This window comes from Furipterus horrens, unplaced genomic scaffold (assembly GCF_987537825.1).
Source record: "Furipterus horrens unplaced genomic scaffold, mFurHor1.1.pri manual_scaffold_5, whole genome shotgun sequence".
Classification (NCBI taxonomy): domain Eukaryota; kingdom Metazoa; phylum Chordata; class Mammalia; order Chiroptera; family Furipteridae; genus Furipterus; species Furipterus horrens.
Window position 1 is genome coordinate 1,150,262 of NW_028327175.1, and position 115,611 is coordinate 1,265,872.

General features: G+C 57.9%; 2 protein-coding genes across 2 annotated transcripts; one reads left to right on the plus strand and one right to left on the minus strand.

Moving 5' to 3' along the window:
• The first annotated feature begins 592 nt into the window (after window positions 1-592).
• On the plus strand, window positions 593-38,942 carry IL6ST (interleukin 6 cytokine family signal transducer). Its single transcript, XM_090276108.1, has 16 exons — window positions 593-651; window positions 12,267-12,345; window positions 18,590-18,895; window positions 19,701-19,821; window positions 22,758-22,924; window positions 23,410-23,564; window positions 24,778-24,937; window positions 26,530-26,612; window positions 27,188-27,398; window positions 27,846-28,028; window positions 29,540-29,641; window positions 29,807-29,953; window positions 30,241-30,381; window positions 34,042-34,138; window positions 36,731-36,812; window positions 37,552-38,942. The coding sequence occupies exons 2-16, from the start codon at window positions 12,282-12,284 to the stop codon at window positions 38,239-38,241; spliced, it is 2,709 nt and encodes a 902-aa protein (XP_090132234.1). The 5' UTR covers window positions 593-651; window positions 12,267-12,281; the 3' UTR covers window positions 38,242-38,942.
• Window positions 38,943-48,949: 10,007 nt separating this feature from the next.
• Window positions 48,950-82,386, minus strand: IL31RA (interleukin 31 receptor A). The gene is made up of 14 exons (XM_090278851.1): window positions 82,244-82,386; window positions 79,170-79,287; window positions 77,167-77,339; window positions 68,831-68,982; window positions 63,542-63,704; window positions 60,637-60,716; window positions 58,553-58,769; window positions 57,287-57,469; window positions 56,518-56,619; window positions 55,626-55,772; window positions 54,040-54,180; window positions 51,984-52,077; window positions 50,859-50,937; window positions 48,950-49,586 (listed from the first exon to the last, which is right to left on the minus strand). The coding sequence occupies exons 1-14, from the start codon at window positions 82,296-82,298 to the stop codon at window positions 49,128-49,130; spliced, it is 2,163 nt and encodes a 720-aa protein (XP_090134977.1). The 5' UTR covers window positions 82,299-82,386; the 3' UTR covers window positions 48,950-49,127.
• Window positions 82,387-115,611: the final 33,225 nt, after the last annotated feature.

A 115,611-nucleotide genomic window follows, 5' to 3' on the forward strand; every position in this document is an offset into this window, starting at 1 on the left:
CTGGGAACCGTGGCTCCTTGCCCAGGACTGGACCCAAGCCGCGGCGGCCGCCACCTGCGGTCGCGTCGGCGAGTCCCGGTCCCCGAGGAGTCCCATCCCGTCCCCAGGGAGCCCGCGGTCCTCGCGCCCTGTGCCCGCGGGCAGGCAGCGCAGCCGCGGCGAGCACGGAGGCGGCGGGCGGCTGCGGGCCTCGGCCCCCGCCCCTGTCACTCCTCGCAGGGACGGGACCTTCCGCTCCTCCGCCCGCCCGGGGGCGGGGGGTGGGACCCTTGGATCCCGCCCGCACGGGCGACGCCGGAATCCGGGACGCTGGGAGCCGCGTTCCGGGAATCGCGGGCGTCAGGCCCCGCCCCTCGCCGTGCGCGGCCGTCGGGCCAATGGCCGGGCGCGCCGGGCCCGCAGCGACCAATCAGCGCGCAGGGCTCAGGTCGGGGTCGCGGAGCCGGGGCGGGGCCGGCGGCAAGTCCCGCCCGGGAGGAGGGCAGCGTGCCGCGTCTGCCGGACGCCGGAGTGGGCCGCGGAGGGGCGGCGAGCGGGGACGCAGAGCGCAGCCAGCCGAGCGGCCCGTGGCCGCCCTGTCGACGGGCCGGACCGGGCCTGACGCCGAGCGGACGAGGCCGCGGAGACCGAGGAGCGAGGCGCCCGCCGGAGGTGAGGGGCCGGGCGCGGGGCCGCGCGGCGGGAGGGCGCGGCTGGACTGCCTGGGACGCGGCGCTCGGGGGCCGCGCGGCCGGACTGGAGGGCGGCGCCCGCCCGCCCCGCTCCTGCGCTCCCCGAGCCCTTGGTCCCCACTGGGAAGTCCCCGCAGTCCTCCGACCCGGTCCCGCATCCAGTCTGGAGCCCGCAGCTCTGCCCCCGGGAAATCTCAGCGCCCGCTGCGCACCTCCGTGCGACACGCAGCCCCTCGCCGGCCACGCGCGGGCACGGCAGACACACAGTCACCACGCCGGACGCACGGCAGACACGGGCGCGCTCCGCGGGCACCCCCCCCTCCCCGGCCCCTGCCTCCCCTGGGGCTACAGGACCGGCCCTCGGCTCCCTTCCCGCCCCGGCCCGTGTCCACGGCTCCGACCTTGCGGGGCTCACAGCACTCCCTCCGCGGTGCCCCCTGCCCGGGCCGGGGCCTCGGTCTGCGCCCGGGGGAAGACGGCCGCCGGTTCTTTCCGGGCGGCCTTCGCAGGGAAACCCGTTCCGGGGGAACCCGTGGGGACGGTGTGGCATTTCGGCGACTAGATTGGAAAGCAGTCGTTGGGGTCGTCGCGGGAGCCTTCGGAGCGGCTGGGGCGCGGGCTGGGCCGTGTGGTGAGCGCGCCCCGCGCTCGTACGGCGCTGCGTTTGGAACGGTTGGCGCAGAGCCCCGTCTGAGCCCTTCGGCGTCGTCTGAGCCTCGACGGGCACGCTCGTTCCTGTTCGGACGGAGTGTGGGCCGGTTCCCTGGGACGGGACGGCAGCAGAAGCAGCTGGACGCGGAGTGCGGGCGCGCTTCCCGGCGCTTGTCCTGGGGGCGGTTTGACCCCCGTTTCAGTCACAAGCGGAAGGCACCGACGGCCGATGGGGACAGTGTCGGGAAGGCGGGACCGGCGCTCCCCGTGCCTGAGTCTGCGTCGTTGGCAGCCGTGCGTGCACTTGATTCCGTGCGGGCAGCGTAAGTGTCGTGACTGCTGCCGCCGGGCGACAGTGTTTTCTCGTGAGCGAGGCGTGTGTGTGCGGCTCTTACTTGTGGCTGTGAACTGCAGCGCCCTCGGTTTCCGGAAGACTCTTCCCGAGGCCTCTGCACTGCAGCCCGGGGTCAGCGCGAATGTCGGCTGTCACAGACGGTGTAACAGCTCGCTGGCTGGAGGAGGAGGCTGAGGCTGTGTCCCCGTGACACCTAGGTCGCTGCACTTCCAAGTCTCAGAGGACCCACTGCCGCCCTTGGGTCCGGAGCTGAGGGGCTGGTCTGCGACTCCCCTGCAGGGAGCGAGCCTTCCCGGGGGGCCTCTGTTGGCGGCAGCCGCTCTGGCCCCCGCAGGCCTGCGGCTGGGCCCCTGGGGAAGCCTGGCGCCTTCACACCTCCCGCTGTGCGTGCAGGGGCCCTGTGGTCGAGGGAGGGCCCCAGGGAGCGCTCGCTTCCGGCTGCGGGGACTCCGGGAGCTGTGAGGCGCCCCCAGGACCGCCACAGAGCCGCAGACGGGAGGAATTACAGGGCCAAGGCGGTGTCCGTTAAGTGCAGAGCGATGCCGGAAACGCTGTGGGCGGTAGAACGGGGAGCGATGCTTGCAGCCCCGGGGTGACCCGAGGACGTGCCAGAGTCGGCCGCGAAGCCTGGGAGGGGTGTGGGTAAAGGGAGCGAGGAAGGGCGTCCACTCCACAGGCAGGTCTGCGTGGAAAGGGCCAGGCGTGACCACGGGCAGTAGCAGTAGCGAGCCTCGTGCCGCGTGGCTAACAAACGGCAGGTCCGCACCTGCACCTCGCCCGCCTGGTCGAGAGGCTGCACTGCTCCTCCCCGAGGGCCTTGGGGACAAAGGCCGGACCCGGGGACCTTCTAAACCCGCTGCTCGTGGTCTGCTCTGCTGTGCCTCGGAGCGTGTTGGGTTCTGAGCGCGGTGCTCTGCAGAGCAGGCCGTTACAGCCGGGGGAGGGCGGAGTGCGGGCTTTAGGGTAGCTTTAGACCTGGGGGGGTGGTTCGGGCACGCCCACCGGAGCCGGTCCGTAGGTTCCTCGGTCGCCGAGATGATGGAGTGACAGCTTCACGTTCCAGAGACGCTTCCCCGGCGAGCGTGTTCGCAGTGGTTTGGAGGGAGGAGGGAGGCGGTGCTCGTGCCTGGACGGGGTGGGTCACGGGGGAGGGGGCGTAGGAAAGGCGGGGCGCGGAGGGGACAGTGAGAAGGAAGGCTCCTCGGAGAGCCTGGGGACCGGGAAAAGCTGGGCTGGCGCGGCGGCAGGAGCCGCGCGCCCCGCCGCCTCGGCCGTTCCGGAAGGACGCCGTTAGCTGGGGGCCCTCTGAGGGCTGTGCTCGCAGAGAGAGGTGTGTGCATCTGCGTGTGCGTGTGCGCGTGTCCGTGCGTGTGCGTCTGCGAGTGCGCGTGTCCGTGTGTGTGTGCGTGACCGCGCGCGTGCATCTGCGTGTGCGCGTGTGCGTGACCGTGCGTGTGTATCTGCCTGTGCGTGTCCGTGCGTGTGCATCTGCGTGTGTGTGCGTGATCATGCGTGTGCATCTGCGAGTGCATGTGCATCTGCGTGTGCATCTGCCTGTGCGTGTGCGTGACCGCGCGTGCGCGCTGGTTTGAGACCTGCTCGGCACGTTGGCGTCGGACAGGCCGTTGCAGAGGCGGGCAGAGCCGGGGTTGAGCAGCGCCCGGCCTGCCGCCGTTACTGTTCTGCAGGGAGCGGCTGGCCTCGTGGCTTCAGAGGAGCTGCCGTCTCAGACCGGCAGCGGGTGCCGGGCGCTTGGGGCCTGCGCCGCCGGGAGGTCAGAGAAACCCAGCGGGGCACTCGGCAAAGGGGACCGTGGGGTGGGGGGGCCGGGTGCAGCCGCGCGACGCGGTGACGCAGGAGCTGACACGGCAGAAGCGCTTCGGAAGCGCTGGCGACAGGGCCGCAGGGCCCAGTTCCCTTTCCACGGCTCGTTCCCGGCCCGCCTCAGTGAGGGTCAGTGACGCGTGGCCGCGCCGTGGGGTGCGGGGTGGGAGAGCCCCGTGTTTCCGAGCAGCGCGTGTGCCCACGCCCGGAGCCGGCGCGGCCCCTCTCCGCATCAGGGCCCCGTCGCGGGGCCGCCGTGGGCACACTCCGCTCAAACGGCCACTCCCGGCGCCCTCCGCGGCCTGTCGCAGGCGTCCCCAGCGCAGCCGCTCGCCCAGGGACCCCCCGGAGCTGCGTTCCCCCGGCCCCGCTCCCGGACTCCCAGGGGTGCGGGGCCCCAGGCCGGCCTCTCGCCTCCCGACTGGGCGTCCCGTCTCCTGCGGGTGTTCCCAGCGCCTTGTGGCGCCCTGCGCGCTTTGCACCCTCTGAACTCTGACCTCTGAGCTCCGTGAGGGCGGGAATCACGTGTTCGGCTTCCCCGAGCGACTGTGAGGCCTTTCTCTCCGGACCGTGGGCCCCGCGGGCTGTGCGTTTCCTGCCGACGCTCTGGACTCTGCCGGGGGTGCGGGGCCGCCGGGGGCGCGGTTCTGGGCTGAGGGCGCTCTTCGTGCTCCTCGGTCCGCTGTGGCGTCGGTCGTCGCGGGACTGGTTCCCGAACAGCCCCTCGTTTCCCCGTGACGCGGAAGTCGTCCGCGCGGGGCGGGAGGAGGTGCGCAGCTGGGAGGACGGGAGCAGGGCCGGCCCTCCCGTCGTCGCCCTGAGGACGGTGCCTTCTCCGCGGGCGCCCGCAGACGGGAGCGCCAGAAGCCCCGCGGAAACGGGGTTCGGAGACAGAGGGGCCCGTGCTGCGCCGAGGGTCACCCTGGGGCTGCGGGGGGCGGGGCCGACGGCCTGGACGCGACAGTCCCCCCAGGCAGGGCCCGAGGTTCAGTTCTCCGCGGCGAGGTAGCCCGCGGGCCCGAGTGGCGCATTCTGGGGAGGCCCCTCCTGAACCCTACGTCTGTCTCTGTACTTTTCATTTCATACCATGGATTTAATTGCCTATTTTACGCCAAAGCCGTGCTTTAATCCCGGTAACTTTATGGTGCGGTATGTCTCCTCGAGGCCGCGTCTAGTCATTGGAATGCTGGTCATTTCGGCCCTTGGCTGTTGTGTCACATTTTATCCGAAATCTTCAATGGGTTTGTGAAGTCCCGTAACCGCTGTGCGGTTCGGACCGCAGTTGTGTTGCGTTAAAATACTAACTCGTGAAGAACCAACGTCTCCACTGTACGTGTTTTTTCATTCCGTGAAATTTAGGTCTTGTAGTGAAACTTCTAGTACGGTTTTACGGTTTCCTCCAGAGTCGGGTGAGTTTTTTCCTAGATACAGTTTTTGATGCTACTGTGAGTAGGAGTTTTTTATTACATTTTCTAACTGCATGTTACGAGTACACAGGAGGACTCCATCTTTGGCGAGCCTTTGTTCAGCTATTGTAGTAAACGCACGACGGGGCTTGGCATTTGATTCTCATTCCTTTTCCTGCTGGATGATCATGTCATCCCCACGGCTTCCCCCAGATTTATCTGATTTGTTTGTGTATTTGGGGGCAAGCCCTCTAGAACTGGGTGGAATAAGGGTGACTGCAGGCACCTCTCTGGGGTCCTGGCTTTGATAGGGTGCTCCTCGTTTGTACCCTACGGAGGGTGCTCGGTGTGGGCTCTGACCCAGCAGCCGCTGCCACTGTCCCGTGAGTGTGCGCCGCAGGCCCGCGAGGGCCGAGCGCTGTGTGGTGACGTCCCAACCCGGCACCTCAGAGGGGGCCCTGCTTGGAAACGGGGCTGTCACCGATGTCACCGGCGGCCGGCTTGGCTCTCTGCTGTGTTCCCAGCGTCTAGAGTCATACCCAGCGTAGAAATCTCTTTATGTTTGCTACATGAATGAACGGACTTCCTGCTGTGGGCAGGTGCATCAGATGTTGGTGTATAAACAAACTGTAATGTAACCAGCCCCAGGTGTTTGCTTGGACATAGCTCTCATTTCTCTTGGAAAATACGTGGTATTTGCTGTTTAGCCAGATCCTTCTTCAGTGAACTGTCTCTTCAGAGATTTTAATTAGGTTTATAGTCTCATTATGTTTTGGTAGTTTTAAAAATATATTCTGGGAGGGGTCTTAATTAGGAAATGGATTTGTACGTATTTTCTCCCAATCTGTGGCTTGTCTTTTCATTCTCTTACTAGTGTTTTTTAAAGAGGAGAAGCTTTCATTTTAATGAGGTCTTAATTTACCAATTCGTATTGAGTCTAAGAAATCTCTGCCTGACCCAGATTCTCGGAGGTCTTCTCCTGTGTTTTCAGGGAGAATGTGTTAGGGTTTTGTAGATAAAGTGTTATTGGAGCTCAGCCCTGCCCGTTTGTTTACACATTGGCAAGGCTGCCCTGGCGCTCTGGGGGCAGAGCTGACCAGCTCCCAGCAACTGCAGGGCCCACAGAGTCTACATTATTGATTACCTGGCTCCTTACAAGACACGTTTGCTGGCTGATTTTAGAAGGTGCCAAGTGCTGTTGAGAAGGAACAGGAAAGGGGGGCCTAAGCAACACGGGGTGGTCCCAGGAGACCTGGGTGCGAGGGTGAGTTTGAGCAAAGCTACAAGGAATCACCTCTGTGCCGGCGTAGGAAGTGTCCCGTCGGCAGTGTTGAGGGGAGAGAGCAAGTCACCAGACTGTCGGGGTCCCGTTCTTACAAAGGAAGACAGCACGTATTTGTGCAACATAAAGGCGTGCTGATAGACAGTTCTGTGCGCTGCACGCACTGCTGTGTTCAGTGCAGCGTTACTTACGGCCGCCGTGGCCGTGCACCGGGAACGGCTGGGTGGAGAAGACGCGGCACACGTGTGTAGGGAGTGTTAGTGGTGAAAAGAAGCGAAGTCTTGCCATTTGCAGCAGCACGGGTGGACCTGGAGGGCTGAGTGCAGTAAGCCAGACGGGGACAGATGGGCACCATGTGACCCCACTTCCATATGGGATCTAGAAGAGAAATAACTGAATAACCAAAACAAACAGACTCAGACACAGAACACAGCTGATGGCTGCCAGAGGGAGGGTGTGGGAGGGTGGGGTTTTTTAAAAAGATTTTTGGTGGTTTTTCTTTTTCCAGGCTAAAGTAGTTGCGGCCGTGCTGAACTAAAAAAATAAAAAGAACATTTTGCAAAGTTATCTACGAAATTATTTAGTCGTTCTCTTGGTGGGATTACAGAGGACGTTCCCATGACCTTTTTCCATTTGTTTACCTGGAAATTTAAAAATAATTATTTCCTTTGCATTTTAAAATACATTGTTATAAATTTAATTTCCGAATGTTATTAAATTATATCAGAGGCTTAATATGTCTGAAACAATAATGGAAGGTTCAGCTCTTTGCCCAAGTTTGAAGTTATCTTGTTAGGTTTCAAAGAGGAACCACCTCCACTTCAGCCAGAATTTAACCCGGTGCTGAGCACACCTTAGACTTAACTTCTGCCCCCGCGTGCTTTGGGTAGCCGGGCAGCCTCACGGTGTCGCTAAGGGCGACGGGTGTGGCTGTTACAGGTTTGCTTTGTCGGCGTCGGCAGGCTGCACAACAAGGCCCTTCCACGTTTCTGCACTGCTCCCTGGACGTCGGGGAGGCTTGGGTTCGGCCCGGGGACCCCATCTTCCACGTAGGCGTCAGAGCAATAGGACATCTGTGTGCTTTCGTACAGGTGTTCAGGGAACTGCTTTCTGCTGGAGCTCAGAAGGTCTCTAAAATCCGATGCTTCCTGGAGGCCTGAGAGCCTCCCAGCAGGGATTTCAGAGACGCACACACCGTTGGGGTGGGGAAGCCGGCTTTCTGGGCAGGCTCCCCCCTCTCCCAGTGAGGCCCACGCGGAACGGGGTCCAGTCTGAGTGTCTGTATTTCTGTCGTCAGGCCCCAGCAACTAACCTCTGTCATTGCAAACCCCAGGACGTGTCCTAGCAAGAGTGACGCCTAAGGAAAGCTGTAGGTTTGGGGTGACCAGCATGTCACTGAGGGTTCATCCCTGGTGAGAGCGGGTGAGGCTGTATGTGTGGGGGGCAGGGGGTACCCACATGGCAAACCTGGGTACCTTCCTCTCAGCTCTGCTGCGCACCTGCAGCTCCTCCGAAAACTGCTGTTTAAAAGAAGAAAGTACTCCCTGCCCCATCCACCTGCTCCTCTGGGCCTTCAGAAGCGTCCAGTGAGTGACTTCTGTGAAAGCACTTTGTGCTGCCGAGTGTACCCAAGTGTCAGACGCTGTGAGTTCTCAGTCAGCGCTGATGGCAGAGGGCAGAGCTGGGCGACTGTACAGTCAGTCAGTAGAATGTAGGCATGATCCGCGTTTTCAGGTTTATTCCCAGTGACCCTTCCTGTGCCCGGCAGCGACTGTGCTGGCGGGCCCCGTCCGGCGCACGGCCCAGCGCGGTCCCCCGGCAGACGTCGCTTTGCCTTCTGGGTGGCGGCGGTTCCCCTGCCGTCCCGCGGTCCCAGCTGCGACGCTGCTGCAGTGACAAGCTCATGCAGACGCAGCTCCTCCCCTGCGGTGTCAGGCTGACACATTCCCGCCTTTCCGTTCTGTCTTTGGGTCAGTGTCAAAGGGGGAAAACGGAAAAAACACAGTCAGCATAGTAAAAATAATCTGTAAAGGCCAAAACTAACAAATACTCACCAGTTATAGCTCCACTGCTCTTCCTCCTGTTTGAGAAAACACTTGGGAGTGAAATGAGCGCAAATGCACACCTCGGGGGGGGCTCGCACTAGTCCACGGGGGTCAGGAGCAGAGAGCTGCTCCCCCGCGTCCTGCGGGCCCCCCGGCACGTGGCCGAGCTGCAGCCACGGGGCGTCGCTCGGAGGCGGACGGGCCCACCCTTGACCCACGGTCTGGAGTCCTGCCTCCTTGGCTTCGTGGGCGCTGCACAGACAACACGCAGATGCCAGCATCAGTGCGTGCTCTGCGTGGTTACGGCGTAGACAGGACGGTTCTGCAGGAGATGGGGGAGGGGTGTGCTAACCGTAGATCTTAAAGGGAATACTGACTGTCACAGAATTAGAGGGGGAGAAGCAGAGTACTGCCCGGGCCGTCAATTTTAAGAGAAGTCCAAGTTGAATATATTGCACATCATATAATGTTTTTTTATAATCCTCCCCCAAGGATGCTTTTTATTGGTTTTAGAGAGGGTGTAGTGGAGAGAGAAACAGCCATTGGCTGCTCCTGCATGTGCTGTGACCGGGGCCGAACCCCCAGCCTTTTGGTGTCCAGGGCGACGCCCCAACTGACGGAGCCCCCCGTCCAGGGCCGTATTGTGCAGCGTTTTAGATAGGACTGCTGTGTGTCCGCCTCTCAGGTTAGGTGTGGAATCAAGTTCATTTACAGAGGCCCCTTCGTTTCATCACATCTCAGTGACTGTTCTTCAGAAATCGGGGCCGTCACTTCCTCACGGCCACAGTGTGAGGCTGGCCTTCGCCCGTTCTCCTTGGCACGCCCCGTGCAGGAAAGGAAGCTGCTTCGGAGCTGCCGTCGCTGCCTTCATGGGGCCCCGCGCTTCAGAGCTTTGTTGGAGGAAGGCGCCGAGTCTCAGGAGCCGCAGCGAACCCTTGCGACGGTGTCAGCACGGTGCCCGGGGGCCTGGTGGTCGGGACAGCGTGGGGGCTCAGGCGGCGCGGCTCACACCGCCCTGCCGGGTGCTCAGATGGGTGTGAGCGACAGCCTTGTGACAGGCTGGCTTCCTCTGATGGGGACTTTGTACGGTCGGGAAGCGGAGGCTGAGACCAGGTGGCGGAGAGTGACCCCGGCCGCTCGGGCCTCTGCGCCCTCCCCGAGGGGGCCCCGCACGTCGGAACCAAGTGGTCGTGGCATGGAGGTGCCATCCCGGGGCCGGGGTATGCGGTCGAGTGCGCACTTACATTTAGTAAGACAGTGCCGTGTCCAGGCGTGCTGTGTGGGGCCCCCCACGAGGTGCATAGTTTTGTTGGGAGAGGAAGCTTGCACGTTAGGTGTGTGTTTTTACTTACTGTTTTCTATGACCATTGATCCCCCTCACCTCTCCTACCTCCACCCCCCGAAGTATTTTTCATGTGAATTGCGTTTGCTTTGAGACCGAGCGTCGGAAGGCGCAGCGTGGACAGGAGCGCGTCCCTGCCGCCCGGTGTCTGACAGCCCCCGCGGGAGCCAGTGGTTGGCCTTGTGCCCTGGGGACGCTGTGCGTCTGCAGGACACGCATGTGTGTTGCATTGCCTCTGCTGCTCTCTCCGCCCACAGATACCAAGCGCTGTTCTGTCCCCTGACATCCCTGTGGGTGCCGTTGCGTTTGTGCACACACAGCTGCCTCTGCGGCCACGTCACACCGCGCTCGGCCTGCGTCGCTGTCCTAGGCCCCTGCGGGACCTCGGGCTGCTCCTGCCTGTCGCCGCTGAACACCGGCTGTGGTGGGGCGTCTGCCCCCGTCTGGGGTGCAGCGCTCGGAGGGGTGCCGACCCCGTGTGTGGCAGCTGTCACGGGCAGTGCTGAGGTGGCCGCGCGGTGTCTGCGTGGGTCTGACTCACAGACTGTGAGACGCGCTGGCTCGCCTGCTTGCCCTCTGGTTGGCACGTGACCTCAGGGCAGCCGAGTGCTGTCCCTTCAGTTCCCATGTTGCCGCCAGCACTGCCGGGAGCGGGACAGCGGGCAGTGTGCGTGGACACTGCTTTCGCTGAGCACACCGTCCACACATGCCCACGCGGCTCCCGGAGCTTCACCGCCCCGATCAGGGTGCAGCCGCACCCCGCGTCCCGGGGGCTCCCTCGGCCTCTCCCCCGCCCGGGCTTCTGCCGCCGCACCGTTGGCCTGTCTGACCGTCTGACGCGGGGAAGCGCGCAGAACAGACCTCTCTGCATCTGGTTTCTTCTCCCCTGCGTGTGAGATTCAGTCACGCTCTGGTGAGGACCTGTCAGGGATTCTCATCCGCTCGGGACCACCACGACGCGGGCATGATGTGCCACGGTGGGTGCGTCCGGCTTCCAGGCGGTTGTGGCTGCTGCCTTTCCGCTTTTCTGGATAAAACCTGTGTCCGCCTGCCCGCACGTGTCCTGGACACACTCCCTTTTGGCCGTACACCGTGTTGAGGTCTAACTCTATAGTCCTCACCTGAGGACACGCTTATTGATTTTTTCCTTTCTAGAGAGACGGAGGGGGAGAGAAACATTGACGGGAGAGAGAGCAGTCGGCCGGCTGTGTCACACACGCGCCCCAACTGGGGATCAAACTGCAGCCTTTTTGGTGTGCGGGGCAGCGCTCCAACCCACTGAGCGTTTTAAACAATAAAACTCACCAACTTGTAGCATAGAGGAAGGTAGGAAACTCTTCCGTGGGTCTCCTGCATTTCTTAGGAGTAAAAGCCCCGCTCACCTCTTTTCAGACAGTATTTCCCAGGTGCTTGGAAAGCAGAACTGGCGCCGCATGTCCGGGAGCGGGGCGCTGGCTCGCGCTCAGCCGTGGCAAGGAGAGGCGTCATCTCCCTCCGGGGTGAAGGGCCGGCCTCCTTACTGCCGCCTGACAAGTCACGGCCACACTGCGACCCAGGTGTCACCTGCCCTGGACAGCGCTGTGTGGGGACCGGGGCTCGGGCAGCAGGCGCTGGGAGTGCTGAGGCCACTGCTGCTGCCGCCGGTGCAGGCCATCGGGCCCCTGTCTCCGCAGGAGTCTCGTGCCGGCTGCCAGCCCATACCTGCGACGCTGGCGCCCGGTAAACTGCACCGAGAGGTGAAGCCTGGCCCTCACCGCTCAGACACACATCGGGGTCCTGACACACGTGGAGTCTTGCCGTCACCACCACAGTCAGCTCGTAGAGCATCTGTCCCCCCAGCTCCTTTGGGCCCCTTCCACTTGTCCCTCCCCACCCAGCCAGCCCTCCATGCGTGCTCCCACCTGTGGCCTTCCCTGGGAGTGGAGTCCCAATGGGGGCTTGGGCCTCGGGGAGTCCTCTGCCCGCTGCGCCTCTCGCTGGCTTACCCCCTGGTGGGAAGAGGGGTCCTGCCATTCGGGCAGGCCCGGGTCAGGGCTGTCAGGACTGGGCTGCTGAGGCAGCTGAGTGCGGGTCTTCGTGAGGACGGGTGTTTTCACCTTACGGTGCGCCTCTCCCCGGGCAGAGAAGCGCGGTTGTTTTCCAGTGTCTGGGTCCCCCGCGTTCCTCCACGGGGTTTAGTGTGCGTCTTCCGTTATGAGTGAGGTTGAAAGTATTTCACATGTTTGAATTACTCGTGTTTCCTTTGCTACGAATTGCCTGTTCACCTTGCCTTTCCTGTTTTTCTAGTAGGTGTTGGGGTTTTTTAGTGAGTTGTAGGCATTCTGCGCAGACCAGGGTATTTCCAGTTGTGCTGTGAATTAGAAACTTGTTTCTCCGTTTCGTGAGGGAGCTGGTGAGGCTGCCCACAGCCTGTCTCTGGGGAGCTCGGTCTCCGAGCAGCTGGTCACAGAGTTCTTTTAATTCACCCCAGTGCACAAAGCAGGGTTTCCAGCAATATCTTACGGAGCTATGCCTTCAGTGGGGATAAACGAAAATGTTTGGGAGACTTAAAGTTTTCTGCCTCCTAATAAGAATGTACCACCTTTTAGAAAACAGCTCTGCACTGGCAACAGAAGAGCTTTAGAAAGTGTCTTAACTTAGGTGCAATAAGAGAAAAAATACTAAAAATCATGTTACACGTGTCTTTACAGGGAAATCCACGCAAGATGTTGGCGTTGCAGACTTGGACGGTGCAGGCCGCGCTCCTGCTCCTCACCGCTGGGGCGCTAGGTAAGGCTCCCGGGAGCCCGGCCCCCGCCCTGAGATCGGGCCGTCTCCCTGCAGCGGGCGCGGTGACGCTGGTGCTCGGTAACTGTCATGGTGCACACACACTCACTCTTAGGGTCGTTATTAAGAGCCTGATGCCGTTTTAAAGTGATTTCAGGAAGTGAAAGTTTTTTTTTTTTTTCTTAAGTATATTTTATTGATTATGCTGTTAGAGTAGTTCCAGTTTTTTCCCCCCCCTTTGCTCCCCTCCGCCCAGTACCCCCTACCCTCCAACAATCCCACCCCCCTTAGTTCATGTGCATGGGTTGCGCATATAAGTTCTTTGGCTTCACCCTTTCCTATATTATTCTTAACTCCCCTTGTCTATTTTGTACCAACCGATTATGCTTCTTAGTCCTTGCACCTTTTCCCCATTTCTCCCCCTTCCCCTCCCAGCTGATATCCCTCCAAATGATCCCCATACCTGTGATTCTGTTCCTGTTCTGGTTGTTTTTTTGTTTTTTAGATCCAGTTGTTGATGGTTGTTAGTTTGTTGTCATTTTAAGTTTCCATAGTTTTGATCTTCTTTTTCTTAAGTAAGTCCCCTTTGACATTTCATATAATAATCACTTAGTGATGATAAGCTCCTTTAACTTTACCTTGTCTGGGAAGCACTTCGTCTGCCCTTCTATACTAATGATGGTTTTGCTGGGTAGAGTAATCTTGGTTGCAGGTTGCCTTTCATCCCATTGAATACTGCTTGCCAGTCCCTTCCTGCCTGCAAAGCGTCCTCTGAGAAATCAGCTGATGGTCCTATAGGCACCCCCTGTAGGCAACTCTCTGCCTCTCTCTTGCTGCCCCCAGAACTCTGTCTTTATCTTTCACCTTTGGCTTCTCAATCATGATGCGTCCTGGTGTGGTCCCCTCTGGTCCAGCTCGCCTGGGACCCTCCGTGCTTCCCAGACCTGTATGTCCATCTCCTTCGCAAAATTTGGGAAGTTTTCCTCCTACTTTTCAATTCTTGCTTCCTCATTCTGCACTGGGTGACTGTTTTTTTCTTCCTTATGTTCCAAATCATTGATTTGAGCCCCGGTTTCCTTCCCTTCACCATTGGTTTTGTGTGGATTTTTCTTCGTTTCACTTAGCATAGTCCTCACTTCTTCTCTTATGCGTCTGCCATACTCAAGCATATCTGTCAAGCCTGTGAGCATCTTTATCACCAGTGTTTTGAACTCTGCGTCTGTGAGGTTGGCTATCTCCTCGTCACTTAGTTTTCCCACTGGAACCTTGATCTATTTCCCCTTTTGGGCCATACTTCTCTGTCTCCTCATTCTGACAGGCTCCTGTGTGTGTTTCCCTTTGTGTCTTAGGTAGAGCTGTTGCTCCTGTTACATTGTAAGGGGTGAAGCCTTAGGGATTCGTCAGTTGAGGGCGACCTGTTTCACCACGTTGTGGTGCTGTGTGTGGAGGAGGAGTCAGAGGAAACAATACTGCTTGCTTAGCACTCGCCCCTTTTCCAGGCACTTCTCCCACTTTACTGGCACCTCTAGCTGCTGCCCTGGCCGTTGTTCCCGGAGTGGGTGGGTCTGCAAATGCTCTAGGACCGTGGGGGCCCTTTAAACCAGTGGACTCTGCTGAGAGACCAGGAGCCTCCTCCTCCACCCCAACTCCCACTAGTCTGCACAGTCAGAAGCAATGAGGCTTGATTTTCCCCAGTGCTGGGACCGCGAGCTGTGTGGTCTGGTAAGGAGCTGGGAGTGCTCCCCAGGTGTCCCTCCTGACTTTTTAAAACTTGTGACTGCGCTTTCTGCCGGCCTGCTGCTGCCACTGCTGCCACTGCTGCCACCACACTGTGTCCTCTCCGCCCCTCCTACCTGTCTGGGTGAGTATTTCTTTATATCCTTGTTTGCTGGACTTCCATGCACTTTATTTTTTTGCAACTTCTGGTTGTTTCTAGTGTTGAGGTCGTTGTGTTCCTTCTTGGTTGTGGAGGGAGACGCAGCGTGTCTGTCTAGGCCTCCATCTTGGCCAGAAGTCAAAAATGCTCCTGATAAATAGTGATTTGCATAATTTGAATTGAAACACTTTAATTCTAAATGTTGTTTAGCTATAGGAACAATAACTTTGAAGTGGGGAAGGGGAAATTTTTTTTTTAAATGAAGATATAGAAAATCTGCCTGTCACCCTCCTGGCCCTCCAGCACCACCACGTCACGCATGCAGCACAGCCTGCCCCGCCTACGCGCCACCACGTCACGCATGCACACAGCCTGCCCCGCCTCCACGCCACCACGTCACACATGCAGCATGGCCTGCCCTGCCTCCGCACCGCCGCCTCTGTGTCTGGGTCCGGAGGGTGGGGAAGGGGGGGCCCCGCCCCCTCGGGTTACTGTGAAGATGGAGTGAGTTAGTCTGTAGGAGGCATCTGGATAGTGTCTGCCTACTGGGTGCTTAATGGAAGGACAGTACTTAGAGAATTGTTACTAAGGTTTGAGTAAAATGCACTTCGGAAAAATAAATACTCTGATTGGAATGTTGTTTTTATTAAAGCAACGTCGCTGTCGCCAGCTGTGATCAGCGTAGCAGCCGGCCAAGCTCAGGGCAGGGGAGACTCGCAGGTAGAGTTCATGGGGGTTACATTAAAGCCCTTTCTCTGTCCGCCTGTGTTTGTTCTTGTCACACTGGAAAGAGGAGAGACTGTCATCCCCTGCAAGGTTCCCTGGGTTAGGTTCAGCCCCTCTGCCCGACGCTGTCCCCCCAGCCTGCTGGCCATCCTCCTCAGCCTCTGCTCATTTGTTTTAAGTGCGCGAGTCCTCCTGTTTTTGCCCAAGTTCTGGATGAAAATGTTGAGACTAACTGGACTGCTTATCTGTGGCTGCCTCACAAATCACTGCAGACTCCGTGGCTCACGACAGTAATCATGGCTTCTCACAGCTTCTGTGGGTCCGGACCACAGATGGGCACAGCCAGCGGGGTGCATCTGGGGTCCTCAGCTGGCACCTGCAGAGGCGGGGGCTCGCATCCTCGGAAGGCCACGCGCTGGCTGGTGGTGCCGCTGCCGGCTGTGGGCGGAGGGCCGTGCTGGGCTGTTCGCCAGAACACCACACGCGGTCTCTCCTGTGGCCTCGGCTGGGTTCCAGGGCAAGTGTCCCAAGAGAAGAGGAGAGCTTGTCAGAGGTTGTAGTTTTTTAGCCCCCACCCCTGGGGGTCACGCCGCACACCGTTGCCTGGGGCAGACAAACGCCCCCATGCAGGTCTGAGCACAGGCGCAGAGGTTGGCCGCACTTCTCTGTGGAAGGAGTGCCGGTCCCACTAAGAAGAGCGTGTGTACCCGGGCCCGAGCGGCTCAGGGGCTGGGCCGTCATCCCGTAAACTGAAAGGACGCGGGTTCGATTCCCAGTCAGGGCACAGGCCTCGGTTGTGGGTTTGGGCCCTGGTCAGGGCGCCTGCAAGTGGCAATGGTGGGTGTTTCTCACATAGCAGTTTCCCTCCGTCTGAGTTCCTCCCTTCCCATCGCTGTAAACTTGTGAGCATGCCCTCAGGTGAGGAGAAAAAGAAGAGGAGGAGGAGGAGTGTGGGGTGGGATGAAGTACAATTGTAGCCAAGGACAGAGGGCAGCACGTCTGTGTATGTCACTGGCTTCCCCCCACTGACTGTCTCCCAGTCAGTGCTCTTTATGTCCAAGGCCTGTCCAGAAAAGTCCAGCCGTTATTAATATAATGAGAACAGTTTACAAGACATCAGCGTAATCTGGCAGCCCAGGAGAGCGGACTGGAACGCGCATGTGTGAACAATGGCGCCTTCACTGTACTAGTCAGTGGGGGCTGTAGACGCCATTGAGAGAGTGTGTGTGCTGCGACTGAGTGGGTGGAGCAACGACTCTGCATCAGATTTTGCCTTAAGCTTGAATGTTCCTCCACGGAAACTATTTGGATGACTCAGAGGCTGCAGCTGTGGGCAACTGGTGATTGGCAGTTTCATCATGACTGTGCACCCCCTCATGCATCACGTCTCGTGCAGAGTTTTTTGATAAAACATCAAATCACCAGGTGACCCAGCCCCGCTACAGCCCAGATTTGGCGCCCTGTGACTTCTGGCTTTTCCCAAAACTAAAATCACCTATGAAAGGAAAGAGATTTCAGACTGTCAATGAGATTCAGGGATATATGACAGGGCAGCTGATGGCATTTGGGAGAACTGTGTGAGGTCCCAAGGTGCCTGCTGAAGGGGACTGAGGTGTCATTGTCCTGTGTACACTGTTTCTTGTGTCTTGTCTCTTCAATAAATGTGTTTCATAGTGCGTGGCTGGGTACTTTGTGGACAGACCTCGCATGTGAGGTGTTGACCAAGGAGACACCCAGGCTGGAACCCGTGACATTTCTGGTTTTGTGTATAAGCAACAGCCAAACGTCAGCAGTTTCATTATGTTTATTCTAAGATCAGTTATAGTATATTCTGCTCTACATCCCAGCTTCTCCAAATGAATGCTCCAACTAATTTTATCAAATACCTTTCTGAATTAAAAAAAGAAAACACTCGTTCTAAAATTTAATCTCAGATAACGGGTAGCCCTGTTAGAATGGGGTTGGTTTGGAATGGGATGGTTCTAATGAGCCTGTTTTTCTCTTCAGAAACTGAACATTTGTGCATTCTAGTATTTCCCTCATTCTGTGTGGCACCGATTGGTGACACTGGGTCTCTGGTTACGCCTGCGTCCTTTAATGCTCTGAATTCTGTTTCATGTTTATGGTTTCTGATTTGACCCAGGAGCCGGTGTGGTCTCGGCCATGTGCGGACGGGCCCAGCGTCGCAGGCGCCGGCGCAGTCCTGCGCACGTGGGGGTGGTGAGGGTCTGCGCGCGGGGCGGCGGGAGCCGCAGGGGGCCCTGGCAAGGCCGGAGAGCAGGCCCCGCTGCACCCTTGGACACAGAAGCCCGCTCCAGTCTGGGCCCTGGGGGGTCGGGCGGGCCGAGGAGCCGCTCGGGCACAGCCGTGACTCCACCACTGCTTCTAACTCTGCCTGCCGACTCCGGGAGACGCAGAATTGGAAAATACTTTGTCGGGCTTTGTAGGGTACCGAGTAGTCTAGCCCTCTGTGCCTCCTCGCTTGGGACCGCGCTGGGTGTGAAGGGTCCACCTGGCCCCTGGCTCTGCTTTCTTCCTGCACGAAAGGGTCGAAGTCAGCGATCTCCAGAGCTCTTCTCGGATTCATGTTCTGTCTTAAGTGCGCGGGCCGGTCCCTCCTAAGGAGCCTTCCCCGCCCTGCCGGGGTGGCTGGGTCCCTCGTCTCTCGGAGCAGTGGTGGTGGTGATAGAGAGTCCGCCTTTCGGGGGCCTGTGAGTACCAGGCCCCCCAGCAGGTGCTTACATACCTGAGGCCAAATCCCAGAAGACGTGAAGACTCCCCGGGGAGAGCTGCCTTCCGTTTCTGGACAGGGAGGCTGCAGAAAGGGGAGTCCTGCTGCCACCGCGCTGGGGCTTGCACCTCAGTGGGACTAGGTCGCTGTTAAACAAAGCGGGGAAGTGGCTCCAGCAGCCGTCTGGGGGAACCGCGTTGAGGTCAGGCCACGGGACGTGACAGCCAGAGCAGGGCCGGGAAAGAGAGGTGACCCACGTACTCAGGCGGTCCCATCGCCGCAGGCTGGAGGCCCCTGGCCCGGGTGACCCGGTGGGGTTGGGGCTGGGCACCTCTGGTTTCAGGCTTGTCTGTTCAAACGCCTGCGGGCCAGCTCGGTGGGCGTGTGTGAGACGCTGTTGCAAGTGGGGCAGGGCTGGGGGTAGGGGTCTGATTGTGCTTTTTTATGTAGCCTGGTTCTTTGTGTGTCCTCTGGGGTCTTTTCTTATCCACTTGCTATTACGGCTCATCTTGTTTTGTCTGGCGCCCTTGCTGTTTCCTTGCTTGTCTGAATTTTGACGCCGGAATGGCGTGGACCGTCCTCTGTGGCCCCCGCAGCCCAGCAGGGCGGGGGCTGGACAGGAGCGGGCTGGCCGCCTGCCCAGGGAGGGTCCGGGCCAGCGCGGGCTCCGAATGGACGGACCCTGCCTGCCGGGCTGAAGCGCGCCTGGGCTCTTCCTCGTTACCCTCCTGCGTAGTCCCTGGGGTTGTTCACGTCTTTACAGTCTTCAGCGTTGAATCCCGGTTTTCACTGTGTGCTGCGTCTTCCTCAGTGTCCAGGGCTGTTTCCGTGAGGCGGGGGGACTGCCGGGCCCCGAGTGCGCCTGTGCCCGCAGAGCCCCGCCGCCCTCACGCGCCCCGTCCCGCTCGTTCCAGGCGCGCTCCTCGACACCTGCGGCCGCATCGACCCGGAGGCGCCCGTCGTGCCGCTCGGCGCCAACCTCACGGCGGTGTGTGTGCTGAAGGAGCAGTGCATGGACGCCTACCACGTGGACGCCAGGCACATCTTCTGGAAGACGAGACACGTCACAATCCCGCACGAGCAGTACACGGTCGTGAACAGATCAGCGTCCAGTGTCACCCTCACAGACGTGTCTGCGCTGAGCGTCCAGCTCACCTGCAACATCCGCACGTTCGAGCAGATCAACCAGAACGTCTACGGGATCCGCGTGGTGGCGGGCTGTGAGTGGGGGTGCGTCGGCCACGGGCGCGGGGCGCGGGCTCTGAAACGCGGGGGCCTGTGGGGCCGCTGGCTTCTGGACATACTTGGTTTTTAAAAGTCAGCTCAGACGCGGGACGACAGTTTCGTTACACGTAGGCAGAAAAACCGAAAAAGCAGCACGAGCTTTAGATGACTCTTCCCTGAAAGCCAGGCCCCTGTCAGTTCTCTAGGACAGTCCTCGGCCGGAGGCTCCCGAGAGGGGACTGCTGAGCTGCACCTGCAGCTGGACCGGAGTGACTGTCAGTGTCTTAATGGCCGAGAAACGCACGTTCCGCCACCCCCTGGGGAGCCCCCCTGGGTCGGAGCGACCGCGCCCCGGGTCTGGGAGGGGCCTCAGGTGTCCGCGTTGCCCCAGCCAGAACTGTGCATCTGTGTTTCCTTCGGCAGAGTCTGGGGCGGCGGTAAGAGGAGGAGCAGAGAGGAGGCGTCTTTGCTTCTGTTTAGCAGCCGCTTACTGATATGCCAATACTGCTTTTTGAAACACACTTGGAGAAATCAATTGATACTCTTTAGTTATTTATGTAGAAAATTAATTTGCAACATACTAGTTAATGACGGTTATGATAGAAAATGTGTACTACTCTCTCGAAAGAAGTTTGCGTTTAATTAAAAATTAATTTTTTAGGCACCAGTCTTCTATTAGGTCCTCACTTTTTGCCTGGGCTCTTTTTCCTAATATAGGTTGTAACTTTCTTGGGTACTCTATAAGTTGCATGTTATTTGTGGTTCAAAGCTTTTTGAAAGCTGCTAATTTTTTCCTTCTAGTGCCTCCAGAAAAACCTGCAAACCTGAGCTGCATCGTGAACGAAGGGAAGAGGATGACGTGCCAATGGGACCCGGGGAGGGACACATACCTGGCGACCAACTTCACCCTGAAGTCTGAATGGCAAGTCGTGTTAGGCTTGCTGTGTGCTGAATTCACTAAGTTAACGAGTTTCTATTTCCTCCGGTAGTTACATTGAAGGCAAATTTTTAAGCATTTTATTTTATGTTTCGTGGGAGACCATCTGACACAGCAGAACAGTGTAATAGACCCCATGTGCCCACCCTCCGGTTTCAGGAAGGGTCTGCACAGGACCGGCGTCCTGTACGCACCCGCCCGAGCCCGTCTGAAAGGACCCCTCAGTCGTTCTGCCACTCAGCAGCAAACACTGCGGCACGTGCTCCGGAGGATAAGGATACCTGAAAAATCACCCCATTGTCCCCACACTCCCAGTGGTGTGCCTTCCCCCTGCTGTCTTGTAAATACAAACCGGGACGTGAATAATCTGCGCAGACGGCGCGTCCTCCCTCTCGCTGTGGCTCCACCTGCTTCTCTCTTCTCTGTAGCCAGCTCTCAGACGACGGTTTTACGTTGTGCAACGTTCCTGTCCCTTTATTCCCTAACAGTTGCAATGAGATCAAGTTCAGCTTTGACGTCTTTTCAGAAATTCCTAATAGGAGTGCTGCGTTCCGTCAGGAGCCAGCACGTGGAGTTTGCTGGTCTTCCGCGCTCTGATGCTGGGACTGCGCGGTGGTGCCAGCCTGGCCTGTCCGTCCTAGAATTCCCTGTGCGCCTTGTCGGCCGTGGAGGCGGAAAGCGCTGTCCGTGCCACCGCCTGGGTTCACGGGGACAGGGGTGCCTCGCGTGTTTGCTTGATGGCGCGTCTGTTCATGCGCCCCCCCCACCCCCACCTACCAGTCTGTCCTTTCTTTATACCTTGAAGCGAGCTGCAGACATTCAACGCGCCAGCATGTGTGTCATTTATTAGAGGGAATGAAGCAGGTGTGCACAGGTATGTGTTTACCTTTTGGTAAAATTGGTGTATGTCTTAAATATGCGAGTCCTTAGAGGTCTTCAGTGTATCATTTAGTGAGTTTTACTGGAGCGCACCTGTGTCACTCAGACCGTCACTCACACCCCAGAGGGTCTGCGAGGCCACGCCCGTCGGTCCCAGCCCCGCCCCACGGGCACCCCCGTCTGGTTTTCTTCACTCTGCGTTGTTGCCTGTTCAGAGTGTCGTGTGGGCGGGATCAGATAGTGTGGCTTTGGGAAAGGGCTTTATGACTCAGCAGAGGGTTTGGGGGATCTGACCGTCCTGCCCTGAAAGGCTCACGCAGGGTGTCTGAGGTGCAGAATCGTGCCCGTCTGTCTGTCCGTTTAACCGGAAATGCCCACAGCCTCCCTTCGGTGGCTCTCCGTCACTGGGTGGTACCGTGTATGTAAGACAAGCAGAATGGTCTTAATAGTGACTTTCATTCACCTGCGTCATAATGACTTGATTCCCCAGTATCTTCCAAAGGTAGATAGTGAAGGGTTTCCCCCTTCGTTCAGAATTCATGTTTTAAAACATTCTGATGTGTTTCAGTCTGTTACGGTTATTCTTCTTGATACTCGGTTACTTCATCTGTGCTTAGTGGGGACTTACCCGATGGCCGCCTCCTTTTGATGCAGCTTCCTGCGCCTTTGAGAGCTTCCTTGATTTTCGACACGACATGATTTCCCGGGTTTATCTCAGTGTCTTTCTTGTCCTAGACCTGGTACCAGCCCCTTCCCGGGTGCCCGCGGCGCCCCTGGCGTGAGGCCGTTTCAGGACCAGAGGGCGGGCGGTGGGGCCTGGTGTCCCGGCCTTCCCAGCGGGACGCCCACGGGGGCCTCATGGTGCTCTTTCTGTCTCCACGAATATCGTCGAGTTACTGTTTTAGAGACGCTTGGAGTAGTCGTGTTGGACCAACTCGGAGTTCTCATTTCATCTTGCTTTCTTTTTTAAGTTTTTAAAAATTGGTTTCAGAGAGAGGGGAGCGGGGAGACCCCGATGTGTTGCTCCGCTTCTCTGTGCCGTTGGTTGGTTCTCGCACGTGCCCTGACTGGGGATCGAACCCGCAACCTTGGCGTCTCAGGACGACGCTCTAACCAACAGAGCTGCCTGGTCAGGGCCGGCCTCATTTTGCTTTTGTTTTTAGGAATTTCCTGTAAAATGTAAAATAATTAGTTAACCAGAAAGTCACATTTGTAAAACAAGGGATCGTCTCAGACGTCGTACCTCTCCGTGTCCGGTACCTTAGTTCCTCCTCCCCTGGAGGTTGGTTTGGGTTGGGTTGGTTTGGGTTTGATTTATCTTTTTCATTTAAAGGAATAATTGTATATGTAAATATTCTTAATCGTCGCATAATTGAAACCTGTAAGTGAACGTGGAAATATCACTTAGCCTCCTGAAGTGACAGAGATCAGAAAGTGACTGTCACTTTCTGGGTGACAGAAATTCTTTTTAAAAGTTTTTTAAATTACTGATTTGAGAGAGAGAGAAAAACACAAACATCTATTTGTTGTTCACTTATCGGGGCATCACTGGTGGCCTCTCGTGTGTGCCCTGACCAGGGACGAACCACAGCTTCGGCACGTCCGGACGGCGCTGTAACCGGCTGAGGCACCTGGCCAGGCCCAGGAGCTCGGGCCCCGCCCTCCCGTCCCCTCGTGCTCGCATTGCTGGTCCGGCGAGGGCTCCGCTCCGGAAGGGGAAGGGCGCAGGCTGAGGCCGCAGGACAGAGAGAGTTTTGGAGACGCGTCAGTGGACAGACCGCAACGGTCTAAGTGACTGTTCCCGGAGTAAAAGTTGGAAAATAATTTTGCGTTTAAGATGTGGGTCAGACTCAGTTTTAGAGAAAAGCAGGTTAGTTTTTAAGAAATGTTGCTGTTAGTGGTCAGTGCGTTTCAGACTTACTAGAATTAACTTGTTTATTCTCAGCTGTAATTATCTGGTCTCCCCAAACTCTTTCAAGACCCTTTTTCCCTCCTGTTTTCAGGTCTGTTTCTAACAGCTGGGTTTCCGTGTTTGTGTTCAGGGCGACAGAGAAGTTTCCCGACTGCAGAACGACGTGGAGCGCCGCACCCTCGTGCACTGTGGACTACGCCACCGTGTTCTTCGTCAACATCGAGGTGTGGGTGGAGGCGGAGAACGCGCTGGGCAGGGCCTCCTCGGACCACCTCAACTTCGATCCTGTGGACAAAGGTGGGCACACCCCGGGGCCCGAGAGTTCAGCAGCACCAACGGCGGCCTCAGGCTGCAGCTGACGCAGGAGCGGGCCCTGGCTTCCTTCGTGGCTTCCACGGACACCGCGGAAGAAGGGAAGGCCCATCGCCGACCCCGCTCCCCGCTGATTTCCCGCTGCGCGGTGTCTCCCGGTATCTGGTTACCAAACATCACACAGGGTTACAGTCTTAGTATATATGTTCCGCTCTCTCTGTTTTTAAACTTCTAAGTTATAAATATTTGTTGTTTGATGTCTGAACCTGCAAAGATGAAGAAAAGTAGTAAACTGACAAGGAAAGGTTAAGATTCTAGACTTTTCCTTTCACTTAATAAAAGGCATAGCGTTTTGGCAGAGCTGCTCAGTCAGGGGGAACACACGAACGTTGTGAAATAGGAAACTGCAAAGAGTGTGCTTGAGTTTGTACAGGAAGTCGGTAAACGTTGCGATTCGCTTTATTCCTCAGTGAAGCCCAACCCGCCCCATGACCTGTCCGTCAGCAGCTCAGAGGAGCTGTCCAGTGTGCTGAAACTGACGTGGGCCAGCTCAAGTATCATGGAATTCATACGACTGAAGTACGACATCCAGTACCGGGCCAGAGGTGCCTCCGCCTGGAGCCAGGTCAGTGCAGAGTTCCTCTGCGTTCAGGTGTCTCTCTCGGGAGCCTCTGACCTAAACGTCTCCGTCACCTTCTGACTGTCGGTAGGTGAGGCAGGGCCGGCAGGCCAGGTCTGTGGGCCGGCTGCAGGCTGCCGCCGGCCTTGGTAGGTGACGCCTGGTTGGGACACTGCCACACACGTTGTTCCCGTGACGTCTGCAGCTGCCGCGGGCGAGGCGAGCACCACAGCCGAGACCCTTTACGGGAAGTTCCCACCCCTGGGAAGGGCCCTGGGACCTTGCGAGACCGGGAGGCAATAGGGCAGCCGACCCCACGGTGGGGCCGTGGGCAGAGGCAGCGCCCGGAGCCTCTCACCGTCAGTCGTCAGAGCCCTCTGCGCCGGGGCCAGCGGGTCTGGGATGGCTCCGTCGGTAGGGCGCGGGCGCGGGCGCAGACGGCGATCAGAGAGCACCCTAGGCCAGCGTGGCTTAGGGCTTCCTGCCAGACAGGGAGGACGCGTGCCTGAGACTGCAGACCCTTCGCTCGTTGGGACGGGAGGACGGCCACCTCTTCTGTATCCAGTCCCGAAAGCTCAGGGTAGTGCAGGGAACCGGTGACGCCCCTGCGTCTCCTCTTCTCCCGAAAACCCGGCGTGTCAGCAGCAACAGCCCCCCCACCTCTGCTGGGCTGGGCTGGGCTGGAGCCGCGCCCCTCGGCCTCCCCTGTCACGTTTGGGGACTGGGCAGAGGGGTCTGGCAGGAGAGGGGTGCAAGAAGCGAGGTCACCCCAGTTCCTTCGCCTGCTTGCCCCCGGAGAGCCGGCTGTTTCTCCACCTCGGGGGGCCGCCGCTCCCAGCTCAGCCCAGGCCGAGCCTCTTCTCCCAGGCGCCCCCGTGGGCCGCAGGGCACGATGGTGCCACCTAAGACTGCTCTGTTCTCTGCCCCGTCCCCTCCAGTAAGCTCTCGAGTGAGATTCCTTTGCCCGCGGAGGCCCCCGTGTTGGGGGCCGCGTGGAAGAGAGGAGGAACAGGAAGGCAGGAAGGGTGAGTGGCGGCTGCTGCCGCACTTCCCAGGTCTGCTCGCCCGGCTGCCTCCGGCTGCTGCTGGCGTGCCCTCGTTTCCCTCCTGCGCGCGAGTCCGTGGGCCCCATCTCACTGCTCTCGCCACCGAGGTCTCGTGCAGTTTGTAAGACCTGCCTGAACACCACCGCGTTGCTGTTGGTTTCCTCCGTCCCCAGGTTCCTCGTGAAGACACAGCCTCCAGCCGGCTGTCCTTCACGGTGCAGGACCTGCGGCCGTTCACGGAGTACGTGTTCAGGATCCGCTGTATGACGGAGGACGGCCGGGGCTTCTGGAGCGACTGGAGCGCGGAGGCGAGCGGGACCACCTCCGAGTACCGTAAGTGCCCTCGGGGCTGAAGACGGCTGTCGGGTGTAAGACAGCGCGCGCTGTTGATGGTGACCACGTGGGGGGCGCCTCGTGGGATGAAGGGCCGTGGACTGGTGTCCCGGGCGCTGTGAGAGACCGCGTCGCTGAAGGAGAGCCGTCCAGGGCTCTCCCTGACCAGAGTCCCATCTGGATCATTAACATCTCACTGTGGCAGAACATCCTCAGGTCCTCACTACCAAAACCCTTTTGTACGATAGCGTTGCTTCGTTTTTTCCTGCCAGCACTTGATAAGCCCCTGGGAGAGAATCCTGGAGTTTTGGTTGGTTGGTTGGTTGGTTTCTTTTTCCTTATTTCCATGATAACACTTTATAAAACCTGATACATAAAAGGGTGTATGATTTTGAGGAAGATTTCCTCACCACAGCAGCTGATGTCACTGATTTCTCCCATGGCTGAGAAGTGGCCCTTCGGCGTGTGACTCCTCAGGTCGGACCTTCCCTGTCGCAGGCCCCGCCCCCACTCCAGGTGTCCAAGGCCACAGCCTCGGTGGCCCTGCACCTCCTGGGGGCTGTCCGGCCACAGGCCTCCTCCCTGCTGAGCACCCTCTGGCCGCCTCCGAGTGCCGGGGGGCAGCGGCCCCGCTGCTCGTGCACTGGGTTCTCAGGGCCTTCACAAGTGCCTGGGTGCGTCGGGGACTGCGGGGTGGTGCTTGTGTGCACTTTCCAGGAGGCGGGAGTGACCTCGGTCACATCAGAGAGACCGCTGGGGCCGTTACCGCAGCGAATGACGCTGCTCAGCGTGTGTTGTGTTAGGACGTATTTCTAGCTCACGCGTTTCTTTTTATCGTTTCATGTTCTTTACTTCTGTATTTTTGTCCTTGGGAATTTGTCTGTGTGACCCCTGCACAGGCAAACCGCCCCCCCCCCCCCAGCTCTGGTCTGTCTGCTCTGCATTTTCTCAGACATCATTACCCCTTCCTGAGCCGCACATCTGCTTGGGTTTTATTGTGATGCTTTTTAAATTCTATTAAATGCCGTTCTTTGCAATTATATTCATAAAAGTTTTTAAAAATCGGATAGTCCTATAGGAATTTCTAAAACCTAATTACTAGCATTCAGTGCTTTTTCCGTAAAGTGCTTTTTTCACGTGGTGGGTGATTCTGATAACCGTCTTGTAAACTTCTGTCTGATGCTCCATTACACCAAGCTGTCCCCATGGAAGGTAGTGAACTCACTCTGTATTTACCCCATTTATTTTCATTTGTCATATATTGATACTTGTAGGGGTTGTAAGTATTTAAATAGGATTTTTTAATTTTATTTTTAGTGGTAAGAGATAGTGGTGCATCTCTGGTGACTGCCTAGGCTGTGTCTGCAGCTTTAGTTTCAAGGCTGTAGACAAGTTTCAGCATAACCTGGACCATGAGGCCGAGGGAAGACCCAGGCAGGGCCTGCTGGGACGGGCCTGGGAGAGGCAGGCGTGCGACAGAGACGCCAAGCAATGGAAGGGCAAGGGGGCTGAGGCCAAAGCACGAATCGTTTCTGGGATTTCACTTTCCTGTCGTAAGAAAAACTTGTAAGAAGCCCGTGTCCTTTCCGTAGGGCCCTCGAGGGCACCGAGTTTCTGGTATAAGATGGAGCCGTCCCCGACCCACGGGCCTCGATCGGCACAGCTCATGTGGAAGGTCAGCGTCCCCTCTTTATGTCCTTTGAGTGCCTGGGTCGGTGCGGGTGTTAGGGCAGCGCGAGTGGGGTTCTCTGACTGAGGGTTACTCCCTGTGCCGTCAGCCGGGCATTTAGCAACGGCAGGCGCAGGAGCGCGCAATTTACGTGCCCCGCACAGAAGCCGGGCTCACAGCCGCAGGCGGCACCTCGCGGGCCCGCAGCCCAACTCAGCAGGAGCGGAGACCTCGTGTTCGCGGGGCTCTCCTGGGGGCTCGGACAGTGACCCGTGAAGGCTGAAGCCGCCAAATGCACAGCATGCGCGGGAGACACAAGTGCGCGCGAGTGGGTCCTGCTAAAAACGGCTTCAGGGGAGGGTGCCAAGCCCCCAGTCACAGGCTGCACCGACCGGGTCCTGAGCAGGCCCACCCCCAACCCCCCGCAGCCGGTGGCCTCCACGCCGGTGGCCGTTCAAGGTGAGGCGGCCAGACGCTTTGCGTCAGTAGCTGCCTTCGAGCGTGACTCGGGACTGTGAAGAGGAATGAACTCTAATCTCAATTCATGGAACCCGTTTTTAGCCTAAACTGATTTATTACAGACCTTGCCTCCTTCTGAAGCCAATGGGAAAATCCTGGATTATGAAGTGATTCTCACCAGGGGGAGGTCCCGTGTACAGAACTACACCGTTCCTGGCACAAAGCTGACCGTGAACCTCACGAACGAGCGCTACCGCGCGGCACTGACAGCAAGGAACCGGGCCGGCCGGTCCGACGCGGCTGTGGTGACCATCCCTGCCTGCGACTTCCGAGGTGGGTGTCTTGTTGGTGGCCGGGGGCGGCGTGTGGCCTGGTCGGGGGGCCCTCAGACCTGGCCGTCAGCCCCGGGTCCGCGTCAGCACTTTCTGAGGACGTGCTTCTTACCCCCTCTTCCAAGTGTTGTTTTCAGGTTTGGGAACCTTTGTGACTTAAATATGTGGTTTATCTGTAGCCTTCAAAGGAGAAAACGTGTAATTTACATGCACAAAACGTCTGAAGAGTTCTGGGAGTTCTGGGAAAGGAAGAATTTAACTTTCAGATACATTGACTACATGTACATTATAACGAAGTGATTTTATTCATGGGAATGCATGTTGGTGTTACATGCTTCAGATATGATAGCAGGACAGATCACATGGTTATGGAAGTGGGTGCAAAACACCAGGCTCTAGACGTTTTATCGGTTCCATTATCATCATGGTCTCGAACTTCGTTTCACAGCCACTCGCCCCGTCAGGGACCTGAAAGCGTTTCCCAAGGAGGACCAGCTCTGGGTGGAGTGGACGGCCCCCGGCGAGCCCGTCGGCAAGTACATCGTCGAGTGGTGCGTGGTCTCCGACAGGGCGCCCTGCGTCCCCGAGTGGCAGCAGGAGGGCGGCACCGTGCACCGCACCCACCTGAGAGGTACGCCTGCGAGGCCTTCGCGCGGACGCGCTCCTCCCCACGCCCGGGAGGGCTTTTCTTCTACATCTTCCCTGCTTCGCGGGCATTGTGACCCGCTGGGACGACTCGCGGGCCCTCACAGTGACTGGGCAGGTGTCTCCCCCAGGTGCATGCACTCGCTGAGCTGCAGGGTCGGGGTGGGCCCAAGGGGCGGTCACGGGGGCGTCTTTCTGTGCCGCAGCGTTGTTTGCTCATCAAGCGAAGTCACAAAACTAGAGAGAGAGAGAGAGGGAGAGAGAGAGACAGGGGAGCCGGCTCTGTGTTCTGCACCCGGGCCAGCCTCGGACCCTTCAGTGAGGACAGACTTCCCGTCCCCGGCGCGTCTGGATGAGCTGCTCGCTTCTCCAGCCGCAGCGTCGGGCAGTGGGCCTGGAGCGCTGGTTTCCGTGGGCGCTTTGAGCAGAGTACAGGACGCAGCGACGTCCGAGCGCGCCTTCGTGGGCTGCTCTGGGTCGCAGGCCGCTGCTCGTTACGTGGCCGTAAGTGAGAGCAACTTCCAAGAGAAACAGAACCGCGCAGCTTTTATGTGTTTTTCGGTAAAGGACGAAACCCATTGGGGTTCAGCTGTGAACCCTGTGGTTGGTCAGAGAGAAGCTCTAAGCGCGTATGTCCCGACCAGACCAGCGAAATGCAGCTGGCGAGCGTGACTCTTGCCATAGCCGGTTGGCCCTCCGGCTCCTGTTGGCCTCGCAGCGTTCACACGCTTGGTCGACTAGTTTATCAAACAAAAGGTGTGGCGGAGCCGGGAGGGAGGCAGACTGCTGCCAGCTGGGCAGCGGGGCTTGAGGACGCGGCACGTGGGCCCTGCGGCCCCCAGGCTGCGGGCCAGCTCCGGCCGCGTCCCTGCTTGGCGGCCGGTTGGAGACCGGCCCCGCCGCCTCCTGGAGCTGAGCTGTCAGGCAGGAGCCGAAGCAGCCGGTCAGGGAGCCCGGCGCGCGAGTAACTGCTTCGTGCGGGCCGGGCAGGGAGGTGAGGTCGCGGCTGAAGACGCGAACCTCAGCATCACACCGACGCCCTCTCTGGCCTGGACCGGGAAGGGGCTGCATCCAAAGAACGTTTTCCCGTGGCTCGCTGAGGCGTAGGTCGGTTACTTTGTTAGTCTGGAGAGGTTCTCAGTAAAGTGTTCAAGATAATTGTATCTTTTAAAATTGGGTTACTTTCTGGGGAAAGCCCCTGACAAAGTGGGCGTGTCTCCGGGAGGCGGGTCCCGTGCCCAGCCCCCGGCGGCCTGCGGGTGCTTTATGACTCCCCACCATCAATGCGGGCGGCACTCGCACTTCCTGTTCGCTGGGCTGGTGCTGGAAGGAGCCTTCACGTTCACAAGCAGCTTCACGCCGTTGCGTTTGATGCAGTGCAGTAAGGCAGTGCTGCCTTTAAAGAAAGTTACAACGTAAATTATAACGTGGACGTCAGGAATGGAATCGGACCTTGTTATAGAGAAAAGAATGTCTCACTGGCTTTTCCTACCCCAGGGAACCTCTCCGAGAGCACGCGCTACCAAATCACCGTCACGCCCGTGTACGCAGACGGCCCGGGGCACCCTGAGTCCGTCAGCGCGTACCTCAAGCAAGCACGTGAGTCCCAACCCGTCTGTGAAAAGTGTTGCTTTGTATCAGCAGAGGTGCTTTACCCCTTTTAAATCAGGACATGTTCCGTTATGTTCAAATAACTTTATGATAATGAAATTTTCCTAAATTCCAATGATTTCCAGTTAGCAAATAACCTCTATTCTGTTCCAGCACCTTCCAAAGGACCTACCGTTTGGACAAAGAAAGTCGGGAAGAACGAAGCTGTCCTAGCGTGGAACCACCTTCCTGTGGATGTTCGGAATGGATTTATCAGGAATTATACAATATTTTATAAAGCCAGCACGGGAAATGAAACCGGTAATAAAACTATGTCAGTTATTAAGAGTCAGATGATTCTTCCCTTAAGCTTTTAAATATTAATTTAAGTCTCTCCTTCGTACACGATACATCTTAGTGTAGTACGTCCCCCAGGAGAGACACGCCTGGGAGCGTGGTCCCCGTGGCTCTGTGACGCCCGCGAGGAGGGCTGTCTCTCGGGGAAACGTGCCTCTGCTCCTTTTCGCTACTTTCTCAACGCCAAGGGCAGCCCGCCCGAGGCAGAGAAGCCCCGAGCCGAGGAGTGAAGCGTGTGTGATGTCTTCCAGCCGTGCACGTGGACCCCTCGCACACGGACTACACGCTGTCCTCGCTGACCAGCGACACGCTGTACATGGTGCGCATGGCGGCGTACACGGATGGGGGCCGCCAGGACGGGCCCGAGTTCACCTTCACCACGCCCAAGTTCGGTGAGTGGGCGCTGCCCTTCCCCCCCGACAGTTTTGTTGAAGAAGTGCCTTTGGGGTCGTAGCAATGACATGTTCAGAAATTGCGACGTTTGTGTCATTGATCTAGTTTCAGTTGTTCCTTTAAGCGACAGGACGTGCTCTTCCTCACCTTCGTCATTGTTCCGTTACCTGTTTCTGACTGATTGCACCTCTGCCCTAGTAAAGCCCCGAAGAATTTGTGTTCTATTCTGAATGGGGTCCTGGCCTCGCTGGCAAAGCCCGGGACGGTCCTGCCTCCGGGCCCTCCTCTCCCAGGCGGGTGTCCTCCCTGCCCGTCCCTCTCAGCCACGCCCCGCAGCCCCTCCGCCGTCTCTCACAAAGACCCCGCCGTGGGCCCCTCAGTGCGTGATTTTCGGTCGTCGTGGGTTTTCCTGCACGTCCCGGCTCTGGCGGGGCCCTCGCCGTCCTTCCAGCCGCCTCTCCCTCGACGCGTGCCCTCGGTGCCCTCTCGGCAGCGCCCTGTGGAGCTGCCGTCTCCGCTGCTCTGCTCCTAATGGTTCCTGCCCCCTGGGCCCGTGCTCGGCCGTTTTCTCAGCCCGGTGCCGCCCGCCTGCCCCTGTCTGTGACCTCAGCCTCCCTCGCTGTTGCCAGAACACACACCTCTCCCTTGGTCCCAGGCCACCGCTGCCGGCTCTGCCGCAGCCAGAGATCCGGATGAGATGGTGGGGAATGTCGTCACGTCGTCTTTGCGTCCATAAGCCAAGGACCGAGCCCTCCTGACCGTGGCCGCTGTCTGCTGCTGTGCGCCCTTCTGCGTGCCTCTCTCGGACCCCACGCCTCTCACCGTGTCCCCGCTGTTTCCCGTCGTCCCCAGCGCTGCCCAGGGCCCCTGCTCACCTTCCCTCGTTCGGCTGCTCCTTCCACCTCCCAGAACCAGGTGGCAGCTGCACTCTGTTGTCCTTGCTGCAGCTTGAGTCTCTGTAGAAGTTACCCCACGTTGTCACAGGTATACTTGCAGCCCGCACCCCGAGGCAGCAGGACAGCGTGTGACAGCCAGTGAGTGGCGTGACTGACGCACGGAAGCACTAGCGGACCAGTGACTACGTAACAGAAGGACCCAGAGCTCTGCTGTGGTGGCCGGGAATGCAGTACCTTCTCAGATAAGATTTGTAGGGACGTGTTAATAGGATATATATGTAACAAGGAACATTTGAAATGAAAGGGGGTGCCACCCAGCCACCTCCACAAGTGACACACTCAAGGGGCGGACTCAGCGGGCACCAGAGCCCGCGCTCCATGGGTGAGGCCGCTGCTCGGCTGACCCTCATTCTGGTCAGTGGTCACAGCCAGTTCTTGCAGCTGACCGACCTGAGGTGAGTCCCTCCCATTGACCTGCCAACAGCAGTCAAGGCTCAACTGCAGCCGGAGGGTGGGGGTGCCTCACGTTCCCGGCTCCGGGGAGCTGGGCCCTGCAGGGCACATCCTGCATTCGGCCCCAGACCAGGCCCGGGAGGCGCAGCAGCTCTGCCTGGAAAGAGCGGCCAGCACAGGGAGGCGCCGGTGAGGGGACAAGGAGACACGGCCCAAATGAAGGCACAAGCCTCCGGAAGAAGCATTAAACAAAACGGGGACAAGCGAGCTGCCGGGTGTGGAGTTCAGAATACTGGTCATACGGATGCTCAGTGAACTCTGAGAACGTCCGCAGCGTGAAAGGGGGCGTGGAGACCGCAGGGGAGAACCGGTCAGAGACGGAGGCCACACTGACTAAGACAAAGCAGTTTACAGGGAGCTCGCAGGGGAGCGGGTGAAGCCGAGAATCAAGTCAGCGCTTTGGGAACATGAAGAAGCAAACACCCAATCAGAGTAGCAGAGACAAAAAGGAGTCCAGAAACATTGAGGACAGTGGGAGGAGCCCCTGGGACAACGTGAAACGCACCAACGATCGTGCCGTGGGGGAGCTGGAAGGAGAAGAGGGAGAGCAAGGAATTGGAAATTCATTTGAAAAAATAATGAAGGAAAACTTCCCTGATTTGGCAAAGAAAGTAGACATACAGCGATTCCCACACAAGATCAGCCCAAAGAGACCACACCAAAACACGTCCTCATTAAAGTGCACAAGTTCTAAGAGAAAGACAATTTTAAAAGCAGCAAGAGAAAAGCAGAGAGTTTACAAAGGAGTTCCCATAAGACTGTCAGCTGATTTCTCAAAAGGAACTTTGCAGGGAAGAAGGGACTGGCGAGAAGTGTTCAATGTGATGAAAAGCAAGGCCCTACAACCAGGATCACTCTACCCAGCAAAGCCATCATTTAGAATGGAAGGGCAGATAAAGTGCTTCCCAGACAAGGTGAAGCTAAAGGAGTTCATCATCACCAAGCCATATTACATGAAACGTTAAAGATTCTCCTTGAAGAAAAGGAAGAAGAAAATGACAATAAATACATGTTTATCAACAATTGAATATAAATAATCAGGACAGAAATAGACTCCGATGCAGAGAACATTCTGACAGCTGCCCGATGGGACGGGACTGGGGGCTGGGTGGAAAAGGGGAGGGGCTGAAGGACAAGTGGGGGTTCACAGGGATGTGAGACGCAGCACACAGAATACAGTCACTGATGTTCTGGTGCCTGCGTGTGGTGGCAGATGGGGGTGAGATTTGTTGAGATGATTGCTTAGTAAGTTATATAATGCACCTGAAACTGATATAATATCTTATGCCAACTGTAACTGAAAAATAAAAAATGATAAAAAATATGTCCCATGTAAACTCCCAATCCGTGATTCACTGGGTTACTCAGCCGCGTTCGGTGCCGGGAAGTCACGTGGCACCTCGGGTCTCAGGCGATGGCGCTCCTGCTCCTGCGCCCAAGCCCAAGCCCGGGCCGCCTCCTGGAAGTCCTCGTCCTGTAGCAGCCGGGTCATCTCTTTGAAAGGAGGGAGTAACTACTGAAGATTTGTCCGGAGGTTGCATTCTTTTCCTGGTGGAGGTTACGTTTGTGGGTCAGTTACGAGGGGGGCTCCACAGCTTTTCCAGTTCCGTCCAGGGCGCAGAGGGGCCTCTGCTCAGACGCTGCTGTGTGCGGGTCGGCGGCGTGATGACGGTGACATTCGGAAGCCCTGATTTACCAGGTGGGCTGTCCAGTAAACTGAATGCATCCCCACCAGCATGTGTTTGCTGCCTGCGTGGTGGCCGGCCTGCCGTGTCAGGCACAGGTGGCTGGCACAGGCCTTACCCGGGGGGGTGGGGGGGGGCTGCCTTTAAGTCTGAAAAGGCCGTGAACAGTCAGTGTGGCGTTTCACCGTTTTCAGTAGCACAGGCGTGTCTCAGAGATTGTGGGTTTGGTTCCAAGCCACCGCCATAATGTGAGCCACGAAGTTCTGGGTTTCCCAGTGCGCAGGAAAGTTTATACTGGAATCCAGGACGTGCACAATAGTCTAAAGAAAACAATGTGCGTACCTTAATTTAATAACAGTTTATTGGTTGAAAAAATATGCTGTCAGTCGTCTGAGCCTTCAGTGGGTCAGCATCCTTTTGCCAGCAGGGAGGGTCCTACCTTCAGTTTGTTTAAAAACACGAACATGGCGGGTCTGCAGAGCATCGTGAAGCGCAGCTCAGCCCAGCGAGTGCCGGGTGCGGCCTGTCACGGGCCCCTCACCTTCCCGTTTCTCTCCCCTCGCAGCCCAGGGAGAGATCGAGGCCATCGTCGTGCCCGTCTGCCTCGCCTTCCTGCTGACGACGCTGCTGGGGGTGCTGTTCTGCTTCAACAAGCGAGACCTGTGAGTGCCCTGCTCGCCGCGGGCGGCCACCGTGCGCGCTGTCGTGTGCAAGTGGGTGAACGTGTAACTGTGCAGATGTGTCACCGCACGCACAGGAAGCCCGTGCGCTCCGCAGCCCCCGCCCCGAGCCCCGGCCCAGCCAGGCCACCCTCGCGTGGCGTGTGTGTGGGCTGCATCCGTGCTGCGCACGCCGACGCTGCTTCTCTGTGCGGACAGGGGCCTGTCGTGTGGCCGCAGCAGGGCTGGTCTCTGTGTGCGCCTGTTGAGGAAGCCGAGGCGGTCCCTCGAGGTCAGCGGTCAGGGCTCCTGCCACTGTGGACTTTCGCGCACAGGTCTCGGTGTGAGCGCTTGGGAGTCTGTGGGGCCGCGGCCCGGGGAGGTGCCGTCTGCCCGCCCCCAGCAGCCTGGCAGCGGCAGCGGCTCCTTGGCGCCGTCAGGGCCTTCCTCTCCGCCGCCTGGCGGTCCTGTGCACGGTGGTGGTGACGCCGGGCTGTCTGTCTGGTTCCCGGTGAGCGACAGGACAGGATGCCTTCGTTTATTCTGGTCAGTGGCTCGCCTGTCCGTGTTCTCAGCTGCGACGTTAAAGAACAAAGGCATTTAATTCTGACGCGATCCGTTTTGTCAGGTTTTTTACGGTTGTCGGGTTTTCTGTTCGAGAAAGCCCTGCCTGAGCCGGTGTCACACGTGTGTCCGTGCTTTTCTCCGGGAGCCAGTTGTCTGAGCTCCGTGGTCTCTTCAGAGTTACTTCTGTGCGTGGCGTAAGATCAGGGTCAGAGTTCTTTTTTTCTCTATAGCTGTCTCGTTCCAGCATAATTTATTTAAAACAGTGGCTTTTTTCTGATTGAATTGCCTTCATGCCCTCACCAAAATCAGCCGTCCGTGGAAGTCTGGACGTATCTGGGACTCTCTGCTCCGCCCCGCGGGTCTCCTTACGACACTGTCACGGTCCTTACAGCTCCGGAGTGAGTTTGAGAGCAGGCAGTCAAATTCCTCCATCTGATCTTTTCCAAAATTATTTTGGCTGGCTTCTTTGCCTTTTCATGTAAACTTTCATGTCAGTTTACCAATTTCACTTAAGAAAAAAACCTTCCTAGAATTTTGATTGGGGTTTTATTGAGAATTTAGGTCCATTTAGAGAAAATGCCACCTGAGCGAGACGTCACTTGCCCGGGAGTCTTCCAGCCCCGGCAGAGCCCCTCTCTTGACTTGCCTGGGTTTTAATCTCCTCGGGCCACGTCTTGTTTTCAGTGGAGGGGCTGATGTCACCTTATTCTTACTGTCCGTTGCTGGTACGTACAGATGCGGCGGATTGCGCTGCTCCCGTGTGCTGAGACCGTCGCTCCGGCAGCGTCTGTATTTCTTACGTTCGGAGGCAGCGCGGGTGGCCCCGGGGAGGGGCCCCGCACAGCCCTGTTGTCCCGGAGCTTTTGCCGGGGATGGGGGGAACTTCGTCAGTCAGAGGCCTTTTCTCCATCTTCTGAGGAGATCACGTGATTTCTCTCCTTTCTTCCATGAACATGTGGGTTTTTAAAAGCGACTCTTTCAGATGCTCAAGTGCCCATGCGTTCCTGGACTCCTCCGGACTCAGCGTGCTGATAGTTGCTGCGCCTGTGCTCGGGTGATGCCGGCTGTCCTGTTCTGTGGTCTTGGCCGAGTTCTGGGGTCGGGCAGCGCCAGCCGCCCCAGGCAGGGGCCTCATTGATGGGACGTGCCCCCTCTGGCCCCTGGGAGGGTCTGTGCAGGACGGGTGTGCTCTCCTCTGAGCGTTTGGGAGAGCTTCCACGTGCAGATGTCTGGGACTGTCTCTGTGGAAGGGTTTTTAATCAAAGATTTCATTTCTTTACAGATACAGGGTTGTCGGTTGGTTTCTTGGTTTTTCAGTCTGTTTGGTAATGTCTGTTTGTCAAGGAATTGAATTCATCCGCTGACTGGCCGGTCTGTTTATCTAGGTTGTGAACTTTTGTTTTTTATATTATGTCCAGCCTTTATAGTTGTTCCCCCGGGAGAGTCACCGCGATAGCATCTTGCTGCTCATTTTTAGGTTTATATTTGAACTGACTCTCAAGCTCCCTCCCTTCCTGTGCACCTACGTGAACTGACAGGCCTCTCCCTGCGGGCCGCGCGCGCCAGCGAGGCCGACAGGTGTGCACAGGTCTTTGGTGGTAGGCTAGGAATTAATCGGGTGTTTTTAATAGTGTTAGTCTTTCTTTTTTCTGAAAAATCAAGTTTATCATATTTTGTCTGGTGCCACCATGAAGGTGTGTTGAACTTTTAGTTGGAAAGTGGACGTTTGTGCCCTTTTGTTACTGGGAAGGGAGGTGCCACAGCACTTGTGACCTAGAGTTTGTAGGTGGTTTTCACTGCAGCGTTTGAGTTTTCTAATAGAACGTTGATTGCTACCTTTAGTCTTATTAACAGTTTTTCCTCATGATTAGGATTAAGATCTTTATACATTTCAAATAGTATTTTTCTGCGGATTATAAGGAAAGTCGTTTTTATTGGCTCTGGGGCGCCGGTGGGGTTTGTCACGTGGTGGGTCTTGCTCTCGGTGCCGCAGGGGGAACACACGTGTGTGGTGCCTTCTCTCTGCAGAATCAAGAAGCACATCTGGCCGAATGTTCCTGACCCTTCGAAGAGTCACATCGCCCAGTGGTCCCCTCACGCGCCGCCGAGGGTAAGGGGACGTCCATGCCTCGTGAGTAGACACAGGCGGTCAAGAGGCATCGATCAAGTTCAAGCTGAGGACACTCAGACCGAATCAAAAAGCAGAAGCAGAGCAGTGCACAGATGAGAGTCTAAGCAAAACTTAGAGCAGCGTCTGCACATTCTGTTTTATTATCATTGTAACGTATTTGTTCTGATATCCCTGATATCAGATGTTAACATCCTGATATTACAGCTGGGAAACCTAAAGTTATTAATACTGCCCTGTGGTAACCCTACACAGAAAGCATTTGCATTAGGTATTAAAGTCAGATTTAACAGTCTGCCACGTCTTAACACAGATGTAACGGTTTCCAGAAACCTGCAGCTCATTCTTCAAACTTCCCTACAGGGGAAATGATGTGTCTGCTTTACCTTTTAATTTTTGAATTTTATATTAACAGATTAAAATGTGGGGTGGGTGCTTATATGAGAACGTCAGTCTGTTGAGTTAGGTGTTTATTAGCAGTTCTAGTGTTTTTGCCCGTTCATCCGGCTGCCTGGTCTGTGCACACGCGTGAGGTGCTGTTTGCAGACCAGCAGCTTCCCACGGGGTGAGCCCGCAGTCCCAGCACGCGGGGGTCGGGGCCATCGGCACGCACCGCGGGGGTCAGCTCTGCGCGGCGACTCTGACCGCGTGCTCTTGGGGCTCCCAGGTGAGCACGTGCCATAGTGACAACCTTCTCTCCCTCTCTCCCCGCCCCCACCAGCATAACTTTAACTCCAAAGACCAGATGTACTCGGACAGCAGCGTCACCGACGTGAGCATCGTGGAGATAGAAGCCCACGACAAGAAGCCTTTCCCAGAGGACCTGAAGGCCCTGGACCTGTTCAGGAAGGACAAGGCCAGCACCGAGGGCCACAGCAGCGGCATCGGGGGCTCCTCGTGCCTGTCGTCCTCCCGGCCCAGCATCTGCAGCAGCGAGGACAGCGAGTCTGCGCGCAGCGCGGCCAGCGCCGTGCAGTACTCCACCGTGGTCCACGGTGGCTACCGGCACCAGGTGCCCTCCGTGCAGGCCTTCTCGCGCTCCGAGTCCACGCAGCCGCTGCTCGACTCCGAGGAGCGGCCAGAGGAGCTGCCGTTGGCCGATGCGCTTGATGGCCTGCCGCCCGGACAGCCGCCCTTCGCCCAGAGTGGTGGCCCACCTGACCCCGGGGCGCCCAGGCAGGCGGCCCCCGCCCACGGGGAGGACCCTGTCGGGCTGCAGCAGCAGCAGCCCCCAGACCCGGGCTCGCAGGCGGCGTTCCAGGAGGCTCCGGCCGCGGACAGCCCGGCCCCGGGCCCCGAGGGAGCCGCTGAGGGACTGGATGCAGTGGGGCTGGAGGCGGCACTTGATGACGGGGCCCTGAAGAGCTACCTGCCGCAGACGGTGCGGCGCGGTGGCTACATGCCCCAGTGATCGGGGGGCCCAGCTCAGAGCCTGCGTCTGCCCTGGAGGGCGGCAAGGGCCTGTGTGTCCCCCCCGACCCCCGCCGTGCGCCACTTCCCTTCCGGTGAGCCTGGGTTCGCCGTCACACACTACATGGACTGACGCCCCTGAAAGGCTGATGGCTGGGCTGTCTCAGGACGTCTGCACTGAAGAAAAGCAGAAAGCTTCTCAGAACTTTATAAAGTACATAGGTTACCTAGGAAACAGAGTATCTCATTCATAAGCAGTGATCCACTTTGCAAAGCTAGCCTGATTTTAATGCGAAAGTCATCAAATAGGTGCCTGAGGGAGAGGTAAAGGGTCAGAGGGCAAGTGTGGACCCTCCACCTCAGCCGACACCCCAACAGTGTGTGCCCAGCTTTTGTTCTCTGACCAAGAGGAGGGACTCCCACAGATGAAATATTTCTTCTCTGCCACTGGGGCTGAGGTTGCAGCTGCTGGAAAGGACGTCTGGGATTTTAACTTGGCAAATTAGAAAGATTAATTTTTGGATATTATCTATTTTCAAAAAATTGCTTTCAGTATTAACAACCTCTTTGAAGATGCATTTAAAATTCAGCAGTGTGCTCAGAAAAGAGTGAAGAACAGATTTTGCAAACTATCTGAAGCCTGTAAAGGATTCCTGCCGTTTATGAAGGCTCAACGCGTGTTCTGTGTACACTGGGGACCCTTCCTGCTAATGTTTCAGAGTCTGGTTGATGAAGCACTTTATACTGTGTCTCCAGTTTAATATGCCGTGTTGGTTTTTAAGTTGGTCAAGACTGAACTCTTGTTTTCCTAGGAGGTTGTTCAAAGCAGATTGAGTTACAGGCCTTGGGCCCCACTCGCCCCGACAAACAGCACACCCACGGGACGCGTTGGTCTCGGTAAACGTCGCCGCTGCTAGATTGGTTTCTGCCAGGTCTGAGGCAGGGGGCGGGGGCTGGGCACGGCGATCCAGGGCGACTGTCACCTCTGCCCCCCACGTCCTGCTCTGCAGGGGGAGGGTGCCGGGCCATCCCCACTGCCATGTGCGGTGCCGGCAAGGGAGTCTGGAGAAAAGCCGTTTTCCTGTCCTTTTAGTTACAGAAGCAAGGCCCGTTTCCGTTGGTTATCGGAGACTGAACGGCCAGGAAAAATTGGCGACCCTTTACAGCCGTCATCGCATCCTGCTCGGTCCTCTCAGGGTTCTGTCCCCATCAGACTTCTGGTTGTATGAGACCTCGCGCGCCTGTGGCCTCGGTGAGCCAGCAGGCACTGTCCTGACGCGCCGAGAGGCGCGGAGGGGGGGCTAGACGTGGGTGAGGGACAGAGGCCCCTCGTCGCCCCGTTCCCGCTGGCTGTCAAGGCTGGGCCACAGCAGGGTGGGGTTTCTCTTGTGAACTCTTTCAAGAAGTTTGTCCCCGTTAGTTCTCACTTCCGCAAGAGAAGTAGTCAGGCTGTTGTAACCATGTCCGGTTGTCACCTTGCTCACAGCAGGCAGCAGGTCAGAGGGCAAGACGTTCTGGTGCAAACGTGCACGTGGGGGGGCCGCCGTGAAACGTGGCTCCTGGAAGGGGCCGAGCCCGGGGAGCCATTAGCACGCGGGTCCCAGAAGCTCGTGCCCCACTGACGCGGAAGGCGGCGCGGCGAGCGGCCCGGCCACAGGGCACCTCAGAGGGTGGCGGGCAGTTTCTGCGCTGGGACGCGGTCAGAAAGGAACCTGCGTCTGAAATTGGGCACGGAATGCGTGTCCCTGCGCCCGGGAAGAAGAGAGAAGGAGCCTGTGCTCAGTACAGAATGACCGCCACGGCGTGTGCTGACGCGCCCGTGTGTTCACGCGTGTCACTGGTGGGCAGAGGGAGGGGCTTTGGCTTCTCTGGCGTTAAGTCTGCCTGTCAGAAGTTGGGGGGGGGGTCACCATTGAATCTGGCACCTCCAGGCTGAGTGTGAAGTGAGGCTAGGACCTCGGAAGCCTCTGGACAGAACTGACCGCCGGCGCCCCTGGCCTGCGTGCTCCCTGCAGCAGGGCGGTCAGTCCTGTGTCCTCGGGGCCCCACCCCTCCTGAAGGCGGGCCCTGAGCCTCTGTTGGAAGACTGACTTCAAACCTATTACAACCTAAAAAACAGCCCCTTTTAAACTGGGGGTCGGTCAGCACTCAAGACCAAGCCCAAGACGTGAGCAGGAGAGGGAAGACGCGGGACTGCCCTGTGTCCCGTGTGCGTGTCTGTTCTCCCCCTGCCTGTCCGTTCATTTCCCAGGAGGTCACGGTGACCCCAGCTTGTTGTGACGTTACAGGTCAGCGAGGTTGAAACCTACGTTCCCTTATGAAAGGTCGTATTTCAAGTGGACCATGGGAAATAGCTCTATAAATAGAAATCTGACAGATTTGGAAAGATGTCTTTTTTTTCTACCTACACGATTAACTGGTTAAAACCATGCCCTAGAGAGCTAGGATAGCCATATACTAGAATCCCCTAAAATATTTCCGTTAACTGGCTTAGATGGACTGATTGTAAAGCAAACAGGTGAGCTTTGAATTTAAGGGACAAAATCAAACCTGCCTTAATTTTAATTACTGCTGAAGAAAGCTTCCTGTCTTCTGAGCCCTCAGTGACCACACAGTTCGGCTGGTTGGAGGTCGTCTTGCCTGGATGCTGAGGAAACCTCAGTGTGGGGTGGGGGTGGGGGTGGGGGGGCAAGACACGGTAAAACAAAGGACGTCTGTCTTCCACATTGTTCTCTGGTCTTAACAAATTTCTAAACCATACGCTGCTGTCCCAACAATGTTAAGATGGCTAAAATGTCAGAATAAACCACCTAAAACATGAAGTTGTTAGGGTTTGTTGGGGTGGCGTCTAGTGTGGGTCAGGGTAGTCTGTTGCCCAGGTGAGACTGCTTTTGGAAGTTCTCTGCACTTTCCTGCGAATCAGGAGAAGATGGAGCCATAAAACGCAAGGTCTTGAGAGGGGGTCGGATGACGGGTGTCATGGTGGGTCCCAGACGCGTGAGCTAGCGACCGCCAGCCCGGGCGTCCCCACTGGTCCTGGACGGCAGCGCCTTCAGCCTGGGTGTGAGCAGAAGTCTGACGCAGGCCACAGAGCCTTTCCAGCCTGGGGGCAGCCTCTGGTGCTCCTGGTCTGCGCATGGGCAGCGGCTCGGGGGGGCTCGGCCTGCCCCCGATGGCGTGAGCTCGTAATTCCTCCCACAGGCAGGTCACCTTCGTGGCCCAGGGTCTTTCCAAGTCAAGGGGTCATGTGGAAGTGGCCTCGGGCAAGTGGCGACAAGATGTCCCCTGGCTTTTGTCCCTCACACTCAAGCCCTGTCTGAGCGGCAACGTGTTTCTGGTGCTGCTACACGAAGCTCAGGCTGGGACGGGTCACGAACAAAGGGGTGTTTCAGAAGGTCGGAACTGAGGAATTCTGTAGTCTCTCACTGTGTGTGTGTGGAACAGGAGAAGCTGGGGGGCAGTTTGCTCACTGTGGCACAGTGACAGCATTAGGGCCCCCGCCTCCTGGCTCCCCTCTCCTGTCTGCCCGCCCCTGCCCAGCGTCCGTGCGCGGCTCGTCTGGAGAGGATTATACCTGCTTCACCTTCGTCCTGAACTGCACGTGCCCGTTGTAACCACAGCTAGTCTTTGATGTTGATGTAACTGCGTGTTATGGTAAATGTACTCATGTAGCACCTGTAACCCTTTAAGTAAATGGAGGGAATAAATTCTTGCTGGGATTGTCTGTGCTCCCTCCCCGTCGATGCCGCAGTACGGTGGTTGGGGTAACGGTGTCCCCATGAGTGCTGGGTTTCCCTGTGAGGTGGACGCTTCACGAGGATCCCGTGTGTTCAGCGCTCGGAGCGGGCGAGCAGCATTCAGGAGGTCGATACGCTGTCTTGGCCTTCGAACCGTACGGACCGGACGCGGAGACGGCAATCCATCACCAGTTCTGCAGTTTCAGAGACGCTCTTCGGAGCCCGGCCTCCTGCGTCCCAGCGGAGCTGTTCCTGCTGGGCTGGCCAGGGTCCCCTGAGTACAGAGGGGCTGCGCCCCCAGAGGGTGTGGCCATGGTCACAGGGGTGGGGCCCCGGGTACGCGGTGCCGCCCGAGGTGGCCCAGTGCTCGGACGAGCTTGCTCAACGATCTGCCTGGAGGAGACTCGCTGTCGGGTTTCACCTACAAGGCGCAAGCTCCAAAGGGAAGCCCCGGCCCAGACAGGAGACGATGTCTTCCCCTCCCTCGTACACAGAGGTGGGCTCACCTGGCCTCGGGCTGCGTGTTCCTTTGTTTAAAACTGTGTCACGTCAGGCTTTGGCTTTCAGGCTCAGCCTGGCTTCCTGTGGTACCTCTTGTGTTACTCAAACTTAATTACGGGTCCCGACCCCGGAATGGTCAGAGCTCCCACAGCATCGTTCTCCCAGCCACCTGACCGCTTTCCCACGCGCTGTTTCGGAAGTCCTCCGGCGGAACCCCACACGTGCTGTGAGCCAGGGTCGGCCACGCTTGCCCCTGCCCCTCTGCTGGCCACCACGTTTAGCAACGGGCCAAGTCTCCGGTCACACGTGCACAGCACAAAGCCCGCCCTCACTTTGGGGACGGGGTGAGGATGTGTCCCCCGTTACAGATTGATTTGGGCAGGCCAGCCCCGTGGCCGGCCCCTCAGCCTACACTTCCGCGTGGTGGTGGGTTTCTCAGCAGGCCTGCCTCACACTGGAAGTGCTATGCACTGCATAAAACACTTGCCCCCGAGGAGCAGGTCCGTCGAGCACAGGCGCCTGCTCTGCTCAGCTGGGACAGCCACCACCTGGCGTCCTCGTCCTGAGCGTGGTTGGCGATGCTGCTCTTGCCTCGTTCCTGCAGGTGAGGGGCCAAAGCCTGTGAAGGCCAGGAGCCCACAGGCCGCCGGTGAGTGGCCATGAAGCAGGGCCCTCCCTCGGCAATGCCCAGCTCTATCCTGAACTCAGGTCTGGCCCCCAGGGCCACCAGGGGACCAGTGAATGACAGCCTCTGGGCACGTGTTAAATGCACGTGCGCTCTGCGTTTCTAGGTGTTGATCCGGCAGCAGCGCTCCCCGGGCACAGGCCCGCCCTCCCCATGTCCTGAGCCCATCGCGCTGCGTCCTCTGTGCACCTCGCTCCTTGGCCTCCACACACACAAATGTCTGCAGGGTCCCCACCTGGACAGGGGAAAGGGGGCCTTATCAATGGCCGAGGGGTTAAGAGCACAAAAGCCTGGGCCCCTCGCTGTGGCTGGGATGCCCTCTGGCCGGATCGCTTACCTGCGCAGCGGGCAGCGCCAGGCGGAGCCACTGAGGACCGTTTCTGAAACGCCTCCTGGCTTGCTTCCCCCACAGAGGGGCCTCAGCTCTCCGACCAGGCGGGGCCGGCCTCCGCTGGGGTGCAGTGGCGCAGGTCTGCTGGCATGCGGGCAGGTGATGTCAGGCAGGCGTCCCGGCTCCACCGGAACAGGCTGCAGACGGACAGCGGGATCCCTCAGCTTCTCCGAGGACACCCGCGGTCCCTGCCTGGACCCCCTGCCTCTGAGGAGCCAGAGCGGGCAATGCCCGGTCAAATGCCAGCGGGGGTCTCGGGTGTGACACACAGCAGAGTGGGCCGGGCCGGCAGGCCGGGGGACTCATGGGTGACATTGGACAGTGGAATCCTCGGGCTTCCCTGTGTTTTGTTTGGGGACAGCTCTTTTTCGCAGCTTTTGTTTGGGTGTGTTTGGAGGGGGTGGTTTTGTTTTGTGGTACCAAGGGGACTGGGTTCCAGGGAAGAGAAGAGTGAGCACTAGGGTGGAAAATATTTCTTTGGGTTCAAGAGGCACTCGTCCCCCCTCCAGCTGGAGCGTGAACTGTTCCTGGAAGCCAGCGCCGGAGACGCCCCGGAACCATCAGCTCTTGCCTTGCCATCAGGAGCCCCGCGGAGAGCCCGCCTGCAGCTTCCCGGAGCTCGCGTGTCCTCCTGGGGGCCGGGCCAGGCGGCTGGTGCAGAGGCCAGGCCTCCGCGCTGACTCGGCACCCCCAGTGCCCGCGGTTAATTCGGGAAGGCAGCTGGGTGCTTCCTCCACCCCGGGGGCTGCTGCTTCCTGTGAAAGGCGTGGAGCAGGGACGCTCGCGTGTGTCCGTGCCCAGGCGGGGACCCCAGCACCCGCTGTCCACTGACCGGCTGCCTTTCCCGGGGAGGGAGCCCGGCTGGACGTCATGGTAACGCCAGAATTCCGAACCGAGAACGAGGTCCAGGCGCACTTGGCCCTCCCCGCTGCGGCTCCCCTGCCCGGGCCTGGCTTCGGTGCTTCCTGGGCCACTCGGCTGAGGGCGCCCGGTTCACTCTGCGCCTCTGTGCCCCATTGACAGCCTGTTCCTGCAGAGCAGTGTGACTGGAGTATCTCACTCGGGGGTGGTCTCAGGCAGGGCCGGGTCCCCAAGGCTGCTTTGCCAGTGGAGAAATGACACCCCAGCCTCTTGGGCTTGGCTCCTACCTGACTCATCCTCGGGCCAGACACACAGACAGACAGACGCTGTCACCTCAGGACAAAGTTGGCCGGCAGACAACTCAGCCTCCACCGCGGCCTCGGCTGAGCTCAGCGCCAGGGAGTGGGGGGCAGGTTTCGGTACCTAGCGGGCCTGAGCCCTTGCCCCGTCCCCAAATCGTCTGCTCTGAAGTGTTTGCTTTCTACACCTCTAGAAAGTTCTAGCCACAAAGTTCTGTCCTTGCAGACGCTGCTGCAGGCACGCGGCCCGCTCTGCCCTGGGCCACAGGCTGCTCCATGGCGAGTGAGGAGCCGGGAGGGGAGGGCCACGGCATGGCCTCTGTCCCCTCTCCTTGTCGCAGGGAGTGACCTGAGCAGGCCCAGAAGCCGAAGGGACGAGTACGGGACAGGCTGGGGAGGGTGGACGAGAGCTGGGCCACCTCCACCTCCGATACGGTCCCCGAAGTCCGGCCTGAAGCGGGGGGATGGCAGCTGGGGCATGTCCTCCGTGAAGTGGGGACCATGTCATTTGTAAGAGCAGCAGGGCGGCACTCGGAGGGAACTTGGGGGGCTGGAAGGAAGTTGGAAAAGCTACCATGAGGAACGAGAGGGGAGGACGGCAGAGTGGGGGGTGAGGCCCAGCGGGGTCCTGGCAGGCCGGTCCCCTGTGTGACCCCTGGTCACCTGGAGCGGGACACTGCTGACCTCTGACAGCAGATATTTACACTCCGCAGTCTCATTTCTAACACCTGAGCAGGGAAAGCTGTGAAACGGAAGTAAAACGACCTTGGAACGGTACTGCGGCTTTATTATTTGAAAGGTCAGGTACAAGCGGCTTTGTAGGAGCGTTTCAAAGGCTCTTCCTCTGCTCTGATGACTTCACGCCCCTGCCACCGTGTCCCCGCCTCCCCCTCTCCGTGAACACCCCCAGGACAGCGGGGCCCCCTCAGCTTTGCACTTCCGACCTCCGTCTCCAAGGCCAGGCCTCTCCCGACAGGTCCCCCAACACCAGTGAGGGGCAGGGTTGGGGGGGCGTGTCCCACGAAGGGGTCCGCAGAGCCCACACCCGGGGTCCCCGGAGCAGCCACCTCAGCTCGCTGGCTGCCACGCCCTCCCGTGTGGCTGCACCCCCGGCTCCCCGGCGGCCTGTCACCGGCGTGGCCGCGCCCCAGGGACAGGAGAGCCCTGCTCGGAGTCGGCACGTCTGCACACACGCCCGGGACTGTCCCCTCTGGCCCAGCGTGCTGTCAAAGCTGCAGAGGGAACAAGGACGCGGGGACCCCCGGCCCCTTGTGGGGGACGCAGACCCCGCCGCACACTTCAGGCGCCAAGAGTCCTTGTCGCTAACGGGCATTTACACAAAACAATGAGCCAGATACGTCCCCACTGCAACGCTCCTCTTAAGATGCCCCACGGAACCGCCTTGGGAACGGTCAGCCCAGCGGTCACCCAGCGGCCGAGGCCGCGGATGGTCCGAGTCCCGCCGACCCGGGGCGCCGTGCAGCCGGCAGCTGGGGCGGGAGGTTCAGCCCCCTCGTGACGCAGTGGCACAGCCCATGGGGCAGCGTCAGGGCCGCAGCGGCCGGGGGCCACACGCAGCTGCCCCAGCGACGGCGACAGCGACAGCGACTCTCAGGGCAGAAGTGCAGGCGGCGACCCTGCGACCCGGACCCTGGCCACCAAGCAGCCCCAGGGGCGGAGGCGGGAAGTCCCGCTCCAGGGCTGTCCTGGGGCGCACGGGCAGTGGCCCGGGGACAGCGCTGCTCAGAGGGCCTGTTGTTGTGAAGCTGCATGCGACGCAAACGTTAAATTTACAAAAAAGGGGGCGGGCGGCCTGCAGCGCGCGCTCTGGCTGCTGAGCCCACACCCACGGGGGCCGAGGCCGGGAGCGTGGGCGTGACCAGCGCCCCCAGAGGTCGGGGACGGGGCTGTCGCCGATCGAGGACCTGATACAAGTGATGCACTGAGCCCCCCGCCGCGCGGTAGCGGGGACAGGAAGCAGCGAGAGCTGCGGCGGGACGGTTCCCAGGAGCCGGGGCGGGGCCAGACCTCTCCTTTGTCACCTTCCCCGCCCCACCCCCCAGGGTCACCTCTGCTTCTACCAGACGGGCTTCTCGCCGTTCTGGGAAACGTTTCTGTGTCTCTGGAAACGGAAGGCCGTTGGCAGGCAGCCCGCGGGACCGCGTGGCTCCCAGGGCCCCCGAACACGGGTCTCGTCAGCTTTCATGACCTTGCGGAAACCCAGGGCTCCTCTTGGCATCTCCAGCAGGAGCAGAGAACGTGCAGACGGGCTGCCCAGCCGCAGAGGTGGCCCAGGGCTCGGCCCGGGCACGGCCACGACCCCATCCCAGGACAGGAGGGCCACCAGCGGCCGCGGCGTCCTGAGGCTTGGCTGTAAACAGCCGGGTGAGTTTCTGGGGTTCCTGGGAAAACCGCCCTTCATTCTGGAGGAAGTGCTGACCCCCAAGAAGCTCACACACACCCCATCTGTCTGGAAAAAGCAGCCCGACTTCCCCGCCCCCAAAGGCAGCAAAGCAAATAAGGAAAAGGATCCAGGGAAGCTCACAGGAAGGGGAAAAAGAATGAAAAGAAACAGGAACAAGAGGAGGAGGCAGCAGAGCAGACAGCAGGGCTGCCGGAAGATGCGGGGTGCAGGGGGGCGGGGGCCCAACAGAGGCAGCCGCTTCATCTCCGAAACCCACCGCAGCAGCCACTGGGACCCCTTCTCTCAGCCCGGCCGTCAAACTGTTGGATTTCACCTTCGAGAGCCTCATGCCGGGGCAGACGGACAAGGTGGGGGTCCCCTCCAGGCGCACAGTCCCCACCCAGCACTACAGAACTTGAGGAGATGCCCCAGCCACGGTGGGCAGAGGGTCACAGGGTCACTTGGGCACGAGGCTACGCCTCCTGACAAGCTCACAGTCCAGAGGTGGGGTGAAAGGGCCTTTCTGGAACTCGGGGGGCAGGGGTTCCTGAGGTGCCCAATCACACGGTGGTGGTGGGTATCTGGGCAGAGAGGCTCCCGCAGCCGGGGGCGGGTCCATCCCTTCCTGCCCCCAGGACACTGGGGAGCGCCCACACCAGACCGCCCTGTCCCTGATTGCCAGCCTCACTGTCGGGTGCACAGGAGAGAAGAATGCGGGGGCGGGGGTGGGGGGGGTGGTTGCCGCTGGCACTTGAGGCTGAATGAGACGGCGGGTTCACGACAGCAGCCCCCGGGCCTGTGCCATGGTCAGTCCCCGCTGCTCCGCTGACCCTTCACGCTCAGCATCTGTCCCGGAGTGGACGGGTCAAAGTCCCAAACGGGCCTGAGCTGCAGCCCCAAAGACCCAGAAGCGCCCCAGCGGTGGCCACGCCCGGGTCAGGGCCTCAGCCGCGTGTGGATTTCGGCTCTGGAACAGAACACGCTTCTGCACAGCTGAGCCAGTGGCCTGACCTCTGCTCTCCCGGGGGAAATGTCACCTGCCTCCAGCCCAGGAGCCAGTTCACTGCGCCTTGGCCCGCTGCTGGCCAGAGGAGTCCCGGCCACACCTTAGGAAGCCACCTGACTTGACGTCACTGTGGCTGGAGCCCCGCCCAGCGCCAGCCCCAAGCCTCTGGGTTGGGTAGCTGACCCTGGCCCTCAGCACTCAGGGGCCCGCCTGGCCCAGCTCATGCTCGGCAGGGGCCAAGGCCGGGAGCCCTGCTGTTGGGGCGGCGTCGGTGCTGAACATCGGTTCCGGGGCCGCTCAGCTGCTTCTGGGCAGAGACGCCACCCGCCGGAGGGTGTCAGCCACAAGTCTGGGCTCCGACTCAGCTGCAGGTTTGGCAGCACGCAATGCTGGGTGTCTTTCTACCCCTGGCTGGGGTGCAGCACGCAGGGCCCAGAGGCCTCTGGGGGGCAGGGCAGTGGTCTGGAGACCGGGTTGACCTGCAGGCCCCCCCAGCACCCCTCACCCCCTATACTGGCAGCCACTGTGCTGTGGGCTGGGGCGAGAACCCTCGTGGGGCTTGGGGGATGCTCAAGACTTACTGAGGGGGATGAAGCGCCTTGGGGACCATTAGGAAGGGGATCTGCTTCCCGCCCCCACGTGGTGGGACACACACAGGAAGATTTCAGAGCTGACTCAGAGGGGCCGGAGCCCAGGGGAGGCCAAGGCGAGGGAAGAGAGCTGCGCCCTCCCATCAGACTGTCCTCTGGCAATGGGGGACCTCTGTCCTGGAGCCGAGGAGCAGCCCAGCCAAGCTCCTCCGGGTCCACCGGCCTCAGCAGAGCGTACGAAGAAATAAACGGCTTTTCCTGTGCGAAGCGCCTGGGCGGGTCGTGTGGGCGCCAGCCTGGCCGTCCAGCGGCAGGCAGGTGCCCTCATGCAGACGGGATGCAGATGGCCAGGCTGCACGTCCCCTGGGCCGGCGTCCCCACCGACACGCAGAGGGACACAGGCCCCGTGGCTGCTAGATGTCTCGCTTGGTGGCGTCCGGAAGGGCTGCCAACATGAGAAATTCTCTGGTTGTCACCGAATTCTTCAAGTACAGACTTGGTGCCCCGTCCCCGCGGAGACGGGCCGGCCTGGCGCCCCGAGCCGAGGACACAGGCAGGTCTTCTGCCCCCGGCCGCCCGGAGCACAGGGGCTGGCGCTTTCTGGGCACAGCCTCAGTGGCCGTGGGGGGCTCCACAGGACTCTTCCCGGGGGGACCAGACGGCCTGGAGGGGAAGGTCACGTACTCGTTCTTTTCCCCTCCCAAGATGCTTTCCTGACCCTTTCCGGATGTCTCTGTAGACACTTCTTCCAGAAAACTCTCGAAGTTCACCACCAGCTTGTCAATAAGGTCACTGGGGGCAGAGCATGGTCTCAGAACCCTGTCTTCTTCCGTGTTCACAGAGCCGCCAAGCTGCTTCAGACTTAGCTTGTTCTGAAAAAGAAAAAGGACACCCCCAAGGGTCACTCAGGGGCTACAGACGCTGTAGCCAAAAGCTCCCCAGGCTTGGGACGCCAAGGCCCCGCCTGCGACCAGCCCCCCACAGCCCCCCAGGACCAGAGGGGAGGCATCCCTTCCACGTGCCCTTCTAGAAAGCCCGGCGGGGTGGCCCGTGTCTGACCAAGAGCGCAATGCGCGGACACCGCTGCTTCCAGAGCCCCGAGGCCACGTCCCCACGGCCCTGCACTCCCGAACCCCGGGGGGACAGGCCCGGGGGGATGGGCACCCCGCAGTCAGAGCGCCCGCAGATGGAAGCCCTGTGACCACAGCCACACAGCGCGCCTGGAGCTCCAGGCGGCCGGTGGCGGTCACGGCGTCTCCTTGGTCACCTTTGCGCCCCAGAGCCCAGCCCCACACGGGCGCCGTGCGGCGAGGATTCGCTGCGGAGCTGGAACTGCGGGTCACCCCCAAGCACGGAGGCCGCCCCCAGTCCCGCCTGGGAGCGCCCTTTCCTTCCTCCCTTCACGACACCTAACCGGTAGGAAGGCACCCGGGTCATACAGGGCGGATGACGGAGAGACAGAGAGAGAAACCCAGGCAACAAAAACTAAAGGAGCGAAGTAAAAGCAATTTCAAAGCGCTCGGGTTAAAAAGGAGGCTTCTGGGTTGAAACAAGCGTATATTAAAAATTTCTGCCTCAAGAAATTCTGACACGGCCTTTCAGTGGTAAAAGGATTTAAAAGTTGTATTTGATTGGGCTTCCTTTTATCTCAGCAAGAAAGTCACCCTTAACATTTTCAGAACTGTTTTCAATTTTAAATTTTTCAGGAAAAAAGAAAAGAGGGTTTTACCAATGAGCCTTTGCTAGGCGCCCCACCGCCAGTGGCGACGTGACCCCTGTACAGCGACCCCGCCCGGGGGAGACCGCTGGGGGCAGCCTCCCGCACCGACACCCTGCGCATTGGGCCCCTCCGGCCTCCAAGGGCCCCCAGGCTGCCCTGCCCGATTGTCAGATGGCCTCAGAGAGCCGGCTCTCACTCCCGAATCAGACAGCCAGGCCGCACGGGCCGGGCCGGTGTCTGTGCGCACAGCCTCGCCCTGCAGGACCTGCTCATTTCCCGCAAGCCGGGTCCCGTGGGCCTGACTCCATGTCCTGGGGCTCCTGGGAGCTTCCCCCCACCCCGGGCTCCCCTCTGTGGACCCCACACACAGGGCCGCCCCCTCCCGCAGCCGCCCGCTCAGGCCCGCCCAGCAGCGCGTGCTCACCTGCAAGCCACCGGAGCCCCACGCTGCTACGCTGCTCTCCGCGGGGTTGGGCACGCGGGGCCAGCACAGACGCTTCAGCCTGCTGAGCGGAGAGAAGGTTTCCCCGCCAGCCTGAGTCCCAGGAGCTTGCTACGAGGACCCTGAGCCCAGAGGGTGCGGCTTCGCAGAGGAGAGTGGAGCTGCTCCCCATTAAAGGAGGGCAAGCTCCCAGCTCCTGACTCAGACTGGGGAACAAGCAGTTTGGGGTGGCAGTGCCATCGCCGCAGGGAAGTGGCAGGGAGAGATCCCGCCCACCCCCAGCCTCCCCGCCCCCCAGCCCGGCGGCAGACAGCAGACCCTGCAGGCCTGGCCCTGGCGCTGAGACTTGCCCCTGGGGAGTCGGCTCTGAGCTGTGAGCCCCCCGCCCCTCTGAGCAGGGACCCACCCCGCAGCGGCCGCCGCCCCTGGGAATGCGCCGCCCACGAGTGCCCACGAATGTGCACCGGTGACTCGGCGACAGTCTGTCTGGGGCTGAAGCTGACGTTAGCCTGACCACACTTAAGCGCAGCTGTGGGGCAGAAGTGGCCAGGGCGGGAAGTTCTGGAGGGAGATCCGAGGGGGCAGGCGCCCTTGACCCTCAGGGCAGTGGGAGGCTCTCGGGGAAGACAAAGCACAACCTGGAGGGTAAGCTTCCCCCCAAAGTGGCCCCGCAGGCAGGACAAACACCCCGCAGCCAGCCCTTGGGCACTGTCCTGGGGGGGTGGCACAGTCAGTGCTGAGCACACGGCCCCCAGGCTCCCAGCGCCCGGCTCTGCTGGCCAGAGAGGTTCGTGGCCTGGTGTCCCCCTGCTGCCACCAGGGACCCCTCTAGACACCGAGAGAAAGGGCCGTCCCCCCCGCCTCCGGTCTCAGACGCTGAGCACACCAGAGAAACCCGAGGGGCCCCGGCCACACAGAGGCTGGAGCGGGGGCTGCGGCTGGGTCCCGTGCTCGGTCACAATCCTGTGAGCCGCACGCAGCGCAGGGCACAGGGCGGGCGCAGCAGCTGTGATCGGCAGCAGACGCTGGATCCCTCCTCAGTGGTGGGTGCCCCTGCCCCGTGACGCTGCCCACCCACCCCTGCCACGCTGTCGGCCACACACTCACTTGGGCCTTTTGAGACCGTACGCCGCCGCCAGGACGAGCAGGAGCAGCATCACACCACCGGCCAGCGAGGCCGCCAGGCAGACCTCCAGGACACCTGCGGGCGGGGCAGAGCGCCGTGAGCGGGGTGGCAGCGCCGGCCCTTCCTGCTGCCCAGCACAGGGCGGCTTCTGTCTCCCGGGAGCTGCAGCTGCCGCTCCTGCCTAGTTCCTTTCAATTCAGCCAAGTCACGGAACTAAAATAAACTCGGTGTGCATGGCTGCCCCCCAGCTCTCCCTGAGCGATCTGGACGGACAGGTGCTCGCAGGCCCAGCGTCCGGCCGGCCACATAGTGACCCTTCACTGGGCACTCGCGAGGCGCCGAGGTTCCGGGGGGAAAACAAGACGGCAGTGAGCAGGGGCTGTGAGACCCCTGCTCGCACGGAGCTGCGTCCGGTGGGAGAGTCCAGACGACAAATAGCACGGGTCCCTTTGAGAAGGGAAGTATGTGAGCTCACGGTGATAACGAGGGGGAGCTGCCCCGTAAGAGTGTGGGAACAGCACTTCCTCAGGGCAGCAGAGGCGGAGGATGCGGAAGCCTGGAGGCAGGGACAGAGGCGGAGCAGAGACAGAAGCCGGGAGTGGTAGCAGAGGGGGTGGCAAGGGACGGTCCAGAGCCTGGTTTTGATCCAAACTATAAGCAGGGGTCTCGCAGGTGACCCTCCGCTGCTCTGTGCAGCTGGGCTGGAGAGGCTCCGAGACAGAAGCGGAGAGGCCTGTCCTCTGCGGCCAAGCGTCAGAAGCTTCTCGGCGCCAAGGCAGGCTCTTGCCTTCCCTCTGACCCCAGGAGAACACGCCATCAGATCACACAATGTGTGACCAGTGTGAAAATACAACATCATTTCAAAAAGGACCCCAGAAAGGCGGTGCTAGGCCGTGCACGCAGAACATGGTCTCTACGTAGAAACATGCGCCAGACTCGCATTCCCCAGAACCGCCCGAGCAGTTTCTAGCCGTTCGAAAACGCGACAAATGAGCAGCAGGAGTCCTTGAGCAGCTGTTTGTAGCTGTTCCTACAAAATGTGCTCCCACACTTCCATATAAAATGTTGTTCATTCTCTAAAAGACTTTTTCTTTAAAAAAAGTAATAAACCCTCGCCCCAGGATATGTTTTTATTGATTTTAGAGAGAGAGGGAGGCAGAGAGGGAGAGACAGAGGAGCACTGGCGTGAGGGAGCGGCATCGACCGGTGGCCTCCCGGACACACGCTGACCAGGACCGGACCCGCAACCTGGGCATGTGCCCCGACTGGGGACCAAACCCGCAACCTTTGGCGGACGGATGACGCTCCAACCCACAGAGCCACCCGGCCAGGGCACGGCAGTTTTAACACATCCTTCAAATCGGACGTCTTTCACTCGGACTTGGGAAAATTAAATATTTCTGTTCCTCCTTCCCCCTTTCATCTCCCTCCCGTCCCATCTTTGGTGCTTCTGGAATATTCCCCGTAACCACCATACGAAACTGCAGTGTAGCTCGCCCTTTTGTCGTACTTATGAAATCTTTCTTGCTACCTATTTTTAAAGTAAAAGCTGATGAGTAGAACATATTATACACATTTTTCTTTTAAAAAAAAACCCAAACATGATGAGGGTAAGTCCCTTTCTGGGGGCCCATGGTGTTTGTCCAGCTGAGGTTTGCCCTCCGAGGCCCCACCATGCAGTAACCTCTGACCTCTGACACTCAGAAGGGGTGAATGAGAACTTGGGGAAGCCGCGAGGTGGCGGCCGGTGTGGGGCTGAGGGTGAGGTTATACCATGACCCTGACCCCCTTCCTCAAGGTGATGGGGGGGCCGCCCGTGAGGAAGGAGCAAGACGACCTTTGCTCCGGACCCAGCTCTCCCTCGGCCGGCCGCCCCCGCCCCCTGCGCCCCGCGCCCCAAAGGCCATGAGCCAGAACAGCGGCCCCTCTCACGCAGGCGCCAGCCCGGTGTCCTCGGCTGCCCCGACCCGCCGAGCGCCACCTCCTGCCGCCTGAGAGAAGCCGAGGAGACGCTCCAGGCTGGCGGAAGACACTCACTCATCGACAGCGTCCTGAAGTTGGTCCTCGTGCCGTTGGCGCCCCCGGTGAGAGCGCTGGCCATGACCTGCACCGTGTAGGCGGTGCCCCGCGCCAGGTTCCGCAGGCCGAGCTGCAGGGTGCGGGGGCCGACGGTCCTGGCTGGAGGAAGGCAGGCGTCAGACACGGCAGCCCAGGCCGGCGCGACGGGGCTCCAGCGGCACTCAGAGGCCAGCAGCAGAGCCCGCTGGGCCGTCACCACCCCCCCAGCCCCCGGCAGGTGGGACACCGAACACACACGCCACGGGAGGAAGGACGCGACAACCCACAGAACGGGGAAAGTATTTGCAAAGCCCGTAGCTGGTAAGGGGCAGAGTGTGTAAAAAATCTCTCAGCCTCGGTAACTGAACGACAACCCAGTTTAATAACGGGCGAGGAGACGGGAGAGACTGTCTCCAAAGCAGACAGGCAGGTGGCCGGCCAGCACACGCAACCACGCTCAGCACCGTCCGTGACGAAGGCAGCACCAATCAAAACCACAGCAAGATAGCACTTCGTCCGGTCCCCACCAGGACACCCGTAACCGTCTTTTAAGCAGAAAGTAACGAGCATTGGAAAGGATGTGGCGAAACCGGGGCCCTCAAACATGGCTGCAAATCGGTGCAGTCGCAGCAGAGAAGCTGGCGGTTCTTTAATAAGTTAAACTAGGATGAACGCAGGTGTGCATCCCGAGGAATCAAAAGCAGGGACCAGGCACACATGTGTACACTGATGTTCCCTCCAAGGCCCCGTCCTGCAAGGCTCACAGCAGCCAATAGGTGGAAACACGCCGGATGCCCGCAAACCGATGAACCGAGTAACAAAACGTGGCCTGTGCGCCCCGGAAAGTCACTCGGGATAAAAGGGACCGAGGAGCTAGCAGACGCCACGCCGTGGATAAGCTTGGGGAACCCTGTGCGGAGGGAAAGAAGCTGGGCAGAAGGGCCACGCGCTGACGACCCCACCGACGTGAGGCGTCTGGAACTAGGAGGCCCCCACAGACAGCGTGGCGGTGGGTGCAGAGGCTTCTGCGAGAGGGTGACAGGAAGCGGCCGACGCGCAGAACGTGCATCTGCTCGGACAGAAACGGCGGGGCTGACGGGAGCTCAGCACCGTGGGTGTCCTCAGTGCCCCGATCGTTTCCTTTGGGATGTAACGGTGGTCCGTTTTCTACGTGCTTTATCATAACAAAAATCGGCCTGAGCAGAAATGTAAGCCTAGCCCAGGAATTAGGGTGCCGGCCGGTACTGCGATTCGGGAGAAAAGTATCACTGGGCAGGAGGCTCGGGAACCCGGACGGGAGGCTCCCGGGAGGGCACCTGTCCCCAGCCCTCCCGCACCCTGGGCTGGGCAATCGCACCAGCGCCTCCGGCTCCTACAGCACTTCAGGTGCCAAAACATCACTCATTCGATTCCAAAAATCTCAGGAGGTCGGTGCACTTGGCCTGTTTTCAGGGAGACTCAAAGACGCGGAGGGACGCAGGCCAGGTGGCGGCCACCCTACTGCGGGTCTGGCGTCGCCTCCACTCAGGCCCCTGGGGGTTCAGCGTGGCTGGCAGCAGACTTACAGATCCCCTCTCCATTCTCCGCTTGGTAGAAGATGGTGTAGCTGCTGATGAGGCCGTTTCTCTGACTTTTGGGGACCTCTTCCCACGTGACGGTGACGGTGCTGACACCAATGTTCTCCACCCTGGCCACGGGACCTGCGGCTGGGGCTTCACAAGAAAGGGGGACAAACCGTCAGCACCGAGCAAGCCCAGCAGGTCCTGCCCCGCGAGGCTCGGCCCAGAGCAAAGCAGCGTTGGGGGCGGGCAGAGGAGGGAGCTGACGCGTCTCCTCAACTGGGAGGGTTGTTCTCTAGAGGCTTCCACCTTGACCAGGAGGAGGAGGGACTCCGTATGGGCCCCTCACTCTGATCTGACACCCGGCTCTTTCCTTCATGCCGTGCTCATGATTACCAAGCAGCTGAAGAGGGTGTTTCCGTGGGCTACGCTGAGTGACAAGATTCACCCCCACTGTCGAGTCTGGAGGATGTTCGCTTCCAAACAGACAACAATGGGGCCTGAGCAGGTCGCCAGGAAAACCCTTGCTTACTGCTACCCCACTGGAAGTAACCGTCTAGCATCCCCGACTTACGACGAACTCTGGAGAGCCCCTAACTTGGCCTTAACTCGGTGTTGTTTCTGCTTCCAGCGCTGTTTGCCCTCAGTTCCGGTGGGACTCGGGGCCACTGTCACCACTCTGAGCCTCAGTTTTCCACGTGCAAAACAAGGGGCTTGGGCTTGATGACCTCTGAGGTCAACCCCGCTCAGAAAGTCGGTGGCCCTCTAGCCTGGCCACCGTGGCGTCAAGCGCACGGAGCTGGCTGCACGCCGCGGGCGTCCCAGCCTTGGCTGAATGCGCAGCGGTCCAGCGGTCCCTACCGCGTCCCCCCTCCACCCAGGACCTGGGCACACGTACCGCCTTGCCTGACGTAAGCCAGGACAGAGTATGGCTTGCCCTCTCGGTCTTGCAGCATCGGAGACACCGAGATGTTATAGCAGCAGAAGGCCATTGATGTGTCTGCAAAGGAAGAGCGAGAAGCAGCAGGTGTGGAGAACGGCAAGTGGAAAGGATGCTACACCGAGAGCTGCCCCCTAAGACCAACGGACGGTGCTCTCTGCCCGTCTCCACCTCTGGAAATACGGCGGTTAGACCTGCTCCAGCTAACGCTGTAAGTTAACTCTGAGAACTAAGCCTGCCCGCCTCTGACAAAACGACAGAGCCACCGGGGGGGGGGGGGGGGGGGCGGAGTAGGAGGCCAGGCCGATGGGATGGGGAGGATGGGGCCTTGCTCGTGCGTCCTACAAGGACCGGGGACTTCCTGGAGGAGGGGCGGTTCCCTGCGTCTGTCCCCTGGGGAAGGGACCCAGCTCTGAACCAGGAGCTAGAACCGAAGGGGTCCCCTGGGCCACACACGGCTGCCGTCTACACGGTCGAGCTGCCTGTGAAGGGATCTCGGGGGGCAGGTGTTGAGACTATTTCCTCTGGGAACACGCCAGGGACCTGGTCTCGTACCCGTGGCTTCCTGGCCCTGCACTGCTGGCAAATGCCGAGAAACGTGTGCTTCCCTGGCTTGCCAAGTGCCATTGGCCACATCTACGGCTTTGAAGCCAACGACAGATTTAAAAACAGATGGAAATGCAGTGGAATCCTGCTCAGAAGGAGCCTGTGCATCCGCAGGGGCTACCTTGCTTCATGGTCCAGTTGCTGGCCCGAGACACCACGTCCCAGGACAAGGCGGGGGGCCCTGAGTCCAGGTCCGGGAACCACTCCACCACCCACGTGTCCACAGCCGGGTCGGAGCTCTGCCACGTCACCACCAGCTGGCCCCCCGTGAGGTTGGCCTTCACGTCCTCGATGCAGGGATATGCTGAAGGCAGAGAGAAGGACAGCTGCTCAGCCACCCAGCGCACCCACCACGTCGGCATCTGGCCGCCGCCCGGGCTGTGAAGAAGGCTGGAGCTGGGGACCTCTGCCCCGTGGGGCACTTTTATGCTCTTACTGTCCCCTTTCCTCACCCCTTCTTTGATGATTGTGTGCCCTCTGAGTCTTTCCCTATCCCCCAACTTACTCCCACTGCGGTATCGATGACCCGAAGGACCCGCCCACCACAGGTGTCCCTGAAAATCAAAGTGACCGCAAGCCTGAGGCCGAGAAGGCATCTCTGCAGGTGGAATCTCAGCACCAGCAGCTCTGTGGCTGGGAAGCTGGGACATGGTGGCCGGAAGTCACACTGAGGGGGGGCTCCGACTTCCCCGTCTCGGCTGGCCCTGCACAGCCTGGCTATAGCGCGTCGGTACCAGAAGGATACGCACGCCCCCGCCAAAGCACCTGGTTGTAACGGACGCTTGCGGCCCGCCTCGGGGAGAGCTCACGTCTGGGAACAGGCCACAGGGACCCCTGCAGCAGAAAAGCTGAGTGCGGCTTCAAATGCAGCATCTGGGAGTCGCTCAGCAACAGATCTGCTGTGCTGGAAACGCTCAGACAACCCAGAAGAGACCTGTTTGCAGGTGCCGTGAGGCAGGGAGGGGTGCTCAGAAGACCCCCCCCCCCGACAATTCCCCACCTGCCCCACACCAGGGCCTTCAAAGCCCCAGAGAGGAAGAAGCGGAGATGGTGCCCTCAACAAACCCCCGAAGCCCCCGCCGCTGGAAGCACGGGGACTGGGGGCGGGGGGCGACTGCTATTCCAGGCAGCGAGGCCGGCGGGCTGCGTGTGTGTGCGTGTGTGCGCCCCGCCCCCAGCCACTGCTCCGGGCCCGCTTCCCGAGGAGGGCCCGCAACGAGACGACACATCCCTAACGACCAGAAGACCTGGCTCTTCCCACCAGAACCTTAAACGTCTCCACTTGGTTTTCACTGGGATGCGAGAAGCGGCGGCCGGCAAGAGGACAGGGACTGCCCCGCCACCTACACGGGCAGGCGTTCCAGGGAGATGTGGGCGCTGTACTCACGCTCTTCCCCGACGGCCGGAATCCTCAGGGTGGCCGCCGGACACTGTCCCAGGGAATTGTAGGAGACCACGGACACCCGGTAGGCCTCGTCGCCCAGGCACAGCTCCAGCTGCTCACGCGTGGTGTTCTCGGTCTCTGTGAGGTGAGCGCTGCTTTCCGGGAAGTACCGTACGTGGTAGCCAAGTACTTTCTCCAGGGCCGGGGCTCCTCTTGCCTTCTGAACACAGAGGAAACCCAAGTTCATTGCCAAAAGCGAAGACGGGCAAGCCCTGAGCTGGCGATCAGTGGTGGGGAGCGGGGCGGGGTGACGTGGATGCTCAGATGCTAAAGCCCAAGCAGGCGGTGCCCCCCCGGGATGAGCAACGCAGCCTCCAGGGCCGAGGGAGGGCATTTGCTAGACGGCCCCTTGGGATCGACGCAGACGCAGGTCTCATTGCACGAGGCCGGGCCAGGAGGCACCCCAGGTCCTTTCAGCCGTCTCTTCCCCTCCGCCCCACACGGACACAGAACGTCAGCTAAGCAGCTGAGCCGGCCCTGAGTCTGTGCTGGCCCCGGGCACCGCCTGTCCGGGAACCGCGGGTTGTAGAGCTCCCGGGCAACTGTCCCTTATCCCGACCCTGCAGAGGGGCCTTGCTTCCCTGGACCAGACACCCAGCACCCCCACTAAGACGGGCGGCCCTCTCAGCCCTCGGTCCTTGGCGAGCAGCCAGAGGTGACCCCAGGGCCTCTAAGCCAAGCTCTTCCTTTCAGCCCTGAACTTGAGACCACCCACCAGACGTTTCCCCAAGGGAGTAGCGTGAGTTCCTGCTCTGGTGACACGGGCAGGGCAGGGCGACTGCATGTGAGGCCCGGCGGGACTTCGGGTTCACGGCGCCCCGCTGCCCCCGGCCTGGGAGTCCTGGCCAGCTCCCGTGACCAGCAGCCCCTCCGAGAGCCTTTGCGCCCCAAGTGCGTGCGCCCTCGTTAGAACAACAGCTGCAGCGCCGTCCTCCCCGCGCTCTGACACCCAGGGCTGGAAGCGGGCCGCTCGGTGGCTTCAGGGCTGTCACGGAGCGGCTCACTCAGCACCACCGTCTCGTGCTAGGTCACCCTGATTCTTGGAAAACCTTCCTATTGCAGGAAAACGAAGAGCCGTCCCCAGGCAAGGGCAGGCGGAGGGCCCTGAAGTCCCTGTCCCCTCCCTCCCAGGTGGCCTACCTGACCCCCCGCTACGGGGCCAGCCACTGCGGGGTGCATGGCTGGCCTTCTCTCCCTCGAGGGGTGTAGTAGGCTCCACCGATGCTGCATCGTCCCTCTGCCACTGGGGAATGGCAGGGGAAAGGTCAAAGGTCAAAGGGTACTCTGACCCTGGAGTCGGGGGATTGAATGTCATTTGCAAAGCAGGGCGACGTCTCCGTTTTCAAAAGCATGTTGGACTCGCCTGGACGTGGGCAAGCCTGACAGAGCACGCGAGTGCTTCCTGGTACGTGTGGCAGCTCGCGGAGGATGTGGCACCCCCGCCCCCACCAGCGTGCCCCCGGACCCCCTTTCCTCTCCTTCCCGGCTGGGGAGTCTCGCTCTTTGCCCCTTTCCTTTCTGATGCACCTCCTCTCCCCCTCCTTTTCCTCCCTCTTCTCCGTCTTCGCCCCACAACACCCGTCTGACCCCCAGCTGCCCACGTCCAGGGCCTGTTCTGTGCTGTTGTGTCCCCACCAGCCAGGACGCAACGGGGCGCATGCCCGATGCCGTCTGCAGCGGCCCAAGGACGTCCCCATGGCCCCGGGCTCTCTACTCTCCCGTGAGGGCTCTCGGCGGCTGCAGCGGCCAGGGACCCCCCACCCCCACCCCCACGTGTCCCGGCACCCGCCCGGGGCGCCGTGTACCAGACGGAAGGACAGAGGGGCCAAGGCCAGGGACGCACCCTCGGGCCCTTCACAAGGTGGCCTGCAGGCTTTGTGCACTGACGACCCCGGGTGAGATTTTGGGCATCACAGAGCCTCTCGGGAAGGAAATTCGGGAGGTCAAAGTTCAAGAGTCAGAGTTCTTTGAGGAACAAGAGACCAAAAGTTTTAAACGAACACAGAGAGGACGCAGGGTGCGGTCACCTTCCACAGCAGCGTCACAGGCCGCCGTCCGTCCGCCCGGGCCGGGCCGAGGACCCTCCACACGTCCAGGCCGAGAGGAGCTGCGGGGACAGGAGGGAGGCTCAGCGCAGGCAGCTGCCCCAGGGGGTGGCGACAGCTCACTGCGCGGTTGGGAAGGACGTGCTGCGGGGACGGCGGGGGGTCTGTCTGTGCCCCGTGGCTGAGGGACCAGAACCAGCCGGGTAAGACAGGAGCTGCTCTTGGGTCTGATGGCTCAGCGTGGTGTTAAGGAGACAGCACAGGAGACCCTGTTGCAATAGAATGTGTCACCCAAATCTGGACTGATATGTGACAGTTCATGTCCTCTAAGGCACGCTATCTACACGCATGACAGCTGGGATGACAGACAGCCGACAAGGAAATGGGTGCAGTCTCTACGCTGTCTGCTTCCCCAAAGGCTGGAGCTGCCTCTTCCCAGCGCTGCCACACGTAGGAGAGAATTAAAGGGAAGAGCAGAGGAATAATCTGCCCCCCGCCCCCTCTGAGCTCCACACTTCGTGCCGGTCCCGGGCGGGAAGACCGAAGAGGAAGCACGTTGCATGTTTCCCGGGGCCAGATAAAACCGAAACACGGCACTGCACACGGAGAGGCGGTACGTCCTGGCCCCGGGGGGCACGGAGACCACGTGTGCAGCCAGAGCGGGGCGGCAGCTCGTCTGCGACACCAGGGAGCGTGTGACCCTTGACCGCGTTTCTCCGGGAACGGCACAGCCTGACAGCCCAGTTCCAGTGTGGCGGCTGCTGATGACCCAGCCACCCAGAGCTAACACTCGCCAAAGCGGGGAACTCACATCCCCCTCGATCGCGGGACTGAATTCCGGCCTCGAGCAAGTTTTGGCAAGAAGTGGGTGACGGGCAACTTGAGGCTGATGCTCTGCCGTGTGCCTGCCATTCAAAACGCCGAGCGTGTGATGAAGGGGGTGGGGCAGAGGGTCCTGGACGGTCAGAAGCCCTGGGGCCTGCGGCGGGGCGAGGTGAGTCGCCCCTGAGGGCCACAGGGGTGCTGCTGACCCCTCTCCTGAGGGAACCACCGCTGCAGAAAGTGTCATCGGGTCGGCAGAGGGCGGGGCCGGCCCCACAACTGAACTATTTCAGAGCAGAGAGCGAGGTCCCAGGGTCTCTTTGGCCTCCGGAGACGGTGCCTTAAAGTGAAAAGACTGAACTCCCGCCAAAGGCAGAAAAATGCGCCGAAGGGCAGCTGAGCCCCGCGGCCTGCGTGTCCTGAATGGAGGGCCAGCTCAGCCACTGCTCTTGGGGGAAACCAAGGCCACTGTCCGGCCTGAGCCCAGGAACAGCGACAGGGTCCCCCGGGAGTGAGCCCGGCCTGCTCAGGCCTCACCGATGGCTTCACCTGCCTTCCCCGGGGACATCCCTCTATGCCCGCCAGCACTGCCCTCACCCCGGAGGCCGTCGCTGAGCCGGAAGGAGGAGCAGCCGGTCCTCAGCTCTCAGACAGAGGGCGCCCGGCTGGTGTCAGCCTGCGGCCCGGTGGGGGAGCTCGGGGCAGAGGCAGAGCTGCTCAGGGCAGCCCGGGTGCAGGCCACCAGACCTCCGGGGGGGCCCACGCCCAGCAAGGCCTGTGGCCCTGCCTCCCACCCGCAGTATCTCTGCCCCACGTGTGCTGAAGTCAGACTATGGGGCTGGGGGGAGTAATATTGGGGGCAAGGGGAAAGATCTAAAGGCAAAACGCTCACCCCATGCAGCCCCAAACAGTCGTCTGGACGCTGCACAGAGGCAAAATAGACGGATTATTTAAAAATGGATCATTCCAATCACTTGGTTGGAAACATGAGCAAAATTCCCCTCAGATCTCTCCCCTAGGCCTCCCTTCAGTTTCAGCAGATGGTGACGCCGAATGCATTTAGTCAGATACGTCCTTTTTATGCTATTTCCTGCAGAAAGGGCGGAGAGACACAGTCTCCCCGATACCGACAGCCGGAGAAGCTCAGTTTGAACTTCCAACTTCCGGAACAGTCAGAGGAAAAGCCTGCCTTGCTTTGAGCTGCTGCATTTGTCCTGATCTGTCAGAGCAGCCGCGGGAAACGTGAACACCAGACACACGGACGGGCCCTCCCTCGGCCGGGGGCGGCGGCGGGCAGGCCAGCGACCTGCAGACGGGGCGGCCGTGCCGAGGGGCCCGGAGCTGCGGGTCGGCGCCCTCACCCGTGGGGCCCTCCCCCCCCAGATGGGGCGAGCCCGCAGTTTCCTGGGCTCTCGGGAGGATCGGAAGCAATGACAGGAAATAGGCATTTCCGGAATATTCACTGTGGGCTGACCACACTATTGCATTTCACCTCTAAAATGCCACTAAAACGGAGGCGCTGACACCCCTTCGCAAACTGTGCTCCGCTGTGGAAAGGGGGGAAACAGTAAGGACACAGGCCCCACGCGCGGCAGGGCCAGCTGGGGTTGGAGGCCACCGTGGGCTGGGAGTGCGACCCGATCGCGGGGCCTCAGGCACTGCGGGTCCCTTTCTCCCCCTCACTGGCCTGAGAGGCGACCCCTTGGGTATTCTCATTAGCTCTGCCTTTATTTACTTATTGTTTAGTAATGGCTGCAGGGTTTACAATACATACTTATCATTTATCATAGGAGATTTTTAACTAGAATAGCATTTCACGTAGTTTAAGACCTTTTCAAGCACATTAAAGACGGGACCTGGTCTCCTGGTTTTGGGACAAAAAGCCGCTGCCCTAACGAGCCCAAGCCCAGCAGAGGAGGCACCCGCGCAGAGGAAGACACAGCCGCTCTGGCTCCAGGGCCCCGGGTGCCCGACTCCCAGGTGCTGCGCTCGGCAAAACCCCCGAGCTAGGCGGGGCTGTCCCCACCCAGGGCAGGCAGAGGGGGACGACGAGGGACTCGCTTGCCTTCCTCCGCGGTGGTTCCGTTCCGTTCTCGGCTCCAGGCGCTCTGGAGCCCGGACCCCTCGGCCGCACACCGCAGCGCTACGGCATACTCCGTAAACGCCCGCAGCCCCGTGAGGTTGTAGGTTTGGTCTCCGTCGCTCTCTTCTCTGAAGCTGACTTTCGTCTGCAAGGCACAGATAACCTTGAGCTGGAGGGGGGACCACGAGTTGTCTTCCGATTGCTCTTCTTCACCCCCAGCCCTCTCTTACCTTGTCAGAACTAGCAGCACCCTAGTGCAAATTTTTAAACGTATATTCTTTATAAATAAACCTCCACACATTCCCGGGGACCCAAAAAACCACACACAGCCCCACTTCCCACCTCTAAGCTGGTGAGGCAGATGTGCCTGCCTTGGAGCTGATGTGAGGGAGACAGTCTTGTGGTTCTGGAAGAAGCAAGGTGCCCAGGGCCACCCGGGCCACGGTTCAAACTCTGGCAGTGACCCGAACACCAGGGGGCAGGAGGTCACTCAGAGCTCAGGGGCATGGAGTTCAGCCTCGTGTTATGGACAAGACCCAGAGAAGCTCAGCGGCCGTGGATGACCTCAGCTTTGTCATCAGCAGGAGCAGGGTGAGGACACAGATGTCCCAGTCCTAGGCTCCCTCCCTTTCCCCAAACCTTTCCTGTTGATGATTGGCTTTTGGGGGGCCAATCAAGCAGCTCAAGACCTGGCCGGTCAGCGGCTCAAGAGCTCATCAGCCTGGGTGTGTAAATCCGCTTTGACACTCTAGGGGGCAAAAAAGTAAAAAAAAAGCACTTCTAGCCCTGGCTGCTGTGGCTCAGTGGATTGAGCGTCGGCCTGCGAGCCAAGTGTCGCTGGTTCGATTCCCAGTCAGCGCACATGACTAGGTTGCACGTCAGGTCCCCAGTTGGGGGCGTGAGTGAGTGGCAACCACACAGTGATGTTTCTCTCCCTCTCTTTCTCCTTTCCCCTCTCTCTAAAAACAGATAAATAAAATAATATTAATAAATAAGTAAAGAGATAAGACATTAACTTAAAAAGAAAAAGCCCTTCTTTCCAGACCCTGGTTTCCTCGAGAGTAAAACCAGCCTGTTGCTTTATTTACTCTCAGGTCCCTTCTGGACCCAGCCGTCCCACGGAACCGTGAAAACTCAGCCGTTTGCTTCTGAAGCAGCCGTTGCTGCGGCCGCAGGAATGTCGCGGTAGCTTATGTTGGTCAATAAATATGAACCACGCAAACGGCGAGGCCATCTGTGAGCGTGCGCAGCTGCTGGGCGGGTGTAACGGCCGTGGGAACAACACAGTCACAGGCCCCGGGCCCACAGCTGGGCAGAACGAGGGCCGTCGGTGGCCGCACGCTGAGCGCCCTGCCCCGGGGGTCCTGGCTGACGCGCCGCCCCGTGGCCTGCCGGAGCCCCGGGGAGGCAGGCCCGGCAACGGGGCCGCATGGCTGCTGAACCCCTTCCCCGCAGCGCCCCGCAGCAGCCCTGAGGTGCTGCAGGCAGGCCAGGGTCACGGGAAACTTGACCGGGGACCCGCCTCGTCTCTGGGCCAGTAGCCTCCCCAGGTGCCCGGAGTCCCAGGCCCGCTACAGGCAGGCTGAGACCCCCGCAGAAGGACAACCACGTGCAATGGAAACTAAAACGATAGTAAAGCCACAAAACCCTGCACGGAAGCCCCAGGAAGTGCCACCTCTAGCTTTTAAATCTGTCGGGTGTTTCTGTGCTTTGCCAGTCCCTGCGGCACGGGCGTGGCCTGCTCGCTGGGTGTGCTCTGCTCATGCTGGTGAGCTCTGCCCAGCCCGGCTCTCTGGAGACTGTTCTCCACAGCCTGAGACACTGGGCAAAGACTGCCGAGCCCTCTTTTGGGCTCCTTGTACTCTGGCCTTTTGTCCAGGATCATCCAACCCTCCACCCAGGCGTAAACCTAAATCTTCCACAATCCAACACACACAGCGGATTCCAACCAAACACCAGCTCCACTGGGTGGGTTTCTAACAATCTGTACTTCGTGCCAAATCCTGCTCACCCAAGGCGTTAGTGCCTTCAGAGATGAATCAGACGTTTTGGGGCAAAGCCTAAGTCAAGCTCTTAAAACTGTCTTAGCTCCTTCTGAGGAGGGGCTCCAGGGGTCGCTCAGGGCCGGTCAAATGAATGAGTGCACCTGGGGTCAGGAGACCTGCGATCAGGAGAAGCGATTTCAGTACCCTGCGCTGCCACGTCCTCGTCCGCGAGGGGGCCCAGACCCGGGACTTACTCATGAGCAGCCGTGTGCTGAGTCTTGCATGTCTAACCTTCAGTCACCTCCAAAGTGCTCTCCATCTGATGCAACACACCTCCCGAGACATGTTCCCACGGCTCGAGACAGTTTTTGAAACTCATCGATATTGATGCCTGTTAGTGCTTCTGCCATTTTTTGTTTCACCTCCTCCACATCAGCAAAATGTTTCCCTTTGAGGACTTCTTTCATCACGGAAACAAACAAAAAAGTTGCTTGGGGTGAGGTCGGGTGAATGGGGAGGGTGGGGCACGGGGTCCTGCCATTTTTGGTCAAAAACTGCTGAGCAGTCAGCGTGGTGTGGGCAGATGCACTTGTAAGTCACCCGTCACAAAATGGGCAAATGTGTTGTTGAAAGTTAATTCAAAAGAAATTCACTGAAGCCGAACGCAGCCTCTCCCACCACCAGCTGGTGCACTGATCTAGACGGGTTCCCAGAACACCCACCTGGCGGGGGAAGCCTGTCCTACAGGGGCCTGCCCTCCAGAAGGTCATTCTGGTTCATTTGGGACCCCCTCTCATATAAAAAAACGAAAAATCATGGTGCCTTGCTTATCGGGCATTTGCAAAGATTAAACTGTCTGGAGTGGAAAAAAGCGCTTTGCCACTCCCACAGCCTCTTACAAACGTGACTCTCGCTGTTATGCACACGGAGGGATTTTGGAATTAGCCTTGGCGTGGTTCAGTTCCGTGAAACAAGCGTTGGGCGCATGTGCCAGGCACAACCAGGGAACAAAGAGCAGAACCCGCTGTCTGCCTCCAAGGGACGCACGGCCGACGTAAGTGATGCGCTGGGTGTCAAGGGCGAGGACAGAGCAGTGTGTCGGCCTGGGCCTCCGCTAGCCAGGTGTGTGGCGGGAGAGGAGGGCGTCCTAGGCAGGGGCACGGGAGAGGAAGCGACGCGATGCCAGGGAGAGGGGCAGGGGCCCATCGGGCTGGTCTGGAGGGTTAAGGACCTGGACCTCTGTCCGCAGAGGGCGGGCACCAGCCGTGGCAGGGTTGGCTGCGTTGGGCCCAGAACTGTGCAGACCGCGTCATGTCTGACAGCTGACAGGAGAGAGAACTGGCTGCGTTTCCCCTCCTCCCACTTCCTCCGGGAGAGCAGGAGGGGCCTCTGACCTCAGGACGGAAGAGAGGAGGCAAAGGTGGGCAGGTGGAGGCGAGTGTGGGCGGGGGGTGCTGGGCGTGGCTGCCCTCACTTGCCTTGCACCTGCTTTACTCCTTTCCAGACGCACGTGGGCCCCTCCCAGCGGCCTCTGGGCCCAGACGAAGCCCCGCAGGCCCACGCCACCTGTGTGACGGGAGGTGAGCCTTACGTCACGTGTAGTTGGGGTCTAGGACGGCGGCTCCCGGGCTGCCCCCGAAGGGAAGCTGAGGGCGAGGACACCGTGACTCCTCTGGTCTTGAACATGAGCCAAGGGAAACAACGGATTTTCTGAAACAGCCCAGACCAGGAGAGGATGCGGCAGCACGGTGCCCGTGGTAGCTTCATGGACGAGACGAGAAAAGTCAGCTGCCTGACCGTGGTGGGAACTACGCAGTCAGAGGCTACAGAGGCTGGCCACACTCAACCGCGGGGCCGCCGATGTCTCCGCACGGGCTCCGCGGACGAGCACAGGCCTCCGCGGGACGAGCACGGGGCAATGCGGCAGCCGCTGTTTTTATTAAGGGCTGAAGGCAGGTGTAGAAGGAAGTGCTATCAAATCTGAAGATACTCAAGAAAAGTAAAAAGTTAACTGGAAGTTTTATTGAAAGGTAGAAAGTCGGAAGAAATTATAAGTTTTGGATGATAGAATAAAGATTCTAAATAGGTTAAAATGATGGATAAAGAAATTCAAAGGGAGTAAATAAAACGCCTACATTTAGGTTAAAAACAAACAAGTTATAAGACAGATTAGCAAGTCTTCGGGGGGCGGGTAAAGATTGAACTGGTTTAATCGGCTGGAAGCTGGGAGTCGGTGAAGGAGCGTCGCTCCTAAGACTTGCTACAATCTCAGGCTGCACCGATGGGAACATGAGACTCTCTTCTGAGCTTTGAGGTAAGAAATATTTCTTATGGAATAAAAGGCATTAAGTACAAAGGAAAAGGTGGATACAATCTGACAGCATTAAGAGTAAGAAGTTCTGTTCATCCAATGTCACCACAGAGAGTGAGAAGCCAGGCCACACAGCGGGAGTGTCTGCAACACACACACCAGATAGAAGACTCATAAACAGAATGCGTAAGGAACACCTACAAGTCAGTGAAACAATCGGACTGTCCAACAGAATGAACGCACAAAAGGCCAAAGTAAACAATTCACAGAGGAGGGCTCCACGTGGCCAGCACACACGCGGGGGCAGCCGCAACCCCGGGAACACTCGGGGACATGCAAATTGCAGCCATGGCTCTGCCGCGCTCCTGCAGGGGAGTCCTGCACAGCCCTGAAGGGTACGAGCGCCAGCATCACACGGCACGGACGAGTCTTAGAAGCACAATAATGAGCGAAAGAGACAAAGTACACAGTGTATGGATTCCATTGACAGAACGTCCCAAACCATTGTTCAGGGATACAGGCCTCACACCGTAATAAAGAGCAAAGAAGTGTCCATCATTACCATGGAAACCGGTATAACTCTAAGGGGAGCCAATAATGATGAAGGGAGCTTATGTTGTTCCGCTGACAATAACAAGTTGTTAAACACAATAGTTACATTCTGGTCCCCTTTCTAACTGTTATACGTCACAATTTCATAAAGGGCTGGGAAAATAGGGAAGGAACTAGCCGAGCCCTGGGATCTCCGGCAGCCGGCGCAGCCAGACGGGAGACAGGCAGGAAGGCAGAGCGGACCTCCCCCCTCCATTCTGTCCCGGCTTGGGGTGCCGGCGCCCACAGTCAGACACGCCCAGGCCCCGAGGCCGGGGCGCTGGCAGGGAGAGGCCTCCCCAGTCTCTGTCCTCTGTCCCCTTCGCAGCAGGCGCCAGCCCCTGCCCTCCACGCCCTCTCCCTGAAGCCGGCGGGGGCTCTTACCCAGGGGTCCGTCCCCGCCGCTCTGAATCGCAGCGTGCAGTCCAGCGCCAGTGAAACGGGGGCCAGCGCCGGCCTTTTCCAAGTAACGTGCAGCGCACGCTTGACGCCCGACAGCGGCTCCACGCTGGAAATCACAGGTGGGTCGATTTTTACTGAAAAGAAAAATCAGGGCATTCTCGTATCAGCAAAAAGATCAGAAAGTGCTAAAAGGATCCACCCCAAAATGAAAAAGAAAATAACCCTAGGATAGAAATGGCGCACCTTTCGTGATGGGCTGGGCGCGGGCGTGTTATGGGGGCACCTCTGGAGAAACGCTCCCCGCCCCCCAATACCCAGCCGTCCGCGGAGGACGTCTGCTGATGGGGGGGGGGGGGAGGTGGTGACCAGGGTGGGGGTAGGAAGATGAGGCTCCCGGACCAGAAAATGGGTGTCAGCTACCTGCCCTCCCCTGCCCCCCAGGGAGGCCCGTAGGAGGCCCTCTCCCGGCCTCCGAACCCTGCAAACACTCTCGCCCCAAAGCTCTGCCTTGGAAAATAGGCATGTATTTGTCTGGTGATATAAGTAACATGTGCCCATTCAAAAGCATTTTTAACACAGAAAAGCACAGAGGAGAACTTTAAATCACCCATAATGCCGTCAACCAGAGATCGCCACTATTAACACGGTGGCATGTCTCAGGCCTTTTTCTCTGTGACTGTCTGCATGCTTTTCAGACGATGTTGACATGGTGCTAAATAAAGCCCTCCTCTTCCTAAAACAGCATTGTGCAATCGGCATAGGCCCCCTTGCATTAAAAATTCTTCAAAACAGGATTTTTTCAAAGCTTCACAACATTCCATCTCACAGATGTACAAGATGTATTTGACCCTTTCTCTCTTATTGTACATTCACGGTATTTCCAATTTCTCACGTTAACGCTCCGTGAGAACCGCTGCTGGGTCTTGATCTCAAAGCTCAGGAGGCCCCGGACCGCAGGGAAGGGAGTGAGTCAGGGCAGGGCGGCGTGTCTGTCTGCCTCTGCGCGGCTTCCTGGGACCCCCGAGGGCAGGGTGACAGAGGCGCAGGGTGTGGATGTGCCGGGGCTGCTTCCACACCTGCCCTTGGCTTCCCCGCGCAGCCGCACGGACGGCGCTTCCATCAGCAGAGTGTGGGTGCCGCTCCCACGCCCATCCACCCTTCCATCTGCGCACGTCCTGCGGGCTTTTGGAGAACGACACCCTGCTCAGATCCATGGAATTAAAGACGCGGGGTGGAAATATTCCGAAAGCTCTCTGGAGCCCCTCAGGACGCGTCTGTACTCATCGTGCCCAGGGTGCGGGGTGCTCGTCCGCCCCTGGCTGCGCAGTGATGGGGCTTGTACAGCAGACACATGAAGTGATTTTTATAAGGTTATTGATTTTCACTGAGCACTGTGTAAGTACTTTTTGAGAAGTATCCCTTGGTCGACTCCTCTCTACCACCTAACATTTGTTACACTCATTTTTAAGAAGGCAGAACTGAGATTTGAAGGTTAAATAACTTTCTCATAAGAAGGCAAGCTGCGATCCGTCTGCACCTGCTCCAGAATTCCTGCTCTGACCCGTTCAGCGAAACTGCCTCCGGTCAGACTGCACACAAGCCCCTATTGTAGGTCTATTTACTCCTGCAATTAGAGCACCAAGGAGATTTGTTGTTAATTGTTACCCTCATAAAACCGGTGCTCAGAACACTCATTAGGAGCTGACGTAGACCGAGTGAGGCAGCCAGACGGCGGTTAGGGACCTCAGGTTCCGTTCCCCCGTAGGAACACGGAACAAAACAAGCACAGGAATTGCTTCCGCTCACCTAGTGGGAGCTCGGGAAACCAGCCAAAGTTTCCAGATGAAGACCCAGTCAGGAAAAAGTCCCCTTCAAAGTGACAGGAAAGGTCTCGGCCTGGTCCTATGCCCACCCCAGCATGCCGGAGGCCTAGGTGCAGAGGAGGCAGGAACCCTGTGCCTACTGCCCCCTCCCCAAACCAGGGAGCGCAGACCTCAGGGCCCACCTCTGACCCCCGGGGGCAGGTGGAGGGGCTGCTCGCTCAGCCTCGCCCCCTCTCTGGTGGGGAAAGCGCAAGGAGACCACAGACCCTCACGAGCCTGGGGCTGGAGACCGTGGCTGCAGAAGTGGGTCATCAAAAGTCCCCAGAAGGCCGAGACCGTCGAAAGCGACCGTGTGTCCAGAGGAGCTGAGAAAGCCACACGCATGACGCACACGCAGAAGGGGGAACTTACGCGCTCGCACCTGAGAGGCCCCCGGCTCCGCTGCAAGGACAGGGAGAGCGACTGTTTTCAGATGCCCCATTTCAACACGCAGGTCACACGGCCCTCCGCGGAGCGGAGGACAGGCCCATCCGAGGGAGCAGCACCCCGTGGCAGCAACGGCCCCCGAGGAGGCCCGGCCACCGGGCGGGCTGACGGGACAGAAACTCTGAGACAGCTGCCGTAAATAAGCTCAAAGAGCGAAGGGAAAACACGGGCCAAGAACTAAGGAAAAGCAAGAAAACGAGAGAGGATCAAAATGGGAAGATCGCCAGCAAACAGAGGAATTGTAAAAAGGAACCCTACAGAAATTCTGAAGCTGGAAATTTCAATCAGTGAAAGAAAAACACCCACGGCGGGGGACGAACATCAGATTTGGGCGGCGGGAGGAGGACGGCAGAACGTGACGCTGAGACGGTGAAAAGCACCGAGTCCGGGGGCAGAAAGAACACCACGGAGAACAGCAGACAGAGCCCCAAGTGCCCGAGGGACGCGGCATTTCTGTGTTTCGTGTGATGGCATATTTGTGCCCCTTACCGGTCCCTCCGCCCCCCACCCCCGCCAGCCCCCCTGCGACCACCTCGCCACCGCCGCCCCGAGGGTCTCGCTGGTTCGGACCCTCCGTGTGAGTGACGTCGGGCAGTGTTTGCCGCGCGCGTCCCTTAGCACAGGGCGCCCGGCTCCGTCAGTGCCGCTGTGCGTGGCAGGACTGCTTCTCTGTGGCGGCTTCAGAATACCCCGATGTGCGCCGAGGCCGCAGGTCCCTTATTATCTCAGCTGCCGGGGGGCGGCAGGGGGTTCCCACCCTGGCTGCTGTGAACAGTGTTGCGGGGGACATGGGGTGCAGGTGCCTCTCTCAGATCCTGACCTCAGTTCCTTCGGAGAGCTGCCCAGGAGGGGGACCGCCGGGCCCCGTGATGGTTCTGTGTTTGTTTTCCAAGGAAATGCTGCGTTCTTTTCCGTACCGGCTGCATCACCTTCCGTGCCCAGAGACACTGCACCGGGGTCCCCCTTTCTTCACACCTTCACCGACAGGACCTTTTTTATTTTAACACTAGCCATCCTAGCAGGGGTGAGGGGGAGTGCACTGCGGGTCTGACGTGCGTTTTGCTGATGATTTGATGGTGTGGAGCACCCTTTCCTATACAAGGCGCGGCCCAAAAGACAGAACTTGTTTATAAAAAATTGCATGCTTATTCTCTCATGTTGAAACTTCAGTCACCTTCACAGTCCTCTCCGTCTGATGCAACACACCTGCCAGGACATTTTTCCCACGGCTCACACCGTTTCAAACGCGCCAATCCCTTTCAGTGCTTCTGTCACGTTTTGTTTCGCCTCTTCCACATCAGCACCACCTGCCCCTTTGAGGACGGCTTTCATCCAGGGAAACAAACAAAGAAAAGTCGCTCGGGGGGCGATGGGGTGAATGGAGAGGGCGGGGCACGGGGTCACGCTGTTTGCGGTCCAAATGGCTGAACACTCAGCGCGGGGTGGGCAGGGGAGCTCGTGAGTCACCCGTCACAAAATGGGCGAAGGCACTGGGAGAGTCTTCAAAAAACACTCGGTGGAGCGGAGCGCAGCCTCTCACAACCAGGCTCCTAGCGCCCTCGCCTGGCGGGGGAAGCCTGAACCACAGCGAGCCTGCCCTCCAGAAGACAGGTCCAGGGTTGAGTGGGAGAAGTTCTAGTCCTTCGCCTATTTTTTATTGCGGTTATTTGCTTCTTTGCTATTAAGTGGTGAGCTTTCCCGACATATTTTGGATATTAACCACTTATCAGATATACAGTTTGCAAATCGCTTCTCCCACTCGGAAGGGTGACTGGCCGTGTGTTGATCATTTCCTTCCCTCCACGGAACTTTTCTAGTTGGATGTCGTCCTACTTACTCACTTTTTGCTTTTGCTGCCCCTGCTTTGGTATCTTAGTCACGAAATCGTTGTAACATCAAGGAGCTTTTCCCTGCATCGTCTTCTAGGAATTTTACGGTTTCAGATCTCACGTTTATGTCTTTAATTTACGCTGAGTTTATTTTTTGGATGCTGCAAGACGGGGTCCCGCTCTCCTGACACTGTGCATTGAGCAGACGATCCTTCCCCGTTTTGTATTCCCGGTGCCCCGGTGGGAGACCAGCTGACCCTGCACGCGGGGGCTTGCCCCTGGGCTCGCCGTCCTGGCCCACGTGTCTGGTGCGATGCCAGGGCCGTGCGGCTTGGATCGCTAGGTCGTGGCGTGAGGGCTCCAGACCTGTCCCCGTTCAAAGTTGCTTTGGCCTTTTGTGGTTCCCTGTGGAGTTTTGGATTTTTTTTTTTCTACTTCTGTGGAAAATGTCCTTGACATTTTGATAGGAATTGTACTTCATCTATATTAAATGATGACTTTTAACAACATTAACCCTGTTAATCCAGGAACACAGGATGTATTTCTATTTATCTTGGTCTTCAAGTTCTCAGGTCTCTCACCTCCTTGGTTAAATTTACTGCTCAGTGTTCTATTCTTTTCGATGTTATTTGGTGTCGTAATTTTGTTTCCTCAGTTTCATTTTTAGATAGATATTGGTGCTTAGCAACATTTTAGCAGTCCCTAGAGACAGATTACAAAAACCAAGTTTCTTCAGAGATTAATTTTATAAAACTCTGTGTCACTAATTTAGAGCAAAATTTCTCCTCACTGTAAATTGTAATCAGTGGCAGTTATAGAATATTTATATATCTACTAAATCTAGTTGAAAGAAGGATAGAAACTTTTGGGGATTTTTAATCTTATGACTGAATTTGTTTTTTAATATTTTTAATTGCTGAAGTGGTACATGTTCATGCTAATAAAGTACAGATAATAATGCTAAAAGTTTATTTAAAATGTGAATCATCTTGTCCCTTCCGGGGTCATCCTCATGAGACAGTGTTTACAATGAGAGGCCAGCCTTCCAAAGGCAGTTGTAAAAAAAAAGAGTTTTAAAAAGAAACCCAAGTCAAAACGCTTCACCAAAAGAAAATCTCGAGCTCGGACATCTGTGCTGCTGAAGTCTGCCAAGGACTTAAAGACGGATTAACGCTAGTTCTTCAGAAACTCCTCCAGAAAACAGAAGACCAGGAAATACCTCCCAACTCATGTTTTGAGGACAATACACCCTGATTCCAAGAACAGACAGAGATAGCACAAGAGAACAGCAGGCCAATATTCCCATGAACGTAAAGGAGAAGCCCTCCACAGAAGCTAGCAATCCAGAGTCATCAGCAAATACAACATTACACACCACAACCAGGGGAATAGATCCCAAGACACAAGGTTTGTTTAACCATGAAAACCAGCCGGTGTGAGACACAATCTTAATAGCATGAAATTACCCCCACAGCGACCTCACTGAACAAATGATGAGGGGAGAGACTCGCCGCCGCGCTGTAAAGGGCACGGGGCGCCTACAGAACCTGCTGCCAGTGCCACGTGTAACGGCGATTTCCTCCTCCGGTCAGAGCAAGGCTGTCTGCTCTCACCGCGTCTCTTCCACGTGACACGGAGGTGCCACCCAGGGCGGCCAGGCAGGGAGGACAAGGAAGGCGCGGACTGGGAGGGATAAAGTAGAGCTGTATTTTAGGTGACACCAGCTTATATATTAACCCTTGGAGTGCCATGCGTAAGTCGAAATGTGGATCAACATGAGAAAAAATTATATCAATATGTAACCTGAGGTACAAAAAAAGAGACCAAAACATAAAATACAAATTATTCCATCATTATTTCCACTTATAGCCATCGAAAAGAGTCGCTGGGAGCGACGCTGGCGCTTTTGGGAAAATTTGTCCGCATTGCTCACAGCGACGTTGGCGCTTAAAGGGTTAAAAAAATCCTAAGGAGCGCGCGTGTGCGTGCACACACACACACACACACACACACACACACACACACACTGTTGGAGCCAATATACATGTTCCACAAGGTGGCAGGTTACAAGATCGATACACAAAAACCAGTTGCATTTGTCCACGTGACAAGGAACAACCTGAGCGCGGACCTAAGAAGCCACCTGCATTTACAGCAGCATCAGAACTAACAGGGCCCTGCACCGGCTCCTGCCGCGGAACGTTAGGGAAGGAGGTCAGAGGAGGCGGGAGTAAGTGGGTGGACATCCCATATTCGTGGATTGGAAGACTTTCCATTCTTGGTAAAAATGTGCTTACCAACCCCTGGCAGGCTTCTCGGAAGTAACTGACAAGCTGATTCTAAAATTCTTGTGGAAACTCAAGGGACCCAACAGCCAAAAAAAAAAAAAAAAAAAAATCTTAAAAAATAACGAGATTGGAGGACTCACTTTCCCAGTAATCGAGATAATGTGATATGAGCATAAAGGCAGAAATATACATCAATGAAATAGAATTGAGAGCCCATGGAAAAAACCGCACATTTATGATGAGCTGATTTTGACAAGGTTGCCAAGACAGTTCAATGGGGGAAAGAATCATCTCCCCAGCGAGTGAGAGTGAGACCACTGGCTACTCCCATGCAGAACAGTGACGTTTGACTCCTGCTCACACCAGAGACAAACACTCAGAAGGGGTCAAAGAACTGGGTGCCAGAGCTGAAACTACGAAATGCTTAGAAGGTAATATAGCAGTAAATCTTCGTGACCTCTGGTCCGGCAGTTTGTTTATTTTTTAGATTTCACAAAGCACGAACGGTAAAAGAATTAATCAACTGAACTTCATCACCATTAAATGGCACCATCAAGAAATTAAAAAGACAACTGACAGAAAAAGAGGAAACATTTGTAAATCATGTATCTGATAAGAAACTTGTACCCAGACTATACAAAGAACTCTTCACTCTCAACAATAAACAGAGGATCCTATTTAAAAATGGGCAAAGGATTTGGGTAAGCACTTCTGGAAAAGACAGACAAATGGCTCATTAGCACGTGAAAAGCTGCTCAACACCATTCATGAGTAATCAGGCAAATGCAGATTAGAACCACCATGAGGTACACCCAGCAGCCAGGACAGGACGCTGGAATCAGAGACGGATCTAGTCACAGTGTTGGTGAGGGGGTGGAGCGTGTGGGACCCTCACAGATTCCTGATGGGGCCGTAAAACGCTGCAGCCACTTTGGTCAAGGTTGGCAGTTCATTAAAACGCTAAAGGTTAAGTTATCATGCGACCCAGCAATTTCACTAGGAATATATCAAAGAATTGAAACATACATCCACACAAAAATCTGTACACAAATATTTATAACAGCAGTATTTGCAAGAACCAAAAGTAGAAACAACCCAGATTTTCATCAGCTGATGGACGGATGAGTGACATGGGGTCTCTGCCCACAGCGGAATACTATTCAGCCCTAAAAAGGAGTCAAGTGCTGATCAGAGCTACGGTGACGGGGATCCCAGGACACATTCTGCCAAGTGAGTGAAAGCAGGCCACAAGGTACCTTTCCATTTACACAAAATGTCAAAAACAGGCAAATCCATAAAGACAGAAATTAGACTCGTGGTTGTCAGAGGGTGGGGGGAAGGGACTCAGGAATTAGGTCGGAAGTCTCTCCGGAGGGGTGAAGACAATGTTCTGGAATTAGACATGTGCCCAGCTTGGTAAACATGAGAGGAAGGGGCACACTCATCTCTAAAACGTGAACTTCATGGCATGTGGATTGTATCTCAATAAAGCTATTATTTAAACAGTATATGATGAAAAGGCGTTTTTGAAAAAGAATTAAAACTAAGAATTAGCGAGCCATTTTTTAAAATAAGAGTTTTCCTTTCTTTTCCTCCATAAACAACGATGCTTTCGAGGGGAAACCGCTTCTTGGAGTACAATTTGTGGTGCGAACTGCAGGGGGAAATCAGGAACCAGACACACGTCGCTTCCCAGTCTTCATTTGCAATATGGCCAGTCCCTCCCGCCCTCCCTCCGCTCTGCGAGGAGAGGACGAATGTTCACGCATGACATGCACCTACGCCATCCCTGGTTGTTGAGGCTACTGTTGAGTCCACAGACGCCTCTTTGAATAGGGAGGGGGAGTATGTTTGAGAATAAAGTGCATAAGCTGTGCACCCCACACACTTACCGATGGTGCTTAAGTCCCAGTGGGTTACGTCCGAGTCCACAGCACCGTCCGCGTTGCGAGCCTGCACCTGAACCGTGTAAATGTCGGGGAACGTGATGGAATGACGACGGAAAGAGCAGGACGCGCGGTCTTCACTCGAGGGCTCACAAGTATCATTTTTTCGTCCATAGGAGCTTGGAAGGAAAACATAATCAACACGGGTTTAGTTCAGCAGTTTGAAAACACAGCCACACTTCGTGTGTTAAGCATGTATTAAGCATGTTCGTTAGTTTCAGTCTGGGTTTCTTGAGAACTGGAAATCCAGAATTTGTTACCCCGCTCTCCGAAATGCTCCCTCTCCTCCTCGGAGAGATCCGGGTTCACTGCATGCTGCCTGCCTGGGACGCTATAAGCCCTGGGGACCTCCCTGGGACCCCGCATGTCACGCATTTCCTATTGGTGGCAAATAATGAACAGGCCCCAGAGCCGAGCCTTGAGAACTTACTTCTAATCGAAAATAATCCAAGAGGATTTATTAAATGAATTACGGTAAATACGGAAACAGAATTTACAATGATAGCATTTAATCATCTACATTTATTGATACGCAAAGGTGCCCACACTCTATCCCTCATTGGTGACGATGAGCAAGATGCACATTATGTCCAGAATAATCACATTTACACGAAACTCCTGTCGTCTTAGAAGTATCTGGAAAGGTTTCTATCAAAATGCTAAAGTTGTCCCCTTTGGGATGGGATTTGGGGTACCATGTTACATTCTCTCTATTTTTTAGATTGAATTTTTTTTTTTACCATTCATATTTTTTTTTCCAGAAAACTCATTAAAATTAATGGCCAGTCCCTTACTACACTGATAAGTAATTTAATAAATTACCAGACAGGTCACTTAAATCCTATCAAGCTGTAACTCAATGAGACGCCCACGCACGGGCAGGGCCCAGCAGGGTGTCATTACAGTCACACGGCCCCAGGGACGTGCCAGACATGGAGGTGGCTGGGGACCGAGAAGGGGGCCCACATCTCAGGGCCCAGGGATCAGAGTGTGGACACCCTGAATGGTGGAATCCAAAAGGAGAAAGGGGCCCCAGCCTTCTCCTTGCTTCTGGGCAGTGCAGACATGTCCCCAGGGCCATGCTGTGTCCTGGGGCAGCCACAGGCTCTGGGAGCAGACCAGGCCCGAGTCCTGGCTCGGCCCGTTAGCCTGGGCCGTGGCGCACTTCTTCCATAGCTACTCCTGGATGCCCCAGCTACCCCTGCCCTCGAAGCCTAAAGGGCTTGCTCGCCTGCCCTTTCAGGACAGTTCTGCTGACCCTGTTCTGAGTGGCCTATCAGCCACCCCCTGACGGAGCAGGGCAGCAAAGCACACTGTGTGCTCCCCCACCCCCCGCTTCTCCTGCGGGTCGTGGAGCGGATGCCCCTCATAGCAGTTACCAATTCCAAGGGGGAAAAAAATAGAGGGAGATACCCAATCTTGTGTTTAAAAACAAAGCAGAAACTCAGAACCATAGCCTCTCTTTTTGAAATGGAAAATCCAGAGAGGTCACCTGCCAACAACTCCCCACACGGGGCTCCTGACGCGTGAGGGACGCCCTGCGTCTCATGAGCTGCTGCCAACTTCTCAGAAACCCCAATTCACACTCCCTGGCGAGAATTACGATAAAAAATGTACAATTTTTACTCCAACAGAAGCTGAATAAAAAGGGAAGCTTCCGAGGCAGTGCCCATTCGGAACCCCTCGTCCAGGTGGGTGCCTGACGACAGGTGGCAGAGAGGGACTCTCCGCCCTACGCCTGGACCCAGGAGGAACGAACAGTTCCCTGACACATTCTGGGAAGAGGACGGATGTCCCTGAGTATGGTAAACAGACCTGTCCCCGTGGGCACGACCGGGACTGCCATCCGCCTGCGCAGCAGCCGCCCCGCCCCACCCCTCCCGCCCGGAGTCACCGATCCTGTCTGTCGCCCGGAAGCTGCAGATGAAGACACGCAGCCCCACACTTACTAAGTTCGCGTCACTTTGTACCGCGTGTCCTCGGCTCCTCCCTCTGGGCTCCAGGTGCAAGTGACATTCCTCTCGTAGTAGAAGATGCAAGAAATGTTCTCGGGCTTCGCTGGCGGAGCTAAAACACACAGGCACACCCCAGCACGGTGACCTCGGCGCCCGGTAAGCACGGCCGGCGCCGAGCGCTTGGGTGAACACGGGCTGCTCAGACGCTGCTTAGCTGCTGCGTACAAGCTTCTCCCAGTCAGGGCCACGGAAAGAGTCTGACGCCAGCGCATCCGCGACTCCCCAGGAAGAGCTGGACTTCTACTTTTGAAAAAATGCTTTTACGTTCTTACCCAAAGGCGGCACTGGGAACCAAAACTCATTTAACCACCAGGCAAAGCGCCGCAGAAACTGAGAGCGCCGCCCTGGAGTGCTGGCCCGCGGCGGGTGGCGGAGAGGGGAACGACCGTGCTGAGCCACACCCCACCTGGACCTCACGCGGCAGAGTTTTCCCAGGAGATGCGCTCACAGGGGACGTCTCTGTTACAAGTGTCCCTCCCTGTAGTTGCCCCCGAGCCCCCAGGAGTGTCCTGCCTTCGCTGGGAGAGCAGAAGCTGCCCTCAGAACAGGGGTCTGGTCCCCACAGAAGTCCAGAGGGAGAAGCCCGGGCGTGTGAACTTGAACGGGAGACAGTCCATCTTTCCCTTTCACTCACTGTTGTTGAACTTCACAGTTTCCTTCCGTCAGGAATGTGGTCAGTCACGGACGCTAACGTCATTTCTTATGACCGCACCGCCACGTCAAGTCCGTTTTTTCCACGTTACACGCAGTGGTTGCAGAGGCTTCGGACTATCAAACACTATTGTCACTGCCGCTCGGCTAATGCGATTACCGGGCCTTCTCGCTATTGGTAATGAAGACGCACACACTGCTCGGTCACGGGTGCTTCTTTAAATGTTTTGATCAGGTTGTTTCTCTACAGCTGGGTTCCTCTGTCACCCACGTACATTAGTCACGTATTTACACCTGGTACGTTCAGACGTGTCGTGGACTTCACCAGATGACCAGACCACACCTCACGGGCGCTCGCTTTGCGACGCGTCCCCGGCTCCCCCACCCGGTGCTGCAGCGCGGTCTGATCTGTGATACGCACAACGGACACTCAGCAGCATCTGCCCTTCCCGGGCCTGCGGGAGGATGTCAGCCCCTCACCCTGGAAGTCGCTCTGGCCGGTGATGTGCGGGGAGCGTGTGAGTGCGGGGTCACCAGGGTGCTTCCCACCCCCCTCTGCCACCGTACACCCTGAAAGTCCCGCTCTGAACACCCCGGATTCTAAGACTTGGGGAAGAATCTGCGTCCCCGCTGTTTCCCCTTCTCCCCTGCGTCCTCCTGACCTTCTGGGTCAGCGCGTGCGTCCCAGGGCATTTAAATTATTTCATGACAAGTTGGGGGGGGGGCTGGAATTGAAAGGGAGCCAGGTCAGCAGACAACGTGAGGCTTCACCGCCCTCCCTCCCAGTCCCCCGTGATCCCCATTTCTGGCCTCACTGGCTGCTGCACCCCGCCCTGTGAGCTGCCCGGTGGGAAGGCCCCCCGACAGCGACTGTCTGCCCTCCTGTTTGCCGGCAGCAGCACACCTGTGGGAGGTCTTGCCAGGCTTGCCTATAATTAGAACATCAACCTGCATCAGGAGACTGTCACAAAGTGTGTGACATTGGGACAGCGCAATAGAGGGCCCCCACCTCCGTCAGGATGAGTACAAAAGCCCAAGGGGGCCAGCGAGGACCCCTCAAGGCCACGAGGAACTAGCGAAAACTAAGAAACTGTCACAGATCGTAGGAGACCAAGGAGATGTGACAGCTCCATCCTGGAACGGACAGAGGACATCGACGGAACAGCCAGTGACCCCCCAAATAAAATCTGGAATTTAACCAATCTGTCTCCGTGTCTCAGCGCTGGCCGGTGTCCTGTGGCACCGTGAGGTCTTCACAGTGGCCGCACCGGAGAGGGAAACCTGGGGGCTCTCTGTACTGTCCGCTCAATCCTTCCGTGACTCTAAACTTGGCCCAAACCAGATTTTTAAAAACTGGGAAATGAAAGGCTAGATTCACCGCCCGCACGCCCGGCCTTCCCCGCTCTTCAGAAAACCTCTCAACCCCGTCCCTGCGCTTCCAGAAACAGCGATTCCCCTGTCCCTAGAAATGAAAGGAGACATTTATTAACTTTTCTCAAGGACAGACCGGGAGCTGTATGTGGAGATAAGGCCCTTCAAGGGGTGTCAGTTAAAATGAGGCCATCGGTGGCCCCAATCTGCCCGACGGGTGTCCTTCTAAGGAGAGATCAGGACCCACGGGGACGACCCCCTGGAGAAGCAGCCGGACAGAGGTCATGGGCTGTCTCCCCTCTCCTCCTGCGTCCTGTGAAGGAGCGACGTGGCAGAGGGGGCGGCCGCGCAGGCCCCCAGGCCCGGGACGTGCAGCCTCCAACCCGCGAGGACGGACCCCCGGATGCTGAAGCGCCACACGGTGGCGCTTGGTGGCAGCCCCCTAGAGACCCTGTTCTAGCAGCAGATGCGATGGGATGAACCTCAGGTCTGAGAGGCGATGCATGGATATTAGGCCAGTCGTCCGGGGCGGGACCATGAGAGAAACACGGGGGTTGTTTTTTTTCATCATTTTCCTCTACATTCTGGGAATTGAGTGCAAATAGTGCGAAGCTGACATATTTTTGCGTTTCTGTGGGTTCTATATGAAATCAGTACTTGACACAAACACCACTGAGATAAGCACTTACTCTACAGCAGTGGGCCTTTCGGGGGTCGTACGTTAGGCCGCCCTGCCAGGTCTGCACGGGCCTAAACACACGTGACCTTGCACCCACACACCCACACAGTTCAGGGAGCTCACAAGCCCCTCGTGGCCCAGGCACAGGGCGGCGCTTGCCCTGGACGTGCCCACGTGGTCCGTTTCCACATCTGCCCTGCGCTGAGCCCAGGCTGGTCACGGCGAGACCATCACTGTCACAGGTGGGCCTCCCGCATCCCCGGCAACGGGCCCCACACGGTCCACAAAGCGGCGCAGGCCGACCTACCTGCCCAGGTGGGCCCGCAGAGCAGAGGCAGCAGCCGCAGCGCCCAGCCCCACATGGCCACCCCAGGCCGGCGCCGGCGGGCAAGGACCAGCTGGCAGGGTCACGGCCGAGTTAGCCTGTTCCTCTCTCCTCAGCTGCTCCACTTCCAGTGACACTCGGATTCTGAGGGTTTTGAGGATGAGCCCTTCAGTTTTAAATCTTATTTTATCTTATATTTTTGGCTATTATCATGCAGATCCCTTCATAATTACTTCATCGACCCCTGTCAGCATTTCATTCTGCCCGCGCTTTATTTCGCTCTGTGATCTGAAAGGTGCGCTGGTCGCCAAGAATATGCTCCAGAAAGTGCTGTGGGCTCCAGGGCCCGGAAACCACGCTGGGGCCCTGCCTCCACGCCACACACCCCAGCCCAGCGGCACGCCCCTGTGCCCGAAAGAAAGCACCTGGGAGGTCACAGCTCCGCGTCCCGTGCATGAGCTTCCTCCTGCCTAGAATGTCCTTTCCCCTGTCCCGGCAAAGGCGTTCCCCCTCCAAGTCATCGCAAGGCTAACCTCCTCTGAGCACAGCCCGTGCCAGCAACCCGCCCCCAACCGGCGCCCCTTGCCCAGCATGTCACACAGGGTGGCACTGAGCAGCGTACCTGTGGTCTTCTCTGCGCAGAGCTGGCTTCCGAGCAGTGAGGGCCGTCTGTCTCCTGCCCCTCTTGGAAGCCTTCTAGTCAAGGCAGTGCCTGGCGCGTGGAAGACATTCCACAGTGTTTGTGGAATTAGTTATAATTGGAACCAAGGCTGCTGCTCCTCCTCTCGTCCTGGGAGGCGGCGGTGGGAAACCCGCGAGAGGCGGATGCCAGAGCGACAGCTCATCTCAGGAAGATGCGGGGGACACTCCTGCTGCTCCGCCTGGTCATCACAGGAGAAGAAGCCTTCTCAGCGAAAGCGGTCCCTTGGGGAACAGCACAGCTTTTCTGGCGGAAACCACAGGCTGATCGTCTCCGAGGCAAACCCATCGACAGGCCTAAGTGAAAATGCCTGCGGCCGGGAAGCGCCGCAGAACCTGGGTCTCTCATAATAAAAACAGCGGGGGGGGGGGGGGGGGGGGGCGGGTTACTCCGCGGCAGCCTCGCCTGTCACTCAGGAGCCGCTGCTCTTCTTCCAAGAACAAACCCTGCTGATTCAAATGAGCTCAAACCCTAAAGGCAGAAGCTTTTCATTTCCAGTGAAGAATAAAGGTGTCCTTCAGACACAAATTGTTCTCCGAAGAGCATTTTAAGGTCTCACTGTCCAGAACTCGGCCGTAACTGCCTCCGTCGGGCAGCCAGGAGACAAGCCTTCGCGGGCCCGCATGCTCCCCCAGGGGAGCGAGGCCAACCGTGACCGAAGGAATGTTCCAGACTCTAAAGCTAAAATGGGGGTTCTGAGGCGGGGTGTGCTTGTTAAATCTCACCAGTATGACATGCTGAGCACAATAACAGCACGTGATGTGTCTGCCGCTGGTGGGAACGGGCGCTCGGCTCCTCTGCGGGGCGAGTCGTCGATCATTTGTGAAACTAGAACCCCCCGCAGGACCATGTTTCAGCGAGAGACGCAGGCAGGGAGGGTCGCCGGGGGCTGGCATCCAGCGGGCACCGCCTCGGGCGGCCTGCGGCCCCCGGGAACCGGCGGGTGGCCGTGGACGTTCCCCCGGGCGCTCAGCACCGCGCAGGGCGGTGAGGCGCTGGGCGTGAACAGGAGCCTGTCCCTGCCTTCCTCGTGTTCGGTGGCTGTGAACACAGAGAAGGGTCAGAGGACAGGGCCAGACTCCAGGGTGACTCACTGTGGCTGCCGCTCCTGTCCCAGCCCTGGAAGGGGCGTGAGAGGAAAGAGGCTGGAGAAGCGTGGCCTGCCTGCAGCCAAGCCCAGACTGGGGGCGGGGGAGCCCGGGGAGCCCCGAGTGCCGAGGGCGCGAAGGACTGAGGCAAGTCCAAGCTGCAGCGCCGCCCGGGGGCACCCCCTGCCTGGACGGCTCCCCTGCCCGACCCCCCTCGCCAGACGGCCACCAGCGTGCCTGCTGGTGTCAGCGCGGGCTTAGACCCGAGTCTGGGTTGACCCAGCACAGGCCCGGGCCCCAGGCGATGCGGGCTGTCGCGGGAGAGCCGGGGGCCCCGTGCAGCTCGCCCCCAGCTCCGGCCAGGACGCCCGGCACGCAGGAGAGTCGTCACCGTCCCTCAGGCGGGAACCTGCCTGACTGCCTGTCTCCCAAGTGGAAGGAGCCGGTGAGAACAGGAAGGAGAGCAAGGGGGGGGGGGGGGGGGGAAGCTGGCAGTAAAGGGACAGAAGTCAGCGTTTCCCCAGGGCCCTGGGGAGGGGACGGGGCCTCCTGCCTCCTCTGGGTGCCGATTCAGCTGAAGGAGGGCCTGGAGCGAGGGAGGGGAGCCCTGTGTTCACAGGCTGCCTGCCCCTTGTTTAAACATGTCGGCGTCCCGAAGGCTTCCTGGGGGGGCTCGGCCTGCCTGGACCTGAGGGATTCCGGAGCAGAGGGCCTGGGTCACGGAGAAAGCCACCAGGCCGGCACCTGCGCTCCCTGCGCCACCGGCTGGCGCCCCAGCCCCCAGAGCCACGCAGCCGCTCCCTGGAAACGCGCAGTTTCTCTGCGTGGGAGCTCATTCCGCCAGGCGTTCCGCGGGGCCCTGGAGTCCCCGGCCCTCCGGGACGTGCCAGGCTGGACCGGAGGCCCTCCAAGTTCACCACGCCGGCTCTCACGGGACGCGGTGACCCTCTGAGAGGCGCACGCCCAGTGGTAGCTCCGGGAGGCGCAGAGAGAGCAGACACAACCCACGTGACCGCCGCCTGCTGTGGCCAGCGGTGGGGGCGAGGTGAGGGGAGAAAGCAGAGGAGGGGCGCTTTAGCAATGTACTGACAGCTGCCCCCACGGCCCGTCTCCCGGGGCCAGAGCCAAGGACAGTGTGGCCGTGGCACGCTCGCAGCTCCCCGTCTCACGGCTGCGCTTCGGGATTCCCGCTCAGGACTGCGTCCTGGATGCTAAGTCCCACTGCTGTCACTTGCACAAAAACGTCCCCCCGCGGGCTCTTCCTAGGACTAGACCGGCGTTCACTCACTCACCCCCACACCCACTCTGCTCAGGCGTGCTGACGCCCGGGTGGGCCAGGAGCAGGCCCTGGGTTTCCACAGGACGGGCCAGAAGGAAGGACCTCTAGGGACAGCACTCTGTCAACGCTGAGCCTGGGAGGCAGAGCGGCCAGCTGCCCGCCGCATGGGACAGTCCCCGCCCAACCCTCGCAGACCGCCCGGGTCCACCTCGGTCTCGCTCCCGCTGACCCAGCCCCAGGGGCCCCGGCTCTCCTGCGCTGCTTCTTCGGGCCAATCGTAATAATAATAATGGCCTTTTATGACAAAGCCCTTTCATAGGTATCATCTCACTGGGCCTTTGTCACCTTTGAGATAAATGAGGCAGATTTTTAGGTTGACTCTCATGAAATTACTATTTTTATGTGGGAAACAGTCAAACACTGGCAATTTCAGCCCAATAAACTAGGAGTATCTTCCTTTTTGGACGAGGAAACGGATCGCCCGAGACAACATGACGAGCGATCAGCCCGCGACGAAGAGACCACCCTGCCTGCGCAAGAGCTGCGAGGAGGGTGGGCCTTAAACCCCCGTCACGGGAAAACGCTGGACTGTGCCCGGCAATGAGGGGGCATTTTGAAACGCGTACGGACACTGAATAATGATGGTACCCGCCTGAAACCAATCCCACGGTCTAGGTCGAGTGCATCCCACATTTTTTAGAAAAGAGCTGTCAGAAAGCTACGTTCGGCTTCAGAGTCCACGCACCCTTCGGAGGCGCACGCGCCCTCAGACTGAGACCATGGGAGGGGCCGGCAGCACCACTGGCCGAGGCACCACTGGGGGCCCACGGGATGCTCACGGGATGCTCACGGTGTGACACACGCCACAGCTCGTCCTTCTGGAAGGCCTGTGGCGTCTGGAGACTCGGCGGTATTCTGTGCAAGCCGCCTAAACACCAGAGGGTTCCTACATGGCGTGGCTGGGATTCAAACCCGGGACTGTGTTATTCCAAAGCCTAGACCCTTCCCACCCACATCAAGCAGCAGCTATTAGTGATGTCTGTCCCCCAGGTCCCCTGACCCCAGACACCAGGACACACAGGGTTTCCCTGGGACCCCCTTAGGTCTAATTTTCTCTTGCCACACATTTCCAGACAGAGGAATCCATTTTGTTCATGTGTCCCACAGCCCCTGACCTCTGACCCCTGTGGTTCCGCAAGCCAGCCCACCCCAGCATTTTAAAATCTCATCTCCCCGAAGACCAGCGCCCTGGAACCAGCAGCACCAGTGGCCCCGCGTCTCCCCACGTGAGACAGAGACCCAGGGACCCGCAACGCACGCGGAGAAGAGGCCTCGCCTGCATGGGTTCGAGGTGTCAGACTCGCGGGGGTGAGGGTGGCACTCACCTGCCTGCCTGCCTGCACCGGGGCAGACCCAGGTGTCCTGCTGGCTCGAAGGCGCTCTGTCCCCCAAGGCAGGGGCCGGACCTGGAGGGTGATTTGGAGTCATTTGCAGGAAGACATGTGAATCGCTCCTCTCTGGCTGCCCGGGGATTTTCCTTTGCTTTTAAGCCCAGCCCAGGATCCACTTCACCCACTTCTGCTGGGAAGCGAGGTGCATTACCGTAAGTGTAGGAACACTCTCTGCTCCTGGGGGACCGCTGCGGGGGGGGGGGGGGGGCATCGTCTGACGGTGTCATCAGCAGCGCTCAGGACTGTCTCCATTTCACCCCGGCTGCCCGGGAAGCCCTTGCAAAGGCGGCGCGGGGGGGTACACACCTCTCACTTGAAAAGAGAAAGATGCCATCGTGGAATTATCCTCAAACTAAGAGGGCGCCAGGGAAAGAACGTAACAGTAGCCAACTCGGCGAAGAGGCCTGTAACTCTTGTTTCTGTCGAATGGAAAGCACACGGAGCTGAGACGCGGGAGCCCTGCTAAGCCACTAACGGAGCAGCGAATGATGGTAACTGAAGACAGTTAAACTGTGGGGCCCTTAGCACCGTCAGGCAGAGGGGTGCAACCTTTAAGTTAATTATTTCGTTCAACCTTCGCCAGGGCCCTCTGGTAAAATACGCACTGTAGGTAAAACACGACACCGGTCACCTCTTTATTCCCACCTGACAGACGCGGAAACGGAGGCCAGAGTAAGAGGGATAGGACCGGGGCGGGCCCGGGGCCCCAGCAGCCTGGCCCGCAGCCTCGCTTCCCGTGGCCCTGAGGGTTAAGTTCGGGGCTCCTGGGCTTCCTGTGCGCACTATGATTTTACATCCTTTTGTTACGAACAAAATCGAAAGAAAATAAATGGATTGAGGAAGAGACTATGGTACAAAAGGGAAGAGACCCACCTAACCTTGAAATCCAGCTATGCTTCCCGTCCACAAAGTGGTGGAGGCCGTGGAAGGACTTGCCTCCTCGCGGCAAGGAGACGAAGGAAGGGTCCAGAGGCCCGTGTCAGGCGTGGAGAAGCTTCTGAGGACCAGACACGGCCGCGTGTTCCTCTCCATGGCACTGCGACCGCCGTGGCCGAAGCAACAAATGCGTTTGCGTCGTTGAAAGAAAAGGCTGGATCTGATTAGGGCGCTGGATTTCCTTCTAGCTTGGGGGGGGGGGTACATGATTCACAAGTCACTCGTCACGTCGGGTGATGTGAGTGATTAGCCTCTGGTTGCGGACGTGAAGGCAGCTGGAGTTTTCGGGAACCCGCGCTGCGGGTGAGGCCGCCCTGTTCTGGAAACGGGTGACGGAAGGACTTCCGCCCAGAAGGCGGCCACGTCAGCGCTGCGTCTCCAGGCCCCTGAGGACAGGAGAGCAGTCTTGCTTGGGCCAAGCCCAAGGCCACACACAGAAGCCTCTGTGAGGGACACAGTGAGGGTCCCGGGGTCCCCACTCGCGCCAGTGACCCCGGGAGCCACAGGAAGTTACGGGTGACCTAGCGCCTCTTCCAGGAAGCCCCCCTGAACTGCTACACCAGCAAAGTGGAGAAATGCCACTGAGAAAAGAACACACCCGTCCGACTCTTCTTCCTGCTGAGAAGGTTCCGGCATCGTCCCTGGGCTAGTGACCATCCCAGGTCAGAACAGCGCCCCTCCCTCCAGACACCGCGCTTTGGCACGGCCAGCGGACCCAGGGGCTCAGCAGCTTTATGGCAGACAGGCCCCTGCAGGGAGCCTGCACCCGCTGTCGCTGCTGCTGAGAGACACTGTGACCCTGGAAGGACCTCGACGTCTGTGGCTGCACCGGGGACCTCGCGCGGCCTTGCAGGCGCCACCAAGGAGCGTGTGAGCGGCCTCTGGAAGGAGACGTCTGAGATGCTTGTCCGGGACTTCACAGGATTTGCCCGGGCGAGGAGGCTGCAAAGACCAGCCAGACTGCAGATGCGGTGCCAGCTGTCCCCAGTGCGGACAAGGGGCCGCCGAGGGGCCCCCGGAGCTGCGGGAGGGACACGGAGCCGAAGGAGAGGCAGGCGAAGGGAGCCTGTGCGAGGAGAAAGGGAGGGCGAACCCCCGGGACAGTTCGGTGGCGGGTCTCGCAGGGGCGCTGGCTGACCCAGGCCAGGACCCCGGCGCAGGGTCTTCACGAGCGGGGAGGCCTGTTCGCGGACTCAACCGCATGCGAGCCGGGCGCCGACGGCCGACAGGGGCAGACCAGCCGGCACCGCGGACGCACCCCCGGAGGGCAGACGCCCCTCTAGGAGGCCGCGGGCCGGTCCCCGGGAGGCACCCCAGAAGACCCAGAGCCCTGTGGGCAGCTGCCCCTGGACCCATTCTGGGGGGACGGAGGCAGAGGTGCCGGACCGTGGCCCTGAGGCTGGGTGGACCTAGGCTAACATGTGGGTTTGGGTCGCAGTTTGTAATAAAAAGTTTAAAGAGTAAAAAAAATGTTTTTTAAGTTTATAGACTAAAAATATAAAGAAAGAAAATATTTTTGTACAGCTGTTCACTGTGTGAGTTTTAAACGATGTTATTACAAAAGAGTCAAAAACTTAAAATAATTTAATGGACTGAGCACTGGCCTGTGAACCAAAGGGTCACCAGTTCGATTCCCCGTCAGGGCACAGGCCTGGGGTGTGGGCCAGGTCCCCAGTCAGGGGCGCACGAGAGGCAACCACACAGTGATGTTTCTCTCCTTCTCTCCCTCCCTTCCTCTCTCTAAAAATAAATAAATAAAATCTTTTTTAAAAGTTTCAATAAATTAAAAATTTATAAAGTAAAATGCTTCCAGAAAGCTAAGGTTAATTTATTGTTGAAGAAAGAAGAATAGTTTCCATCAAGTGTGGCCTGGTGAGCTGTCACACCCCGGACCTGAGCTCCGGACGTGCCCAGGGCCACCTCCGTCCTGCGAGCTCCACCCAGGGCAACTGCCCAGTATGGGGGCGCCACGCTCATCTTTCCGACTGTGTTCCCCTGGACCTTTTCCTAAAAGATTTTATCCATCGGTTCTTAGAGAGAGGGGAAGGAGGGACAAAGAGAGGGAGAGAAACCGGTGTGAGAGACACATCAATTGGCTGCCTCTTGCAGGCACCCTGACTGGGGACAAACCTACAGCTCAGGCCTGTGCCCTGAGCGGGGACCGAACCGAGGACCCTTTGCTCCATGGGACGGCGCCCAGCCCACTGAGCCACACTGGTCAGGGCTTCGTTGGGTCTTTTCTACGTTTAGATGCACAAATACTTCCTATCGGGGTAGAGCTGCCCGGAGTATTCAGCACGGGTACGTGCTGCGCAGGGTGGAGGCCTGGGTGGGCTGCGCACCGAGGTCTGTGATGTCTGCTCAGTGATGACACTGTCTGGAGGAGCCTTCCTCAGGCTGTATCCCCGATGTTAAGTGACACAGGATTGTGCGCTGGACTGAATAAAGCAGCCCTGAGGCTGGAGGGCAGAGACTCAGCCACGACCCTCAGTCTGTGCCTGTCAGTGCCCCGCACCGCGGGGACCACAGGCCCCGCCCCCAGCGCCCAAGCGGGAACAGACATGCCCACACGTGCTGGAACCCGAGGGTGGGCGCAGGCGAGTTTCAGGAAGGAGAGGAGCCCATGGCTCCGCCCTGGGGCAGGGAGGCCCCCAGAGAGCGACGGAGAGAAAGGGACGTCTCAGCAGAGCGTGTCCCTCGGAAACAAAGGTGCAAAATTACAGTAAAAAGTATCAGTTCCTGGAAGAGGCGTGTAAGGGCTGGACACCTCCTGGCCCACAGTGCCCTGCCTGCCACACCCCCTGTGGGGGCCTAAGGGTGGCTCCCAGGACCTCAGAACACGCCCTTGTTTGGAAAAGCGGTCTTTTCAGATGTAACTGAGGGAAGGGTCCTGGGTTAGGCTGGGCTCTAACGCCAATGACCGGTGTCCTTTTGAGAGACACACAGAGCCACACAAGGGGAAGCCCTGTGACCGCCGAGGCGGAGACGGGAGTGGTGCATCTGCCGTCAGGGACACAGAGGATGCGAGCCACCGGAGGCTGGGGGAGAGGCCTGGGCCCGCCCCGTCCCAGCCTCCACCAGGGACCACCCTGCCCCGGGCCTGCGTCCTGGCTCCCAGCCTCCGGAACTCGAGAGAATAACTGTCTGTTGTCAGCCACCAAGTCCCTGCCCCTGGTGCTCGCCTCCTGGGCCAGGCTGACCCACAGCACAGAAAGGACCTCCCCAATCAGACTGAATGATTGGCAGCCGCTGGTAAAGCTGGACTGTGTTTGGGAAGGAGGGAAACGGTGTTTCTGACCTTCCTAAAGCTGGCTAGGTTTGGTAGGGGGGAGGCAAGGATATGTGTAACTGTTAAATAAACAATTTTCTTTTCACTCAACTAAAGTTGTAATTCTGGCGGCGGGCAATAGGACCCCTAACTAAAGAGCCCGTGGGTTTGTTTTCAGTTGGAGCAGCCCAGGGGTTCTCTAACAATGTGGTGGGCACTGTCTTCAGTTCAACAAATGAGGGCACTGAGACACAGAGGAAACAGATGACCTGCACAAGGATACACAGTTCCTAAAAATTAAAAAATAATAAAACTGAAAACTTTAAGAAAAATAAAAAATAAACTTAAAAATAAATAAAATATAAAAATAAAAAAGATCATCTCATTAGCCTTCAGAGGATCATCTCAACTATATTTAAAAATAAAAACATAAAAAAAGAAAAGAAAAAGAAAAGTAAAAAATAAAATATAAAAATAATAAAATAAAAAATAAAATGAATTTAAAATAAAAATAACAATGAAAAGAGGATCATCCCATTACCACTAAGAGGATCATCTCATTATTTATTTCTATTTTATTTTTATTTTTTAATTATTTATTTTTTATTTTTTTCTGTTTTTATTTTTTATATTATTTTTATTTTATTTTATTTTATTTTCATTTCACTTTCATTTTTATTTATATTTACTTTTAATTACCTTTTAATTTTTTAATATTTTTATTTTAAGTTTTATATTTATTTTATTTTTATTTTATTTATTTTTAATTTACTTTTATTTATTATTTTTAAAATATTTTTAATGAGATCATTCTCTTAAGGATAAGTACATTATCCTCTTAAGGCTTAATGAGCTTAAGGAGTTAATGCAAGTGCCGCCAACGTGCCCATCACACCCCAATCACGTGCTCAACACACACCGATCACACCCCGATCACGTGCCTGAACGTGCTGATCACGCCCCGATCACGTGCCCTGCACGCACCGATCACGCCCCGATCACGTGACCGGCATGCACCAATCACGCCCTGATCACGTGCCCGAACGCGCCGATCACGCACCGATCACGTGCCCGGCACGCACCGATCACGCAACGATCACGTGACCGGCACGCAACGATCACGACCCGATCACGTGACCAGCACTCGCCGATCACGCCCCGATCACGTGCCCGAACGCGCCGATCACGCCCCGATCAAGTGCCCGGCACGCACCGATCACGCCCCGATCACGTGCCCGGCACGCACCGATCACGCCCCGATCACGTGCCCTGCACGCACCGATCACGCCCCGATCACGTGCCCGATCGCTCCGATCACGCCCCGATCACGTGCCCTGCACGCACAGATCACGCCCCGATCACGTGACCGGCACGCACCGATCACGCCCCGATCACGTGCCCGATCGCGCTGATCACGCCCCGATCACGTGCCCTGCACGCACAGATCACGCCCCGATCACGTGACCGGCACGCACCGATCAAGCCCCGATCACGTGACCGGCACGCACCGATCACGCCCCGATCACGTGCCCGAACGCGCCGATAACGCCCCGATCACGTGCCCGAACGCGCCGATCACGCCCCGATCACGTGACCGGCACGCACCGATCACGCCCCGATCACGTGACCGGCACGCGCCGATCACGCCCCGATCACGCCCCGATCACGTGCCCGGCACGCGCCGATCACGCCCCGATCACGTGCCCTGCACGCACTGATCACGCCCCGATCACGTGCCCGATCGCGCTGATCACGCCCTGATCACGTGCCCCGCACGCACGGATCACGCCCCGATCACGTGACCGGCACCCACCGATCACGCCCCGATCACGTGCCCGAACGCGCTGATCACGCCCCGATCACGTGCCCAGCACGCACTGATCACGCCCTGATCACGTGCCCGGCACGCACTGATCACGCCCCGATCACGTGCCCGAACGTGCTGTTCACGCCCCGATCACGTGCCTTAAATCCTTTATGCTCATTAACTCCTTAAAGTTATTAACACCTTAAGCTCACTAATACTTAAGCTCATTAAACCTTAAGAGGGTCAGCCGATTAAGTCTTTTGAGTATAATCTACTTGTCCTTAAGAGGTTGATCTCATTAAAAAATATTTTAAAAATAACACATAGATAAGAGTAAATAAAAAATAAAAATATATAAATAAAAAATAAAAGGAAAGAATAAATCAAATAAAAATAAAGCAATAAAAAATTAACAAATAAAAATAAAACAAATATAAGTAACAAAAACAATAAAAATAAAAACAGAAAATGAAATATATAAAATAAAAATACAACTTAAAATAAAAATAAAAACAATGAGAAATTCTAGGTGCTCCGCAGGAAGTCTTCCCTATTGTCACTGCTTTGACCTTCCTTGGCTCCTCCTGGGACCAGGGACATTCAGAAGTACCCCCAAGGGTTCCTGAATGGAAGATTAAGTAAAATCATACCCTTAGTTTATCACGATTAAATACTCATGTGCCTACCTTTTTTCACTTTTGCAATTAATGACTTTAACACCTTAGCTCCCAATTAAAGAAGTGACTTTGAAGGAATAGCACCCACACGCCTGCACTGGCCTGTTCGCAGAGAGCCAACGGCTCCTACGCCTGTCCTCTCCTGTCCGACCTTGGCCTCGGTGAGGTCCCTAGGGACACACGGCGTTGGTGCTTCACAGCCAAACAGCCTCTGGGCCCTGGACTGAAATGGGCTCCAAGTTCAAAGCCCACGGCGCGGGTTTGAGCCTCACACCCCTAAAGCGCCCTCCAGGCCTCCTGGGTCTGAGTCCCTTCAGCAGCGCGTGCCTCACGGCCTGATTCAGGACCCGGACCCTCCACGGGGCCCTGCCACCCACCAGCCATGTCGTTCAACTGTTTCTGAGCCTCAGTTGTTTGTCTACAAAAGGGGACATCAGAGCTGGCCCTGGCCCCAGGCTGGGCTGCCATCACTGTGACGCGCGCGCGCCTGCCTGCCACGTGCGGACAAGATGCGCCCGCGCCGGCCAGGCCCGTGGAGGCACCATGGGCGCTGCCAGAACCCCCTGCCGGTGTTCCCGGGCCGCTGACGTCAGATGGCAGAGGGGGCACACGTGGGGGTCACGACCTGGTCCGGGAAAGGCGAGGAGGGAAAGTGGACACAGAACGAAGGGAGGAACCGCAGCCTGAAGGCTGGAGGGGGCCGTATGCAGGTGCGGATGCTGCAGAGCGTCCCACATCCAGCGTCTCCCGCCCGGAGCAGGGGTGCAGTCGGGGGCGCTGTGGCCTCTGGTCCCTGCGAGAGGCCGTCAGTGGGCGTTGCCGGCGAGCTGGCGGGGAAACCACCGGTGCCCCCATGCCCGGAGCCTAAGGGGTCTCATTGCAAGATTGCTTGGGTGCTTCCAAGGCCTCAGGTGGATGGGAGGGGTCTTGAACCAGGGGACGGTATGGAAAGCACACAGAGCCTACGTGGGGTTCTGTGAACGGTCAGAACTGTTGGCGACACCCACTGCGTCAGAGGACGCGGTCGGGGATATATAGGCAGCTGGAACACTTTAGGGGGACGGCGCACTCTGGGGCTGTCTCCCTCACTGGTGGGTGTTCACAGGGGTGCTCTGGAGAAGGAGAGGAGATCCACGGGGTTTACGGAAAGAAGACAGTTTGCAAGGAGGCCGAGAATCCCGGCGGTTTTGCATTGAGAGCTGAAGGGCACCACAGCACAGAAAGGACCTCCCCAATCAGACTGAATGATTGGCAGCCGCTGGTAAAGCTGAACTGTGTTTGAGAAGGAGGGAAACGGTGTTTCTGATCTTCCTAAAGCTGGCTAGGTTTGGTAGTGGGGAGGCAAGGATATGTGTAACTGTTAAATAAACAATTTTCTTTTCACTCAACTAAAGTTGTAATTCTGGTGGCGGGCAATCGGACCCCTAACTGAAGAGCCCGTGGTTTGTTTTCAGTTGGAGCAGCCCAGGAGTTTTGTAACATAAGGAAGGAACAAACAGTCAACCAGTGCAGAAAGAGGAAATGAGAAATGAGGAAAATGAGGAGAGGCTCAGAAACCTCTGGGACAGCTCTAAGCGGGCCAACAACCGAATCACAGGGTTGCCAGAAGGTGAAGAAGAAAATGAGAAATTGAAAAATTATGTGAAAAAATAATGAAGCAGAACTTCCCTAATTTGGGGAAGGAAATAGACTTACAGGTCCAGGAAGCAGAGAGAGTTCCAAAAAAAACTGGACTCAGGAAGAACCACACCAAGACATATTATAATCAAAATGTCAAAAATTAAGGATGAAGTGAGACTCTTAAAAGCAGCAGAGAGAAGAAAAGAATTACGTACAAAGGGGTCCCAGAAGACTGTCAGCTGATTTCTCAAAGGAGACTGTGCAGGCGAGAAGGGACTGGCAAGAAATTTTCAAAATAATGAAAATAAAAAAACCTACAACCACAATTACTTTATTCAGCGAAGCTGTCATTCAGGATAAAAGGGCAGAGAAAGTGCTTCCAGGACAAAGTAAAACGGAAGGAGCTCGTCAGATCGAAACCACTGTTATATGAGATGGTAAAGGGACTTGTTTAGGAGAAAGAGGATCAAAACTACGAACATTAAAATGAAAACTGTATCACAACAACCAACAACAGAAGCTAGGGAACCAAAACAAGGCAAACTAAGCAGGCAACGAGAGTGGGAAAAAAATGATAGGTGTGGGGAACATTCTGGGGGGGAGGTCAGCAGGGAGGGGGCGGGGGGAAGGGAGGGAGATAGTGCACGAGTTAGGAAGCAGAGGAGGGAATGGAATAGACAGGAAGATGTTGAGAAGAACTATATGCACAACCAATGGGTATGGACTAAGTGGGGGTACAACTGGAGGGAGGGGGGTCACTGGGTGAAGGGGAGCAGAGGGATAAGAAATGGGGACAACTGTAACAGCATAATCAATAAAGCATATTTTAAAAAAATATGTGGTTGCCTCTTACACACCCAACTGGGGACCTGGCCTACAACTCAGGCAGGTGCCCCGACTGGGAATCGAACCTGCGACCCTTTGGCTCGCAGACTGGAATGCAATCCACTGAGCCACACCAGCCAGGGCTGTTTATTTTAAATGCTTAGTATTTTCATTACAGGTGACATACAACAGTGTATTTGACTCAGGTGTACGACGTAGTGATCAGACACTGTTGTGATCCCCCGATAGCACCCACCTGACGCCACCCGTGGGGGCCGCTGTATTGGTGACTAGGCTCCCTGGGCTGTGCTTCACATTCTGTGACTACTTTTATCACTGGCAATTTGTGCATCTTAATCCATTATGTATTTGTATCTGTTTTAGGTAGTTTCTTTTAAAAATATTATGAAACATTTCAGACGAACACAAGTATACAGAGTATCAGTTGCCTGGACGGGTTGCTCAGCTGGTTGGAGTGTTGCCCAGCGACGCCAAGGCTGCGGGTTCAGTCCCCGGTCAGGGCACGTACAGGAGTCAGCCAATGATGCATCGATGAAATGAACAACAGATCAATGTTTTTCTCTCTGTCAACTCAATAATAATTTTTTAAAGATTTTAGAGAGGGGAAGGGAAGGAGAAAGAAAGGGAGAGAAACATCATTGTGCGGTTGTCTCTCGTGGACCCCAACTGGGGACCTGGCCCACAACCCGGGCCTGTGCCCTGACGGGGAATCAAACCGGAGACTCAGGTTCTCAGGCCGACGCTCATCCACTGAGCCTCACCAGCCAAGGCTCAAATCAATAAAAATTTTTTAAAAGCTAAAACACTGATGCTCTCCCAGCATCCCCCCAACACCCCCACTGAACCAGGTGTCTCTCAGCATCTCCACGCTCACGTTACACATGTGAGTATAGAAATGGTGCGTCACATCAGCTGGACCTTCTCAAAGGCACACAGTGTGACGGCTGCAGGCAGTTGGCTCTTCGGCTCGACCTGAGGCTCTGACGTCCGTCCACGCTGGTCCTGAGCTCCGGTCCGCAGACCTGCCGCGTGGAGCCTGGCACGCCGGGCCGTGGGAGACTTCCTCTGCCACCTGACTTCGTTTTCCTCCCCACCAGCCTTTCCCTGTGACAAGACACGCTCCCGGACAGGTCGCCCCAGTACACACCGTGGGTCTCTCCTGGAGGTGGGCTGCTGTTTGTGAGCGGTGTGCCCATCTGCGCTTCAAAATGGTTGTGCAAAGTCACAGTCCTACCAGTTTATTTTCAGATAGGCATAAGTTATCAGTTTCACAGCATGTCTTAAAAGCCAGATTTATTGAAACGGGATTTACATACAGAAAAATTTACCCCTGAGAAACATACAGGTCAGTGACTTTCAACAAATACATAGTGCGTGACCACAGGAGTCAGGCCAGGGGAGGAAGCCACCCTCCCCCATTGGGAAGGGGCTCAGTCCTGGGGCGCAGGGGAGGCATCGAGGGTGGTGAGCCGTGTGGCGTGGGAAGGCGCGAGAGGGATCCTTATGGGTCTGGCTCTGGGTGAGTCCAACTCAGCGCGTTCCAGGCTTAACTCCCCTCAGGGCTTCCGTGTCCTCACCCAGGCCCCCGTGGGAACCCTCCCCATCTTTCCCAGTGTCATTGTCACCCCCGCCCCCCTTGGCTTGGCTCATTCTGCAGGAGGCCCGGAGCCCTGCTCCCCAGACACCCACCCCCACCCTGACGGCTCAGACAGGGTCTGTGGCTTGTCTGCTCCCTCCAGACCCCGAGCTCCTGGGTTAGGGGCCTGCTGCCCTGCTACATCCTCTGTCCCCATCCACCTGGCCCCCAGTCCTGTACTTTGCCATTGACTCAAGCCTGGCACCATTCACAGCTGGAGGCCCCAGGTCCCTTCCCGCCGCCGCTGCCGCCCTCCTAAGTGTCTGATTCGATTGTGCTGGCTGGATGCCACCTAATGTGACTGCGGAGCCTAATGGCCTTGGTGGTGGCTCGGGGCTACCGACAGCTGGCGAGGCGGAGGCCAGGATGCCGGCACCCTTCGCAGAGGATGGGGGTCACTCGGGGGAGCAGTGGCTTTGAGGACTGGGCACTGACAGCCTGAAGCCTTGCAGGGAGCGCTGGCTGTCCAGCCAGCAGCAACCTGGGGCTGCGCCAAGAGCGGGGAGGTCCCTGTTCCGGGCTGACTGTGTCCTCCGAGTACATGACGCAGCACTGACCCCAGCACCTCCCGATGCGTCTGTTTGGAGGTGGGATCTCTGCAGACGTGAGTCACGTAAAATGAGGTCATCAGGTCGGGCCCTGGGCTAATCTGACCGCTGTCCTGGTAAGACGGAATCAGAACAGACACATGGAGGGACGAAGGTCTGAGGACTGCCAAGGAGAGGGACCCCAGGGGAAGCCGCCCTGCCCACTCCGGGACCTCAGAGCCGGACTCCCGGCCTGTGAGCTGACAGCTGGCGGTGGGTTAAGCCGCCGTCTGGGACACCTGCCCCCGAAGCCCCTGCCGGGACCCACGTGCACGCGTGGGGCTGACACAGCCCCATATGGAGTCTCCTGTCTGAAACCAGGGGGCAGATTCCACCGAAGATCAGGCCCCAGATGTGACCGTGGGTTGGGGGGCAGCGAAGGAGGCCGCGTCCCCTCTGGGTCCATCTGTGTGCACAGCGGCCAGAGGAGGGTGCAGCCCAGGCGCCTGCCACAGGTCCCCGATGAGCATGGCGGGGCCCAGCCCGCAGGAGGATGACGCCGCCTTAAAAGGGCGGGACGTCCTGACACCTGGTACACGGGGATGGGCACGAGGTCACCGCTCAGTGAAACCCACCAGCGACCGAGGACAAATCCCGCGGGCTCCCACTTGCGTGAGGGACCTCGCGGAGTCAAACGCACAGAGAGGGAAGCAGGCAGGGCCGGCGCCGGAGGGGCGGGGACTTAGTGTCCCCCGGGGCCAGAGTGGCCCCCTAAGGAAACAGAAAGTTCTGGAAATGGACGGCGGCGTGAATGTGCTTAAAGGCCCCAGGCGGCGCCGGCTCCGTCCCATCGCCACGTGGCAGGCGCACCTCCCGCCTCGGGGCGCTGCAGCAGAGCGGGGCCCGCCGGCCTGGCGCCCACGCGCGTTGTCCCAGCGCGCAGTGCCCTCGGCTGGCCGCAGCGCACCCGCGACAGGCTGCGCCCGCGCCTTAGGGCTCCTGCTGGTGCCTGGAAATCCTTCTGGCCGGACGCCATGGGAAGCTCACGCAAGGTGGCGGGACAGGTCACTGGGGGGGCGGGCACGAGGCCCCCAGGAGCACGGGGCTCTGGGCCTGTCCTGGGGGTGGGGCCCTTGGAGGCTGGGGGCCCACAGGCGCATCACTGGCTGTTCCCTGCTGCCAGTGTGGCCCCGGCACCGGCTCTGGGTGGCCCTGGTGGCTGGTCCTCCAATCCCCACTTCGGGGACTCCCAGTGTTGGGGTGCTGGAGAGAGGATAGACCAGGGGCGTCCAGGGCTTCCAGGTGACCCTCAGGGGCCTGGAGCTGTCACCCGGAAAAGAGGCTGCACCCAGCTGGCTTCTGGAGGGTGAGGAAGCGCCCAGTTGCAGGCAGGGCAGGAGGGGTGGGGGAGGTGGCAGTGGGGCGCACATGGCACCCCGCGCCGGTGCTCAAGGCCCGCGATACCGGCTTCCTCTGTAGACCCCTCTCCGGTCAGCGCTCCATGTTCCCTGCACCCACGGCGCCCCCAAATCATGCGCCGAAGGCAGCCAGAGCCTCCTTTCCACGCGCTACTGCACAGCCTCCCGCACCCCCCACTGATCCAGCGGGAGCCCCGCAGGACAGACTGGCGCGTGGTCTGCACTCGCGCCCCCTCCCCCCAGCGCAGTCCCATGTCACCCCTGTGCACGCTGCTGGGTCCCGCACCCTGCCCGTACCCCCTCCGGGGTCTGCGCCCGGCTCCCCAAAGCAGCGGCAGGTCGGCGTCCTGCCGGCGCCTCCAGTTCGGGGTGACCGCAGGGTGGAGGACACGCCACCCCGCGGCCTGCGATCTGGTGCTCCGAGGGCTCCCGGCGCCTGAGCTCTCCAGTTCGTGCCCCGCAGCCCGTGCTCGTTTCCGGCCACCCGCGGACGCCGACCCCCGGGCAGGTCCCCGGCAGCGTCGCCTGGCTGCCACCCAGCGGCCGCTCGGGGAGTGACAGGCCGGGTGGACCCCACCCCCACCCCGGGGCCCCGCCCATCCCTCTCTCCGGTCACCTGCCCGCGCATGCATTCGTTCGCTCGCTCGTTCATTCATTCGTTCCAGGGCAGTGAGCTCTGCTGCGCAGGCCGGCGCTGGGGGGACACGGAACGTACGGCCCCGCTCCTCGAGGGCCGCCTTCCCAGCAGAACACAGACAAGGTGGGTGGGCAGGGACCCACTCTGGGCTGGGGGGCTCACCGGAGCGGAGGGCATGTGGCCGGACCACCAGTGGGCACAGCTGTCCCCAGGGTCACCCTCCACCCCGCCGCTCCCGTCTTCACTGAGCTGCGAGGAGTGACATTGGCTTATAAAATCATCCAGGTTACAGGTGTGCAATTCTGTATACATCGTCCCTGTATGTATTGCGCGTTCACCATAGTGATTTGCAGGAGCAATGAACACATTAGGAACTTTTTTTTGAAATATGTTTTTTTTTTTAAAGATTTTATTTACTTTTTAGGGAGAGAGAGAGGGAGAGAAACATCGATGTGTGAGAGATACATCGATTGGTTGCCTCTCACACGCCCCAAACTGGGGACCTGGCCCGCAACCCAGGCACCTGCCCTGACCGGGAATCAAACCAGTGACCCTTTGGTTCGCAGGCCAGCACTCAGGCCACTGAGCACACCAGCCAGAGCGGAACATTTTATCAAAGAACACCGTAACAGACACTGCTCTTAAAGCCATCCCAGACCTACCAGTCATGGAGGAGCTAGACACCCCACCTACTGCGGCAGAGCTCGGCAAAGCCATCGACCGCCTCGCTTGCGGGAAAGCACCAGGAAGCGACGGAATCCCTCCAGAAATCCTAAAGAGCGGGAAACCAGTCCTGCTACAGTCGCTCCACCATCTACTCTGTCTCTGCTGGAAGGAGGGTTACATCCCCCAGGATATGAGAGACGCCAACATTATCACCATGTACAAGAACAAAGGAGACCGCAGCGACTGCAACAACTACCGGGGCATCTCTCTCCTCAGCGTCGTCGGCAAAGTATTCGCCCGGGTCGCCCTTGCCCGCCTGCAGACCCTTGCTTCCCGCGTCTACCCAGAGTCCCAGTGTGGCTTCAGAGCTGGCCGATCAACAGTGGACATGATCTTCTCCCTACGCCAGCTGCAGGAGAAGTGTCACGAGCAGCATAAACCACTCTACCTCGCCTTTATCGACCTCACGAAGGCGTTTGATCTGGTCAGTCGAAGCGGACTCTTCAGCTTGCTACGGAAGATTGGCTGTCCACCACATCTGCTTGCTGTGGTCATGTCCTTTCACGACAACATGCACAGCACGGTGTCCTACAACGGCGCAACCTCTGAGACCTTCCCAGTCAGCAGCGGAGTAAAGCAGGGCTGCGTCCTCGCGCCTACGCTGTTCGGAATCTTCTTCTCCATGCTCCTCCAATACGCCTTTAAGGACTGCAGCGAGGGTGTCTTCATTCACACCAGATCCGATGGCAAGCTCTACAACCTGGCCCGTCTACGAGCCAAGACCAAAGTCAAAGAGGTGCTCATCCGTGAGATGCTCTTCGCCGACGACGCAGCTTTGACATCACACTCCGAAGAGGGACTCCAGCAGCTAGTCACTTGCCTTTCCCACGCATGCAAGGAGTTCGGACTAGCCATCAGCCTGACGAAGACGAATGTTATGGCTCAAGGCACGGGGACTCCCCCATGCATCACCATCGACGGATACACCCTGGAGGTTGTCAACGACTTCACTTACCTCGGGTCCACCATCTCGAGCTCTCTGTCAGTCGACTTGGAGGTCAATCGGAGAATCGCCAGGGCAGCCACAGTTATGGCCAGACTGAACCGGCGAGCGTGGAACAATTCCAGCCTCACTGAGAAAACCAGACTGCGCATCTACCAAGCCTGCGTACTCAGCACTCTCCTCTATGGCAGCGAGACGTGGACCACCTACGCAAGGCACGAAAGGAAACTCAACAGCTTCCACATGAGGTGCCTGCGACGCGTCCTGCATGTCGCCTGGCAGGATAAGGTCCCCAACACCGAGGTGCTGAAGCGAGCCAATATGAGCAGTTTGCATGCAGTTCTTAGCGAGAGACGCCTCAGGTGGCTCGGCCATGTCAAAAGAATGGATGCAGGCCGTATCCCCAAAGACCTCCTCTACGGCGAGCTAGCAGAAGGCAAGAGGATGACAGGGCGCCCAAAACTGCGGTTCAAAGACATCTGCAAAAAGGACATGACACAATGCTCCATCAATCTCAACACATGGGAAGTTCAAGCAGACGACCGCCTAGCCTGGAGGCTCGCGGTTAGGCAAGGTACGTCGCGCGCGGAGGCTGCGCGCAACGAGGAGGCGGCCCAGAAAAGATCGAGGCGGAAGCAGCGTCAACAGCAGCAACAACAGCCATCTGCCTTCACCTGTACCAAGTGCGGCAGGGATTGTCACTCCCGAATCGGACTGCACAGCCATTCTCGGCGGTGCAGATAGACTCTCAGGAAGCTATGCCATCGTCTCTCGAGACGGACGGCTGCCGACGACGATCTCTGGTCTGTTGCTTGTATGTGTGTTTATTAATAGAATATTTTGCAATGCAATTTTACTTTTTATGTTTTATTTTTCATTTATTTTTTTAACAACACAAACAACCCTTTTATTAAACTAGGAATTGAATATCCACTTGAAACCTACACTCAAAAGGATTCTGAACTGTGAAACATGAGATGCTTTCCAATTAAAATTACTTTTCACTAACATGTTTCAGTTTTACAATGGAAAGTCTTAGCAATGAAATCTCACAAAAAGGTAGAAGCGGATACTCATACTATTGGAAAGAAGCCATCAAAATTATTATTACTAGCAGATTATGATTACTCACTCACTAATCATCTCAAAGCAATCAAAGAAAGAGAAATAGACCTAGTAAGCAATTTCAGCTGGTGACCAGATGAAGAGGTGAGCATTTGGATTGACAGGCTGAGTGAAGATCACCCTCACCAATACGGTGGACACCCTCAACCTGTGGAGGGCCTGGGCAGAACCAAAAAGGCAGAGGAAGGGCGAATTTGCTCAGTGCTTGAGCTGGGCCATCATCTTCCTTTGCCCTCCTGATACCCGGTGCTCCCAGGTCTCAGGCCTTCAGGCTGGGACTAGGACTCACACCATTGGCTTTCCTGGGCCTCCAGTTTGCAAGAAGCAGATCATAAGATTTCACATCCCCATAATCTTGTGAGTCAATTCGTCATAATAAATCTCTTTCTCTCTCTCTCTCCCCCTCTTCATATATCGTCGTCGTCGGCAGCCGTCCGTCTCGAGAGACGATGGTGTAGCCTCTTAAGAGTCTATCTGCACCGCCGAGAATGGCTGTGCAGTCCGACTCGGGAGTGACACGGTATCTGTCTCCTCCCGTGTTGAATTGACATCTTGCGATGACGCTGGAGTGTCCTCTCCAGTGAAGCTGAAGCTACAGAGCCTGGGCAGGGTGATATGGAGGGTCTGCTGTTGCCCATGCAGCAGACCCCCCCTTTCTTTGCAGCTGAAGGGTCCAAGGGAAAGACGGAGTCAATACAGCTTGGCTTCAGGTGCGCCGCAGGAGTTGCCGGTGTTGACTACAACGTCAAACTGCCTTAGGGACTCCGGCTCCGGATTTTCTGTCGGGGTTTACTCCCTTAGCCTTTCCCCTGAAGAGGTATGCCGCAAGGCAGCGGAGGTTTTTTGGAGTCAGAGTTTTCCTTCTCTGATGTGCCCTGACTGGAAGATCGAACCAGCGACACTTAGCTCGCAGGCCGACGCTCAATCCACTGAGCCAAACCAGCCAGGGTTCCCACCACTAATACACTACACTAATATGGTACACACTACTGTTGTTTTTTGTTTCTTTATTTTGAGAGAGGGGACAGGAGAAAGAGAGGGAGAGAAACATCACTGTGCGGCTGCTTCTCACTCGCGACCCCAACTGGGGACCTGACGTGCAACCTAGTCACGTGCCCTGACTGGGAATCGAACCGGCGACACTTGGCTCACAGGCAAAAAGTGTATATTTTTTAATACCTGTTTTCTTCAACACTAGTTGCCGGACCAGGTATCAAGGCGCCATGTGGCCAGGCCCCTCGTTTGCGCGGGTACGGCTGGGAACACAGTTATTACAACACCATTGACTGTTCCCTGTGCTGAACTCTGCGTCTCCACGACAGTCCTGTGACCGCCAGCCTGTACTTCTCAGTCCCTTCACCCTTTCCATCCCCTCAGTCTGTTCTCTGTATCTAAGAGTTTGTTTCTTTATTTTGTTCTTCGAATTCTGCAAATATGTGAAATCACGTGGTATTTGTCTTTCTCTGACATTTCTCTTGAACCTGCTGCCTTTTTAACTCTCCTGGGGTCTGAGAGCAGCAGCACCCTCCCTGGTGACCGTCATTCCCCTCCCCCGCTGGTTACCACCTGGGCTGTGGGGTCCAAAGGCCTCGGTGGGGTGCCCCCTGCCGGGCCTTCAGCCTGTGCTGACCCTGAACGCCAGCTGTCGGGTGCTTGGAGCCCTTCCCGGGCATGTGGGTCCCTGGAGTCCAGACCTGCAGCCCCCGACCCCTGTGCCCGCAGGTCCCACCCACAACCCGAGCCCCACACCTGCCGGGGGACCTGGCAGTCCGGCTTCTGTCTGGCTTCTTCCCCTGCATTTCCAGCCAGTGGCCGCTCCAAACCCCGCCAGACAGCGAGACGCAGGACATTGCCCACACTCCACCCCTGGCGCTGTCTCCCCCACGACCTGTATCCGGTCTGTCTGCTGGCTTCTGGAAACGGGGGGACAGAGCAAGCAGCCAGATCTGAGGAGACGCCCCGGGACAAAGGACGAGGCTGATGCTGTCCAGGAAGGGTGGGGGGCGCGCTGGTGACGGACGCCGGACAGGGTTCTGGTGAGAGGCACTCCAGGAAGCGCGGCGGCAGCCCCGGGAGCTGGCGTTGGCCAGACGGACTGTTACGCTGTTACCTGTAATCAATTACTATTGCAGCTTAGATTTAAAAAATTAAATTGATTTTTGGAGAGAGGGAGGGAGGAACATCGATTTGCTGTTGCCCGCGCGAAGCATCCCTGGGCAACTCCTGGATGCGCCCTCACCGGGACGCACTGCAGCCTCGGTGCCTCACTGTACCTACGACGGTCCAGTGTCCTCACGCAGGAGTGCAGAACGGGGCCAGCGGGCCGACGGCGGGCAGCGGCAGGTGAGGCAGGTGAGGCGCTCTGGAGGAGAGAGGAGGTTAACGAGAGAAGGAAGAAAAGCAAAGAGAGAAGCCCGGGGCAAAGGCCCTGGGAGGACAGGCCGCCGGGCGGGACGCCCCTGCTGCGCGGACACCGCAGCCTGGCGCACTGCGGGCCTGCGGACCCTCCCGGCCACGTGCCTCCGACAGCTGCTGCTGCTACGTGCGTGGAACCAGCGTCCGCTCCTGGCAGCCGGGGTCCCACGCAAGGGACGTGCTCGCGCAGGGGCGGCTTTAAGAAAACACGAGAGGTGTAAATGCAGGGTAGTCACTAACCATGATGACTTGGGTAACAGCTGGGCACGTTGGGCAACAAAAAGGCTTTCTGAATAAAAAAGGAGCGTGCTCAGAGTTCCAGGCCCAGCCTGGATGTCGGACCGGGGACAGGATGGAGCAGGAGAGGGGCCGCGGGTGGAGATAGGACGGGCACAGTCCCCTGGGCATCCCTTGGCCGGCCGTCTGGGGTCCTGTCTGCCTCCCTGTTCGGGGCCCCTGAGGTCTCTGCGCATCTGTTAGCATCACCTCCACGCTGGCGATGCGGGAGGCCTGCCTGGGACAATGATGGTCTCAGCTGTGGCCGGCCTGGGCTCAGCGCAGGGCAGATGTAGAAACGGACCACATGGGGACGTCCAGGGCAAGCGCCTCCCTGTGCCTGGGACGCTCGGAGAGGGACACACACACGGACCGAGCCGCCGCGCCCCACCCGAGGAGCAGGCAGAGACGCAGCAGCGGGCTGGGCCGCCCGGGCACCAGAGGCGGATTTAACGGTGGGCGCACCAGGCGCGCGCCCTGGGCCCTGACTTCTGAAGGGCCTGCAAAGTCCCAACTTTACACTTTTTTCTAATGACACCAAGTTTGGTTTCATGACTACGCTGCGTAAAATATGTTTAACATGCATTTTTATTTTCCCTGCCTCTCTTTTTTTTAAGGGGCTCAATATTTTCTCTGTGCCCGGGGCCTCCACCGACCTTAGTCCGCCTCTGCTGGGCCCTGTGCACGGAGACGCGCCGAGGTGGGTGCAGGGGTGGCGCCCGGCAGCAGCAAGGCCTCCCCGCCCTCCCTTCCCGTCTAGTTCCCAGCCCCCAGGACCCCGCTCTGCAGGCGCCTTGCGCTCAGGGCCCCTCCACAGTGAGACACCCCCACCTGGGCTGACCCGCTGACCCCGCAGGTGGGCCGCTTCCCTGGGGGTGGGGTGGGCAGTGTACCCGGGGGGTCTCTCAGGCTCAGACTCCACAGCCGCAGCCAGGGGCTCACGGCAGCTGCCGCTTTCATCCGGGCTGTAACCCCGACGCCCACACCCACGGGGCAGCGGAGCCTCTGCCACCGGACACAGGCTGGGGGCGCTCGGACTCTAAGGGGCGCGCCAGCCCGGGACGTGCATGAGTGCGTCCCGTCCCCCGGGAACACGCGGCCGCTCCCTCCTGAGCCCCAGCTGGGCGTGTCACGTCAGGGGGACGGCTCCCCGCACTGCACACATGCTTCGGGCAAGACAACACGGGTCATCCTGAGAAAGGAATGTTGGGGGGCGGGCCGCCCCAGGAACCATGGCCATAAGGAAGGCTCTGCGCTGGAGCCCGGCGAGTCCAACCCTGACCCAGCCAAGCCCGGGCAGCTGGCGGAGCATGTCCCTGTGCTGCAAGAACGCAGCGCCCTTGTCACACGCTGAGGACGTTCCGCAGGTAAACTTCTCGGTAAACGAGACGCACCTGCCCCTGTACCAGCCCGCTGTTCCCTCTGCAGAGCCGCAAGGAATGGGGCGTGCGGCTGTTCTTCCGTCATTTCAGCCTTAATTGCTGTGACTTCAGCTTATTTTCATCAAACCCAAACCAACGGATTCCAGAGAGAGCAGCCTCAATACTGCCCCGCAGCTGCCTACCTGACCCCTCGAAGTGGCAGCAAACACAGAATGTTCAGGAAGAAGAAAAAAGAAAAAAACCTCCAAAAACTTCCTGCCGTCCTGGTCCCTCGAGCTGCACACCGAACGCTTCCTGGGAATAATGCCTTTTGGGAACAAGGTTTAGCTTCGCTCCAGTTGCTCAGTTAAATTAGCTCCGGCATTAAGCCTCCCTCTCGGCTCTGCACACTTCCGACGGGCTTGGCCGTGTTTGAGACCATCAGTGCTTCCTGGGGCCGGGCAGCAGTCCCTGCCCTCCGGGAGCTCACGCACCCATGCCCAGCAGCGACGGGCCCTCGCTGTGGCTCCTGAGCCCGTGAGGGAGGGCTGGTGCAACTGAGAACCTCGATTTCTAATTTTATTTAATGCCATTCATCTAAAGCTATCGGAAAACTTCCCTAATTTGGTGAAGGAAATAGACATACAACTTGGGTGTGTGGATCTTTACTGGGTGTGTGAATTGTAATTTGCTACATTCATGCATATTTTATAAAAAAATCTAAATACTGAGGACCTCCGGTCAAGATGGAGGCATGGGTAGACACGCTTTACCTCCTCACACAACCATATGAAAGAATTACAGCCAGATCTGCAAACCATCGGAAAACTGAGCTGTACGGAAGTCCGACAACCAAGGATTTAAGGAAGGCACGTCCACCCAGGCGGGTAGCGGGGCAAAGTCACAGAGCTGGGGGGAGAGGCAGGAGTAACCGCAGAAGAGACAGTCCCAGGTTCATGTGCGGTGGATAAAAATCAGGAGGGCACCCTGGGAGTGAGCGATCCCAGCCCCAGGCCAGACTGCACAGCCCAGAGCTCCAGCACCAGGAAGATAAATTCCCATTACCTCTGGCTGTAAAAACCAGTGGGCATTGGGGCTGTGAAGAAACTGGCAGGTTTTCACTGCGTAAAGGGCCTGCACAGACTTAAAACATATGTACATCCACCCCCTCTGGGATTTGCCACCAAGGCAGCAGATAGACAGGCGCCAGTCACATACGGAAAATGAGGGAAGTGACTAGAAACAGGGCGAGTGCCAGGCAAGCCTCCAGAAGCCAGGCAGCAGCACTGTCCCCCTTTCAGAGCCCTCCCCCCATACAGAGCCACAAAGCGATGAAGTGGGTGGCCTTGCCCAGGTGATCCAGCCCACACAATTTACAGGTGCCTCTTCTACATAGGCCATGCTACCAAGACAGGGAGTAAGAGCACTGACGAGTACCTAAGGCTCCACCCTTACAACATAATAGGTGCGCCTAGACGGAGTCAAAGCAGCTCTACCTAAGACACAGAAACACACACAGGGAGGCTGCCAAATTGAGGAGACAAAGAAATAATGGCCCAACTGACAGAACAAATCAAAACTCCGGAAGAAAAAAAAAAAAAGCGAAACAGAGATAGCCAACCTATCAGATGCAGAGTTCAAAACACTGGTGATGAGGTTGCTCAGAGAATTCACTGAGTACAGCAAAAACATAAGAAATGAAAGCTACACTAAGTGAAATAAAAAAAATCCACAGGGAACCAACAGTGAAGGAAAGGAAGCCAGGATTCAAATCAATGATTTGGAACATAAGAAATATAAACATTCAAACAGAACAGAGAGAAGAAACAACAATTTAAAAAATGAGGATAGGCTTAGGAACATCTGGGAAAACTTTAAAAGTACCAATGTCTAAATCATACGGATGCCAGAGGGAGTAGAGGAAGAGCAAGAAACTGAAAAATTATTTGAAAAAATAATGAAAGAAAACTTCCTTAATTTGGTGAAGGAATTAGACATACAAGTCGCGGAAGCACAGAGAGTCCCAAACAAGTTGGGCCCAAAGAGGACCACACCAAGACACATTACACATCATAATTAAAATGCCAAAGTTAAAGATAAAGGGAGAATCTTAAAAGCAGCAAGAGAAGTTAGAGTTACCTACAAAGGGGTCCCTATAAGACTATCAGCTGATTTCTCAAAAGAAACTTTACAGGCAAGAAGGGACTGGCAGGAAGTATTCAATGTGATGAAAAGCAAGGACTTACAACCAGGATTACTCTACCCAGCAAGGCTATCATTAGAATGGAAGGGCAGATAAAGTGCTTCCCAGACAAAGTAAAGCTAAAGGACTTCATTATCACCAAGCCATTATTATATGAAATGTCAAAGGGACTTACTTAAGAAAAAGGAGATCAAATCCATGAACATTAAAAAAGTAACAAATTCACAACTATCAAAAATTGAATAAAAAAAGCAGCAAACTAAACAAACAATGAGAATAGGAAGAGAATCAGGTGTGGGGCTCATTGGGAGGGTTATCAGATGGGAGGGGGAGGGGGAGAAATGGGGAAACGGTGCAGGGACTAAGAAGCATAATCGGTAGGAACAAAATAGACAGGGGGAAGTTAAGAATAATATAGGGAAGGGTGAAGCCAAGGAACTCATATGCACGACCCATGGATATGAACTAAGGGGGGAATTTCTGGAGGGAAGGGGGGGTACCAGGCAGAGGGGGGCAATGGGAAAAACTTTGGGATAACTGTAATAGCATAATCAATACAATACACTTTAAAAAAATCTAAATACTGATCAAGTATTTCCAATGAAAATAGCACCCCAATTGAGATGTGAGATCATCATGAAATGTGCACCAGATTCCAAAGATTTAGCACAAAAACCTCAGTGTTTTTGCCCAGATTCCACGTTGGAGTGACATTTGGGACACACTGGTCATGGGTGGTCACACCCAATTCCGTAGACAGACCGGCCCTCCCCGGGACTTCTTGTGGGAAGCTCCACGCAGGCCCACTTGGCGGCCTGGTCCCCAGCCACGCCCACCCCTCCACCAGTGACTGCATTGGGCTCCTTAGAGCCGGGAACGTGGGGCCCCGGGTGGCAACGGCATGACGCAGGTCCTCTCTCATTGCTGGAGGGTTTTAGCCTCAAGCCGCGGAGGACTTAGCAGCCCCACTCTGTCAGGGGGGCCGTAGCAGCTCCAGGGAGAGGCGGCCCCAGGGACAGCGTCGCGTTTCCCCACAGACGCCTCCGATGTCTTCTATCGTCACTGAAAACTACTTGACACTTAAGAGTTTTAAAATCACAAAGTCCTAAAATATTCATGAAAGGCAAAGTGGTTTTATTACCTTATTCCAAGCTGTATTTTATAACCATCAGCTATTAGATAAACTTGTACTGCAGAAAAGCTTTCATCACAGCATTTCAAGCATTTCACGCCCTCACAGGGTGGGCTCACAAAGCGATCGTTGTTTGCATCTCTGTGCTCACTCTCCACGTCCTGCAGCTCAGGCGTCTTGGGAAGCAGAGACGGGAAGGTGTCTGCAGACCCTTTAGCGGGTCACACGGGTTCCTTGCTGTTGGCAGATCACGAAGTGAGTCTTCGTCGTGACACAGTTTAATGGGGAAGCCCACGGGCTGTTCCTGAGCAGACCCAAGGCTGCCCCGACTCCCAGCAGGAGGCTGCCTCTCCCAGGGACCCTTACGGCTGCATAAGTTCCCAGGGGTGGATGTAACCCACAAAACTCTTTGGCACGGCCACCTCCTCCCTCCCCCACCCCTTTCCATAGAGACTGTGAGCCGTGTACCAACAACCGCAGAGCCCCACGCAGAGGACGTGTGGAGTCCCATATCACCGCCATTTCGGAGGCCATCCACCGGCCAGAAACACCCTCCTGGGACAGTTAGTGAGCAAAACACACGCTCCTACCTTGCTAAGTCACTGAAATGGGGGGAAAGGGCATTAAAAGCAGCTAGTGCCACCCCGATAAATATAATCAGGGACCCAAAGGACTGTGATTTCGCCTGAGGACCACCCCCCCGACTCCTGGTATCAGGTCACCCCGCATCCCACCCTCTTCTCTCCACCCCAAGGGCATGGTCTGCAAGACGGGGCCGGTGACGCATGAACAGGCTAAGAAGGAAGGAAACGGCCAACGGGCGCAGGGGATGGTGTCAGCACCAATCCCCAGGCCAAGAGGAATGACACCCCGGCAGCACCACGTCACCAAGGCTGCAGCGCAAACCGCGTGCTGACGGTGCTGGTGGCACCGCCGCTTCTGGAACGCTCTCTGGATGTTTCTATTAAAGTTAATCGTGTCTACACTTGGACCCAGCGACTCCACCCTGAGGCGCACACCCAAGGGAACTGTGTGCTTACGCTGCTCCCTGGAAGAACTGCAGAAGAGCAGTGACAGGAGTGAAAACCCGAAGCTCCCGCGCCATCAACCAGGAGCCGGACGGTCTGTGCAGGACGCGGAGCCACGAACAGGAGCGAGCTGCCGATACGCCACGTGGGAGCCTCTCACAGGCACTGTGTTGACCAGAGGCGACACCGAGGGCATGCTGTGGCTCCCAACAGATGAAGTTCCAGGCAGGCGAGCCCCACTTGCGGTGATAAAAGGTGAGAAGAGTGGCGGCCTCTGGGCAGGGGTCCGACTGGAAAGGGGCAGGAGGGCGATGAGGACATCCCGGGTCTTGATGGCGAGAAGGCGCGCACGCAGGGTAGCGGCGAGTGTCCCTGGAAGGCCAGCGCATTTCGTTATAGGCCGAGTTTATTATGAAGAAAACCAGTAACGAGGTCACTTCTCGCGCATGCGGTCAGTAAGAGGCTGGGCTGGGCCCCCGCCCTGGGCCCCTGGGAGGCTCTCTGCTGCGGCAGGGTCGCTTCCCGGCTCGGTCAGACCCGCAGGTGCGCAGCCTCTGCCCCCGCGGAGCTTACCTGCGGCTGGGCAGGGCTCTGCGCACGTCATCCACGGCACCCACGCTGCGATACCCGGCAAGGACTGGGGCCTGGAACATCCTGTGTTTACTGCAGATGCTGGCACGGCTCTTGAGGCCCTCTGACCCGGTAGTTCTGACAGAACTGACGTAGGTTACTGGAGGCAAGCGCTCCTCCGCTGTCCCCGTGAAACAATTAGCAGGAGGAGGAGCGGGCTGGGCTGGAGCTGTCAGGGCCTGCACCCCTCCTCTCCCTGGCCCCCGGGAAGGGCACAGTGGATGGGCATGTGGGGCTGGGTTCCCCCGCGTGTCTCCGGCGGCTCGTGCTAACACTGATGAGGCTGGGAGAGGAGGAGCCCAGGGAGCTGCCAACACGGGCTCCCTGTGACAGCCCTGCTAGTTTAGTGTGAGCTCGGACTCGCCCCCTCGCTGTCTGACCCGGGCCCCGCGGTGCCAGCGGCCGGTGCGCAGCCACACCCGTGGGACGCCTGCACCGGGCGCAGGCGGACACCAGAAAGCCCAGCTGGCGTCTCCGCTTCAGAGACGAGCGAGCCAGGCCGGAAGCGGGTCCCCGCTTGTCCGGCGCTCAGGCTCCCACCGCCCGGTGACTCCCCTCCGTACTCAGGAGCGTCTCCACCTGCACAGAAAAGTTCCTGAATGTTTTAAAGTGTTGTGACCTTTGTTAGGATTCTTAGTCCCTCACATGGTAATCACCTCCCAGCTGTAAGACAAAAATCAAATTAAAAGAGCAATATCCAAGATTCGGAATAATTAATAAGTTCATATATGCAGAAGGGGAAGAGAAGCTGATTTTTGTTCCTGAATGGTGGAAGAGCCACACGACCAGGGGACTCCAAGAAAACACTCGCTGATGGAGGCAAACCTTTCAAGGAACTCACATGCAAACCCCCCACGGAAAGGTGCGTTGCCGCACCGACTCCGATGATGTCAGTCTCCTCTCAGTTGCAGCCTAACGGGTAGGCAAGCCCTTAGGTCAGCGGTTCTCAACCGGTGGTCGCGATCCCTTTGGGGGTTGAACGACCCTTTCACAGGGGTCGCCTAAGACCACCGGAAAACACGTGTATAATTACATATTGTTTTTGTGATTAATCACTATGCGTTAGTTACGTTCAATGTGTAACAATGAAAATATACCCTGCATATCAGATATTTACATGACGATTCATAACAGTAGCAAAATTAGTTATGAAGTAGCCATGAAAATAATTTTATGGGTGGGGGTCACCACCACATGAGGAACTGTATTAAAGGGTCGCGGCGTTAGGAAGGTTGAGAACCGCTGCCTTAAGTGAAGGATGGAGGACTTTACCTGACTCCACAGCCCCGGACTCGGTTTCCAGCGCACAGGCCCGGCACATGACCCGCCGCTCCCGCCGTTTATGGACCCAACTCCTGGAGACCCGTCCGTTCCTCTGCAGGGCTGGGGCCAGGCTCTGCCATGGTGCCCTGGGGCGGGGCGGATCTGGGTTGGGACCCAGAGGTCCAGGGAAGGCCCAGAGTCTGTAGCCAATGGGATCTGAAGCAGGCAGGCCCCGAGGTTCTAAGGGGGAGCCCAGGGCAGCCGCAGGCCCCTCGCTTAGACCACGGACGCTACCATAGGACACCCCGCACCCCCACCCCACCCCCATGTGTGGGATCCTGGTCCTGGTTCCTGGCGGGCCAACTTCCCGCCCGACCCCGATGGGGAGAGTCCCGTCCGTCCTGTGGGTCCCACCCGGTTCCTTGCGACCATCGCTCCTGCTGGGGGGCAGAAGCGCACAGTGCCACGTGCATCGGGCGCAGGAACTCCGGGGACAGGACGGAGCCACCTACGCGAGCAGCTTCCCAGCACTGGCAGCGTCCCGGCCTCCCGGCTGCCCGCCGGCCCCGGACAGACTTGGGCGAGGCAGTTCCAGCTGTGGGGGCAGCACTGGGTGGGACCTAAAGGTGGGCGCGGGGCACAGCCCGCCCCGGGGCCCGAGCAGAGGCCGTGCACACTGGACAGCGCCGCCGGGAGCAGCACAGCGCCCGTCTCCCCTGACCCGGGAGTGACGGACACCTGCGCACAGCTGTGACAACAGGGGGCCCGTGCCCCACGCAGACCCTGGAACCTGGCGGCCCCTGTGCATCAGCCGCGGCGTCCCGGGCCCCGCGCGCTCCGCTTGCGTGGCGCTCAGGCTGCGAGCCCCCGAGACGAGCTCCCCCCACCAGCCCGGGCAGGGCCTGCACTCCTTCGTGGGCGGAGGAGGGAAGGAAGGGAAGCTCTGCGTTCTCATCACTTCTCATCCTGCGACGGCTTTGCAGGTTGGGCCCCAGGGACTCAGGGAGGAGAGGAGCTGGGGGCGAAGGCACAGAAGCGGGGCAGGCGGCTGCATCTGCCCAAGGCCAGCAGTCGACACCCGCAGAGCTTGTAAATCGAAGGCTTGAGATTTCTGATGCCAAGCAGTGTAACAAACCTCTTTCACAGGTTCAAGTCCAGGGATTGAAACGTGTGAGGAAAGCAGAGGACGGTGTTGTAAAGGGACCGTAAGGGCGGTCCGTTATTGTGACCCTGTCCCTCCCACCTCGATTCTGTGGTGCAACCACGGTGACCTTCAGGACGACCTTCACAGGGCTCAGGCCCAGCAGCTCGGCAGAGAGGACAACAAAGACAGAAACGGGCTATAAACGGTCTCTCTAAACCACACCGAGGGCACAAGACCGACGCAAACCCCCTCCCTCATTCAGCCTGTGGCAGACGTGAGGTCATCGCCTGGAAGCTAAGTGTCCCCCGCACTTCCACCAGCGGGGCCTCCCTATGGGCCCTCTGCTGCCCCAGTGCACGTCTGTGGGTGTCCCTGTGCACCCGCATGCAGAGAAGTCCAGGGACACGCCACTGGGTCACGCACGGATGGTTTCTCCTCGCCTGCTGTTTCCTTTTATGCACGTACACCATCCTCTTGTGACCAAATCCGGTCCTTGTTTCCTTCACGACGTCTGTCCAGTTTACAAGCAGCCCTCCCTCCCAATTCCACGGTCTAACGCTGAGCTGTGTTTCTGTGTTTTACTGCACTGCTCTGCGATGCACACGAAACTGCCTCTGACTTCGGCACGTGGCAGGCCTCTACCCAGTCTCTCTAACAGCATCCAGGGCACAGCCCTCGCTCCTGAGTGACGGCCTCATTGACTAGCCAGACCCTGTGACAGCACAGTACGGGGAGGGCAGGCTGCTCGGGCCTTTTTACGTGAACAACAACACGCGCTCACACTGATCGTGTTGGTCTCCCTAGTTCTTATCCTCACTGCTTTTCTGTTTCAATGTTTCGGTTCACTCACCAAGTGAGTCAAGAGCTTCTTACAGTCTAGACCTAGGAAGTTTCGACACAGAATGGTAAATGAAAAAGGGTCCTTCCCCTCGTTAATTGTAAAATATGAAAAAGACCATTGTAGCAAGAGTGAACATTGTGTTTTGTTGACACAGAGTTCAGAGAATGATCTCTATCATTACGTCTATTAATGTATATGACTCGTCAATATTTCCATGGACCAAAACCTCACAAGCTGAGAGGTGGCAGCCCGGCCACGCCCCCGAGAAATGAAGGGCGTGTGGCGGAGCGCAAGGGGAGGGCGCCACGCTTCATCCCCGGGGCAGTCTGCAAACACCAGCCTCTGCTGCGCCACTGAGCACAGAGCTCACTGC

Coding starts and splice junctions, on each gene's coding strand:
- IL31RA (XM_090278851.1), bottom strand. CDS start 82,298: ATGTGGGGCTGGGCGCTGCGGCTGCTGCCTCTGCTCTGCGGGCCCACC. Junction 63,705..68,830: donor CGGCGGGGACGGACCCCTGG/GTAAGAGCCCCC, acceptor TGTGCCTTGCAG/ACGAAAGTCAGCTTCAGAGA. Junction 56,620..57,286: donor CAACTGGACCATGAAGCAAG/GTAGCCCCTGCG, acceptor CTTCCTTTGCAG/ACACATCAATGGCCTTCTGC.
- IL6ST (XM_090276108.1), top strand. CDS start 12,282: ATGTTGGCGTTGCAGACTTGGACGGTGCAGGCCGCGCTCCTGCTCCTC. Junction 29,954..30,240: donor CAGCACGGGAAATGAAACCG/GTAATAAAACTA, acceptor GATGTCTTCCAG/CCGTGCACGTGGACCCCTCG. Junction 34,139..36,730: donor TGCTTCAACAAGCGAGACCT/GTGAGTGCCCTG, acceptor TTCTCTCTGCAG/AATCAAGAAGCACATCTGGC.